The sequence below is a fragment of the Typopeltis vanoorti genome, chromosome 4, assembly GCF_054136105.1.
Source record: "Typopeltis vanoorti isolate ZY-2024b chromosome 4, IOZ_Tvanoo_1.0, whole genome shotgun sequence".
Taxonomy (NCBI): domain Eukaryota; kingdom Metazoa; phylum Arthropoda; class Arachnida; order Uropygi; family Thelyphonidae; genus Typopeltis; species Typopeltis vanoorti.
Window position 1 is genome coordinate 171,853,757 of NC_143552.1, and position 144,179 is coordinate 171,997,935.

The window sequence follows — 144,179 nt, forward strand, 5'->3', positions numbered from 1 at the left end:
CTCTTACACAAATTCTAGCGACGGCCCTTCTCCTTTCTCTCCTATTCGAATATTTTCGAATAGGAGAAAAAGGAGAAGCGGGGGCGGCGAAAGATGAGATGGGGAGCTAGTGGAAGAGGATCTGAGGATGAAAAACTTGGATGTGGACACAATCCAAGAAAATATTGCTTTTCGAATATTTATCCCGCATCCATCCGGTAAATATCTCAACAGCATAAACGTCTGTCGTATCATCTCTTCCTTCTACCAAACGATGTAGATTAGATGCGGTTAATGGATTCTCGTAGCTAACATGTTAATTCTGAAATAATTTTTGTCAGTCGGTTTTTGCGTCCTCTCCGAAGTCGCTTCGTCCCTCTATGATTTGGAAGCGACGAAGACTACAAAACCTGCCCACAGCAGTTTAGATCAGGGCCGTATACCAACTGCAACTGTAAAGCATTCATTATAAAATAAGTTTCAAAATATTCATCAAAAAATGTTGCTGAAAATATTCAGCAACATTTTTGCCTTTTATCCCCCCCCTTTTTAACTAAAAAAAATTTCACAGTCTCTTTACCATTTTAGCCTGTTTACCCTCCCCTTCTCTTTTTTTTTCTGTTCACAGGCCTTTCACTACTTTTACACTTAAAAAAGTCTCCATCACGAAATTTTTAAGTTTGAATAAGAAATCTCGAAGATTTCACTCCAACGCTCGCCTGTTTAAACGGTATTTGTTTCACGGTCATTCAAATATGGGTTCGCGCATTTCGTCTCAAAGGGGTAAAAGAACCGAAAATGCAGGAGAAAGGCCTGGTTGTTCTTCCAAGAGTAGAAGAGGAGCCGACGGCTCTGATTTAGGTAAGAAGAGCCATTGTAGTAATGAATCGAATAAAAGTCGTTACAGAAATATAGTAGAACAGCCTGATATTCCAACTCGAGTTGACAAAGTTCATTTACGTAAGAAGAGCCATTTCAGTAATGATCCAAATAAAGAGCGTTGTAATAAAGAATCGCATGAACGCCGTTATAGCGATGTAGTAGAACAGCCCAATAGTTTAACTCGAATCGACAAAGTTTATTTACATAAACAGAGCCAATTCAGTAGTGATCCAAATAGAGAGCATTCTAAAAAAAATAGAACAGCCAGATAGTTCTTCCAAGAGTGCAATAACTAGGATGGAGTCCTTTCAGCAACAGTACGTGCTAGGCAGACTTCTAGGTAAAGGAGGGTTTTTGGTCAGATTTTGAGGGTGAGAGGTTAAAGGATAACGCACCGGTGAGTTTCCTAATTCAGCTCTTGAATTTGAAATGTCGTACTTCATAAATTATCTTGTTTTTCAGTTGCTTAATTTAATTTTAATTTCTTAGGTTGCCGTAAAGCATGTACTGAAGGTGAAAGTAACAGAATGGGGAGAGGTAAGTTCGATTCTTTCTTTAAGTGTTTTTTTCTGTAGTAAAAATGGTTGTCTCCTTCATTCATTTTACGACCTTGTACATAGGTTAACCCATGTGAAAGGCCGAGATTTTATATTTTATGGAACTTGTTTAGTTTTCAGTGTTTATTCCTTTTTACTTTAAACATTAATGAAGCGATGAAGCTCTTTCGTTTCAACTTTTGAAATCGCTTAATTAGGAAAGTTATTTAGTTATTACTTAATTAGAAAGAAAGTGAGTCATTTTGTATTCTGAATGTTTTTAAGTTATATTACAAGATTGCATTACCGACTCCTTGTAACGTATTTGAATAACTACTAATTCTAGCGTAAACTGCGAATGAATTAACGTTAAACTACATTGGTGGTATAAAAGAAAGTGTACTTTACGAGTGAAACTTGCATGTTCTGTTTCAACAAGAGTGATAATCATATTAATGTGTGCAATATTTCACAATTTAACGGACTGATTGTTTTCATATCTGATATCGCTGGGAAAGAAATTTGCGAAGCGTTAGTCAGATTTACCAATTATGTATACCCCCCCACCGCTATGGGGGATGTTTAAACATAATCGTTTAAAACGGCATTACTAAATAACATGAAATTCAATACATGTTAAGCATTCCATAATGTGATTGTATGATATACTTATTCTAATGATTTAAGCAGCATGATGAGAGATCACGTGAACTTAATTCTCTTTCCCCCTTTCATTTATAGATGAATGGACGTCTTTTGCCTTTGGAGATATGCCTAATGCAGCAAGTGCGACACATCCCCGGTGTTGTTACCATTATTGACTGGTTTGACAGTGGAGATTCATACCATATCGTAATGGAGAGGCCCGAGATGTCGAAAGATTTGTTTGAAGTGATTAGCGAGAAAGGACCTCTCGAACTATTAGTGCAAAGGTATTTCCAACAGATAGTTGAAGCAGTGGTATCTTGCTATAGAGAACGTGTTATTCACAGGGATATTAAGGACGAAAATGTTCTGGTGGACCTGAACAGAGATGAAATTAAACTCATTGATTTCGGTTCTGGAGCCTACCTGAAGGACAGCGTCTACACAGATTTTAACGGTAGGTAATTTCGGTTTCGAATTAATGATGATCAAAAATCAGCTGGTTTTCAGGGTGCCTTTTGTAGCGATATGGGAAATATGGTAATAGCATTTGCTTCTGCAGTGTTAAGGCAACCTGAAGAAAAACGATTATAGATTCAACTCCAGTCAATAGGAGTGGCACTCCAAAACAAATCGGGGTAGAGTAAATGGTGGGGAAAGTAACAGCTGAAACGTGACGTCACTGCCACCTGTTCCTGCAGGAAATTCCAAGCATTCCATACTCATAACGTCACGGTTCGGACACTCTGAACCAAATAGTGGTAGGATAAATGTTGGGGGGGGGAGTGACGCAGGAATCGTGTCCTCATTGGTCGGACAATATGAAGCGGCTCAAGATAAGATGAGGAATAGTGTCGTGAATGTTTCTTGTTATTATTATCAGATGTAGATAAGTGACGTAATTGTTACTTGTAAATAAGTGACGTTATTGTTTTGAATGGAAAAGGGAGATAAGCATGATTGGTGGGATACTATGAACCAAACAGTGGTAGGGTGAAAGGGGAAGTGATGTCAGTATCCTAGATGTGTGTTGTTATGAGTTAAGTAAATGGTTTGCGTATGGTATTATGGGTGTTATTGTGATAAGATAATGTTTGGAAATGTTTGAAATTTCGCTGGGGCCCTCATCTGTCAGGGACATCACGTGGGGTGTTTGGTTAGCTTAAAGCATTGTGTGTGATGCTTAGAGATAAGGAATCGTGATGTTTTGTGTTTGAAAATTTCTGGGGAACATATACCTCTCTGTGATATCACATGGTGTTTTGGTTTGCATATGGAATTGTGGGCGATGTTTTTGAGATAAGATATCTTGGAATTTTCCCAGGGTGACACACATCCTTCATTTTCGTCATGTTTTGTCTTTGGTTATCTATAGATGGCTGTACTAATTTTCCAATACATTTTGGGGTATTTTCTCGTGTTAAAGGGTAGGAATTCTTAGAGTAGATTCATGATAGCGGCAGTGTTTAGACTTTTCTGAATAATTTAATTATATGCTGGTGTCACTCAAACATACACTTTTTTATTTGCTCCGATGTTATCACTACCAGTTAGAGGTGACATCACTAAAAGGTTATTTGCAAATGACAACCTATTTTCGAATCAACGTTATCTTGTTCACTAATGATTTGGTAATGGTGTTTTTTTTAAGTTTACATGAAGAGAAAAAAACCAATCTGTATTTTAAAAAATAAAAAATAGACATCTCCTTGCAGATATCTGTAATGCTATGCATTAAGGCAAGGGCCACTACCCATACTGGTTTTGACTTTTATTTAGGTCTCTTCAGTGGGAGCCAGCCGCAGTAGTGGAAACACCAGTCCTTATAGTCCTTATAAGGACTGGCTTAAAGGGGCGAAGCAAGAATGCTTTTCATCTTCCCCGTTATCTGTAGAGGACAGTGTAGGGATAAGGTGTTATTGAGCTATTAAAGCTCTGATCATGGCAGGAAGGTAACAGCAATAGCCGAGCCTCAGTTAGAACTTCATTGGCTACAGCATTGCCATCCATTACCCTCCAAGAGTATTGGATTGAATGAATCAATCACCGCATCTCACGGTCGATGGATCATTCATATCCCGGGCAGAAGCAAGGAGAGGTCATCCCAACTTATAGGAGTTGCCAAAGGGTGTACAACCTTATTATTAAATTACTACGGATTCAGAGAAAGATGTTGAGAGTTTATTTTTCACTTGGTTAGACTATAATAAGTTTAATTTAATCCTTTATCCAAGTGTGAGCAAACAAAGTTTGCACCTGAAAGTATCTTCCGGAATGTTGTAAGGTAGTAAAGGTATTAAAGGATTAAATTAAACTTATTATAGTCTAACCAAGTGAATAATAAACTCTCAATATGTTTTATTTGATTGCAATATTATTAACAAATTGTATTTACTGAATCTAACATGCAGAATGTAAATAAAGTGAAAAAGATGGTATTTTTTTTCTTATTCTTCTGATTTAACATTTGCGCTGATGTTCATAGTGTATGATTTGCCTCTATTTGCCTCTGGTACTTATGTGGAATTCCTGTGTTTTTTCTGAATGTGACACTTCCAAACAAATTGAACTATGGTTTTTACATAGTTCAACTATGTAAAACTAATTTCCGTTAGTCCCAATTGACTGCTGTCCTCTCAGCCTGACATTTATTTCATAGTAGGGATATTTATATATATATATTTTAACACAATCATTATATTACATATTCTTTCCAATACAAATAAATAATTATTTACTCTTATTTCAAATGAAAATTACCTCAGAAAAAAATAAAGAAAAATTGTAAAGAAAAAAAAATGTTGACCCTCAAATAACTATTTATGATCACAGCAAACAAGAAATTCATCAGCTTTTTCAAAGTTTTAAAATTTATGCACATATTGTTTTCATCATTTGGTATCATTTAAATGAAGAACGGGTCTGCCTATTAAGTTCGTTAATATTGTTTGATTTTTCTCTTCCAATGGAGAGTATTTTTTGATATGCATGTTGATTCACTTGTTATCTGCATGCTATGATACCTTATTTATTTTGTTTCACTTTTCATGTGAAATATTCTCTACTAAAATTCTACCTGTTAATTTAATACCCATTTCCTTTAGCTTTCAAGAGTTGATACGGTTTCATGATTGGATTTTCAAAAAAAAAAAAGTCTGGTTAGTGTGTAGCATGAAATTTCACAAAGAAAAAAAATGTTATGGTTTTATTTAAATTTATAAAACATATCAACGCCACCCAATTTGTTCATTGAAATTTACACATTTTATTTGAATGAAATATTATTTACAAATTGTATTTTCTGAATCTAACATACAGAAAATAATGTGAAAAATACAATATATATTTTTGTTCCTTAATCTTATTGTTAAATTTGCACTGTTGTTCAAAGATTCTTCCCATGCTTGAGGAATTGCCATCATGTGGTTTTTGACAATCTGACTCTCATCTGCATGTTAATTTTCATTTGGTTATCGTTGGGAATTTATTCTCTTCCTCTTCTCTTTCAACCTTCTGGTTCTGTCCACTGCTGGACGAAGGTGTCCCCCCATGATTTTCCAGATCCCTTGGTTTTCTGCCTCTTCCATTCATCTCACTCCTGCAATTTGTTTCAGTTCATCTCTCCACCTTCTTCTTGGTCTTCCTCTTTGTCTTGCTTCATCCATTGGTCTCCACTCTGTTGTTTTTCTAGTCCATCTCCTGTCACTGCATCTGGCAATATGGCCAACCCATCTCCACTTAGCCTGTTTAATGTATTTTACAATATCCATGACACCTGTTTGAGATCTTATCCAGATATTTGTCTTCCTGTCTCTTACTGTTATTTTTAGCATACTTCTTTCCATGCGATGTTATGGTGTTCGCAGCTTTTTTGTTTAGGGCTTCTGTTCAAGTCCATGTTTCTCCTCCATATGTTAGGACGGGAAGTATGCACTGGTCGAAAGCTTTCCTTTTTCGACTGATAGGGATATCACTTCTGAATATGTCTCTCATTTTCCCATAAACCTCCATCCAAGATGAATTCTTCGTTCAATCTCATTTCTTTGGCACTCCTCAAAGGATACAAATTGGCCCAAATATACATATGAAATAACCTGTTCTATTTCATGGTTTTCAACTTTGATAGTTCTATGGTTTATGTATTTATTCATCATTATTTTTGTTTTTTCTCTATTCATTTTTAATCCAATTTCTCTGGAGGCTTCGTTTAGCTGATTTAGCCTTTCTTCCAGATCTGCAATATTATCTGCTATCAGGACAATATCATCTGCAAATTTCAGGTGATGCAGCTTTTCTCCATTTATGTTTATTCCTTTTGTTTCCCAATCAAGGCTTCTAAAGATTTCCTTTAGTGCAGCTGTAAATAATTTGGGAGATATGGTGTTGCCTTGCCAGATGCCTTTTTGTATTGGGAACTTTTCACTGTTTTTATAATTTAATTACAGCAGTTGCATTATTGTAAATATGTTTTAGTGTTTCAATATATGGTTTTCAGTTCCCTGGGTTTCAAGTGCTTTTAGTGTTGCAGATGTTTTAACTGAATCAAATGCTTTTTCATAGTCTATATAGGCCAGACATATGGGTTTATTGTATTTAATTGATTTTTCAATGAGCTGTCTTAATGTGTGAATATGGTCCAATGTATTGTAATTTTTCCTAAATCCAGCTTGTTTCACAGGATTGCATTCCCTCTTGTTTAGATTTTATTCTATTATTTATAATTTTTGTGAAAACTTTATACATGGTGGGGAGTAGGCTTATAGGTCTGATGTTTTTAATTTCTTTCTTATTGCCCTTTTTAAAAATTAATATTAGAAGTGAATTGTTCAAATTTTTCGGAATTTTTCTCTGTTTTAGGTATTTATTGAACAGTTTATTTGGCTGTTTGATGACAGAGCTTCCTCCCAGTTTTAAAGAAGTCTACCATAATTCCATCTTCTCCTGGGGCCTTTCCATTTTTCATTTCCCGCAGTGCCATTTTCACTTCACCTTGTAAGATCTCGGGGGAATCATGTTTTTCCTCATTTGAGTAATCCATAGATGATTCTTGGATGTTCTCGTCATTGTCTTCATAGAGTTAAGGTTATATAAAATTCCTGAATTCTTTTGATTATTGCATCTCTATTTTTTATCAGTTCACCATTTTTTCTTCTTACAGCAGTTATTTCCTTTATCAGTTTGAACAATGTTCATCTTAGGAACTTCATATTACTATTGTTTCTTTAATTTTCCTAGTATTATACGATCTAAGTTCATGTTTCATCCTTTTACGTAGAGTTTTACAAATTTCCGTATATTCTATTTTATTGGTGTCATTCAAATCTCTTTTCATATCTCTTCTTTTCTTCATCAGATCTGAGGTTTCCTGTCTTAGTTTTTCCTCTCCTTGGTGCCTTTTTACAGCTCCTATTTCTAGTGCACAATTCAAGATAGATTTTGTTAATATTTCATTAGCATCATCGATGGTAGTATCTGTGTTTAACTTTTTGTAGTTGATTTTTGAGTGATTCTCTATAACAGCTTTTATTGTAGTAGAGGTTCGTAGATTCACTAAATTGAACTTTTTCTTATGAGCTCACTCTGTTCCCATTTTGTGTTAATCCATACTTTTGCCCTTACTAGTCTGTGGTCGCTTCCTGTGTTAAATCTATTAAGCACCAGTATTATTTATTATATATCTTCTGTTGGAGAGGATGAAGTCTATTTCATTGGAAATATGTCCATTTGGGCTTCAAGTCCATTTTTGGTCGATTTTCTTCTTGAAAAAGCTGTTCATAATAAAGAGGATATTTTCTTCTGCAAATTCAACAAGCCTTTCTCCTCTTTCATTCCTCTGTCCAAATCCAAATTTACCAATTGAGTTCAGATGGTCATCTTTAATGCCAATTTCGGCATTAAAATCGCCCATTATAATTATGTAGAATTCTTTAGAATTATTGAATGTGTATTCTAATGTTTCTAGATGGTCCATAGTTGGGGTATATACTTGTATAGTTTTCAGTTGGTATCTCTTATTTATAAAGAGATTTAGTTCAGCTTTTCTTGATGTTATTTTATTTACAAACAGGATATTGTCCTTGATCGTTTTATTTATTAGGAATCCTACACCACCAGTTGAGTTTCTGTCACATTCACATTGGTAGAGTAGATGTCCATCTTTTAGTCACATGAGAGTTTCTTCTTTCCTTCTTATCTCTGAAAGGCCCACATCGTCCCATTTTATATGTTCCAATTCCTTTCATCAGTTCTTCCAATCTATCATCATCCTGTAGAGATCTGCAGTTATATGTTCCTACTAATATACTTCTATCATTATGCACTGTAGGTGGACTCATTGTAGCTAGTGGAGACCATAGCATATTTTTCGATCTAGACCCTCTGCCTAAGTAGGATGTGTCCATTTTTATGCTGGGCGATGGAGGAGCCAGTATGTAATTTTCCTATTTTATTCATTCATTAATGGGGAGATATTTGGCCTAATTTGGGAATTTATTACTGTAGTAAAACTAAGGTTTGAATATTTAATTTTTTGAAACCAATACATATCTTTCTGAGCATTATTAACCAGGCTACAAGACATCTATAGACATCAAAGTTATCATGGATGCGAAGTGCATATTAAAATTGTAATACCATTGATATTACATTGAAATATATGATGGATACGATACATATGAGGATCGTATTTGATCCATAACAGGTGGTTAAACAGATGGCAAGGTGGTTAAAAGCACGAATCTTTCATTATGTTTCCAAAAGCATTTAATAGTACACATTGTTTTCGGCATCCAATTTCATTTAAATCAAGAACAGGCATCCCTATTAAACTTGCTAATGTTTTTGATTTTTCTCTTCCTTTGGTGAGTAATATTTGATATTTGCATGTTGATTCTATCATCCAATTTCTTAGTTTGTCCAGAGATAGTGAACCAATTTCCCACTTCAGCTTGTGGTTATATTTTATTAACCACGAATTCTATTTTTTTTAACTCTTTCAGGTAATTTCCAGCTACAAGGTGATTTTGTCAATGCATATCTTATAATAATGCTATCGGAAATAAAAATTTCTTTAGGAAATAAATTTGAAGTCTTATTCAAAAGAAATTGACAGTCGATTATTCCAATGATAACTAAAAATTCATATTTTTCACCCAATGTAGATTTTTCATATTCGTTTTTCTTCATTTTCTTCTTAGATTACTTCATATGGCACCACAAATAAATAGTTATTTATTTATTTATTTATTTATTTAGTTATTTATTATTATTATTATTACACTGATTATTAGCTCTGATCTTATATTTTATGTAAACTTTCTGTGACAAAATTCTAAACAATTAGAACTCTCCTCAAACAATTTTGTGGCTCACCCATTATTTTTACATTACCAAACACCACAAAACAGCAACTGCAGTGGATAAACGATTAACTTAAGTTCAAAGTCACTTGACTCTATGGTTTTTTCTTATAGTACTGTTTGCCCTTACTATGCCCTACCCTGATTGTTCCTTCCAAAATGAACCTTATGCACAGATGAATCAATGACATGTTTTTGCATACCATTGGTGTGGTTTTATCTTACTTTGTGTGTGGAAAGGTAAAATTTGTATATGGTTATCTGAAGAGTAAAAACATTTTTTCTATACCAAACTTTAAGAGTTAAAGTCACATTTTTGGGTAAATTTTGTGCTGTTTCTCTGTAAAACAACCAAATTCTAACAGATCGGATTTTCTATTATGTGAACGAATTGTTTTCAGATAACTCAAACAATGTGAATGGGTAGCATTAGACAATTTCTAAAATAATAAATTACATGGATATCAGTTTTCAACACCCCCCTCTGCTGTTTCTGGCATTAATTTCACAGTAGTGATTTTTTTAAAATAATTAAACAGAATTGCATTAAGGTATAAAGTTATGGATTTAAAAATCAATTTCTAATCAGAATCACTGAGTAAAAAATTCACTGTGGAAAAACACAAAAAAAAGCACACATCTTTTGTTCATTTAAGTTTAGAAATGCATATTTTATTTTGCTGAAATACTATTTACAAGTATATTCACTGAGAAAATTCGAAAAACCTGTAATTAGCTAAAAAATATTTCACAGTATTAAGTTTACACTATTAACATTTTACAAAGAGTTCAATTAATAAAATTTTTGTTCCTCACTGTTTCATGGTCACATTACATCAAAATAGCTGGTTACTCAAAAAAAGAGTTTTTATTAAAATCCGATACCATGGTAAGCACAGCTCCATGCATTTGATATTGTGTCAGCCTGGAAATGACACCATGCCTCCCTAAACATTCTGTGTATTCTTTTGTCACCAAATATACACAAACAATTTTCGTAAAATGTTTGTAAATGTCCCAAAGTTAAAGAATCCTTATTGAATTGGATAAAATCTTGAAAGTCTAATTTTACCATTGATGAATTTAAATGATTAGCGATAATTTTCCCCATTATACGAATAACTGGTAATTCAGTTTCCAAAAATAGTAAATGATTATCAATGTCGTACATTTTTGGTGAAAACCTTTTCAGCTTCTTCACAACTACTAGAAAAAACTTTACTTCCATCAGCTCCTGCATCATCAAGTATTAGTTCCATAGTCAACTCTTCTATGCAAGTAGCCAAGGATATCAGACCACTTCCTGCATAACTTTTTGCAAGTAGTTCTGGATAAATACATCACAATCTACGTGTTTTCTAAAATAATTGGTTTCCATCCTTTTAAAACTATGTGAAGAGTTTTGTCTCTTGCTATTTTCCTGAAGAAAGAAAATTTCAATGACTTTTGTGGCTCGCTCATTATTTTACTTTACTTTCCTGGATACAAAACACCACAATACGATAGCTGCACTGGATGAACGAATTGCCATAACCGCAAAGACACTTGACATATTTGTTTTTCCTTATAGTACTGTTTACCTGACCCTTAACTCTGACAGTTCCCTCCAAAATGAAACTTTTGCACAGTTGATTCAGAGACATGTTTCTGCATGCTGTTGGATATGATGGTGATGTGAGATTATCTTACTTTAAGATATCATAGGGCAAATCTTATCTCTGTGGCTCGAAGGGTATTATATATTATTTGTCCTTATTATGTTAAGTACTTTAAAAAGTACTTAACATCAAAAAGTGTTTTTGATGTTAGACCATGAGACTAGTTCTCTCGCTCATATGTCCAAAATTCTTGGGATGGGGAAAAAAGCATTTGGTGGTGGAAGTGAAAAGGTCATCAAGAGGGTGACAGAGATTTTCCTGCCAATGCTCCCCTAACCCCATCATCCCCCTATTCTCCCTCTCTCCTGCAGAAAATGTCTGCTCAGCCTAGTGGAAATCAGCAAGTTCCTCGTTTGCAGATATCTTTTAGTGATATCACTTCCAACTGATACTAATAATTTTAGAGTAAAAAAAACGTTTTTTTCCTTCCACAGGTATCAGTTGGAAATGACATCACTAAAAGATATCTCCAAATGAGGAGCTTGCCGATTTACACTAGGCTCAACAGATATTTTCTGGAGGAGAGAGGGGTTAGAGTATGGGGTGGGACAGCATTGCATATAAGTGTTTTTCTTTTTTTTTGCTCAGACTTTATCAGTTGGAGGTTTTTTTTGTCCATGAATCATCTGTGCGAAAGTTTCATTTTGGAAGGACAGGGTTAAGGATCAGGTAAAGAGTAATATAAGGAAAAACAAAATAGTCAAGTGTATTTGCAGTTACAGCAATTCATTCATCCAGTGCAGCTATCATGTTGTGGTGAGTTGTATCCAGGAAAGTAAAGTAAAATAATGGGTTAGCCACATAGTCATTGAAATTTTCTTTCTTCAGAAAATAGCACGAGACAAAACTCTTCGCATAGCTCTAAAAGGATGGAAACCGATCATTATTTTAGACAACGTGTACATTGTGATGTATTTTTCCAGGACCACTTGGGAAAAGTTATGCAGGAAGTGGTCTGATATCCTCGGCTACTTGCAAAGTAGAATTGACTATGAAATGGAGCTCAGTGAGTGTTGTATTCTGAAATGCCAAGATGGGGAACTAATACTTGATGATACAGGAGCTGATGGAAGTAAATTTTTTTCTATTAGTTGTGAAAAAGCTGAGAGATTTTCACCACAAATATATGACATTGTAATCATATACTATTTTTGCAAAGTGAATTATCAGCTATTCATATCATGGGGAAAATTATCGCTAATCATTTAAATTCATCAATGGGTAAAATTTCACTTTCAAGATTTTATCCAATTCGATAAAGGTTCTTTATTTTGGAACATTTATGAACATTTCACAAAAACTGTTTGTGTATATTTGGTGTCCAAAGAATATATATGGAGGCATGGTGTCATTTCCAGGCTGACACAATATCAAACCATGGTAAGCACAGCTCCATTCATATCTGTTTTATAAACTCTTCTGCATGACCAGCTATTTTGATGTAATGTACCCAAGAAACAGTAACAAAAATTTTATTCATTGAACTCGCTGGAAAATGTTAAGAGTGTAAATTAAATATTGTGAAATATTTTTAGTTAATTGCATGTTTCAAATTTTTCTCAGTGAATATACTTGTAAATAGTATTTCAGTAAACTAAAATATGCATTTGTAAATTTAAATGAACAAACATATATTCTTTTGTTGTTTTTTCCACAGTGAATTTTTTACTCATTTAGTTATTCTGATTAGAAATTGATATTTAAATTCGCAACTTTATACCATAATGCAATTGTGTTTAATTATTTTAAAAAAAGCACTACTGTGAAATTAATGCCAGAAACAGGGGAGTGTTGAAAACTGATATCCATGTAATTGAATATTTTAGAAATTGTAAAATGCTACCTATTCACATTGTTTGAGTTATCTGAAAACAACTCATTCATATATTCAAAAATCCGAACTGCTATAATTTGGTTGTTTTACAGAGACACAGCAGATAATTAATTAACCCAAAACTTGAATAAAACTCTTCAAGTTTGATATAGAAAAAAATGTTTTTACTCTCCAGATAATACATATACAAATTTTACCTTTCCACACACAAAGTAAGATAAAAACACACCAACAGTATGCAAAAACATGTCATTGAGTCATCTGTGCAAATGGTTCATTTTTGAATTAACAGTCAGGGTAGAGCATAGTAATTGTAAACAGTACTATAAGAAAGAAACATAGTCGTGTGTCTTTGGACTTATGGAAATCATTCATCCACTGCAGTTGTGGTGATTAGTAATGTAAAAATAATGGGTCACCCACAAAATTCTTCGAAAGTTTCTTTGAGAAAAGTTCTAATTGTTTAGAATTTTGTAACAGAAAGTTTACATAAAATATAAGATCAGAGCTAATAATCAGTGAAATTATAAGAAATGACTATTTATTTGTGGTGCCATATGAAGTAATCTAAGGAGAAAAATGAAGGAAAACAAATATGAAAAATCTACAGTGGGTGAAAAATATGAATTTTCAGTTATAATTGGAATAATCGATCGTCAATTTCTATTGAATAAGACTTCAAATTTATTTCCTAAAGAAATTTGTATTTCTAATGTTAATTTTGTCGATGCATATCTTACAATAATTCCTTGTAGATGGAAAGAATTACATGAAAGAGCTAAAAAAAAAAAAAAAAAAAAAAAAAAAAAAAAAAAAATAGAATTCTTGGTTAATAAAATATAACCATCAGCTGAAGTGGGAAATTGGTTCACTATCTCCAGACAAACTAAGAAATTGGATGATAGAACCAACATGCAAATATCCTCAAATATTACTCACCAAAGGAAGAGAAAAATCAAGAACATTAGCGAATTTAATAGGGAGGCCTGTTCATGATTTAAATGAAATTGGATGCCCAAAACGTTTGAAACATAATGTGTACTCTTAAATGCTTTTGGAAACATTAAGAAAGATTCTGTGCATTTTAATAATGCTCAGAAATATATGTATTTGTTTCAAAAAAAATAACATGCATCCCATAATTTTACTACAGTAATAAATTTCCAACCATCACCAAATGAAAATTAAATTCAGATGCGAGTCTCATTATCAAAAACCACATGATGGCAATTCCTCAAGCTTGGGAAGAACCTTTGAACAACAGTACAAATTTAACAATAAGAAGATTAAGGAACAAAAATGTAGATTCCATTTTTCACCTTATTTGTTTTCTGTATATTAGATTCAGTAAATACAATTTGTAAATAATATTTCATTCAAATACAATGTGTAAATTTAAATGAACAAAATGGGCATCTTTGATGGCTTGTACAAATTTAAGTAAGACCATAACATTTTTTTCTCTTGTGAAATTTCATGCCACAAACTAACCAGAGACTTTTTTTTGTGTTTTTGAAAATCCACTCAGTGAAAATGTTAACTCTTGGAATCTGAAGGAAATGGGCATTAAATTAATGGGCAGAATTTTAGTGGAGAATATTTCACCTGAAAAGTGAAAAAAATAATAAGAAGGTATTATAGCATGCAGATAACAAGTGAATCAACATGCATATATCAAAAAATACTCGCCATTGGAAGAGAAAAATAAAAAAACAGTAATGAACTTAATAGCCAGACCCATTCATTTTAATGATACCAAATGATGAAAACAATATGGGCATGAATTCCAAAACTTTGAAAAAGCTGATGGATTTCTTGTTTGCTGTGATCATAAATATTTATTTTGAGGGTAAACATTTTTTTCCTTTACAATGTTTCTTTTTTTTTCTTTCTTTCTAAGCTAATTTTCATTTGAAATAAGAATAAATAATTCTTTATTTGTATTGGAAAGAATATATAAAATAATATTTGTATTAAAAAAATATAATATATATGTATATCCCTACTATGAAATAAATCTCAGGCTGAGAGGACAACAGTCAATTGGAACTAATGGGAATGAGTTATACATAGTTGAACTATGTAAAAACCATAGTTAAACTTGTTTTGAAATGTCACATGAAGAAAAATCACGTGAATTACACATAAGCACCAGTGGCAAATTATACACTATGAACATCAGTGCAAATGTTAAATCAGAAGAATAAGAAAAAAAATATTGTCTTTTTCACTTTATTTAATTTCTGTATGTTAGATTCAGTAATCACAATTTGTTAATAATATTGCAGTCAAATAAAAGGTAACATAGAAATTAACAAAGTATATATATTACAGAGCTGATATTCATTTGATATAAATTCCAGTTTCCTAGCTACAGAAAATATAAACAAACAAGCCATCTACTTGAAAACAATAAGCGTATAAAATTCTTAATCAGAAATGAATAATTTTAGGGTATGTGTCATCACAATAATGTGAATGGTAATCACTTAGTCATATGTAATTATTTGAAAAACATCCAACCATGGGAAAATTATACCTTTTGAACAATACCGCAACTCATATAACTGGATGTGATTAATACAAACAGTTCCATAATGTGATAGAGGTCGAAATGAATGAGTCATCTCCAAGGAACCAAATGGGTGGTTCCTTGGAGATGACTCATTCATTTGAATCATCTCCAAGATTGGACTACATTGTTTAGATGTCTTCTCCAAGTTCCTTGGAGATGACATCTAAATGATGTAGTCAACTGTATTTGCTGGTTATTTACAGAAATATTGTTCTGTGTGAGCGCTTAGCGATTGCTGGCAGATATATTAGTCCGGAGAAACCGGTTTGAGGTTACACTCACCACCTTGGGAATAAACACATAGAAAGACCCAATGCTAAGGAATTAACAGTGTACCAAACAGACAGAAAATCTAAGGAACAAAAGTCAAATAGTTTTTCAAGTTATTACAGAAATTGGATTCTTTCAAGATTGTGTTGTGGTGTGGATAAAAATTCAACTATTTTGGAATGTCTATTTGCATTAAGAAGAATCATTTTGGAAAGACTAATTAAATTTGAATTATCATTAGACTTTCTAGACTACATACAAAAAAGTTATTGTAAGCTTTTAAGTCTCCGTTTATTTTTTAAAATACAGATTGGTTTTTTCTCTTTATGTAAACTTAAAAAAAACACCATTACCCCAACATTTAGTGAACAAGATAACGTTAATTCGAAAAGAGGTTGTCATTTGCAAATAATCTTTTAGTGATGTCACCTCCAACTGATAGTGATAACATCAGAGCAAAAAAGTGCATGTATGAGGGACACCAGCATATAATTAAATTATTCAGAAAAGCCTAAACTCTGCCGCCATCATGAATCTACTCTTAGAATTCCCACCCTTTATCACGAAAGAAATAGCCCAAAATGTATTGGAAAATTAGTACAGCCATCTATAGATAATGTAAGACAAAACATGACTACAATGTAGAATGTGTGTCACCCTGGGAAAATTCCAAGATATCTTATACCAAAAACATCGCCCATAATTCCGTAGGCAAACTAAAACACCATGTGATATCACAGAGACATGTTACCCATTTCCAAACACAGAATTTCACGACTTATTTCTAAACATCACACACAATGCTATAAGTGAACCAAACAAAACACGTGATGTCCCGTACAGATGAGGGCCCCCCAGCAAAATTCCAAACTTTATCTTATCACTATCCATCACGCATAATACAATATGCAAAGTATTTACATATCTACAACTCATAACAACAAACATCCAGGACACTGATATCGGTTCCCCTTTCACCCTACCCCTATTTGATTCATACTATCCTACCAATCACGACACAAATGCTTATCCACTAATATATCTCCCTTTTCCATTCAAAACAATTACATCACTTATTTACAAGTAACAAATTATGTCACTTATCGACATATGATAACAAATATTCACGACATGATTCCTTATCTTATCTTGATCTGCTTCATACTGTCTAACCAATAACAGCACGGTTCCTGCGTCACACCCCCAACATTTACTCTAATCACGAAACAGAATTTCTTTTTTTTGGCATTTCTCAGATGGATCATGAGTCAATTGTTCTTTGGCACTGGCAGGAAGGTTTCCTCTTCATCAGAAACTGGTTTTTAAGATGGGAAGACAGCTTGGCTTCATCCGTTAATCATCCCTGATAGTGAGCTCAAGCTGTCAATGAAAACCTTTCAGGAGACAGAATACAACAAGGAACTGCTGTCATCATGGTCCTTAACCCTAACATGACTTCGTTGTTTGAAACAGCATATTTTGCTAAAATGCACTGTTTTAGATAAATGGTCCTAGAAATTTCAAATCCTTATCCACCATCTGGTTATAAGACCTCAAAGTGAGTTGCTGTGTTTATTTACAAAATGTCAGGGTTTCAGAAATAAGGGAGATGAAATTGTTCCACTGATTGAGTTTATTATTATTATTATAAGTGTCTCCATGGAGTTTGGAGACCCATTGTGAGAGACCCTACATTGACACGCTAACCATTATTCACACAATACCTATCAGAAACTAGGTCACAAACAGAGCATTCACAATCACCTCTGGCAGTGCATTGCACACATTCACCATCCTCCAAGTAAAAACATCTAGTCCTAACACCCTTGTTTAACCACACTTTTACACAATTTCCAGGGATGACAACCTACCCTTCGTTCTCCCCTTTCCTGTACTCTACTGAAAAGTAATCTATATCAATCTTATAAAATACCTTTAACTTATATGCTTCTATTATGTCACTTCTCTTATACCTATCAGTTAGTGTTTTTGGAGCCCACAGATCTTGAATATATTCTCATAGAAAACATTCCACAGACCTGCAACAATTTTTGTCACTTACCTCTGGATCTTCTCCACTGCTTCATCACCAAGTAATCCAGGTCAACAGATCAGTGTGCAGTAGTCCAGATGTCGCTTTATTAATGCCTTATAAAGTGTAACAATAACTTGTCAGTGTATTAAACAAAGGTAATTTAATTTCCTGTTTTTGCCACCTTTACAAGAGGTACCTAAACTTCACTTTTCTGTCCACAAAAATCCCCAAGTCCATTGCTTCATCAACTCCTTGCAGTTCATTTCCATTAATATATTACACAGCATGTGATCTCATCATCCCAAAGTGCATCACTTTACACTTAGCCATGTTAAACTGAAAGCTATTTACCTTTGCCCATACTGCCAAAATTTTAAGTCATCCTGCAAGATGTCTACATCACCTTCTTGATTATTGCTCATCCCAATTTTGCATCATCAGCAAACAAGTGGATATTTACTGTCAAATTATTTCCAGTATCATTAGTGAACAAATTAAACAGAGGTTCAAGTACTGAGTCCTGAGGTACACTGCTGATCACATGCCTTCTCCTTGACTCGGCTCCTCCATAAGCCACCCTCTAATCTAAATCGCCAGCTTCAGATCCATTCCCACGTGCTCTAATTTTTATGCAACAGAGTTTCATGGGGAATCCTGTCAAATGCCTCTGCAAAGTCCAGTGGCGTCACCAAGTAAGGAGTTCGTTTATCAAACTCCACTGTTTCTTTTTTTTTAATAGAAAATTAGTTACTAAGGCAAGACCTACCCTTCACAAAACGACGATACTCCTTATAAAGTATTATATTTCTGTCCATCCAGTCTTGAATTCTAATTTTCGTGAATTTTTCCAAGGCTTTAACCATCATAATATGCTACTTCTGTCTTGAAGTTTCCCTTATGCAGTGGAATTATTTTCCTCTTTCCACTCTATTCTCTTGCATGTTCTCGTAACACTTGCGCTCTAATGTGCTACCCTTGTGGCAGTGTTAGCATTAACAATATACTAAGCACCTCTATTTCTTCTTACTCTCATTTCTGAGATCAGTGAGTGACATATTCGGCATTGCAATATCACAGTCATGTGGTACACTTTTTTGCAAAATAATCGCTGAGTAACTCAACTACTTGATTTGCTTCTGTTACTTTACTACCGTCAACACTTTGTAAAGCATCCTTCCATAGTTATTCCTCCTTTTACTTGACATATATTGAAAGAACTCTAGGTTTTCTTTTGGACTTATCAGCTAGTTTCTCTCATAATTAGCTTTAGCCTTCCTTACCATATAGGTCACCCTCCTTGCCTGTACTGCTCATGGGTATGCTGATCACTATTTTCTTTATACTTCCTCCAATTCTGCTTTCTTTAAATCTCCTTTGAAAATCTCCCATGCATAATCAACATCTCTCCTTTTCACATGCTCATGCCATAGTACTGCTGAAAGCTGACTTCTCAGCTTGCCATAATCATCAGCCTTGTAATTCCATATATGCCCCTTCTTGACAGAAATTCTGCATTTCTTACAATCTCCCAGGTCAAGACCACATGATCACTTTCCAAGTGGAGACCGTATGACTAAATTGGTGATTGATATGTTCTCCAATGTTATGACCATATCCAACACTCGAACATCTTGTCCCTTCCATTACATGCTGTCGCAGGTAATTATCTCTTAACGACTGTTAATAGATAATCACCTTGTGATCAATTCCTAAAACCCATGTGTCCTCATAATAATTACTGAACCTGCACTCATCATGCAAATTTGCCAATGCATACCCTCCACATTCTCCCTTATACTCCACAGAATCATTGGAATGATATCCTAATGGGAATAGAATATAATTCATTTTTTTAGGTTACATGGTGGTCAGCATTCATAGTATAAAAGTTACGGAGACTACACACGTGCTAGAAAAATTACTTAACTTATCATTAAGAAAGTAATATTCGATGTTTCAACCTCTGTATGGAGGTCATCATTAGGAAAACATACATCTGTACAGGATACAAGCATGACAATACACTACACAAGTAATCTCTGGTGGAAAAAAATATTATAATAAAACTCATAACAAAAATTGAACTGTATTAAAATTTATGAAGTTTGTATTAAGATTTTCTTCTATTTGGGGTTGTTCTAGATGCTATACTGGTTGGAGATGGGTCATCCAAATTTTTGGAATAATTAAACTATTTTTGTCCAGATTTGAATGATGTTTAAGCACTTCAAAGACTTTTTTAAGTTTTCTTTCAAAGCAGGTTATGGTGCGGTACATGGACTTGGTGCCGTTTACAGTCTATTCTGCGACATGTTTGAAGTGCATGGTCTGACAGGGCTGTTTTACCATAGTGGAGATATTTAGTGTGGCATTTGTGAACACAAATGCAACATAAGAGTGGATAAAGAAAATATGGAGTAGCCCTCATGAGGAAAGTTCTAATTTGGAACCTACTCCACTTAGGCATGAAGTTGAAAGAACAGTTAAACAGCTTAACAGCGATAAGGCCCCAGGTACAGATGGAATCCCAGCAGAGTTAATTAAGGCCACTGGGGATGGAGGGATAAGGGTGTTTCATAGATTGATTACAAGTATGTGGAACACAGGATCATGTCCTAGAGACAGGAAGAATTCGATTTTCATACTACTGCATAAGAAGGGAGCTATGCAAGTACTATTAGTTTAATATCTCATGCAAGCAAAATGTTATTGAAGATCATGCTAAATAGGATTGAGGCCCAAGTTGAGGTAGAGATGCCCAAGGAACAAGTGGGTTTTAGGAAAGGTAAGGGTACCTGAGATCAGATCCTTTGCCTCAGACAGATCATAGAAAATAAAGAATTTAGACTTCCCTATAAAGCTTTTGACTCTGTTCAGCATGTGAAACTATGGGAAGTAATGAAAACAATTGATTTTCCTCAACACTCTATCAGGTTGATAACCAACTTGTACAAGGAGCAAGAAGTCATGGGTAAGAACAGGTGTTTTGGATTAACAGATTGGCTTCAGGTTGGAAAGGGAGTTAGGTCAGAATGCTTTACTTTCTCCTCACTTGTTTAATATATATGCCGAGGGTATCGTGTGTGAAGAATTGGATGAGCTGAATACAGCAATTAGGATAGGTGGTAGTTGATCAGTAATATGAGGTATGCTGATGATACTATATTCTTTTGTAATGACAAGGAAGAACTTGGACAAATTCTTGATAAGTTAACAAGATCAATAATAACAGAAGAATTGAACTCTGTCCTATCAAGACAAAGATTATGATTCTCAAAGAAATACAAACGGGGAAACTCTTCAGAAACAGGTGTACCTTAATGGAGAAAGAATCGAATTCAGCAAATTTGTGTACCTTGGATCCATTATTAATACGAAGAATTGTTGTTCAGAAGATGTCACACTAAGATTAGGAATGGCTAAAAACAACAGTCGGAGACTTGTTTAAAATTTGAAAGATGACTCTATCTCCATGGGAACAAAGTTGAGGATTTTCGATGCAGTTTTCTAGCAGCAACTTATGGATGTGAGACTTGGAACCTAAAGAAGTCAGATCAGAAAAGGATAGCTGCTTTGGAGATGTCGTGTTACAGAAGGCTGCTTAGGGTATCATGCTGAAAGGCATACAAATGAGTGGGTGTTAGAAAAGATCAGTAGAACTTTAAGGCTTCTTAAGGATATTGGCAGAAGAAAGATAAAACATTTTGGACACATTGAAAGGAGGACTTCTCAGAACAGTAATATAAGGTAAAGTTCCTGGAAAAAGAAGGGATAGTCTGTCAATGATATGGATGGATGGTATATGGAATGACTGATCTTCAGAGAGTTGAAGCCTCCAGAGAAGCATACAACAGGACAAAATAGTGAAGTATGGCGTGGCACATCACCAAGCATTGGAGTGACCATATGTCATCTGTGGGTGCCCAGTGAACAAATGATAAGTATACATGAAAGAGGGAATAATGGCAATGGTTGTTAGTCTGTGAGGTGGAGGTTGACAGGAAGAGATATTTAGGATGTCTTTGTTGTGATTATTATTATTATTCGTGACACCTCCAAGGAGTCCAAAGACTCGTTGTGGGAGGACACCTACTGTATATCTATCAGTCTCCATTACTATACAGAACCTCTACTCCAATCACCTACATCAATGCCATCTACTGCCCACAATCACCACAGCTAGTATTTTTTATCTGTAAATTGCATAAGGGCCGACTTATCTGTATGCTGGATGAAAAACCCTGCTACCTCCATATGAGTTCGGCTAACTCTCCTTCAATTGAAAAAGTCCATATAAAGATTCCTCCCGTCACGAAGAGAATCGAACTTAGGTATTTTCTAGTCGAAGGGGGAATCGTGCCGTCTTTCTTCCAATGTTGCTATAGGCCAGGAAATGTAGAGGATGGTGATGAAGAAATATATAAAAAATATCACTTAGTGAACAAGGAAAGGATGATTATTTATTGCATTCGGAATAAGAATAATGAAATTTCTCGTTTTCGAGAGAACTACCTCAGGGAGTATGTTAAGGTGGCCATGTGATAATCGAGAGTTTTGGATCAGACCATTTCACCACAGGATATAATTGTAAGGTTTTGTACTTCCCTTCACTTTGTGAGCAATCGTGAAGTGATCGCATGGTTGTGGCTGGCTATACGAAGAGTTCTGTGAGGAAAGGATATATGCGAAGTAAAAGGCATTGATTATTACAGGCTTAGAAGACCGCCTGGAGTTATAGCATGAAATGAGGGGTTGAGTGGTAAAGAAATAAATGCTGCTTAGGAATTGACAAAGACATGCATATCAGTATCAATGTGTAAATGTATTCTTAAGATCAAAAGGCTGAATAAGTTGGGTGTGAAATTGAACAAGGGAATTATGGATGAAATCTGGAAAAAGGGATTTTGGAGGGAGCACAAGATGAATAATGGTAACAATCAGTTGCTTGAAGAGTATAAAGAGCAGGTTAGGAAAATGACTCACTTGGCAAGGACATCAAAAGTGCAGTATAAGCATAAATGTGCAAATGAGGCCAAGAAAATCTGTCTTAAGATTTTTCGATATGTGGCAAGTAGAAGGAAGAAGATTATGGCAAGATGCTGTTAATGGATGCAAGTGAGAGATTAATTGCTGCAGAGCACATAGTCAGAGTGTTCAGTTGGCAGTTCATCAGGGTGTTTCTTAATGGTGAGCAAGCAAGAAGAGGTAAGTTAGATGTCAATAAGCAACAAGACTTGACATCACCACGTGTCCTGAAGGAATGTTCCAGGCAGTTAGCATCAACCTTATCCTACCTGTTTAACAAGCGGCTTGCAGCAGATAAGTCCAAAGGAAGTCAAAACTGTTTCACTTCACAAAGGTGATAATAAAGCTAAAGGCAACACATTGTAGGCTGATCTGTATATCTAAAGTTAATGTATTGGAGAGGTTGGTGAGATATAGGATACAAAACCAGGTCGAAAACAGTGATATTCTTGGTGCTTGTCAGCATGGGTTTGTTAAAGAGGTCATCGTTTACTAACTTTAACATGGTAATTAATATATTGGACAAGGGAGATGCATATACAGTGGTATACTTAGATTTTGCAAATGCTTTTGATAGATTGCCACACCACAAGTTGATCTCTAAAATGAAGCAGATGGGATCAGATGATAGACTAGCATGTTGGATAGGTGAATGGGTATTAGTTAAGTATCAGCAGTTTGTGTATGGGGGAAGAGGCAATATCTTGGAAGAATAAAGTCGCTAGTGGTATGACAGAAGGGTCAGTTTTGGGGCCATTGTAATTAATTTCGTATATTAATGATATTGGGATAACCCAATTCGTCGCTTCCTACAGCCACTGGGGAGGGCAAATTAGTCTTCTTGGTGCCGGATCCAAGCCCGGATAAATGGGGAGGATTGGCGTCAGGAAGGGTATCCGGCCATAAAAAAACCATGCTAAAACCAAGGATGAAATGTTGAATAACAGAGAAAGGACCATGGCTAGGGCGTACCCCATAAGCGATGCACAGTTCTGTCACCCGAGGACTGTGAGAAGTCGGCTAGGGCTACTGAACCAAGGACGGGTCAGCTAAAGAAGCGAGTCCGACAGAAAGAGAGTATGTGTAAAGTAAACATCGGGTCGCTGAATGTGGGTACGATGAATGAGAAGACTAGGGAGATAGCGGACATGATGAGAAGGAAGCTGAAGATCTTGTGCGTGCAGGAGACAAGGTGGAAGAGCAATAAAGCCAAGGAGCTGGCAGAGGGATATAAACTGTTTAATAGGGGTGTGAATGAGAAGGGAAGAAACAGAGTTGGAATTATCATCGATAAGGAGCTGAAGGGTGGAGTCTGCGAGGTGTGCCCGAAGAATGTTCGGATTATGAGCGTTAAGCTTGAGATGGGAGGATGTGTGGCTACGTCCCACAAGTAGGTTGTGATGCGGAGGAGAAAGAGACATTATGGAGAGAACTTCACCAAGTAGTATTGGGAATCCCTGATGGTGAGAGAGAGTGATCATTGGAGCAGATCAGAGTGACCAAGCAGCACTGATTTCCTTCTCATCCAATTCGTCAGTCCATGATAATACTGTAGGCTGTCTCCTTAGTTTATATAATCGCTCACCTCATAATTCCATGCATAATCTTGATATTGCTGGCCATTACTCAAGTGACCACATCATGGTCGCTTTCATCAACTGGAGGAAGATTTGATACTTCCTTTTTAATAATAACTTTTGATGACATAATTAAATCCAAAACCCTTGATTTTCGTGTAATGTCTAAAAAAGACTCAATTAATTCTCATTGATTCCAGACAGTGAGTATATCTTCATTCCAGGCTATATTGATCATTGGCCATTTTCTGTTTACTGTTGTACAAAGACCTCACTCTAAGTTCTCTATTCAGTTCTCTCTTGAGCTTTTCTCTACCACTGAATTCCAGCCATCTCTGATGCACTCCTTCCACTTTCCTTGGTCTTTCTATAGATCTCTTTCTATCTTTGGGATACCATCCTAATATCAAATTTTTCCATTTTTGAGTGTTCTTACAATATTACCTTTTAAATTACCATTTAGATCTTTTTAATGGCTGTTGTCTTTCTCACCTTAGTCTGAGTGCTGGGTAATCCTCAACTTGGTCAATTTTTCAGTCAAAGCCTATGCTTGACTTCAATAGGTCATGATTGGAAGTACAAAACTGCCTAATATTTTTCATTAAGGCAAATTTGGATGATTCATTTTGAGTGCTTCATGGTGATTTCCAAAGGCTATCCAACCATTTTTTAATATCACTAATTCTGTTCCAAGAAATAACCAAAATTACAAATTGGTATGAAGAAAATAAAACAAGGATTTGCACTTTATTTCATGATAGGAATAGAGCTGTTACTTGAATTTGAAACTTTTTCAAAAACTAAAAAAAGGGCGATCATATAGACACTTAGAATATCAGATATTTTTTAAAATAAATTGAACTTTAAGGCTGGGGTACAAATTTTACAAAGCATTTCGTCGAAGCTTAAAAAACTCATGAGGAATCACTAGTATGACAAGAAAAACTGAATCAGGTTATGATAGAAAATGGGTTATGCAGGTAAAGTAAATCCAAAAGAGTTTTTAAGTGTCAGGAAAGTGACAAAAGCAGAAGAAATGGTCCGTATCTGAGTGATTACTTTGCAAGGATATACCACCAAACGGTAATTTTACAGATACTGATGTGATAGTTTCAATTTTGACAAAATTCCAAGGGAATGGAAAGAGGCTAAGATGGAGATACCTTTTATGTATTAGAAGTAGGAAATTGCAAATCATTAAATATCGCCAGAGTAGCGATTCAAGTATTTGAATAGCTGGTTCCATTAAAATCCAGCATTGGGTGAATAGGAATGTGGTGGTCTGTGGTAAACAGCATTACTTTTATAAAAGGTATGTCATGCCTGAATAATTTACTCATGCTTTGTAATAGTGATCACAGCAGAATCAAAGAGAGATAGCTACTCCATGATTCAGGTTGACAAGGGTATTTAAAAGAATTGTGCATGAAAGCTTTATTAATTAGGAAGAATCTTTCTTATATAGTGAAACCTGTTTGAGAATTCATATCTTTAAAGTAATAAAGTTAAATTTTTTTATTATGTAAATATTTAGTCGTATGTATCATATGACAGCATCAATATAATTTTTGAGCAACAATAGGAATTGAATTAAAAAAAGAGTGTGCATGCTTAGATTGGAATCCCTCTACATATGCAATTGTGTGTTCATGGCATGAAACTGATGGTCTGAAATTATAACTAATTATATTAAAATATAACAGCTAAATTTATTTAATACAATTTGAGGATAACAAGTTCCCAAACATTTGGAATAGTGGTAGTCATTTTAATGATGATAAAGTCTATGACGTAAGGTTTCAGCTATATAAAAGTTCATGTTTATACATATATCAATATAGCAGCTTAGCATTATTCCATTGGATCCTGTGGTTAGCGTTTTTAATTCTATGTTGTGCAAGGCCAGATTATTATTATTATTATTAACATATGACCTCTATGGAGTCACTCATCATGGGAGGTACTCACTCTTGCATGCAATGCTCATCCAACCACGTCTTAAAGTGATTCAAAGTGTCCACAACACACTCGTGCAATGCATTCCACTCTCACCAACCACCTTCCATGTCAAGAACTTGCTTCTCACTCCTTTGCGCACACCCTCCTTATACAGTTTCCAGCAATGGCATGTTGTTCTATTCCCCTCTCCCATTCTATGAAACATTTCCATGTCTACCTGATAACAACACGTGAACAGCTTATATCTCAATCATATACCTCCACCTCTTCCTCCTATTCACGAGGCCCTGCAATAATGTTTTGCAATGTGTACTCGTACTTCACAGTCCAAGGACCACTGACTACCTTTGTGAATCTCCTCTGTACCCTTTCCAACATATCCTTGTCACCATAAAAACCCGGCGACCAAATTTAATTTGAGTTTCGATGAGACAGATATGGTCTTGATGTTCAGAGATGTTTATTTATAGATGTTCCTCTTTATCCATGGTCAGACCATTTACATAAGAGAAATACAACTGATTACCTGAAGACAAATGGGTCATAAACGTATCTCGCTGTCCTCTGACTGAAGATGACCTGAATGTACTAGCATGAAGTCATAAGTTTACGAATTTTTCCAAACGAATTCCCTATCTAGATTTCCTACACAACATTGAAAAGAAGACTAGTCATCTATATAGTATCACAGCTAATAGGTTATGTTTTGAATAGCCAAAGTGATATATGTTACCCAACGAACAGAATTTAATATTCCACCCGCCAGCAAATTAAAAGCCTTGAATTCCTTAAAATGAAATAAAAACATGGTTATCACTATAGCTGACAAAGCTTAATAAAACTGTAGTCTTAAATCATAAAATGGGAAAGTGAATTTACTGCTTCATAATTTGATACTGCATTTTTACTGATTCGTGGGAGGCTGCACACTCGATTGGAGGATGTAGGAGAGACGAAATCTGAGGGTGATGTTCGCTAGAAAGCTGACATTTAGGGGGCATATTGCAAAGGTGGTGAAGGTAACCCTGAGGATTGCTGAAATACTGAGGATGCTGACCTGCAGAGATAAAAGTTATCATTCCATTGTATAAGACCCTGATCTGACCACCCTTAGACTATTGTTCTTAGATTTAGTCTCCAGGATTTGAAGGGGATAAATTAACTGTGGAAAAGATGCAGAGGCAGATAAAAAAAAAGATGGTTTCAGGACTGTACAATGTTAATTATGAGGATTGGATGAGGGAATGTGGACAGCAGAGTTTGGTGCATAAAAGAAGCGGTTGGATTATGGTTAGATGATGATAGTGGAGTGAATGTGTGCAGAAAATGTAAGGAAAATGAGGAATTAAAGTGTGTTTCAGGTAGTAGTGAGTGTGATATTTTTGTCAAATTTCAGAATGTAGAAAATGGCGATGTGATAAGAAATTGCGAGGTTGTACCAGTACGAGGTTTCGAGAGTGGCGTAGAAAGTCAGAATGAAGGTATTAATACAGAGAAAATTAATGGTTTAACAGATAATAAAAAAGATGAGATAGATACAGTGAGTGAGATCGCACGGTTGGGCAGAGCGATACATAGGGCAAAGCGGCAGCTGGAGCGTATGCACAAATGTCTACCGAGTGTACCAGCCAATAAAAAGTATGATAGGAAAAGTAAGAGTATGATTGTGAACGTAAGCAAAATTAAGGAGCAAATGCTGTATGGAGATTGGTTAGTAGGAGGTGTGATAGTAGAGAATTTGACAAAAACGTACCAACCTGGTGTGACCATTAAGGATGTAAGTGTGTCTATTAGGGAGCAAAAGGAAAGGGTGAAAGAAATGATTGTTGTGGCAGGTATGAATGATTTGAAAGGAGATAAAATGGAAATGACAGAAGACCTGAATGTTTTGTTTGAGGTAGAAAAAGAAACGAGTGAGAGCGTTAGGATGATTAGTCTTTTGCCATGGTATGAGAGTGAGGAGTTTAGGAGGAGGGCCATAATTGCAAATGACTTGAGGCGTGGGTTATGCAGGATGAGTGGGTCGGAATTTGTGGACGTGTGGAGTGAGTTCAATTGGCAAAAATGATCTGTATAAGATGGTTTGCATTTGAATGGATTTGGTGTAAGGAGACTTGAAAAATTGTTGTTGAATGAAGTGGATGTGCAGAATCAGGGAAATTAGATTTATTAAGGGGGAAGTAGATATGCAGACCTTAGGGAGGCAGTTGAGTATATGAATGAGTATAATATGCCCGAGAGAATAAGGACAACAAATCAGAATGGGATAGTTAGTATAAGGCATTAGGCCTTGGTTGGCACTTCCAGACCACAGGTTATTGGTATTAGTGAATCATGGCTGACTGTAGATGATATAGCTAGTGGGATTGAATATGATGGGTATAGTGCGTTCAGGAATGACTGGGAGAATAAAATGGGGGGAGGAGTATTGTTGATGATAGCTGATGGGCTGCAGCCAAGGAGAATAGAAGTTGAATTGCAGGATAGCGAAAAGAGCACATTTGAGGTCATTTGGTGTGAGATTGTGGCTAGCAGAACTAAATATACAATTGGGTGCTGCTATAGACCAGGTGATGGAAAAGATGGTGGAGACAGTATGCACAAGCAAATCGAAGAAATGAGTGGAAGGAGGGTGATTATTATGGGAGATTTCAACTATGGTCGCATTGATTGGAGTGGGGAGAGGACACACGGGAGGGAGGAATTGGATTTTATGTGGTTATTAAGGGATAACTATCTGTGACAGCATGTAATGGAAAAGACCAGGGGTCAGAGAGTGCTTGACCTAGTAATTGCATCTGAGGATTTGACTGTAACGAATATGACCATATTGCCACCAATTGGTGAGAGTGATCATAGGGTCTTGGGAGGTGGCTAAAGGTGTGGAATTTACAATTAAGACAGGGTACATATGGAATTATCGGGCTGGTAAGTATGACAAGCTTAGGTGTTTGATTGATTCAGTGCCATGGCATGTAAAACTGGAAGGGCAGGATGTTGTTAGTGCATGGGAAGAGGTTAAGAAGTGTTTGCAGGAGGCAATGGATGACTGTATACCTAAAGTCCGAATAATAAATCAAGTAGGGATTAATTGGATGAATAACACCATTAAGCTTGAGCTGGAAAAAAGAAACAACTGTGGAGAGAATTTAAGGAGGAAGGTGACCTGCAGGCACATGAACGATATAAAGCCCAGACCAGAAGGGTAACAAGTGTGGCAAGAAAAGCAAAATCGGATTATTAAGGAATATTAGCCATGCAGGCTAAAGAGAAACCCAAACAGTTTTTTCGATATGTTGCAAGTAAAAGAAAAAATGTGTATGGCAGATTGATTTTAAAGAATACCGATGGTAGGAAGGTAACCGAATGAGTTGATATAGTAGAATTACTGAGTGAGGACTTTGCAAGAGTATATCATCCAGGTGGTGACATTGCAGAAATTGAAAAACAAGAGCTTATACGGGAATTGTGGCGAGTGAAGCAGAGGTGAATAGTCTATTACAAAATCTCAATGTCAATACATCTGTGGGATTGGATGGTATACCAGCTCATGTCGTACGAGAAGTGGCTGAAGAATTGTCAGTGCCTTCGACCATTTTATCTAATCTGAATCTCGGATCTGGGTTAGTCCCAAGGGGGTGAAAAGAGGGGAAAATAGTTCCACTGCATAAAGGAAATTCCATGACTGCTGTTGAAAATTACCGGCCGATCAGCATATCAGGAATTGTTAAGGTCTTGGAGAAAATAGTCGAGAGGAAAATACAAGATTGGATAGATGAAAATGGGATGCTGTATCGGGGACAGCATGGTTTTGTGAATGGTAGATCGTGCCTCAGTAAATTGCTCACATTCTGTAACACAGTGACGGCTGAACTGGATAAGGGAAACGGATTTACAGTGATTCTACTGGACATTGCTAAAGCCGTTGACAGGATACCACATGGAATTCTAATCAGTAAAGTGCAGCATATGAGAATGGATATAGGATTGGTGAGAAGGATAGGAGGGTGGTTGATGGAGAGATATCAGAGAGTGGTTTATTCAGGAGTAGGGTCCAAAAGACGGCCCTGTGACTAGTAGTGTGCGACAGGATTCTGTTCTTGAATCACTACTGTTTAATTTGTTCATTAATGATATAGGAAAGGATCAGAGAAACTGTGCATCTGTTTGCCGATGATGCAAAGTTATGGTAGAGCAATAGTGAATGCTCAGGATGTCAGAATTTTACAGGACGATTTGGATAGTTTGGAGGACTTGGCTAAGGAGAATTGATGTCAACATAATATGGAAAAATATAAGGGTTTTGCATTTTGCAGTGAAAAGATTATCAGCTGTATATCACATTGGTGGAACTGTACTCCAGGAGATTGACACGGCCAGGGATTTGGGAGTGTTGGTGGATAGGGAATTGAAGTTTAGGGGGACACATCGCAAAAGTGGCAAAATTAGCTCATCAAATCACTTGGTTGATGAAAAACACTTTAACAAGCTGAGACAAACAGGTTATTGTTCCTCTGTATCGAGCCTTGATAAGACCCCATCTAGACTACTGTGGCAAGATATGGGCGCCAGGGTTTCTTCTCAATAGGTAGGAGGTGGAGAGGATCCACAGACGAGTGACCAAGATAATAGCAGGGCTATGGACCGAACCTTATGAGAATAGGCTGAAGATTTGTGGGCTGCAGAAATTTGATTGATAGGCGGAAAAGGGGTGATATGATTGAGATATTCAAATTTCTGGACTTAGGGGTTATCCATGGAAGCTTGGTAAGAGTGTGGTTAGCAGGGGTGTTAGAGCTAGGTTTTTTACTTTGAGAATCATAAATGAGTGGAATAAGCTGCCAGAATCTGTTGTGGGTGCAATGATTGTGAATGAGTTCAAGGTGAAGTATGATACTGTGTGAATGTTGAATAGTTGTTCTTGACATGATGTTGGGCCTCCCTCGATGAGTCTGTGGACTCCTTGGAGCTGCCCATAATAACAATAAGAAGGAAAAGTGATATAATCGAGACTTTTAAACTGGTGAGAGGCAGTTGTAGGGTGGACACTGGGGAGTTCTTTCATTTGGTGAAGGAGCGATGACAAGGGGTCATCGTATCTTGGAAAGTACGAAAGGATGCTCTGAGCAAGAGGATCAGGAGTGGTTTCTTTGCATAGAGGGAGTTGGAATGCATTGCCTGATAGCGTGGTGAGAGCAAGAATGGTCAATAAGTTCAAGGAATGGTATGATAGACTTTGTGTTTCCTAGAAAGGACCTCCCGATGAGTCTCTTAACTCCATGGCGGCCTGAATAATAATGATCACAGTACATACTGTCAGCTTAACCTCCCTACCGGCTAGGACGTCTATAGACGTCCAACTAAATCTGGATATGATTCAGCCCACCTGTTTAAAGAACCTGGATAAGAAGCGCAATTTGACTGTCATGTCCATTAGAAGGTGTGATAAAACCTCACGCTGAAGAGAATGGTTAATCGGATTATCTCCCGTTCGTAGCTGCCTCTCAGTTGCCTATAACAAGAACGGAATTTCTTGTTCCATGCTGGTGAACTGGATTTTAGTTATATATGATAGACTAAAAATAGAGAAATTATTTATATTTTCGTTTTCTCTTTTTATTGTACAATACAATTTTAATTTCTGGATAAAATAAAGGTCTTGCATAATTTCTTCACTTAAATATTGCCTTATCTTGGAGAAACAATTTAATTATTTAATTTTTTGCGCTAATTTTTTTCTAATCGCTTACTAGACAAAAGATTTTTCTTTGTTCTCGAAGAAATTAATTCACGATAATTATTTGAAATATTCTTTTAAAAAAAGAAAAGAAAACCGGCTGCCGACGTTCCAGATTATATTATTTTTTTTTGTTGTTATAAATCATCGAAATCGAAGAATACTTCACAGATTTCCTTTATGACACGCTTGAGCAACTTTGCTTTATAGAGAATAACATGAAATTCTTTAATTATATTACTAAATTTTTTCTTCATGTTGTATAGTGATCTACTGTTCTTTGTACTGTTCTTTGTACTTTTCACTTTCTTGGTTTCCTTGTATAATTGGTCATTACAAAATGAAATTAACAGTTATGATTTAAATTTATATTTTCTGCATAATTCAGATATTTTATTCTCCAATTTTTAAAGTAAGCGATACATTTGCTATATTTTATCATTCAAAATATGTATATCAAATGTGAAATTTCATTTCCATATTTTTACAATAGAATTGAACTTTATTTCGCCTCTGAAAGTTTAAACCCCCCCCGTTGCATTACTATCACACACCCGAAAACTGTTATGAAACATAGGTACAGTTTTTATTTAATTCGTTATTTTTCTCTGTTCCACATAACTTTAATTTTTCGATACTGAAATTATGTGGTGATTATTATAAATTAGCAAATTATAAATCAGACAATATACATATTTCCTGATTATTATAAATCAGAAAATTATGTGATATTCGGATATAGGTGAAATTAATATTTAAAATCACTGTCATCTTTCAAATGCAATATCAGAATAAAGAAAGTGGAAAACCCGAAGTTTCGAAATACATTTCGAAAGCCCGCTCTCGAAATGTATTGGTCTACAGACTTGATTCTGAACAGGCCAATGTTTCATGATGTTATGACTGAAAAACAATTCAGTCTCATCGTGAAGTATTTGCATTTTCAGAATAACGAGGAATACGATCAGGCAACACATCCTTGCCCAGTCCTCAACAAAATTTATGATTTTCTGATGAAAATCCGTCAAAAATGTCGATCACTCTACATTCCTGAGAGAGACTTGAGTATCGATGAAAGCCTTATGCCATTCAAAGGTGGACTGAAATGTAAGCAGTATATTCCCAAAACGAAAGCGAAGTATGGAGTAAAATTTTTTATGCTTTGCGAATCGGAAAGTGGATATCTTTGGGATTTCAAACTTTATACGGGAAAGCAAACTGTAATCGAGCACGATAAATATTCGGATCTCCCCTTGTCAATGCGTGCAGTAATGCAGTTACTAGACCCTTTACTGGGGAAAGGTTACTGCATTGTAATGGATAATTACTATATATGTGTCCTGAACTCGCTGATTTGCTTTTACAGCATCGTACAGATAGTTATGGTACTGTAAATGCAAAAAGGCGATATGTGCCTCCAGATCTGGCTTCAGGAAAGCTATCGAAGGGGGAAATCCGAAGTTATCAGCGAGGGAATGTCTTTGCACTTCGTTGGAAAGACAAAAAAGATGTTTTTCTGCTATCTTCCCTGCACAATCCATCAACAGAATCCGTGGAGAAGCATGGTTTGAAAAAAGAAAAACCCATTGCTGTGTGTGCATACAACGACACTATGGGTTGAGTCGACAGGTGCGATCAGCAGCTATCATTCTACTCTGTAATGAGGAAACAGCATAAAAATATTACAAAAAAGTGTTTGGACATGTTATTTGAATTTTGAAGTGTTTGGATTTTGTTATTTGGAACGGTTTCCTCCTGTACAAGAAAAAATGTTTGTCTACCATAACATATCTAGAATACAGAATAGAAATTGCGAAAGCATTGCTGCATGCACATGCACCTTCTTCAGCAAGCAGAAAAACAGGAAATCCTGCCAGACATCTGAGGTTGAACGCTGCTAACTTCAACCATTATCCCGAAAATATACCACCAACGGCTAATAAAAAAAAACTGCACGCAGATATTATGTATGTAATAAAAAAAAAATATCAGAAAGAAAACAAAAATCCCTGAGTGTAAAACTGCTTTGTGTGTTTACCCTTGCTTCAAGGTGTTCCACGCTGTTCAAGAATTTTAAATTCTGAACAGTATGAAATAAAAAATGTTTGTTTTCAAGACCATCAAAACAGTCCTTTTCAGGACTACATATATTGATAGAGGGATACACGAATGCACTGTTTCTTTTTCATCTTGAAGGCTAATTTTAAGTTATTTTTATGACACAGAGAAACTGGAAAGAGTATTCCAGGTAAAGTATTTCATCCAAACAATAAAAAATAATGAAATAAAATCTGCCCTATATATATATATATATATATATATATATATATATATATATATATATATATATATTTATAAAGTGATAAGCCTTTTTATGTCATGTTTATCGAAACGTTTTGAAATTCAGGGGCTACCCTGAGTGTCGAGTCATCAGAATTCAAGGGCGGAACCCCCTTTCGAGTTATCACAATTGAAGGAGAACTGGTCTACCATACCGGAACACGGGGGGGTTGGGCATAGGCCCCCCTAGTTAATAAATGAAATATATAAATAATAACGGGAACATTTTCACCTTGCCAACACTCAACATTGATGTGATATGGGTTCCAAATTTCTTGTTTCGGATATATATATATATATATATATATATATATATATATATCATCATCATCATCATCATCAAATTCCTGCCATGTACCCTCAAGGGGTGTACAGGATATGACAGTACTACATGAAAAAATTACATCATTACTAACTTCCTATCTACAATTTTCCTCCAAATCAGTCTGTTACTTGTCAAGACTCCAACATTATCAGATCTTATATTTCTATCGTCTAAGGCACTTTGTACCGTATCAATCCACCTATATCTTGGTCTTCCTCTGGGTCGTTTTCCTGCCAACCTGGCAGAGAACACTTGTTTTGCTAATCTTTCCTCTCCCATTCTATTTAAGTGACCATACCATCTGAGATTAGCTCTGCTAACGCATTCCTGGATGCTGACAATGTCAAGTTCTTTCCTAATATCCTCATTTTTAATATGATATTGCCATTGATGCCATCTGTTCACGCCTCTAATCTTTCTCAGGACTCTCATATCTGCGGTCTCTAGTCTTTGGTCAAGTGTTTTACTTCTGACCCAGCTCTCAGATCCATAAGTTAAAATTGGTTTGAACACAGTTTTGTATACAGCTAATTTAGTGTTCCGACTAATTTCTTTCTTATTCCATATGAATTTATTCAATTGACTTCCCACGATACCAGCTTTGCTGATTCTGTTGTCTATTTCTATATTTAGTTTACCATCTTCAGTAAAAATTGTGCCTAAGTAGCTAAAATGTTTTACTTGTTCCACAGGTTCTCCATTCACAACACAGTTGACATTTTCAATGATTCTGCCTATTTTCATTGTCTTTGTCTTTTTATTGCTGACCTTCATACCATATCTATTACAACAGCTATTCAATTTAGTCAGAGAATCTTGCAGACTTGTAGCGGATTTATTTAGAAGTATAACATCATCCGCATAAAGCAAAGAGCTGACATTAACATCTCCAATTTTGATATCAGGTTTAATACCACATTCCTTTATAATGTGATCCATATAGATAATGAATAACAGAGGGGATAATGTACATCCTTGTCTCACACCAGATTTAACATTAAACCATCTTCCTGTACTTCCTTCAATTCTAACTGCTGACTCACAACTCAAATAAAGACTAAGTATTGCTTGATATAATGCCCCATTGACACCATATAACTGCAGCGTATTGAATAGCTTCTCTCTTGGCACCTTGTCATATGCCTTTTCCAAATCGACAAAACTTAAATACAGATCTTTGTTATATTCCCATGCTTTCTCGACTATTTGTCGTAAAGTGAAGATCTGATCCTGACAGCCTCTATTTGGCCTGAATCCAGCTTGTTCTTCACCAAGCTTTTCTTCCACAATTCTTCTCAACCGTTTCTCAAGTATACTTGCATAGATCTTGCCAGGAACACTCAGTAGGGAAATACCTCTGTAATTCTCACATTCAGTTTTATTTCCCTTTTTATATATGGGTACTATGAGAGCTCTACTCCAATCATCGGGAATTCGTCCCTCTGTCCAGGCTTTCTGAACTATGCAATGCAGCCACTGTAAGACTCTTATACCACCATACTTCATCATTTCTGGTCGAATATCATCTACTCCTGCTGCCTTTCCACATTTCAAGCCTTTGATAGCTTTTTCTACTTCAAGTATGGATATGTATTCCTGACTGCATGCCTGGTCAGTGTTTTTTATCACTGTGCTGTCATCACTGCTTGTTTCATTTAGCAGTTTTTCAAAGTAATTACTCCATACTTCAAGGATATCTTTTTCTCCTGTTTTCATTTCACCTTTATCATCTCTAATTCCTTTTACAGCACTCTTTCCTCCATTCCTAAGCTTCTTTAACAATCTCCAGAATATTTTGCCACCTTCTTGATATTTATTTTCTATATTCTTGCCAAAGTCCTCCCATGACTTTTGTTTAGCTAGTTTCACACACTGTTTAGCTTTCTTACATTTGTGTCTGTATTCTGTAAGAGTAAAAGATGACTTATTTGCCAGGAACTTTTGATATGCTTTCTTCTTTTCCTTCACTGCCTCTTTAACTTCCTGTGTCCACCAGGGAGTTCTGATTTTTTTATCTTTGCACACAACCTCACCACATGCCTCTCTGGCAGAATCAATCAATGTTTCCTTCAGAGTTTGCCACTGAATCTCCAAGGTTTGATTCCTGTTCTCAAACTCTTTCATTTTCTTTTCAATAATATTTCTGTATTTTAGTCTGCAGTTTACATCTGAGAGCTGCTCAACTTTTATTCGCTTTAAAACTTTCTTACATGTTATTCTTTTCAATATGAAATTCAATTTTATCCTGCTCAAGACTAAATAGTGATCACTTCCAATTTCAAATCCTCTGTACACTGTGGTGTCCTGCACCAGGGAGAAAATATCACTATCAACAATAACATAGTCAATGAGACTTTTCTTATTCCTAGCCTCTTCTCTCCATGTGAATTTGTGCACATTTTTATGTTGGAACATGGTGTTAGTAATAACCAGTCCATGTCCTGAGCAGAAATCCAACAGATATTTGCCATTATTATTAGCTTTGCTCTTTTCTCCAAATTTTCCCAAAATATTTTTGTATGTCTCACAATCATTTCCTACTCTACTATTTAGATCCCCAACAAGGACCAACTTTTCCTTTTTCATTGTGTCAGTTGCTTTTTCTAAAGCCTCAAAAAATTCCTCCACTTCTACCTTAGTAGAGCCTTCTGTGGGACCATAGGCACAAATAAGTCTCATTGTCCAGTTCCCCATTCTCATATTTGCCCACATTACTCTACTTGAGACTGACTGCCATTCAAGAAGATTAGCCTCGTATTTTGTGTTGAATACTATGGCTACTCCTTCTTTTCCTTGATTGTTATTGCCTGAATATAACATTTTGTATTTATTGCTCAGAAAGATCTCACCAGTTTTGGTCTTTTTTGTTTCAGTCACCCCTATTATGTCGATCTGGTACTTATCTAATTCCTCAGCTAGCTCCATTTCTTTGCCATTCAGGCTTCTTACGTTGATAGTACCGATCTTTAACTCTGGTGATGTTGAGTTGGGGTTTGTTTTCAGATTTGTTCCAGTAGCTGACTTTTCGCTGTTCGCCCTGGTTCCCTGGCGAAAACAACGGGGGCCTTGTTTAACCGGGCGACGCCCCAGCCGGCATGAAATTTTGTCATGTTGTACCATCATTTTTTATTTTGGTTTACCCAATAAGAATACAATTTGGTCGGCTAAATCCCAAATTGCCAGCCCATCCTCGTTCGTTCAGTATCAAAGTAGATACCCAACAGGGTGCACCACGAGAAGGTGAGGATTGGACATTAGGTCAGAAGCCCTGGTCGGTTCTCCGCATTCCTTTAAAGGCTATGTGGAGGTCTCCTCTCAGTTATACAGCTTTGACCCTTAAGCACCCCATATATATATATATATATATATATATATATATATATATATATTTTACAACGTTTTGTAATAAAAATTTCTGCTACAATGAAGTTTTGCAGAATCAACAATATTATTACTACTCCCTTATTTCTGTTTCTCGTGTGGGAGAAAAACGGGAAAATGTCACTCTTATAATTATATGAGATGTTATAATGGCCAAAATAGTAAGAAAAAAGTCATTTGCATTTTCTCTTCAAAACACAAAGAAAGAACATTGTAAATTCAGCCAGTGGAAAAGAAAATACTACATATTTTTCTCCTGTTATCTTGTTTTTTCTTTCTTGTAGTACAAAGAAGAAATCACTGCATATAACATGAAGTCTGCAAGAGGGAAAAAATCTGGAAATTGGTTACATTATAACGAATAGAGAAATCATGTCAGAAAAATTATTCACGTAAGATTCTAATCTCAGCAGACATAACATTTTCTTCTAGATTAGATATCTAAAGTGTCTGAACCTTTGCTACTATTTTACACTAAAATCAAAGGGTATGTTCCCCAAGTGATTTACGTTTGTAACAGCTGTCTTGCGAACGATTTATGAAATAAATTATCTGAAATATCCGCAGATTGATTAGGTCCATACTCTCTCCCCCCCCCAAAAAAAAAGAAGATTATGAAACGCATATGCACCTTTTCTTTGAAAATAATTCAAATCCTCTTTTTCAAGATAACTGTATGATTTAATTTCTAACTTTTGATAATAAAAGTGAAACTGATCATTATAAATTAAGCAATTATTTTGGCATAAATAATGTATAAGCATGTAAACGAAATATCAGTATTTCTGTTAGAATATAGGTAATCAACAATCGAAAAGGAAACAAGACATTCTTGACATATTCTGCACTACAGCCTGGGGCACTTTAGTGTTCTCCCCTTTCTTCTCAATAGCACTGAGAGTAATAAACCTTCAGCTTTTCCTGCAGCTAAGAGGATATTACCAAGTATTTAGATGTAGATTATTTCAGAAATGGCTTCCAGCAGCAGAAGAAGTAATATTTAGATTTTTGAAAGAAAAACAAACACAAATAATACTAGTGAACTTTCTTTTGTGTGGTATGCATATAAACAATTTTGCATGGTGAAAATATAGCATGTTATTTCTAAAATTTCACATAATTTCAGCGGACAGTAGAACAGCTGGTTTTAGATTGCAAATAAAATCTGATTGCTGTAATCTTTTGTCAAAATGGTAAAATGAAGTAATTGATTCTGAATGCTGTCTAGAAAAGCTTTCAAACCTGTATTGAAATTTAGAGTAGTTATGCAATTGAGTTCCAGGAGAGAACAAGGAGGGGGGGGGGAGAAGCATTAGAAAATCTTCAAAATGAGCAAAAATGTTGAATCATTCCGTATATGATATTTTTCACATTATATTTTCAACACATCTACAAGGTAATGCACTAGATATTATCGTAATATGCATAATACAAATAAATAAATAAATGACGAAGGCGAAGAATTACTGCTAAAATATCATTGGATATAAATTTTTGATACCAAAAAGACACAATCGGAAACCGAGTAATGCAATTTAGCATTTTAACATTTTTTTTTTATTTTGTCTTCATGAATAACAAAAAATCGTTTCTAAAACTGAAATGTGATGATCCATATAATGCTATTTCGCTAGAAACGAAAGAAAAAGGATATATTTATTTCAATAAATATTATTTAAAAATATAAATATTTGACATTATATTTTCAAAGCAAACATTCGAAAATTCGAAAAAAAATTATTCAATTATTATACGTAAAGTGAAAGAACAATTAGTGCAACTCTTCTGGTGCACTGATTTGTAGAATAAAATACACAAAATTTACTATCACTAAATAGATTCATTGCAAAAGCTGATCAGTGGTCATTTCAGGATTGATTTTTTTTCGCATATGTGAAATTCGTTTCAATTTTTGGGAAGAGACACAAAAATCATTTTAGAGGCAAGAAAGGTCAAATAACTTAGGACAGTAAACGAAATTCTAAGCAACACAATAGACGTGAAGACAGGGGGAAGGGACACAAAGGTCACTCAGTAACAGTTAATCCACTAATGGCTATAGAATAGCAGTAACGAGATTAACGGCGGAGGAAAGTAATGGCATGATAAAAGGTAGAATGCCGACGAAGTTTTGATCAATGAAAAAAGCTAGGAAGTGTTGAATATTTCATCCATACCGGCCGGTTGTTTCTCTTGTAATAAAAACAAAATAGCAATTGGAGATTTTCTTATTTTTGTCTTGTAATCCACCAGGGGCAATATTTATTTGTTTGCCTGAGGTCGCGATCTGCACTGGCGATGGCCCTGTGGATCAATTTTCACTTTTGTATACCAAAATCCGACTTTTTCAGTTCCTTATATCCACTATACATCAACTCAAAATATCTGACATAATAAAATCTTTAGTATACAAAGCAAAGCTCACAAGATTTCTTCTTTGGAAGAATTTCTAAAACAGGAATTGGAAATTGTCAAAGAAAGTGCCTTACTAATGGATATAATCCAATAATAACAGCCCCCCCCCCACCAAAAAAAATTACCCACTGTCCTATAAATAACTCAACCAAGAAGCCCACAGGACTCCTATGCCATTTATTAAAGGCATCGCTGAATGTGTGGCAAAAATATCAACTCATTGCTACCAATGGGGCAGGTGATTTAAGCTGTGATAGGGAGAGTGTTTTTTAAACGGTGTGTAGTGCGAATTCTTTTGTGAATTGTGCTGCATTTTTTTTCTCATTGACACAAGTGTTCTTTAGTGGTTCTGCTTTTGGAGTTTCGTTGTTATATATTGTGTTATTTTTGGGTTACCAAGAAAGCGCGGTCACAGTCTGCAATATTTGCGGTGGAAGAGAAGATAAGTTTTCGCTATCTTGTATAGTTGAATATAGCGTTATATATATTTGTTTATATTTAGCGTTTATATATATATATACATTTTTTTTTTCTGTGATACAGTGTACATATATACTTTTAGAGATTAGTTTAGTAGTTACTCGGCAGTAAGGAATGATGGCAGACGCAGCTGCAATCCCAAATGGCGTGTCACCAAGTCCTTTGCCATTTAAGAACTCTGTTACACATAACATAATAAAGGATTTGTGGCATGCAGTGTTTGCGACATGTATGCTTCCTGGGAGTTGGATATGTGGCGGGTGAGAGAAGGGAGAGTGCGTATATGCACAAAATGCAGACAGTGGGAGGAAATCAATGAATTAGATATTTCGATAACAGACTTAGTTGCTTCAGGAATGGGAAATGAATGTCGGGAGACGAGTAGTGTGATAGGAGAGAATGACTAGCGAAGTATGAACGAGAAAATGAGTCTGGAGTAGTGGCGGCCAGTGAAACGTTTAAGTGGGGGGATACTGCATATACAAAATTAAAAAAAAAAATTTTTTTTCCTAATCGGTAACCAACATATTAATAAATAAATTTACATATTAAAATATTCCTTTATTAAAAATATTTCACCCTATCCACAAACAAACACCAATATTAAAAGTTTCGTATATCTCACAGAAATAACGAGCGCATGCATGCAATTTATCTGTGAGCGACACTGCCCAAACGAGCAGTGTCGGAATCACTTGTAACGTGCAATGAAAAGCGCAAACGAATATCGGCTAGAATAGCTGCAATTGGCCGAATGTGATAATTCTGATACTGGGTTAGATCGCAGTGTATTTGTGTCGTAATCCAAAGCGTTAATCGAACAATTCCAATTATTAACTATTCAATCTATGTCAAAACATAAGCGTTAACCTTTAACATGTATGATTGCATTTACATAATGTTGTAAGCATTCTTATTATTTATAAACACAAACAAAGTTTAATTTTTTCATTTTTTCCTTGGAGGTGCTGCAGTGTTGCAGTGCTTATGTATGAGCCGGCATTGGCGGGAGTGTGGAAGGCTTGAATGACTTTGAAGTTTACGGAGATGGTTTTGATTGGGTAAGTGAATGGTGAGTAAGAGTGACTAACTTGCAGAGAGGGATAGATGAGCTGAAAGGGAGGTGTGATGTTTTGTGAATGAGATCAGAAGTATGAAGGAGGAGATTAGGAGAATGGAAGATCTGTATGCAAGGCGAATCAGAGTGGGAGCGAGAGAAAGTTTTGGGAATGATAGAAGAAAAGAAAATAAAAGCGGTAGGAGAGAGGGAATGAGAGAGAGGTTTGGGAATTCCAGGGATAGAGTGAAGTCAAGAAGGTAGGTAAGTAGGGGAAGACAGAGAGAGAAAGTATCAGAGGAGAGAGTTTGAGGGATGCATGTGAGCAATCGAGGAACAGGGTGATAAGAGGTGTAATGTATGGTGACTCAATGATCCGTGGTATTCAAGATGGGATGCGTGAGGATTGTTTACCTCGAGGAACGATAGAAAGTGTGGCTATTGTAATTCAGAGCGGGGGTGAAATGGTGGGTGAGATGATTGTGATGGTATTAACAAATGGGAGATAAGGTACATGGGGCAGCGAGAGATGAGATTCTTGCTGGAGGTTGTATGAAAAAAGACGCAGAGAGGAAAGATAATGTGTATGTTGCCTAGGTATGATAGTGACAAGCTGAGAAGAAGAGAAGTAATATTGAATAACATAATAGCTAGAATGTGACAGAAGAGAGGATTGGAATATGTGGATGCTTGGAGGGCGTTTGAGGACAGGACAGAATTGTATGCGAGAGACTGCTTGCATTTGAATGAGGAAGGACGTAGGCATCTGTTCTGAATGAATCGGTAATCAATGCAGGGAAACCAGAATGCCCAGTGGGGATGGCAGCAGGGGTGCCCTCTTGTGGGAACGTACTTAGAAGAAGGGGGATGGCATCAGGTAATGCTCATCACAGTGGAGTCTAGAGGGAATAATACTGGGTATAGAAACAGTAGCATTTTTATGCTTTATACTAATGCCAGGAGCATATGAAATAAAGGAGGGGAATTGTGGCTGTGATAGCATCAGCTGGGTTAAAGATTATTTGGATTACTTAGACGTGGTTGACAGAAGAGGATATAATAACAGGAATAAAAGTAGCAGGTTATAGCATTTTTTGGCAGAATAGGAAGGGAAAGCATGGTGGTGGAGTACTACTTATGATAAGTGATGACTTATGTTCTCTATGAGAGGAGGCTTTGGAAGTCAGTGACACTAATGATTTTGAAAGCATATGGTGTGAGGTAGAGATAGGCGGGATATTTAGTGTGGTGTTGCTACAAACCAAGGAGCACAGAGGGTGGGGACCAGGAGATGTTTAGACAGTTGAGCTTGGCAAGTGCAAGAAGAATGATTGTTATGGGAGATTTCAACTACAGTAGTATAAATTAGGAAGAAGCAGATGCATGCAGCAATAAGGGAATGGAATTTCTAGAATTGTTGAGGGAGAAATGTCTTAGGCAACATGTAATAGAGGGAACAAGAGGTTCAAGCGTTTTGGATTTGGTCATAGTATCAGAAGAGTTGATAATAACTGAAATGACATCTCTCGCACCAGTTGGAGAGAGTGACTTTGTGGTTTTGAATTAGAAGATGAACCGACATGCAAGAATATCAGAGAGACAGGAACGTATGTAGAATTATAAGGCAGGTGCTTATAAAATACTCTTAGACATCAACTTGGGGAGTTTCATCGAGGGAGGAATTGAATGGACAGGATCTCATTTAGTCCTTGTGAAAATGTGAAGGAATATTTATTAGCAGCAATAGTAAGCTGTATTCCACGAGCGAAGAAGAGGACACAATTTGGAGTAAAATGGATGACAAACAATATTAAACAAGAACCGCATGCGAGAAAGAGGCTATGGAATAGATATAAAGAGACAGGTGAAGGGACGATGTATGAAGAATATAAGATACAGGCCAGGAGAGTGAGTAATATGGTAAGGAAGACGAAACTGGAATAATTGGCCCTATGATCCAAAGAAAATCGTATGGATTTTTTTAGAAATTCCATACGAGGAGAAATTACTGTGGAAGATTGATATTGTGGGATTAAAACTGAAATGGAGTGACTGATACAGAGGACATAGTAGATTGTTCAATGAAGACTTTATTGGAGTATTTCATCCTGGAGGAGTAAATTTTAATAGTAGAGGGATAGGGCAGGTTTGAGGTTTAGAAGTGCAGAAGAAGAGTGTGTTCCACATTCTGAGTACTCTGGATGTCAGAAAAGCTGTGGGACCGGATGGTATTTCACAAGGTTTTAGAGAATGTGCTCGAGAACTGACATCTCCATTGAACTGACTTTTCAATGAAATCCTGGCTACAGGAAAGGTGCTCAGGGAATGGAAGGAAAGTAAGATAGTGCCATTACATAAGGGTGGTAGCAGACTGGAAGTGTCTAATTATAGGTCAGTTTGTGTGTCATCAGTAGTAGTTAAGATCTTGGAGAAATTAATGATGGACTGCATACAGCATTGGGCAGATGAAGGTAATGTTATCTTCGAGAGTCTACATGGATTTTTTAAGAGGCACTGTTGTTTTAGTAATATGCTAGCATTTTATAATGAAGTTATGAGAGCAGTAGATGGGGGAAAGGCATATGCTGCCATTTTCTTATATTTAGCAAAGGCATTTGAGGGTGCCACCTGATAAGTTGATATTTATGTTGCAGCGCATAGGTTTCGATGTCATATTAGTCAACTGGATTCAGGATTGGCTGTCTGATATTTGTGTATGGTGGACTAGTTTCAAGGAGGTAGTGGTTTACAAGTTGTGCCCACATATCTCAGTACCGGGACCTATACTTTTTAACCTTTATATCAATGACATTGTCAGTTGATTGCAAGGGGATATTCAGTTGTTTGCGGGTTTGCGGAAGATGCTAAGCTGGGGAGATTTATTAGATAATGCTGATGTGGTACCCCTGCAAGAGGATCTGAATAAGCTTGACAGATAGGCAAGTGAATATTGGTATGTCGGTTTAATGCAGCAAAATGTAAGGTGTTGTGGTTTAGGACACTGCATACTGTATTGGAGGTGCTATACTGGAGGAAGTAGGAGAGAGACGAGCTCTGCGGTTGACAGAAATCTGAAATTCAGGGGACATATTGTAAAGATGGTGAAGGTATCACAGGGGATTGCTGCAATAATGATAAGGATGTTGACCTGCAGAGATAAGAGTTAGCATTCAGTTGCATAAGACCCTGATCAGACCACACTTAGACTACTGTTCTCAGATTTGGTCCTCATGATTGAAGGGGATAAATTAACTGCGGAAAGGGTACAAAGGCGGATAACAAAGATGGTTTCAGGACTGTACTATGCTAGTAATGAGGATCGGCTGAGGGAATGTGGAGTGCAGAGTTTGGTGGATTGAAGGAGAGGTGATATGATTGAGACTTAAACTGTTCAGAGTTTGTTATGGAGTTGACATTGGGGAGTTCTTTTGCTTGGTTGAACAGCGTGAAGAAGTGATGACAAGGGTCCATAGAGTAGTAAGAGCGAGAACGGTTAATGAGGTTAAGGTGTGGTATGATAGACTTGTTTCCTAGGAAGGATCTTCTGAGATTAGTCTTTTGACTCCTTGGAGGCCTAAATAATAATAATAAATACACTACCTCCTTTTGGGGAATTAAAAGCATTGAGGATTTATTTTATTTTTAATTTTGCTCTCTAGGAACAAGAGTTTACAGTCCTCCAGAGTGGATTCGTGAACAATCCTATTATGGTAATGCTGCTACTGTATGGTCACTTGGAATTCTCCTTTATGATATGGTTTGTGGAAATATTCCATTTGAAAATGACAGAGATTTTACGGGCCGAAGTACAGTTTCATCGAGTGATATCTCTAGGTATTAATTTTTTATTATTATTATTTAAAAATTAGTTAGATAGGGCAAAATGGCCTCGCCTACTCCCGTATACTGGAATAAAAAGGCGTTAGCTGATTTTTTTTTATTTAAAAATTATTTCATGGACACCTCTATGGAGTCCTAAGACCCATCGTGTAAGATCAAAACTATGAACACAATATCAATAATATCTCGCCTTGAAACCATTAACAGACAAAGCACTCGCAACTTGGAGAACCTATTCATATCTCTCTCCAAGTGAAAAATCTCGTCCTCGCACCCTTGTTAAACACTATTACCTAACTTTGAGGGATGGCCTCTTCTCTTGCCCCAATCTACCCAAGTGTTGAAATATATCCCTTTTATTAATTCTATAATATTTCTTAAGTAACTCAAATGATTCTATCGTATTCCTGTTCGTTGACTATATATATATATAAATACCAACTTTTGCAACCACAAACCTTCAATCGCTCTGCATATGAAGCATTTTACAAACCACTCACAATCTTCGTCAGCTACCTTGGAACTTCACCACTACTTCCTCATCCCAAAGAAACCCAGTTTACCAGAGCTGAGCACAGTAATACAGATGTGGATGCATCAAGCTACTACTACCACCACCCCCAAATCCATGCTTCATCAGTTTACCAAAATTCATAACTTTTCCTCATTCAAGTGATGTACTTTGTTCTACTCATGCTGCCATCCTATTTAAATCATCCTGAAAGCACTCTATATCACCATGATTAACTATTACCCTACTTTGTATCATCAGCAAACTACTGAATATCTCCCTTCAAGTTATTTCTTATATCATTTACGTATGAATTAAATAGCAGTATGCCTTGCAGTATGTCACTTGTCACCTGGATTCTGTTCCTCCATATACTACTTTGTGGAATCTGTCCATCAGCTACTCTTTTATTCATATCACCATTTCTCTCCAACAGCGTTTATTGTAGCTTATGTAATCCAATGTACACTCCATGTGGTAACCTCTCGCATGTCTTTCCAAGATCCAGCACTATCATCGTGTAGCAATTCCCTTTATCCAAGTAAAATGTTAATATTATAAAACGTTGGTAGATTATTAAGGCATGACTTAATCCTTCATAAAGCCATTCTGCCTCACATAGAGTATTATATTCTTATCTGCCAATTCCAGAATTCAATTTGTGTTGAACTTTTTATTAGTATTATTATTACCACCCAAAACCCCATGGAGTCAGACTCCTCTCGGAGGTCCTTTTATCATACACACAGCTCATCATACCATGCTTTAAACACCCATTGCTGCAGACACCACACTCTCAGGCAAGGCATTCCAATCATTCACAACTTTGCATGAAAAAACCCTGCTTCTCACTCTCCTACTCGCATCCTCTTTATAGAGTTTCCAGAGATGACCTCTGGTTCTCCCCTGATCTCCCACTCTTTTCTGTAGAACCTCTCCAACATTGATCCTATAACAACCCCTTACTAACTTGCAGGTTTCTATCATATCGCCCCTCTTCCTCCAGTGCACCAGACTCTGCACTTTGCATCTTCTCAATCTTTCCCCATATTCGACATTCCAGAGGTTAAAAACTACCTTAGTCAGTTACTTCTGTACCCTTTCCAACATCTCTTCGTCCTTCTTAAAAACCAGATGACGAAATCTGGGCACAATAGTCCATGTTGGCCTAAGTAAAGCCTCATACAATGGAACAGGAATCTCCCTATTTCTACAAGTCAGTGTTCTCTTCATCATTCCCAGAAGTCTTTGTGTTATCTTCACAATTTTCGCAATGTGTTCCCTAAATTTCAGATCCTTATCCACTATCATCCCAAGATCTCTTATTTACTTTACCTCTGACAATATGTACTCACCTAGCATAAATTCTGCATCCCATCTTTGTTTCCTAAATTTTAAAACCTTGCATTTTGAAACACTGAACTCTCATCTCCATTCCTTTGCCTAATAACTCAATTTATTCCAGTTTTCTTTTAATGCCACAACATCTTCTCTACTCTTCATCGTTCGACCCAACTTTGCATCATCTGCAAACAACTGAATATCTCTATCCAAATATTCACAAATATCATTAATATACACGTTAAACAATAATGGCCCTAAAACAGACCCCTGAGGTACACCACTACTGACTTTCCTTTTCCTGGATATCGCGCCCCCATACACAACTTGTTCATACCTATCAGATAGCCAGTCTCCAATCCAATGCACTAATTTTATATCCAACCCCATCCGGTCTAGTTTGACTATCAATTTATCATGCGGTAATCTATCAAAAGTCTTTGCAAAATCAAAGCATACTAATGTTTATCCCTCTTCTCTGTCCAAGGAAGCTTTCACCTTTATTGTAATAAGTAGATTAATAAAACATGACCTCCCTTTAGCAAATACATGCTGTGCATCAAAGATAATACCATTGTTATCAACCCATTTCTGTATCCTAGTTCTCACCAGCTTCTCTAACAACTTAACAATACCTGACACACAAATAGGCCTATAACTTGATGCCTGAATTCTATCACCTCCCTTATGAAGTAGAACAACCTTTTCCCCCTTCCACTCCTTTGGAACTCGACCCGGTACAAGACATATTAAAAAAATATATTAAGAGATATCACCTCCCTGGCATATTCCTTCAAAATATATGGTGCTATATTATGAAATCCCACAGCCTTATTAACATCAAGTTTGATCAATTCCCCATATGCCTCTTGTTCACTTATAATCAGTTTCGTCTCCCCATCATCAACTGATCTCAATCTCTCCATGATTTCACATTCACAAGAATGAGACCTTTATCAACTGCTCATTGAGTATCTCCACTATGTCTTACACAGCAGTTGTCCTTATACCATTTTCTCCAGTGAGTGTCATCTTTCCATAATCGTTTTTTTTTGATGGCTACATATTGAAAGAACTTCCTAGGATTCTTTCAGACTTCATTAGCTAACTGCTGCTCATACTTCACTTTTGCAACCTTACCAAGCAAGTCACACTCCTTGCCTGAGTTTTGTAATCCTCATGGAATTGGTTATTACCACTTCTCTTATGGTCTGAGAGTTGGGTTAGAAATAAAGAACTTGATCACAGACTAGAGTCCACAGATATGAGGGTTCTTAGGAAAATTAGGAGAGTGAACCAATGGCATCAGTGGCAGAATCATTAAAAAGAATTAAAAATGTAGCTGTTAGAAAGGAACTTGACATTATTAGCATTCAAGAATGTATCAGCAGAGCTAATCTAAGGTGGTATGGCCACTTAAATAGAATGGATGAGGTAAGGTTAGCAAAACAGGTGTTTGTTGCCAGGATGGCAAGAAAGAGACCCAGAGGTCTAGGTGGATTGATTCAGTTAGAGCTGCCTTAGGAAGAACGAAATGTTAGATATGGCAATATAGGAGTGCTTTCAAGTAATAGACTAATTTGGAGAAAAACTGTGGATAGGAATTAATAATAATGTAAACTTAATCATGTTGTGCTGTTGCAATAACCAGATATATATTAGGAAATTGATAAATTAAACCAAATAGTACGGATTGTGACCAATAAAAGCTGAAATAATTGCTTATTAATGATAAAGTCAGAGTTTACTGGGAAAGCTTGAAGAACTACGTGGGCTGAATGTGTGCTATCCAAATTCTTGGGATTTTTATGCCACCATTCTTGTTAAGTTAATCATAATTTCACAAGTTTGTTTAAATTTTTCTTCATGCCAAGTTTTTGTACGATGAAAAGTACAGGTACTTTTCTAATCAATTTGGTGTAGGGTATTAATTGTGTGATCTGAAAGGTCTGTTTTACCAAAATTGTTAAATTCAGTGTGTTGTTTGTGTTCTTTTTTATGGATAGGGATTGTACACCCCATTTCTCTAATATAAGGTAAGTTACAGGTGCAATAGATACAATAAACGCCAGGTATTTGTACAAATAAATAACAACACATAAGTAATTGCTATAGAAAAAACTACTCTCAATAAAATTCTTCATCAAAAATGCATGCAATATTGATTACAGCAAAACTATAGCTATCCCAATACATTAAAGGTTTATCAGAAAAAATAGAATTCTACGTCATTATAAACTTAATGCCAGTTTTAAACCACCTATAAAATTAAAAAAAAAATAAACATATTCGACTCATATCTACCCTCTCCCCCCTATTGCCTCACCATGGAGATTAATGGGTAAAGTAGTTAGTAAATTAACCATTTTATAAATGACACTATTATCCTTCACTTCGTGCAACAACTTCTTTAAATCCCTTTCCACATTCTTTGTCTCTCTATTCAAGCTGTTTGTGCCCACCATGACCACTAATTTTGATGTCTGTTCTTTCATCAAATATCAGATGCAAAGCATCTGATATTTGCTTTATTGTACCATATGTAAAACGTATTTGTACACTTTATTTTTTGCCACATCTTTAATAATAGGGTTGCTTTATATGTGACTCAATCTTCTTGAGATTGAGAAGCTAGAGAGTTGTATAAGTGAGTTGTGTATGATGGGGTAGTTTCAAGGAGGTAGAGGGTTACAAGTGGGGTCCACATGACTCAGTACTGCGACCTATACTGTTTATATCAATGACATTGTCAGTGGATTGCAAGGGGATATTCAGTTGTTTGTGGAAGATGCAAAGCTGGGAAAAGTTATTAGTAATAGTGCAGATGTGGTAGCCCTGCAAGAGGATTTCAATAAGCTAGACAGATGGGCAAATGAATGGGAATTTCAGTTTAATGCAGGAAAATGTAAGGTCTTCAGGTTTGGGACACACCGTTGGGATTCTGCATACTCTATTCGAGGAGCTATACTGGAGGAAGTAGGGGAGACAAGAGATCTGCAGTTGATGATTGATAGAAACCTGAAATTCAAGGGACATAAAGGTGGTGAAGGTAACACAGAAGATTGCTGCAATAATGAGAAGGACACTGATCAGCAGTGATAAAAGTGTTATCATTCAGTTGTATAAGACTCTGATCAAGCCACACTTAGACTGTTGCTCACAGATTTGGTCCCCAGGATTTGAAGGGGGAATAAATTAACTGCAGAAAGTGTACAAAGGCAGATAACAAAGATGGTTTCAGGACACTATGAGGTTAGTCATGAGAATCGGCTGAGGGAATGTGGACTGCAGAGTTTGGTGGATAGAAGAATGAGAGGTGATATGATTGAGACCTTGAAACTGTTGAGAGGTGGTTACAGGGTTGACACTGGGGAGTTCTTTCGCTTGGTTCAACATCGTGAAGGAGTGATGACAAGGAGTCATCCCTGGAAGTTACAAAAGGAAACTGTGTGCAAGATGGTGAGGAGTGGTTTCTTTGCATGGAGGATGGTAGAACCATGGAATGCATTTCCTGATAGCAGTGAGAGCGAGAACGGTCAATGAGTTTAAGGAGTGGTATGATAGACTTTCTGTTTCCTAAGAGGGACCTCCCACGACAGTCTTGATGGACTTTGTTTCCTAGTAAGGACCTCCCGTAATGAGTCTTTTGACTCCATGAAGACCTGAATAATAATAATTCACAACTTCGTTGTCATTTACATCAGTTATGCTCTTTGTTAAACGTTCAATTTCCTCCCTACATTTAACCTGACTGACTCTTAATTGTCATTATCTCTTGCCTAACCTCTTCGATGTCATTTCTAGTATTACTCTTGCATCCATTTTCTGATTATTGGAATTCTTGATAACGCCGTTCTCATTTTCAGAACATCCTCGCCTTTTATTACACTTTTCACGTATATAATACATTCCTTTTTGCTTGATTTAACACTCCATAAATCTTTAACTTTTTGGATGCATACATAAAACAATTGTTGCATCTTATCTACCTAAAATTTCAGGGAAAAACTTTATCTCTGAGTTGACACCTTCTTTGCTACTTCCATACTGTCATTCCATCACTTTTGTAATGTTAATCGCACCTCCATGTTAATCAAAGCGAACATTTTTAGAAATACAGTGCCACGGTACAATGATTATGTCCAATTTGTCCGTTACACAAACGTACTGTCACACAAATCTAAGCATATAAAGTGTGTGTGGGGGGGGAAACACTTTTTGCAACCATTCAATTAAACTGCTACTTCACGTCACAACAATAGCGACTCAGTGTTTTTTTTTTGTCTTCATAAGTTCTTTACTATGAATTTCTTCAGCCTAATTTACCCAGTTTTAGTGCCGGCATGCACATATCACTTCTATGATCATTGAGGATGGAAATTTGATATTACTGAAATATCATAATTATTAAAGTTATTGCATTTAATATTCAGTATGTGTTGTAATTTGCTCAAAAAATAATGAGAACTAAGTAGAACCAATGTAGCTACACTGCCTCCTTGTGGAGGAAGCGATCACGTGGTTTGGACTTGAGTGATAGCTGGATATAAGGAGTATGTAAGGGCGAGTATCAGGAGGTTATTGAGAAGAGTGAAAGAAAAGAGTGTAGTGGGAAAGGATATCAGTGTGTTGCTGAGGTATGACAATGACGAGTTGAGACAGAGCTGGAATCATGAATGATATGTTAGCGGAGCTCTGTGAGGAGAAGGGAGTACAGTTTGTGGCATGTGTTTGAGAGAAGAATGGAATAATAAAAGCATGTTGCATTTCAATGGCTTTGTAGTGAGTCTATTGTTGAAAGTGTTGATAATGGAAGTGGTGTGTGTTGCATGCAAAAAAAAGTAAGAGATGAAATTAATGCTCAGGAGAATGATATTGCAGAGACAGGAATTCCTTGGAAGTGGAAATATGGTAGTGTGAGAGAGAAGGGAAAATGGAAATGCAAGATGAACAGGGAAATGGAGGGAGCTGGGGTGGACAGGGAGACATGGTAGAGATTAGATGTTGAAAGCAGCAGTTAATGTGTGTATGGAGATGGAGTATATTGCGATGTAAGTGGGGAAGTTGAGATGGAGTGGATATGTGTGGTGATAAAGGTGATTGGGCAGTAGAAGTTGTGGTAGGGATATCGCAATCAACCTGTGGCTTGCATAGGACTGGTTATAGACCTAAAAATGAACTGCTGCGTTCATTTACAAATGCCAGAAGTATCGGAAATAAGAGGGATGAAATGGTTTCAGTGATCGACTTTATTCAATCTTGAATTTTAATTATGGCTATATAAATTGGAATGAAGAAATGGGGAATAAGGAAATATCATTTGGGAATAAGGAAAATGAATTTCTCAAGTTCTTGAGAGATGACTATCTCAGGCAGCATCTAAAGGAGGGCACATGTTGATTGAGAGTTCAAGATATGAACATTTCAACAGAGGATGTAATTTTGAGACTGGTTTACACTTTCCTCCAATTGGTGAAAATGATCATGAAGTAATCGCCTGTGTTGTGGCTACTTATATTCAGACTTTTGTGAGAAAAGGATATATGTGGAAATATAAGGCCAGTGATTATAACAAGTTTAGGGGGGGGATAGCTTGAAGCTATAATATGGAACGGGGAGTTCAGCAGTAAGAATATAAATGCTGCATGGGAATTTGAGAAAGAAATACACACCAGCATTCTGAATGCCAAAGGCTGAATGAGGTAGGTGTAAAATGGATGAATGTGAAGTTTAAGCAGGAAATCTAAAAAAGAAAGTACTTTGGAGGAAGTACAAGATGAATAATGGTAATAATCAGTCACATGAAGGATATAAAGAACAAGCCAGGAGAGTGACTCAGTAAGGAAAACTAAAGTGCAGTATTACCAGAAATTGGCAAAAAAAAATAAAAAAATAAAAAACCCTAGAGAGTTTCTTAGATATGTGGCAAGTAGAAGAATGAATGAACATGGTAAGATGATGTTAATGGATGAAAATGGTAAAATAGTAACTATGCAGATGATATTGTTGGGATATTTAGTGATCACTTTATAAGGGTGTTTCATTCTGATACCCATTTTCCCATGCCCATAATTTCAGCCTATTCAATTCATTCTTCAAGTACTGCATATCAACAGCAATCCTCATTACCCTACCCATCTTCTCATTATCAGCAAATAGCTGTATGTTGCTTATCAAATCCTTCCCAACATCATTAATGTACAGATTGAATAACAGTGGACCAAGCACTGATCCTTGTGGTACATCACTTGTTATCTTAAACCTTGCAGAATCAGATAACCTGTATACCACTTTGATGTCAGTGAGCCATCCTATTATCCATGGTAATATTGTATAACCCAAATGCATTTTCTCCAATTTATGCAACAGACTACTATGCTATATTCTGTCAAAAACCTTAGTAAATGTCATGGTGTATCAATTCCTCTTGTCTAGTTTAATGGTAAGGTTGTTATAGATTGTGAACAAATTGCTGAAACATGACCTTCCTTTAGTAAATCCATGTTGTTCATTGCAAAGGAGAGATTCACTGTCGATCCATTTCTGAATGCGAGCCCTAACTAATTTTTCCAAAATACTAATTAGTCGATAGTTGGGTACATCAGTCTTTGCACCAGCCTTGTGCGATGGAATTACCATATATTCCTTCCATTCCTGCAGAATCTTTCCTGTTCTGAGACTCATTAAACAACCTGGTGAAAGGAATCGCCAGTTCAGCTGAACACTTTTACCACATGTGCAGATATTCCATCAGTCCCTGTTGCAGAATTCTTATTCAATTTGTGCAACAGCTGTAATATCTTGGCTTCACACACACCTGCATTTGTAGTGAAGAGGTAACAGTGAGCTCAATGTTGTGTTCACCAGATTGATAGCTTTTAACTAAGTAGGCACTCATTAACTGAACAATGTCTTCTGAATCTGTAACCCTCAAGGCATCTGGATTTGGAAGAGTTGTCCTTTCATATTCATAGTTTCTTTTTCTTTCAGCATATCGATAGTGGGTTTTCTTTAGCACATGCATTCTTTATGCGTTGGAACATAGGAGTCAATTATCTGCTGGATTTAATGAGCGCTGTAACCATTTAATTCCATTAATGTTTTTGATAAAGTTTTTGTTGTAGGCTTGAAGGAGAGGAGCATACTATAATATTCTTTGAGGTTTCTCTCTTTTATTTTATATTTACTTATGTTCTGTTACTGTTACTTGTAATATTTCCATCTTAAATCTTTCTATCGATTTATTTGGACTTGTCTTCTATATTTTCATTCGTTAACTTTATTATACTTTATCCTTATCCGTTACCTTTCTATATAGTCAGTTAATCTTAATTCCTTTTCTCTACTTTCAGTATATTAAACTTATACTTGAGATTTCTAGAAATTTATTTGATTATTCCAGATTGCGCCACTAAAAATCTCTAATTGGCATAAGAAATTAATTTAATTATACCTCCAGTGAAGAACCTCTAATCAGTTAATTACAGTCGTGGCTAACTCCTAACTTAAAATTCGCACCAAGGTTTAATTTCTTTCCCGCTTACAGGATTGGTTTTATTTGGGAACAGTGCAGTTGCTAAAAAGATCAGATGCCACTTCTTATAAATAAAACAAACATTTATTCACACTTTGACCATAATACAATGTATACAATTAAATGATGTTACTATCATTACCTCTCAACGTTAAGCATCAACATTAAAACATCATGTAGAACAACTCTTAGGCAAGTATAGACATCAAAGATGTAAATCATCAAACAATTAATTCTGTATATCAAATAACTATCATTTTCTCTCAAGGTTAAACATCAAGATTAAAACATCACATAGAACAACTCTCAAGCATGTTATAAGCAAATTGTTTCTGTATAAATTAAATAATTATCAGCCCATTTACAATTTAGGAATTATCATGCTTTGACTAATGAAAAATCTCCAATTCTAACCTTCACAAAAAAATGTTACATTCACTTAGCAATCAACCTTTCACTCCATTATAATTCTAAATTCTATAATTTTCTTATCAGCTCTTTTAGACCATTTCAATGTAGTACAACGTAAGCTTAAACTTTCATTAACATCTTTTCAATTATTCTAAAAGCAGATTTTTTTTCATACGAATTAGTTTTCAATCTATTACATCTTTCAATCCTATGAATTCATCTATCCGAAACAGTCCTTCACATCATTCATTAAGAGAAAGTTTTCGACAAAAAAATTCAACTCCCATAAATTCTTTCATAGGCACAATTGCACTTTCATCGTATCTTCTCTTCGGGCTTATTCTGGATCGCCTTCTATTGTTACGGCTTGCTCTATCGCTACAGACGCATCATGGACACCGTGTTCTCCTCTGGAATTACTCAGAGGGCTGGAGCGCGATCTTTAGGCGTAGTAGGCACTCGGACAGAGGGTCATCTTTGTCCTGGGCCACTCTCCATGACTTCATCCGGGATCGTACGTAGTCCATGGATCGACTCCCCGTCTTTTCTCCTGGCGACACATCTCTCTAAGTCGAATTTACCTTAGTCCATTCCTGACCTTTTTATTCCTGACCTCTCTGAAACTTGCGCGAAGTTTCTTAGATCCTAAATATTTCTGCACAAACTTTGAACTAAGGTCTGAGATTCCCATACCTATCATGTGCTAACCCATCATTTCCTTCTAGAAAGTTCCTACCTCTATCTCCCTGAAATGTAGTTAAATCCCATTTTTTTCAGCATAGCTAACAACTTCTGATGTGCCTCCCCCCTCTGCTATCGATCTTGACGGCGGTGTCGGACTGCTTTGGTCACAATGGGTTTCCATTCTACCCTATACCTAGTGAAATATCAAATATACTTCGGAACTCTAAGGTAATTTCCCCTAAACCTCTATTTTTAGATAGCTGTTTACTTTATTTTTGCATGTGTAATTCCTCTGGGTCTCTACAGATGGGCATTTTGTATTAGTTATGTAGGTAATTCTAACATACTTCTAATTTCTGAGGGATTCTCTTTTGAAATACACACTCATATATCTTTATCTACAAAATCATGTAAAGTTTTCTGGGCTAATTTTATATGAGCTGATATTATTGTTCACATCTCTTATACACAATTTTACAATTCTTTGAATTTCGGATGTGACTCCTGTAAAATCGATGCACTTAAACATTGTAAGAATTATGATGTTGTATCGAATTTTACAACACATTATGTGCTCTATTGTTATCAAAATTTGATAACACAAATTTTTTCAGTGGTGTGATGAGTAGCTTTTGATGAATGCATCTGCCAGTACTGGTTGGATTTTGATAAACACTGGTTGGCAAAGTACAGCAGATGTGGGAGTAAGAAGAAAATCCAAGAATGGGTAAGTCCATGGTAAATTGAATGCGTGGGTGAAGGATATTCATCCATTGTAGAAAAGCGGTCAGTTCATTTTCAGAATGTGGCCAAAACATCATTGATATAACGAAACCAAAGAGAGGGTGGGGGATGAATGGATAAGAATATTTGTTGTTTATAATTATGCCACAGGTATCTTCAGAGATTATTCTGTTGATAATGCACATGTGTGTATTTTTCCAATGCTATAGAGCATCTATGTAAAAAAAAGAAGTGATTTTACAGAACTGGAAGATTGTGGACACTGCAAATCCTCTGATGGATGATTTCATAATGGGATTTGAGGTTTTTACATAAGAATGATTGGACCGAAGTGTCTTTAGGAGAAACATGATCCTGAAAGATGTGATTGTGTTTTCATGGGAGATCATGCACCTTGATCTCCATTACATGAGTGGCTTGCAGAATAAGGTGACCATTTAGTTTTGTTCCAAAGGAAACGCGGTTCCCTTTAGAGTGGGTGATAGAGAAAGTCTTATGGAGTATTAGTACTTTGTGCCAGAGCACACTTGCAACCATGTCACAGATAATCAGTACTGTTTTTCTGTGTGAAGATGTATTTATGTATGCTGTTCCATTTTCATAGCACTTTTTTAAAGTGGTTATGTAGTTGTCCAGTTCAGGGTATTATATATTTGTGTGTAGCTAAGGTATATGAATCAATTGATAAGTATTTTCGTCCTTCACACAGGATAGATACATAAACGTTCTCATCCCTTTCTCCACAATATCGTACTATGGTCGAACTGGGATACTGCTAACATCTGCCTAAATGACTATGCGCACACACAAAAATGCATTTGATTCAATAACTGTGGCCAGTCAGTTACTGATAGCCTTGCTCAGAATTAGATGGAATAAAACTTATCATCACATCAAATACAAAATTCAATGACTCATTTTGGAATCATCAGAAGATTTAAAAACTCAGCCTAATCTTAATACATATGGTTGTAAAACTTTCCCAAGGTTTCGGAAACTAATTCAGAACTTCTGATCAACAACTAAGGCTAGCCAGTAGCACTGAAAGAAGGTGCCTTTCGTTATTATTACTATTTAGGCCTCCATGGAGTCAAAAGACTCATCGCGGGATTCCTTCCTAGGAAACACAAAGTCTATCATACACTCCTTAAACTCATTGACCGAAAGAAACCACTCCTCATCCTCCTGCTCATAGTTTCCTTTCATAACTTCCAGGGATGGCCCCTTTTCATCACTCGTTCCCACTGTTCAACCAAGCCAAAGAACCCCCCAGTGTCAACCCTGTAACCACCTGGCAACAGTTTAAAAGTTTCAATCATATCACCTCTATTTCTTCTATCCACCTAACTCTGCAGTCCACATTCCCTCAGCCGATCCTTATAACTAACATTGTACAGTCCTGAAACAATCTTTGTTATCTACCTTTGTACACTTTCTGCAGTTAATTTATTCCCCTTCAAATCCTGGGGATCAAACCTGTGAACAATAGTCTAAGTGTGGCCTGATCAGAGTCTTATACAACTGAATGATAACTCTTTTATCTCTGCTGGTCAGTGTCCTTCTCATTATTGCAGCAATCTTCTGTGTTACCTTCACCACCTTTATTTCCCTTGAATTTCAGGTTTCTATCAATCATCAACTGCAGATCTCTTGTCTCCCCTACTTTCTCCAATATAGCTCCTCGAATAGAGTATGCAGCATCCCAACGGTGTGTCCCAAACCTGAAGACCTTACATTTTCCTGCATTAAACTGAAATTCCCATTCATTTGCCCATCTGTCTAGCTTATTCAAATCCTCTTGCAGGACTACAACATCTGCAATATTACTAATAACCCTTCCCAGCTTTGCATCATTCGCAAACAACTGAATATCCCTCTGCAATTCACTGAAAATGTCATTGATATAAATGTTAAACAATACAGGTCCCAGTACTGAGCCCCGTGGGACCCCACTTGTAACCCTCTGCCTCATTCCATAATTATTGTTTTGTATATTTTTATGTGTGCAATTGCAATTTTAAATATATTCCTGAGGATATGTGACAGAGATGGAATATTGAAATGATTAAATTTACTGTTCAATTCTTTCTCTTTATGCTGTGTTCATTCCATTAAATTTCTATAAATGTAAACCAGCACCTTTGCCTAAACACATGTTAGCTATAAAACTTGTATGCTAATGATATAGGAAATGCCTTGAAGGGACATACTTATATACTATTGTAATACTGGACTGCACAGGAGTTGATAAGTAAAAAGTATGCCAGAGTAAATAATCTTTTTATTCTGTAAATATTTCGTCGTATGCTATATACGACATCTTCAGTACAATAGGAAATGAATTAAAAAGAACAGTAGTGAACATGCTTAGATTGGAATTATTCTACAGCAATTCGATAGTTATTAAATTTAATAACTTGGGTAATTGCCCTGGGATGGTAACTTTAATAATAGCCCTCATGCCCTGCCATGTCATTACCATGACATGGCAATTACTATAGTTATTAAATTTAATAACTATGGTAAATCCGACTTTTCTGATAATTCCCTGAATACCCTACATAGAAATGACTAGAAAGGCACCTGTTGTTTACATCACACCAAAACGTAGTATGAATGTAAATTTAAGATCTGTGTAATTCTTAACCACCCTTCTTAACAATAATGGTCTAAAAACCCAAGAATTTTATCATTATTATTACGTGACACCTCCACGATATCCAAAGACTCATCGAGGGAGGACACCAACTCTACAACTCTTCATCTTCACTACTCAAATCCAGCTGCAGCAAACTGTCATCTACACCAACACCATCTACTGCCTGCCACCAGTATTTTCACAGACAATCACAAACATTCATGTCCACAGCTGGATTCGAGCCCACAGTCCTTTGGCTGGAGAGCGGACACGATAACCACTCTGCCAATCAGTGGTTATCAGGAGTTGATAACTATAAAGTAAAAAGTATGCCAGAGTAAATAATCTTTTTATTCTGTAAATATTTCGTCATATGCTGTATATGACATGTTCAGTACAATAGGAAATGAATTAAAAAGAACAGTAGTACACATGCTTAGATTGGAATTACTCTACAGCAATTCGATATGAAAGGCACATATTCTACCTACATAACTTTAACGTCTAAGAGTTAATTATGAAAGATTATATGTAACACAGGATCTTAACTCTAATATAACAACCCTCGTGTTAAATTGGGGCACCGCTTTTGCTGTAATAAAACTATCTGAATATGAATTTGTTCTCTGATATTACAGAGCGTAGTTTTGATGTGGTTATTTTATTTTTATTTCAACACTAGTGGTCAGGCCAGTAGAATAATAGTTGATCAAATCATTCTCTCTTTGGCATTCTGTTTGAAATGTAATATAGTTTCTTTCTCTCTCTCTCTCTCTCTCTCTCTGTGTGTCACAGACAATCACAAACATCCATGCTCATAGCCGGATTCGAACCCGCAGCCTTTTGGCTAGAGAGCAGATATGCTAACCAGGCCGGCAAAATAAATCCTCTAGCGCCTTATATTCCTAAAGGGAGAGGCAGATCTCCTTTTAGCCTAACTTTTCTAAATCGATTTTAAGTAGTTACTTTGAATATTGTTTAATTCACTCTCCTACGAGGTATGTATTTCTTTCGGCTAGTATTCAGCTTAAAAGGTTTATCCATTTGGCTACTAGAATTAAACTAAAGCTTGTCTTCTGGTGGCTTAGCATAGGGGATGCAAGCGTCACTTCCAGTGAGCTGCACAGGCCTACTATATAGAGGCTATTGACTTCACATCAATTGCCTTTGTATCCCATATTGCAAAGTCCATCTTTTGGAAGTGTATAATGTTATGCACTATAGGGAAGACCACTGTGAACCTTTGAGGTTTCATAAGTGGGATCCCGACCCAAGTCATTCAGTTGTAAAGATGCTTAATGCACAGACTTTCTTTGCTTATACTTGGACAAAGGATTATTATTAACATCCAATCTCCACGCAGTCACTCATCATGGAAGGTCACACTATAACACATAATGATCATCCAACTGTGCCTTAAAATGATTCAAAGTGTACATTCACAACACAATTAAGGAATCATTCCACTAACCAACCACTATCCATGAAAAGAACATTTTACTTACTCCTATCACTCACACCCTCTTTATACAGTTTTCAGTGATGGCCTCTTGTTCTACTTGCCCATCTCTCATTCGATGAAAAATCTCTTCCAAATCAACCTGTAACAACCCCTGACTAGCTTATATCTCTCAATCATACCCGTTTCCCTCTTCTTCCTATTCATGAGGCTTTGTAATTTGCATTCTCTCAATCTGTCCTCGGACTCCACATTCCAAAGACTACTGACAACCTTTATGAATCTTCTCTGGACTCATTCCAACATATTCTTGTCAACATGAAAACCAGCTGACCAGATTTCTGCAGAATAATAATCCTTTATCCAAGTGTAAGCAAACAAAGTTTGCGCCTGAAGTTTTTAAAGGACGGCGCAACTCGTGGTAAAGGTGATGTAAGTTCTGATCACTTGCCTTAGTATCCCATAATGCAAAGCACATATCCTTATGGGTATGTATAATGCTATGCCTTATGGAAAGGGTCATTACCCAGATCGGTTTCGACCTTTATTGAGATGCTGTTTAAGTAAAGACCACTCTAAAAATTAGGTGTTCTCCTAGACCACTCCCTATGAGTAACCGAAGGACTGTCCAGCTTAGCAGTGGCCCCACTCAGAGACAGACTAAGACCTACCCGCAAGCAGAGCTTCTCACATCTCAGAGAAAGTAACCATTTCTGCGCATGTTTTACGTACGTGGTTAACTCTCAAAAACTCATAGGATCCCCCAATAATGAGTAATCTGGAGAACCAAAAATTCAGCATTGTTGCCCCTCAGTAACAGGCTCAACCTGTCAGTGAGACGAACTCTCAGCATTGGCTCTACCCTGTGGTAGACCCATCCCACCCCACCACCGAGAAGAGCTGCTCATATTTCATCTGAGGAGCAACAGATGTGCCTCAGTCAGGTTCATGGGTTACAGCATTGCCATTCATTACCACCCCACCTGGGTAGCAGCAACAGCTGTGCCTCAGTAAACTTCATTGGCTCAACAACATTGTTATCTACCACCCATGCTTCCAACCAACTGCGCAAAAGTACATCAGTGGGAGCAAGACCCAGAGGTGGTGATACTAGGGTAGAAGCATTGCAGAAGTCATATCGCCACCAAAAGCTGTCAACACCTTATTATTAAAATTCTCTGGATTACAGATAGTTGATGGAAGTTTTTTCATTTGGCTATGCTACCCATTATATATTTGGTTTAATCTTTTATCCAAGTGTAAGCAAACAAAGTTTGCGTCTGAAGTATTTTCAGGAATGGGCAATTCGTAAAGGTGATATAAGTTCTGATCACGTGCCATGGTATCCAATAATGAAAAGCACATATCCATATGGGGATGTATAAAGTTATGCATTATGGAAAGGGTCATTACCCAGTACACTATAAAAAAATTATGGAGACAACTACCATCTTAGCAAAACTTTAGTTTAATATATACCAAAAGAACATTCGATGTTTCGAATTTGATATTCAGGTCATCCTCTGGAGCACACACACACATATATACAAAGAAACAAGCTGCACTACAATCTACACTGCTTACTAAAGTTACTGACCAACTGTTAGAACAATTATAGGCCTGACTCTGTTGAGAAAAAAAAAATTACTACATCAAATCGAGAGTCCTATTATTATTATTATCTATTAGGTTACAAAATTAAATTGGGCTGGAGAGCAACATGTTTTATATATATATATATATATATATATATATATATATATACAGTATATATATATATATTACGGTTATCAACTAATTTTATAAATTCGGTTATTTTACTCCTAATCCCAAGTAAGCAAACAGTTAAGTTTGCACCTGAACGTAGTTCAAGTCTAAAGGTGGTGCAACACGGCAACTCATTGTAAAGGTGGGTAAAGCCCTGATCACTATTCTTAGTATTTTCCATAATGTAAAGCATATCTCACTAAGAGATGCATACTGCAATCTCACTAAGACATGCATACTGCAAAAGGTTGTGTATTGCAGTATGCAATACACAACCTTTTTTGAGGTGTCCTCAGTAAGCAGCTAGACCTTAAATACATACCAAGGTTTTAGTAATACAGATCCTTATCAACTTTACCTATACAAGTTACTACAAAGTGTTTTTATTTTGAATAAGAATCTCTGGAGCAGATATAGATGTAAATAAGTTTTATTACCGATTTCAATCTTTTCAAAACAGATTGAACCCGGTCTGAGTAGTGACCCCCCCATTATGTATTGCAGTATACATCTCTTAGTGAGATGTGCTTTACATTATGGAAAATACTAAAAATAGTGATCAGAGCTTTAGCCACGTTTACAATGAGTTTCCCTGGTGTTGCATCACCTTTAGACTTGAACCACGTTCAGGTGCAAACTTAAGTGTTTGCTTTCTTGGGATTAGGAGTAAAATAACCGCGTTTATAAAATTACTTGGTAACCCTAATATACATTATTCCCAAGGTAAAAAAACTTATATATATATATATATATATATATATATATGTAAATAATTGGTAACCCTAATATATATATACATTGTAACCCTAATATATATATATATATATATAAGTTTTTTTACCTTGGGAATAATGTATATTAGGGTTACGATGTAATTTTATAAGTTTGGTTATTTAACTCCTAATTCCAAGTATGCAAATAATCAAGTTTGCACCTGAAACATAGTTCAAGTCTAAAGATGGTACAACACCAGGGCAACTCATTGTAAAGGTGGGTAAAGCTCTGATCACTATTGTTAGTATTTTCCATACTGTAAAGCACATCTCACTAAACGATGTATACTGCAATACATTATGGGTGGGATCACTATCCAGGCTGGTTTCAACCTTTTTTGAGGTCTCCTCAGTGAGTACCTAGACCCTGAATACCAAGGTTTATTAATACAGAGCCTTATCAACATTACCTATAGAAGTTGCTACAAGGTGTTTTTATTTTTAATAAGAATCTCTGGAGGAGTATAGATGTAATTATCAGTATCCCCAAGTTAAAAAAATAATTACATCTATATCTCGGCCAGAGATTCTTATTAAAAATAAAAACACCTTGTAGCAACTTTTATAGGCAAAGTTCATAAGGCTCTGTATTACTAAACCTTGGTATTTAGGGTCTAGCTACTGAGGATACCTCAAAAAAGGTTGAAACTGGTCTGGGTAGGGACCCCACCCATAATGTATTGCGGTATACATCGTTTAGTGAGATGTGCTTTGCATTATGGAAAATACTAAGAATAGTGATCAGAGTTTTACCCACCTTTACATTGAGTTGCCCTAGTGTCATACCAGCTTTAGGCTTGAACTATGTTTCAGGCACAAACTCGATTGTTTGCATACCTGGGATTTGGAGTTAAATAGTCAAGCTTATAAAATTACTTGGTAAACTAATATACAGTATCCCCAAGTTAAAAAATTAATTATATATATATATATATATATATATATATATATATATATATATATATATATATATATATATATATATATATATATATATATACACAGGGTGTTCGGGATAAATTTGACATATGTATAATTAATTATATTTTTCCGTAAGTTACATGTATTAACACACACTTCTCTTCATTTAAAAGTTTGGACCCTTCTTCATTCATATACAAGATGTCAGAAAGGATGGATAGCTGGAACCCACCTGAATCATGGAAGAGAATAACTTGTATCATGATGATTCGTGCCCGCCATCAAAATAAGGATATTACGACTGCTGCCCAATGCTCCCTGAATACAGTAAAAACAATCAGGCATGAACTAGAGACTTGCAATGGTGACTACGAGGATGTAGCAAGAAGAAAGATCCCTAGCAGACGATCTGATTGCGTTCGTACAGCAGAATTCCTCGCAAATCTGCAGGAGCAGGTGTTGAAGAACCCTGGCATTGGAATTCGGGCTTTGTTCGTGGAGTTGCTAACTGTAGTCAAGCCCTGGATAACAAGGGTAGCCAATGGTAGGCCGTATGTATGGCAGCAGGATTCGGCCCCTTGCCACACCTCTGGGAAAAGTCAAAAATGGTTGTCTGAAAATTTCTACGACTTCACCAGTCCAAATGTTTGGCCTCCAAACTCCCCAGACCTTAACCCCATGGATTATTTTGTATGGGGCGCAGTTGAAAAAGACACCAATCGCACTTCCAGTAATACAAAAGCCCAGTTAATGGATAAAATTAAAACAGTTTTTGCGGCCCTTCCCAGGAAGACTGTAGCATCAGCTTGTTCGAGGTTCCGAAGCAGAATTGAAGCTGTGATCGATGCTAATGGTGGTTATTTTGAGTAAATCTTATTGATAGTATTGTAATTAACTCTGCCTGTAATGTTTTTTTGTCAGTTCATTAAATTTAATAGATACAAAGAAGATTTTCTTTCTCCTTACGAAACTGTCAAATTTATCCCGAACACCCTGTGTGTGTATATATATATATATATATATATATATATATGTATGTCTATATATATAGACATTTCAACCAATGGTTTGGAATAGTTTCCAATAAAAGCTGAAAATTACATAAATTCCTAAAGTTTGCTGGAAACTAAGTAGGCTGAATATGTGGCATCCAAATCCTTGGAATTTTTATGTCACCATTATTGTTGAGATTAGGGTGGTTAATCAGAATTTCACAGGCTTCTTTAATTTTTTTTCATACTGGGGTTGTATAATGTAAAGACCAGGTACATTTCCAAATCAATTTGGTGTAGGGTGTTGAGAGCATGATTTGAGAGGCCTTTTTAACCAAAATGTTTATATTTAATGTATCTTTTGTGTTCTTTTTTATGTGTAGAGATTGTACGTCTAGTTTCACCAATGTAAGGTAAGTTACAGGTGCAGTAGATGCAATAAACGATTGCGATCTCGATTCTGCTGTTGATGAGAACTTACATATTATTTTGGTGTATAGTCTTTTTTTGGTGTATAGTCCACTTTTCTACGTTTTTGTAGTGCTAAGTTGTTTTCTGGAATACGAGTGGCCGTCAGCAGTTGTTTTTTTGAAGTTAATTGTTGTCGCAATATTGGGTATTTTGGTTACTGAGAAGACGGGGTCAGAATCGAATGCATAACGGTGGAAGACAAGACAAAGGATAAGGTTTCATTATTTAGTTTTCATTTTATTTATTTATTTATATCTAGGGTACTTAAATGTTCTGTTTGAAATTATTTGTACTTTTCTTATAGTTATACTCCCATATTGTTATTTAGCGTTTATTTTTTGACACTAATTAGCGACACTATTTTGAATAATGGCGACATCGGCAGTTAAAATTACAAAGGGCGTATTGCCAAGTCCCACCCATTTAAGGACTCCATTTTGTGCGATATCATACAGGATTTTGAAGCATGCGGAACTTGCAGAATGTATGCGTCCCGGCGATTGTATATGTGGCAGGAGAAAGAAGGGGGGAAAACGTATATATTCGCAAAATGCAGGCAATGGGAGGACCTTGGTGATTTGGAAATGATCATAACTGACCTGGTTGAGTCAGAGACTGGAGAATCTCCACATAGAGAGATGACTGATATGATAGAGGATGAGAGAAGTATGAATAAAATAAGAGTGGGAAGTATGTAAAGGTTGAATGATTCTGAAATTTTAGAAGATGGTCTCAATTGGGAGGATGAATGGCAAACAAAAATGGCTGACTTACAGAGAGAGAAAGAGATGAGCTGAAAGAGCAGGTGGAATGTCTAGGGAATAAGATGAGAAGTGTGAAAGATGAAATTAAGCGAATGGAAGAGACGAATGCAAGGCAAATCAGAGGAGGAGTGCAAGAGAGTTATGAGAATGAGAGAAGAGGAGAGAATAGAAACAATAGTAGTGGAGAGGGATTGAGTGAGAGTTTTGGGAATGGCAGAAGAGAGAATAGGAACAGTATAAGAGAGAGATGGGAGTGATAGAAGAGGAGAGAATGGGAACAGTAGAGGAGAGGGAATGAGAGAGAGTTCTATGAATGATAGAAGAGGGGGAATTGGATAAGTGGAAGAGTGGAACGAGTGTGAGATATAGGAATGAAGGAAGAGGAAAGAATGGAAGCAGCAGGAGGGACGAAATGAGAGGAATGCAAGGTAGCACAGGGACTAGCGATAGAGTGATGCCAGGGAGGCAGGTAAGTAGGGGAGCACAGAGAGAAACTGTTACAAGAGAGAGAGAGAGAGAGAGAGAGAGAGAGAGAGTGAGGGATGCATGTGAGCAATTGAGGAATATGGTGATAAGAGGTGTAATGTATGGGGACTGAATGATCTGTGGTGTTCCAGATAGGATGTGTGAGGAGTGTTTGCCAGGAGGAACGATAGAAAGTGTGGCTATGGCAATAGGAGAGGTGAAAGGGTGGATGAGATGATTGTGATGGTGGGAACAAATGACGTGAGTGGTGGTTTAAATAGGGCAGTGAGAGATATGAAATTCTTTCTTGAGGTTGTACGAAAGAAGACAATGATAGTGTACGTGTTTCCTAGGTATGATAATGTTGAGCTGAGCAGAAGAGCGGTGATATTGAACGGCATGATAGCAAGAATGTATCAGAAGAGAGGATTGGAATATGTGAATGCCTGGAGTGAGCTTGAGAGCAGAGAGGAATTGTATGCAAGAAACCACCTGCATTTGAATGAGGGAGGACGTAGGCATCTGAAGAGATTGCTGTTCTGAACGAGTCAGTGTGTCCCAGTGTGGATGGTAGCATGGGGCAGTGGCCTCTTGTTGGAATGGGTACTTGGGAGAGGGGGCGACATCTGGTAACGCTGAGCCCAGTGGAGTCTAGAGGTTATAATTCTGGGTATAGAAACGATGGTATTTTTATGCTTTATACTAATGCCAGGAGTATTCAGAATAATAGAGAGGAATTGGTGGCTCTCATAGCATCAGCTTGGCCAAAGACACGTGGTTGACAGAAGAGGATATAATAACAGGAATAGAAGTTGCTGGCTACAGCATTTTTCTGCAGGATAGGAAGGGAAAGCGTGGTGGTGGAGTACTGCTTATGACAAGTGATGTCCTAGGTCCTATAAGGAGGTTTTGGAAGGCTGTGACACTAATGATTTAGAAAGCATATGGTGTGAAGTGGAGGTGGGTAAGACAGGATATTTAGTGAGCTGTTGCTACAGACCAAGGAGCACAGATAGTGGGGAACAGGAGATGTTTAGATAGTTGAACTTGGCAAGTGCAAGAAGAACGATTGTTATGGGAGATTTTAACTATCTGACCATATGGTTTTGACTTGGAAAATGAATAGACATGCAAGTGTACCAAAGAAACGGGAACGTGTGCGAAATTATAAAGCAGGTGATTGTAATAATCTTAGACGTCAACTTAGGGAAATTTCGTGGAGTTGGAATTGGAAGGACGGGATATCATTAGTGCTTGGAAAATTGTGAAGGAATATTTGTAGCAGCAATGGTAAGCTCTATTCCACGAGTGAAGAAGAGGACACAATTTGGAGTAAAGTGGATTACAAGCAATATTAAACAGGAGCTACATGCGAAAAAGAGGCTATGGAAGAGATATAAGGAGACAGGCGAAGAGAATATGCAATAAGAATATAAGACACAGGCAAGAAGAGTGACTAGCATGGGAAGGAAGGCGAAACAATAATATGAGAAAAGATTGGCCTTTAGATCCAAGGAAAATCCTAGGGAGTTTTTTATCTATGCAGCCAGTAGGAGGAGAGATGACTGTGGAAGAATGACATTGAGGGATAAAAATGGGAATAGAGTGAGTGATGCAGAGGACATAGTGGAATTATTCAGTGAACAATTTATTGGAGTATTTCGTCCTGGAGGAATCAATTTTAATACTAGAAGGATAGGGCAGGTTCGAGGTATAGAAGTGCAGGAGGAGTGTGTGTTCCACATACTGAGTACCCTGGATGTTAATAAAGCTGCGGGACCGGATGGTATTTCACCACGAGTTTTGAGATAATCTGATAAGGAACTGACAGTGCACTTGACCTGGCTTTTCAATGAAATTCTGGCTGCAGGATAGGTGCCCATGTAATGGAAGGAAGGTAAGATAGTGCCATTGCATAAGGGCGGTAGCAGACTGGAAGTATCTTAATATAGGCCAATTTGTGTGTCATCAGTAGTTAGTAAGATCTTGGAGAAAGTAGTGAGGGACCATATACAATATTGGGCATATGAGGGTAATGTTATCAGTGAGAGTCAACATGGATTTATAAAGGGGAGCTCTTGTTTTAGCAATATGCTAGCCTTTTATTATAAAGTTACAAGAGCATTAGATGAGGGGGAAAGGCATATACTGCCCTTTCCCTAGACTTAACAAAGGCATGTGACAGGGTGCCACATGATAAGCTGACATTCAAGTTGCAGCACGTGGGTCTGGATGTCAGATTGGTCAACTGGATTCATCATTGGCTCTCTGATAGGTATCAAAGAGTTGTGTATGGTGGAGCAATATCAAAGAGGCAGAAGGTTACAAGTGTGGTTCCACAGGGCTCAGTAGTGGGACCTATATTGTTTAATCTTTATATCAGTGACATTGCCAGTGGACTGCAAGGGGATATTCGGTTGTTTGTGGATGATGCGAAGCTGGGAAGGGTTATTACTAATAGTGCAGATGTGGTAGCCCTGCAAGAGGATTTGATTAAGCTAGATAGGTGAGCAAATGAACGGGGATTTCAGTTTAATGCAGCAAGATGTAAGGTTTTGAGGTTTGGGCCACATCAATAACTCCTCACATACTCTATGGGAGGAGTTATACTGGGGGAAGTAGGGGAGACAAGAGATCTGGGTTTGATGATTGATGGAAACCTGAAATTTAGGGGACATATTACAAAGGTGGTGAAGATAACACAGACGATTTCTGCAATAATGAGAAGGACACTGACCTGCAGAGATAAAAGGGTTATCATTCCGTTGTAAGACTCTGATCAGACCACACTTAGACAATTGTTCTCAGATTTGGTCCCCAGGATTTGAAGCAGAGAAATTAACTGTGGAAAGGGTACAAAGGCGGATAACAAAGATGGTGTCTGGACTGTACCATGTTAGTTATGAGGATCGGCTGTGGGAGTGAGGACTGCAGAGTTTGGTGGATAGAAGGAGGGGTGATATGATTGAGACTTTTAAACTGTTGAGAGGTGGTTACAGGGTTGAGAGTGGGGAGTTCTTTTGCTTGGTTGAACAGTGGGAAGGAGTCATGATAAGAGGCCATCACTGGAACTTACGAAAGGAAACTGTGAGAAATAGGGTGAGGGGTGGTTTCTTTGCCTGGAGGGTGGTTGAACCATGGAATGCATTGCCTGATGGAGTGGTTAGAGCGAGAACGGTCAATGCATTTAAGGAGTGGTATGATAGACTTTGTGTTTCCTAGGAGGGACCTCCCTCGATGAGTCATGATAGACTTGTGCTACTTAGAAAGGACCTCCCACGATAAGCCTTTTGACTCTATGAAGACCTGGATAAAAATAATAATAATAAACTACAGGATGTGCCAATGGGATGAGAGGAACCATAATGCAGTTGAATATGTTTTTTAATTTTATAGGTGGTTTAAAAGTGGCTTTAAGATTATGATGGTGTGGGATTCTATTGATTTTTTCTGATAACCCTTTAATGTATGGGATGGCTACGGCTTTATTATAATCTGTATTCTTTTTGATGAAGTTTTATGAAGAACTTTATTAATTTTATTTTTGTCATAACCAATATTTATACCTGTTTTATACAACATACATAAATATGTTGCTAATAATTTTTAATTTTTGTTTAAGAGCTTTTTGATTAGAGCAAATTGTTATAGCTCTGTTTTTAAGGGTGTTAATGACTTCAAATTTTTGGGACGGGTGGTGATGTGAGTTAGCATGTATATATTGCCCAGTATATGTCGGGGCGGTAAGCATAGAACTCCCTTGAGGGAGGACGTGTGACCAATGTATCTAGGAACGGAAGCGAGTTCTGATTTTCGATTTCATAGCAAATTTTATGCGTTCATGTTGTCTGTTCAGGTGGCTAAGAAATGTGTTTAAAGTTTGCCAATCGGGTGGCCAGATAATGACATCATCAACGTATCTAATCCACACTGTAGTTTTTGAGTAAGCTTCCATATAAAAGTTAGCAATTAGAGGGGGAAGGTGGTGATCCATAGCTGTTCATCCTTTTTTGTAGGTAAAATTTAATTTACCTTACGAAGTAACCGGGACGTAGTACATGAATAGAGAGGGCCTTAATGTGGGGTGGAAATTTGTTCTGTAGTAAAAGAATTGTGTCATTGATTAGGACATTTGTGAAAAGGGAAGAAACGTCAAAACTTACTATACAATTGTTTTTGCCGAGCATTATATTTTTAATTTCGTTTATGAAGTGTTGTGTGCTTATTATGTAGGAGGGGGGGGGGAATGACCTACTAACTCCTTGAGTGTTGATGCTAATTTCTTGGCTATGTGATAATTAGCTCTATCTATTCCAACTATCAGCTGAAGCTGAACGTTTTGTTTGTGTACTTTAGGAACACCATATATTTTGGGAGAACGGACGTAATGGGGTATAAGTTTTTTTAACAGTGTTTGACGACCAAGAATTGATGGACGTAAGTATCTTCTCAAGTTTTTTCTTTATTCTGTTAGTTGGATTATAGTTTACAAGTTGATAGGTGCTGTTATCGGAGACTAATTGGATCATCTGATGGATGCAAGGTGATCTTTCAAGGATGACATATCAACTTACAACATTGTAAGTTGATCTGTTGTTGATAAAGCAGATCAACTTGTTGTTGTAACAGTTGGTCAATAACTTTAGAAAACCATGTAGATTGAAGTGCGGCTTGTTTCTTTGTATATATGTGTATGCTCCAGATGATGACTTTGATATGGAGGTCGAAACGTCAAGTGTTCGTTTTCGTTTTTGCTAAAGTTTTGCTGTAACATAGTAGTTCTCTCCATAATTTTTCGTAATGTATTCCGATCATCGTGTAAGCATGAAAGAAAGAATGGTCACAATCCAGACCGGTCATAATTGATAGCATAGCCAAGTAAAAACTATCTCCAATCCAGATAATTTTAATAAGTTGTTCACACCTTTTAACAAACTGGTATATGGTGATAAAACTTCTGCATTACTTGCACTCTAGTATCACCACCTCTGGGTCTGGCTTCCACTGACGAGACCTCAATAAAAGTCTAAAGTGGTGGAAGCATGGGTGATGAATAGCAATGCTGTAGCCAGTGAAATTGTAACTTTGGCTTGGCTGTTGCTGTTACCCAGGTAGTGGGGTAGCAGATAGCAATGCTGTTGCCCATGAAGTTAAGTGAGGCTCGGCTGTTGCTGTTGCCCTTCAGATGAGATATGAGAGATTCTGCTTGTGGTGGGGTCAGCCTATCACTGGGTAGAGCCGAAGCTGAGAGTTCTTCTCAGTGATGGGCTGAGCCTGTTAATGAGGGGAACAAGGCTGAGTTTTTGATCCTTTGGGTCGCTCATTGTTAGTTGATCCAGAGATCTCACCAGTTTCTTGAGAGGTAAACCCGCACTTATTATAGGGAAACCAGTCTGGGTAGTGACCATTTCCATAATGCATAGCATTATACATACCCATAAGGATATGTGTTTTGCATTATGGGGTACCAAGGCAAGTGATCAGAACTTTTACAACGAGTTGCCCCATTCCTTGAAATACTTCAGGTGCAAACTTTGCTTACACTTGGATAGAGGATTAAACCAAATATATAATTGGTAGCATAGCCAAGTGAAAACACATACAAACTGATAGTTCCACTTAACTGCCCATTAATGCATTCCATTCAAGTTTTCCTGATAAGAGTATACCATCTGCTTGACTCTGCATTGCTCTCACTAATTTTCTCCATCCAAAAACATTTGCATATCACTAGTTAAACCCGTGCCAATATCATTCCCATACAAATTCAACAACAATGGTCACAAAAGTGACTCTTGCTGTATACCACTGGTGACTTTCCTCTAATTGGATACTGCACCTCCATATATAACTTTCTGATACCTATTTAACAGCAAGGCACTGATACAACTCAGAAGTGTGATCTAATCCCACCTGGTTCAATTTATTTAGTAGTTTGTCATGCGGGATTGTATCAAAAGCTTTTTAAAAATCCATGTACCCCTCTGTATGTGCATCTCCACTGTCCAAGGTATTTGTCACCCTGTTATAGTACCTAAGTTAGTAAATGTACTTATCAACTGCTCAGGGGGGGGGGTGCGCCAGTAGTGTCCATCGCCTGTGTGCAAAACTTTAGTTGGAGTCGCTATCCCCCCCTTCCACAATAAAAAATCAATTTAAAAAAACGTTGTTTTAAAGTATTTCTTCTTCTTTGGCACCTTCACAATCCTTTACAATGCGTCGCACACATTGCACATATGGCCGGCGCGCCCCTGCAACTACTGTTATCAACCCATTTCTGTATCCTACTCTTTCCTCATCAACTGCTCTTGTAACTTTATTAAAAAAGGCAAGCATATTACTAAAACAAGAGTGCCCTTTAACAAATGATGTTGACTCTCACAGATAACATTACTCTCATCTGCCCAATGCTGTATACGGTCCCTCACTAATTTTTCCAAAATCGTAATAACTACTGATGACACACAAACTGACCTATAATTAGACACCTACAGTCTGCATCCGACCTTATGCAATGGCACTATCTTATCTTCCTTCCATTCTCTGGGAACCTTTCCCTTAGCCAGAATTTCATTGAAAGCCAGGTCAAAGGTGCTGTCAGTTCTTTAGCACATTGTCTCATAACTCTTGGTGAAATATTATCCCGTCCCACAGCTTTCCTGATATCCAGTGTACTCAATATTTGAAATACACTCTCCTACTGCACCTCTAAACCTCAATCCTGCCCTATCCGTTTAGTAGTAAAATTTACTCTTCCAGAATGAAATACTCCAATTTTATCCTGGAGTAATTCCACCATCATTTCTCCTCCTTACTGGCCACATAGCTAAAACATTCCCTAGGATTTTCTTTGCATCTTAACACCAACCTCTTCTCATATTGTAGTTTTGACTCTCCTGCCCAGTATCTTACATTCTTCATACATCGTCTCTTCACCTGTCTCTTTATATCTATTCCATAGCCTCTTTCTCACATGCGGTTCTTGTTTAATATTGTTTGTCACCCATTTTACTCCAAATTGTGTCCTCTTCTTCGCTCGTGGAATACAGCTTACTATTGCTGCTAATAAATATTCCTTCACATTTTCCCAAGGACTAAATGAGATCCTGTCCATTCAATTCCTCCCTCGATTAAACTCCCCAAGTTAATGTCTAAGACTATTTTATAAGCACCTGCCTTATAATTCTACATACGTTCCTGTCTCTCTGATATTCTTGCATGTCGGTTCATCTTCTAATTCAAAACCACAAAGTCACTCTCTCCAACTGGTGCGAGAGATGTCATTTCAGTTATTATCAACTCTTCTGATACTAAGACCAAATCCAAAACGCTTGAACCTCTTGTTCCCTCTATTACATGTTGCCTAAGACATTTGTCCCTCAACAATTCTGGAAATTCCATTCCCTTATTGCTACATTCATCTTCCTCTCCCCAATTTATACTACTGTAGTTAAAATCTTCCATAACAATCATTCTTCTTGCACTTGCCAAGCTCAACTGTCTAAACATCTTCTGGTCCCCACCCTCTGTGCTGCTGGTTTGTAGCAACACCCCCAAGAAATATCCTGTTTTGCCCACCTCTACCTCACACCATATGCTTTAAAATCATTAGTGTCACTGACTTCCAAAGCCTCCATTCTTGGAGGACATAAGTTTTCACTTATCATAAGCAGTACTCCACCTACACGCTTTCCCTTCCTATCCTGCCAAAAATGCTGTAACCTGCCACTTTTATTCCTGGTATTATATCCTCTTCTGTCAACCACGTCTAAGTGATCCAAATAATCTTTAACCCGGCTGATGCTATCATAGCCACAATTCCCCTCCTTTATTCCGTATACTCCTGGCATTAGTATAAAGCATAAAAATGCCACCAGCATTATTCCTTCTTGACTCCACTGGGCTGAACGTTACTTGATGTCATTACCCTTCTCCCAAGTACCCATTCCCACAAGAGGCCACACCTGCTACCATCCACCCTGAGCATTCTAGTTTCCCTGCATTGATTACACCGATTCATTCAATATAGTAATCTCTCCAGATGCCTACGTCCTTCATCATTCAAATGCAATCTCTCTCTCTCTCTCTCATTCTGTCTCTTCCGCATATCCTATTCTCAGCACTCTATCGCTCATATAAATCTCTCTCATTCCCTCTCTTCTACTGTTCCTATTCTCTCCTCTTCTATCATTTCCGTAACTGTCATTCCCTCTCTTCCACTGTTTCATTTCTCCCCTCTTATATCACTCCCATAACTCTCATTCCCTCTCTTCCACTGTTTCATTTCTCCCCTCTTATATCACTCCCATAACTCTCATTCCCTCTCTTCCACTTTTCCTATTCTCTCCTGTTATATCATTCCCATATGTCTCGCTCATTTCCTCTCTTCTACTGTTCCTATTCTCTAGTCCTTTATCTTTCCCATAACCCTCTCTCTCTCACACTCACTCCTACTCTGATTCGCCTTGCACTCGTCTCTTCCATTCCTGTAATCTCATTTTTCACACTTCTCATCTCATTCACTAGTCATCGCACCTGATCTTTCAGCTCATCTTTCTCTTTGTGCAAATCAATCACTCTTATTTTCCATCTTACGATGATCATTCTTTCTTCTACTTGCCACATATATAAGACACTCTCTAGGGTTTTTCTTTGATTTATTTGCTAATTTCTGCTAATATTGCACCTTTGTTTTCCTTACTGAGTCACTCTCCTGGTTTCTGTTTTATATCTTTCATGTAAATGATTATTACCATTATTCATCTTGTACTGCTTCAAAGTATCTTCTTCCAGATTTCATGCATAAGTCCTCACTCTTTTGACTTTTCGAATCCATTCACACATTGATGCTATTATGTATTTGTACATAATACCATCAATGCTATTATGTACAAAGCAGCATTTATTCTTTTACTACTCATTTCCTCATTCCATGCTATAGATCCAAACTGTCTTCTAACCTCTTGTCAGCTGTGGTGGTGGTGGTGGGTAGTAGACGGCGCTGATGTTGTTGATTGGTAGTAGAGTTTTGGTGGAGACGGAGAGTTGTACAGTAGGTGTCCTCCTGCGAAGAGTCTTCGGACTACTTGGAGGTGTCACGAATAATAGCAATAATAATCACCAGCCTTATAACTCCACATATATTCTTTCCTCACAGAGGGCTGCCTGGTAATCATTTCATGATCACTCTCTATTACTGGAGGAAAGTATGAAAATCCCAGTAATAATTATATTCTTTGATATAACTGTGTCCCCTGAATTTCAGGTCCTTGTCCACCATCACTCCGAGATCTCACATCTCTATTTCCTTTAAAGTTTCACTACCACATGTATACTTTGTCTCTCATCATTGCGTACCACTTATTAAAACCTTATAATTTGTAATATTGAACTGATAATTCCACTTACCTGCCCATCCATACAATCTATTCAAGTTCAATTTATTCTGTAAGGCTTTGAATTCTACTTGACTCTGCATTGCTCTCCCAAAGTTTGAATCATCTACAAATAGCTGCATATCACCAGTTATGCCCATCCCAATATCATTAATGACTCATCATTAATGAATCTGGGAAACTAGAGCTTTTAGGGGGGGGGATAGGCTGTTGAGTGGATATGTAGACATTAGCAAAGCAGTTTGGTGTATGAGTATGTATAATATGGCTAAGTTAGTACCACCGATAACAAACTAGACGGTGATAGTTAGTATAAAGCACCAGGATAGTGGTGGGCCTAAGGGGCTTTTGCACTTTATGTACAATAATGCCAGGAGCATTCAGAACAAGCAGGAGCAGATTTTTATTGGTTGACTCATCCTGGCCAAAGGTTATTGGCATTAGTGGGAAATGGCTAACAGAAGGTGATATATTTAGTGGGAGAAAATGAAGAGTACAGTGTGTTCAAGGAGGATAGAGAGAAAAGAATTGAGGGGGGGGAAGTGTTATTGATGATAGCTGATGAACTGCAGCCAACAAGAGTAGAATTTCAGCTGCAGGCCACTGAAAATAACACATTTGACAGCACCTGAAAGGGATGGAAAAGCTGATGGAGATAGTATGCATCGACAAATAGATTCAATACGACAGGTAATTATTATGTGGGATATCAACTATGGGAACATATGGAAATGACTTCTATTGGGATTTATTGATCAAGTATTTTTAGAACAACTATGTTATACCAACTAGTTTCACCAACTGAGGCTGTTGGCCTCTTCAAGGTACAGAACTGATATAATGCACTTAAAGCTAAAAACTCTTACAGACTATAAATCAACCGATTCCAATTATATTTGACAAAATAGAATGCATGCAATACATGCATGGTGCGTGTATGATCTCACTTGTTATTTAGGAACGTTCTATAATTGGCATAATTCAGTTCTTGTATGTTTAGAGATCTAATGAGGGTCTTCCAGATCTTGGGCAAAATTAATCCTTGGTTCCTGTTAATATTTTGTACAGAACGGGCAACTGTTGCAGCTTCTTTAATAATTTGGGAGCCAAAATCCTCCTCTATGTAAGGAATGGAGTTTTTATCCCACTGTATGATATGGCTAGTTCTTGAGAAATGAAAATATAAACCCAATTTTTCATCTCTATTGTTATTAATGTCTCCAATGTGCTTCGTTTGTCTAATCTCAAGGCTTCTTGAAGTCTGGCCGATGTAATTTAAACATTTTGTAAAAATATACTATGTGTCGTCTCGTTGTCTTTGTGAGGGGGTCAGAAAAAAGTATCTTGTGGATGAGTCTTCGAGGGTTAGTCATTCATGGTGAGGTTGTTAGATATCAGAGATAATTCATCTTGGAGATCTTGTTGATTTGTTGTAATGCGGAAAGCTCACTTTTTAGCATGTGTATAATGCTAAGTTTAGAACGTCCCTAAATAACAAGTGAGATCATACACACGCTATGCATGTATTATACGCGTTCTGTTTTGTCAAATATAATTGGAATCGACTGATTTATAGTCTGTAACAGTTTTTAGCTCTAAGTGCATTATATCGGTTATGCTGAAGATGCCAACAGCCTCAGTTGGTGAAACTAGTATTTTTTAGAACATAGTTGTTCTAAAAAAATACTTGATCAATAAATCCCAATAGAAGTCATTTCCATAGTTTTCGTGGTCAACAAAATAAGGTTTTAATATGTGAACATAAATTGGAAGGAGGAGAAGGACACGTGGGATGAAGTAAATGGATTTTATGCAGTTACTAAGGGATTTTATGTAGTTATCTGAGACAGCATGTACTGGAATATACCAGGCAGTTCGAGGGTGCCCATCTAGTAATTGCATGTGATAATTTGTATATAAAAAGAATAACCATGTTACCACCAATTGGTCAGAGTGATTATATGCTCTTGACCTTAGAGGTGGACTCTTCAATTAAGACTGAGTATATGTGGAATTACAATGCTGGTAAGTATGATAAGATTGCTTGTATCAGTGCCATGGCATGTGAAGCTGCAAGGGGTGGATGTTGGTACTGCACATAAGGAGTGTTTGAGGGAAGAAAAGCAGATTTGTATATACTGATTGAGTCAGGAGAGTAAATCATGTGGTTATTAAATGGATGAATATCATCATCAAGCTGGAGCTGCAAAAAAAAGAAACAATTGTGGAAGGAATTTAAGGAGAAAGGTGACCTGCAGGCACATGAACAGTACAAGGCAAAGGCCAGAAAAGAAGTTGGTGTGGTCCTGTCCTTCGTCTTGACTATTCTGCAATTCAGCAGGTTCTTCTTTTAGTAGCAGAAACTTTCCTTCCACTCTCTTCTGTTCTGAGCCTTCTCTTTCAATGTTGTGTACCTGTCTCCATTCAGCATGTCATCTAGTATTGTTTTCCTTACTCTTCCTCTGGGTCTTTTTCCGTCTATTTTTCCTTCGATGGCATCTCTGATGATTCCATTCCCTCTCAGAATATGTCCAATCCAGTTTTCCTTGCTTCTTTTTTTTATCCTCCTTAACAGACTTCTTTCTTCTTCTAGCTAGTGTGGTAAGAAAGGCAAAAGCAGTTTATGGAAGGAAGTTAGCAATACAGGCTAAAGGGAATTCCAAGCAGTTCTTTTGGTATGCTGGAATTAAAAGAAAGAAAGAATGTATGTGTCAGAATGATTTTAAGGAATGCCAATGGTAGGGAGGTAACTCAATCAGAAGAAATAGTAGAATTACAAAGTGAGCAGTTTGCAAGAGTATATCATAGTATATGGCCAGCCTAGCTGGCCGAGTGTTTAGCCTGTCCGCTCTCCGGTCAAGAGGCTGCAGGTTCGAATCCCGCCATGGGAATGGATATTCGTGATTGTCTGTGGAAATACTAGTGGTGGTCGGCGGTAGATGACGTTGGTGTAGTTGCGGTCAATTGGTAGATTGTGAATGGTGGAAGCAGAGTTGACGAGTAGATGCCCTCCCTCGATGAGTCTTTGGACTCCCTGGAAGTGAAAAAAAATTAATAATATCATCAAGGTGATATTTCAGGAATGAGAGAGCCAAAAAATTATACGGGAACTGAGGTAAATGAAATGGACGGGCATAATATATTACAGAACCTTAATGTGGAATACACCTGTGGGATTATTTGGTATACCAGCTTGAGATATACATGAAGCGGTGAAGGAATTGCCATATTGACTATTGCCTTTGAACATATTGTTTAACCTAAGTCCCAGCTCTGGGTTAGTCCTGAGGGGATGGAAAGAAGAAAAAATAGTTCCATTGCATAAAGGAGGCTCCAAGAGTGATGTACCAATTACTGACCTATCAGCATATCAGGAGTTGTTGTCAGAGTATTGGAGAAGTTGGTCAAGAGCAAAATACAAGAAAGGATAGATGGAAATAGGGTACTGTATGGGGGGCGGATCATGGTTTTGTGAAGGGTAGGTCATGCCTTAGTAACTTGCTCACATTTTATAATACAGTTATGGCTGAGTTGGATAAAAGTAATGGGTTTACAGTGATATTGCTGGACTTTGCAAAGGCCTTTGACAAGATACCACAGGGAATTCTAATCAGTAAACAGCAGCGGGGAGGGATATAGGGATAGTAAGATGGATAAGAGGGAGGTTGATGGAAAGATATTAGAGTGTAGTATAATCAGGAGTAGAGTCCAAAAGAAGGCCAGTAACTAGTGGCATGCTGCAGAGGTATGTTCTTGACCGGCTACTGTTTAATTTCTAACAAATAAGCTTAAGTGTTGCTGGTTAGTCATGACTTATTTTTCACGATATTAACAACACCACACATTTTTATCAAAGAGATGTTTTATTAACTTTATATTTCGTTGATTTTCAACTCAGTATCATCAGAGCACAACACACTTGTACTCGCGACAGTGAATGAGTGAAACAACATAATTGCAAAAGACAAAAGATCTAAACTCCTATTTTTGGCGCCCTCTAACGAAAAAAAACTATGCAGGAGTTTTTCTTAGGATAGCAGTCTCCCAAATGTTTGGCAAATTCATGCAACCATATTTGTTAAGGTTGGGAGAATTCTTCAAAGCCATTGCTGACTCAAAAAATAATCTTTCAGATCTATAACGAGTCCTAAATAGCACATTCGTGTTTCTCCCTCTAATATTGTGTGAAGGAGTTTGTTCAGGAAAGGATCTGAGAGGAACTGTTCAATTATTTGTCAATGATGCAAAGTTGAGTATAGCATAGTTAATACAGATGATGTCAAAATTTTGCAGGATGATTTGGATAGATTGGCAGATTTGGCAAAGGAGAATGAATGTCAGTTTTATGTGGCATAGTGTAAGGTTGTGCATTTCGGCATGAAAAGATAACCAGCTATATACCACATTGGTGGAACTGTACTTCAGGAAATTGAAGCCAGAGACTTAGGAGTGTTAGTGGATAAGGAATTAGGTTTGGGGGGCACATAGAAAAGTAACTGAAGCGGCTCATCGGATCACTTGGTTACTGAACAATACTTTGAAGTACAGTGTGGGACAATATAGGTTATTGTTTCTCTTTATTGAGCCTTGATAAGAAACCGTCTTGACTACTGCATGCAGATTGAATATTTGTGTGTTACAGATACTGATTGAGAGTTATGAATGAGTGAAATAGGTTGCCAAAATTTGTTGTGGGTGCTATGACTGTGAATGAATTCAAAGCAAAGAATGATAGTTGAATTGAATTTTCACGGTATTAAATCGAACACATATTGATAAGAAAATATCTATTTGCTAACTTAAAAGCTAATATTTCGCTGGCATTATTTCCAGCATCTTCAAACCGCACAAACAAAGTTTGTTAAAAATGCGAGACAACCGCAATTCGGTGTAGCAGTGGGGCTAGTATAAGTAATGGCAGTGTGCAACACAAGACTAAAGTCTTAATAGGGCGCCATCTAAGTTAAAAAAAGTAGTCCAAAGTTTTGAAAAAAAAAAATAGTAGTCCTTGAAAGTTTTGAAAAAAATAAAATAAAATAAATATTAATTTGGTCTTAGGATGAGAGTCTCCTAAGGAGCGAAGTTTTGGAAACATAGTGAATCAAGTTCTAATTTTGAATTTCTGAAGAATTCTTGCTAGTTTTGGGGAGAGAGAAATGACGTATGACAATGAAATAAAAGCTCTTGGGGAGAAGAATCTTCAGTAGCAGTAGAGCGATGGAAAGAGAAAAATTTATCAATCTTTTTAAGAGAGAAACCATTGTTGACAAAAGTCGTTTAAGTAAATGGAGTTCATTTTCAATTTCTCTTTCATCTGTAAGTAAAGATCTGGCTCGATGTGCAGAGTTGATATAATACCAAATATTTGCAGAGGGTAGTGATATGAAGAAGCATGAAGGAATCTGTCTGTGTGAGTCGGTTTTCTAAAAATTGAGACTTTGATATTTTCAGCGCATCTTGTAAGTTTTAAGTCCAGAAATGAGCGGCAGTCGTTGGATTTCGGTTCGAAGGTAAAATTGATATTTTCATGATACTTGTTGAGGTTGTTGATACCATGTTTGCAGATGAGGAATATATCGTCTATAAGACGATTCCAAATTTTTGGTTTAAGTGTAGAGAAATGAATTGCTTTTTCTTCAAAATCCTTATGAACTATATCAGCAAGAATCGAAGAGAGGAGCGGACTGCCCATATCCAATCCAGAGTTTTGTTTGTAAATCTTTTTTTCGAATTTGAAGTGTCCTGAATTTATATAGTGAGAGAGTAAGGAAAAGAATTTCTTGGATAGTTTGTTCTGGAAATGATGGAAAACCTCTTGAGTATGTACATTCGTGAAGAGAGAAACTATATCAAAAATTGCAATTAAATCTGATTTTATATATTTATATATATATATATATATATATGAACATATCCCAGTACCAAGTTAATACTACAAACTGTTAGATATATATATATATATATATATATATATATTATAAAGATAAAAAAAAAAAAAAAATCAGCTAACGCCTTTTTATTCCCGTATACGGGAGTAGGCGAGGCCATTTAGCCCTATCTAACTTTTGTAGACTGAGTGGGCAGTTCAATCTCCACTGGTACCCAATCAGAGACAGATGGCCCAAGGATATCACTAATTAAGCGGTACGCAGTGAAGAGAGACGGCTCAAATGTGCCGCCATCTCGTGGTCCCTAACACAATATATATATATTTAATGTCTGAAATAATGTGGGTTCTACGGTCGATTTTCTTGAGTTTACAGGACGAAAAACCCGAGTTTCCGGGAGGAAAAACCTGCTTGCCCGTGCCAGAGATCGACTAACTCGGGAACCGGTCGAAAAAAGGCTTAGAAAAATTTCCTCTAGTCGCCGACTAGACTCGAAACCAAGACTTCCTTCGTGCGGCCAAGCGCGGTGGTGTGCGAACGCCACATCCACTGAGCTACACAGGCTCTCATGTATTATATTATAAATCTCATATATTATAAAGATATATATACAGGGTGTTCGGGATAAATTTGACAGTTTCGTAAGGAAAAAGAAAATCTTTGTATCTATTAAATTTAATGAATTGACAAAAAAACATTACAGGCAGAGTTAATTACAATACTATCAACAAGATTTACTCAAAATAACCACCATTAGCATCGATCACAGCTTCAATTCTGCTTCGGAACCTCGAACAAGCTGATGCTACAGTCTCCCTGGGAAGGGCCACAAAAACTGTTTTAATTTTATCCATTAACTGGGCTTTTGTATTACTGGAAGTGCGATTGGTGTCTTTTTCAACTGCGCCCCATACAAAATAATCCATGGGGTTAAGGTCTGGGGAGTTTGGAGGCCAAACATTTGGACTGGTGAAGTCGTAGAAATTTTCAGACAACCATTTTTGACTTTTCCCAGAGGTGTGGCAAGGGGCCGAATCCTGCTGCCATACATACGGCCTACCATTGGCTACCCTTGTTATCCAGGGCTTGACTACAGTTAGCAACTCCACGAACAAAGCCCGAATTCCAATGCCAGGGTTCTTCAACACCTGTTCCTGCAGATTTGCGAGGAATTCTGCTGTACGAACGCAATCAGATCGTCTGCTAGGGATCTTTCTTCTTGCTACATCCTCGTAGTCACCATTTCAAGTCTCTAGTTCATGCCTGATTGTTTTTACTGTATTCAGGGAGCATTGGGCAGCAGTCGTAATATCCTTATTTTGATGGCGGGCACGAATCATCATGATACAAGTTATTCTCTTCCATGATTCAGGTGGGTTCCAGCTATCCATCCTTTCTGACATCTTGCATATGAATGAAGAAGGGTCCAAACTTTTAAATGAAGAGAAGTGTGTGTTAATACATGTAACTTACGGAAAAATATAATTAATTATAAATATGTCAAATTTATCCCGAACACCCTGTATATATATATATATATATATTTAATGTCTGAAATAATGTGGGTTCTACGGTCGATTTTCTTGAGTTTATAGGACGAAAAACCCGAGTTTCCGGGAGGAAAAACCTGTTTGCCCGTGCCAAAGATCGACTAACTCGGGAACCAGTCGAAAAAAGGCTTAGAAAAATTTCCTCTAGTCGCCGACTAGACTCGAAACCAAGACTTCCTTCGTGCGGCCAAGCGCGGTGGTGTGCAAACGCCACATCCACTGAGCTACACAGGCTCTCATATATTATATTATAAATCTCATATATTATAAAGATATATATATATATATATTATAAAGATATATATATGCATATATATATATATTATAAAGATATATATATGCATATATATATATATTATAAAGATATATATATGCATATATATATATTATAAAGATATATATATGCATATGTATGTATATTATAAAGATATATATATATATGCATATATATATATAACCAGTGTTATCCTCAGATAAGCTAATTACAAAGCTTCGATGATGCAGTTGAGATATTACATCCCAGTAGTAGAATTTATCTAACATTATTTACTTAACATTCTGTAATGAATACTTGCAGTAATACTTCAGTTATATATTTGTAAATAATTTCTGATGAGAATAATAAACTTTGCAAAAAAATTAATTGTAAAAAAAATTATCATTATTTGAGATCTCCAGTGAGTGAAAGACTCATCGAGAGAGACAGTAAATTACCCAACCCAGCTATCATACCTACCCATAAATTCATTCACACTAGATGCACTGACTACCCATAAGGGCAAATTATTCCACTCGCTCACTGCTATCTGGGACAAAAATTTAGCTCTTACCACTTTCTTGCAAATAAGTTTAGTTATTTGCAGTCAATTTATAGCATTTCACTTGAAATGCTATAACACCCATTCAAAATTTCATAGACCTCTATCATATCACCCCTCTTTCTCCTGTTAACCAGAGTCTGCAATCCACATACTAGCAATCTATCATCATAAGCTAAATCCCATAATCCGGATATAATCTTTGCAACTCTTCTTTGCACCTTTTCCACAACTTCTTTATCGCCTTGGAACCTGGCAGACCAAATCTGCACATAGTAATCCAAGTCTGGTCTTATCAAAGCCTTATAAAGAGGCAAAATTACTTCCTTATCCTTACATGTCAAAGTTTGCTTCAACATAGCAATTATCTTCTGAGTTGTATTTGCAACTTTTGCTATGTGACCTTTGAACTTTCAATTCTTATACACAATACACCCAGATCCCTTTCCTCTTCAGTTTCTTGTAGCATAACCCCGCTAATACAATATGCTGCTGGAACTCTAATCACGCCAAAATTAATTGCAATATATCATTAGCAGCTGTTAGTCTGCTGCCATGACTATCCACCAATGTTAATCTGCCATAATTATTATTCCTCTTGCTTGCCATGTAGCAGGAAAATTCCCTTGAGTTAACCTTGGCCTGACCAGCCAATCTCCTCTCATACTGCACATTTTTCTTCTTTATCATGATTGTCACTTTTCTAGCCTGCGCTTTATACTCTTCATGGATTTGACCAGCACCAACTGTCTCGTACCTCCTCCATAACATTTTCTTTTCCAGCACAGCTTGCTTAATTTCACTCCTATTCTATTTACTCACCTAACTATTGGTATGCAATCATACATTGCATATTGTATGTGAGTTTCCATGCATTCTCAACATCTTTTCTGCTCAGCTCATCTAACCAACATACAGATGCTAACTGACTATAGAGCTACCTATAATCACCTGATTAAAATATTTCCACATGTATCCATTTTTGGCAGTGATCTTTCTTGTTTCATAACTTCCCACCCATAACCTTTCACTTACTAACATTAAACCGAGAGCCATTTTCAGCAATGCTGCTGAAAATGTCTCAGTAGCATTCCTGATTTCCCTGCCTATCTTTGCATCATCAGCAAATAATTGCAAATCTAATGATGGACACTGCTTGATGTTATTAATGTATGGATTGAACTATAATGGCCCGAGGACTGAACCCTGAGGTACACCACTGGTTACCTTAAATGTGGCAATGTCTCTCAAGCATCCCCTGATCCAAGTCAATAGATTATGTGCCAATCCTATACTCTCCAGTTACACAACAGCCTATCGTGTGGTATCCAATCAAATGCCTTAGAAATATCAAACATTATCATAGTGTATCCATTTCCTTTACCCAACTCGGCCATAACATTGTTATAAAATATGATCAAATTGCTAAAACATGACTTTCTTTTAGTAAACCCATGCTGTTCCCTACAAAGTATAGAATGCTTGTCTATGCGAGTTCTTAGTAAATTCTCTAAATTCGTCACTACTACACCAGATACTAATAGGTCAGTAGTTAGAAACATCGGTTTTTACACCACCCTTGTGCAATGGAACAATCATACATTGTTTCCATTCCTGTGGTATCATTCCTGAGCATTCATTAACTGAACATTCTCCTTAGCTTCCGATACTCATGTGTCATCTGAATTCAATAAAGTTATTCTTCCACATTCATTCTTTCTTTTGCTTGCGACATAACGATAAAATTCTTTTGGATGGCCAATTTCTTTTCACACTCGGTTTTATATTTAATCGCAATGCTCGTTACTTTTTTGGTCTGAGCTTTATATATTTCATAACTCCTCTCACTCTTATTCTCATGATATTCTTTCCACATCTTCTTCTTCTTGTGGATCTCAAGCTTAATAAGGCTGCACATTTATTTCACTCCCAACCTATTTATTCTTTGAACACTAGGGATACATTCAGATACCGCCTCATTCAAGCACTTTTTCAAAGATTTCACATGCATTGCTGACAATTTTTCCATTCAATAACTGATAGCATCGGACCAAGGATAGTATTGTTCTAAGTTGATCATAATTTCCAGCTTTGTAGTTCAGGATGTAACCTGCTCTAATCGGAGCATCAATACAATTAGATACTTTCCAAGAAAGAAGCGCATGATAACTGTTCGAAATTGGTGGTGAAATAGTGATATTCTTGAAAAAGATCCCTTCTGACGCCACGAGCAAATCCAAATCTCTCTGACCTCGAGTTCCTTCTTTCACATGCTGCTTGAGAAAATTGTCTCTCAACAATTCAATAAATTCCAGTTCTTTCGTATCATGAGATTTCTCTTCTACCCAATCAATGTTTGGAAAATTAGTCACCCATAATGATCATTTGCCTGTTACCCATAAGACAATGCATTTCATCGCTCTATACATCTGAGGTGCCAGGTCTGTAGCAACACCCCACCATATAGACTCAAACTCATCACTACATGTGACATTGTTACCATCATTGTTTTCTTGTATTTCTACCGCAACTGGGCTTAAGTCATCTGATATCATTAGTAGAACTACTCCTCCTCTCCTATCTCTTCTGTCATTCCTAAAAAAAGTATATTACACTCGATCCCACTTACCATATATGATTCTAATAGCCAGGTTTCACTAATGCCAACAATCCTAGACCACATTTTATTCAATAAAGCAGCGACCTCCAACCCTTTGTTTCTAATGCTCCTGGCATTTGTGTATAGACATAATAAACTATGACATAGCCTAGTCGTATAATTAGATATGCAATCTATTTGGTCTTGTTCTATAATTTTCACTTTTCCTCCTCAGATATACTTAAAAGGTCTGAATCCGAAGCATATTTTCCCACTACTACGCCATATACATAACCTTGTTCGAAGTCATTCATATCTTTATCACGTTTGTATAGCATTGCTAAACTTTCACACAAATTTTTCTGATTCCTTCCTTGATGATCTAGATTCCCTGACTCTATGCATTGGGTCTCATACCACGAAGTAATTTCTCCAGGTTTCTGATGCCAAATGAATTCAAGGGCAGGCCATCATTCTTATACAAATCTTTTCTGCCATCAAGCTCACCACACACGTATGACACATCCATATCTTCTGTATTACCTGCACGTGAAATCATTTGCTATCATCGCTCTCCATCTTAACTGAGTACTATCATATCTAGGTAGAAATCCTACAATTTTTACTCTTTCACATTTCTTTGTCTCTTCTCCCAAAACACCATTCATATCTTCTCTAATACTGTGTTTGTCACGACTTAAATTATTAGTACTTACCAACACTGCCATTTCCTTTACATTTATTTTTTGGTTTTCAATTATGTTTGACATATTTTTAATTTTTGCTCCTGGCAAACTAGAAGTGGTGATTCCCTCAGTTAAGCAAATTTTAAAATTGAGTCGTCACCATTCCATATTACCTCTATTTTTCTTAGATATTAACCGACTTACCTTGTTGTTATTAATATATTGATTTCCATGTTCAGTATTTTCCTGTCTGTTTTTGTTCTCATTCTTTTTCTTTTACTCTCAAAGTGTAGACAAATGTTTTTCCACCATTTCCAATTCCTTGTTCGATTTCCTAATAATTTCCTTTAACCATGCTATTTCTAATGTCAACCTATCCATTGTCATCACTACAGCAGTGTTTAATTTCAGGACAAACGCTGTCCTCAGTAGCAACAACTTTAGCTTTTGTCACTGCCTTGTTATAACAAGAAAAGAATTTAAATAAAAAAATTAAGCAAAGTTTATAAAAATTTGAAAAACTATGGACTGCCAATGACTATCCCTTACTTTGAGAAAATATTCATTGCATCAGCTGATGTGCTGCCATCATCATTTCTTATTGTATTAGCACCTCCATGGAGTCCAAAGACTCATTGGAGGAGACCCATTATACCTCTTCTAGAACCCATTCACAGAAAAAGCATTCACAACTGAATCTTGCAACTCATTCACATCTCTCTCTCTCTCTCTCTGACCAAACATCTACCCCAAACATCCATACAAAACAGATCTTTATTCAAATTTAAGGAAATATTGCATATTCTAGCCTCTCAAGCGTTGAAACATTTCACCTGATCAGTCCTATAAAACCCTTTAATCAACTGAAATGTTTCTGTCATATCTCTGCTTTTTCTCCTATAAACCAACTTCTGCAATCCACACACCCTCAATCTCTTCATAGGGAACATTCCACAGTCCACTTACCATCTTCATCACTTGCCTCTGAATCTTCTCTATCACTTCCTCATCCCCAAGAAACCCAGGAGACCAGAAGTGAGCACAGTAATTTATGTGAACATATGAAGACCCTAAAAAAGAGGAATAAGAAATTCCTTTTCTGTACGTGTTAGTCTGTTCTTCCATAGCCAAATAATCTTATGTGCTAGGTTACCCACCTTAGCAATATGTCGTCTAAATTTTAACTCCCTGTTTACCAGGATTCCTAAATCTCTAACTTCCTGAATATCATTGGAGTACAGTACCATCAAGGTGATCCACAGCTTGTAATTCGTTTATCCCAAAATGCACTACCTCATTATTCCACATTGAACTAACACCCATTATCTTCGCCCATATTGACAGTATATTTAAATCGTCCTGTAAGCTGTGCACATCAACTTAACTCTTACTCTAATTAAATTTGCATAATCTGGAAAAAATATTTCCTTTCAAGTTATTTCCTACATCATTTATGTACAAACTGAATAGAAATGCTCCCAGCAATGAACCTTTTGGCACACCACTAGTCATCTGTTTTTGCCTCGATTCTGCCCCTGTGTATACCACTTTATGATATCTGTCCAGCAGCCACCCTCCTTTCCCCTTAAAGAAATGTCTTATCCATTCCTATTTGTTCTGATTTGCATTACAGAGGTCCATGTGGTATTATGTCCAATTACTTTACATAATCCAGCAGAATCACCATATAGCCATTTTCTGTAACCAATTTTAGTGCTATTCTATTATAAAAAGATATAAATTACTAAGGCATGAAGGATCCTTCGCAAAATCATGTTATCCCTCATACAGTATCATATTTGTATCTAGACATTCTTAAGTTCTCTTTATGAAAAAGTTTTCCATTACTTTTACCATCACACCTGAGATACTGATTGGTCTATAATTTACTATTGCACTCTTAAAACGACACTTATGCAATGGAATTATTTTGATTCTTTCCATTCCCTTCGAATTCTACAAGAGCTGAGACTTAAATTAAAGTCTATTCAGAGGCATTGCTAGTTGCTTTTGCATATCTCACAAAATTCCAGCTGATATCCCATTTAACCACACGACCAGCCAGGACATATATATATATGTCCACATTTCCATGGATGCGAAGAGCATATTAAAAGTGTTTGATATTACATTGAAATTTATCATGGATACGAAGCTTTTGAGGATGCGCATTTGATCTTTAATGGCCAATAAGGTGGTTAATCCCACAGCTGCATTTACCTTAAGATTCTTCAATATCCTAAGAACCATTTCATCCACTCTACCAATTATATATTGGTTTAATTCTTTATCCAAGAGTAAGGAAACAAAGTTTGCACCTGAAGTATTTTCTGGACTGGGACAATTTGTGACAAAGGTGGCATAACTTCTCACCACTTGTCATAGTCCCATAATGCGGACATGTATAATGCTATGCTTTAAGGGAAAGGTCACTACTACCAAAACCGCTTTTGACCTTTATGAAGGTCTCATCAGTGGGAGCCAGATCCAGAGGTGGTGATACAAAGGTGGAAGTAATTGCATATGGGATACTAAGGCAAGTGATCAGAAGTTATACCACCTTTGCCACAAGCTGCCCCAGTCCTGAAAATATTTCAGGCCTAAACTTTGTTTGCTTATACTTGGATAAAGGAATAAACCAAATATGTAATTGGTAGCACAGCCAAGTGAAAAATCTTCCATCAATCATCTACCTCTGCTTTCACAGTATTTGTCATATATATTAAGGCAATAACATGACAAGGATGATATTCCCTTGCACAATGGTCACTCAGTAAATCAACTATATTTTCTGCTTCATTCGCCTGATGACCATCACACATTAAGAGGAATATAATCATTCTTTCTCTTACTTGCCACATAATGAAATAACTTTTCTGGATTTGCTTTGGTCTGATCATCTAGATACTTCTAATAATGTGATTTCGCCTTTTTTTGGCATTCTGGTCGCTTTTCTTGCCTGAGCTTTGTCCTGTTAATGGGTTTGCTGATCATCTTTCTCTTTATATACCGTCCATAGCATTTTATTCTTCTGCAACTTGTGCTTAACGATATTACTGATTCATCTAATTCCTACCTGATTAACCCTCCTTACCTCAGGCATACAATATAAAGGTTGCTTCCTCTAGATGACACTTAACGCTCTCCCATACACTACTAACAACCTTACTGTGAAGTGTTTTATGCCAAGGAACAGATTTAAGCTTCTTAAGCTTAAATCTTGTCATAATCACCTGCCTTGTAGTTCCACATATGTGCCTCTTCTTGACAAAATATTCCTCATATTGTACAATCTCCTAAGTCAAGACTGCATGGTCACTTTCACTAATCAGAGGCAATGTGGCACATTTGTTACTCGTAGCTTATCTGAATCTATGACCAGATTCTATACGCTGATATACGACTCCCCTCCATCAAATGCTGCTTCAAGTAATTATTTCTTAGTGGTTGTATAAATTCCATTTCCTTCCTGCCATGGGATCTTTCTTACTTCGATTCGATATCTCCACAGTTGAAATCCCCCATCATATTCATGCAACATGAACTTATTGTAGAATTTGTCAATGCATGTCTTCCAGATTATCCATGAAACTCCCTGATCTAGATCAACAACTAGCTGTGTATTTTGATTTACTGGACTAGACTGATTCAAATGAATATATGCACTGTTGTTGTATGAGGGAGCAGCTCTCTACATTCACTGTGGATTTGGAAAGGTCATTGGTCAGGAAATGGTCTAGGGCCATAGTGGCGAATCTTTTCATGTGCATGTGACAAAAATTTACAAATAATATTTATTGAGTTGCTGACGTGCCAGACAGTTTTTTATAGGGGAAAAATTAATGGAAAATTAATTGCAAAATTTTATTGAGAAAAGTTTAAAGATTAGCATAGAATTTCTTAAAAATGAACTCATAATTTGACATACACATTGTCATATACAAATCAATATCAATCTATTTTCAATTTATTAATGAGATTTTTGCTGTTGTACATTAGATGCCAAATGCTTTATATCAAGTTCATATTTTGTCACTTTTAGTAATACACATACAGAACTAGATTCATCAATCAATTCTATTTCTTAGACTGTGTTTTATAAAATTCATTTCGGAAATAATGACTCATAAGTGTGTGTGTAGAGGCAAAAATTTATAATATAACCATCATTAGCTACTTCCATTATTTTTCCATTTCCATTATTTTCTTGTCATTTATCAAATCGACAAAATTTTGTTTCCTTACAGAACAGGATTGAAAATCGATTAATTGCATTTCTATATCTTCCAAATTCAGCTACTCAAAAAAAATCTTCAAATTGAATTTATCTGCTGATTTGTTTGGATGCAAATTAAATTTTGATTGTCTCTGAAAATTGCCTGATCTGTGGATATTGTGAAGAAAATTAGTTGATTATCGCCTGAATAACTATAGAACACTCTTTTGTCAATTTAAATTGATCTGTTCTTTCATGAGATTCTAGATCTGCAAAATTATTTTCTTGTATTTGGAAAATATTGGAAAGTATTGGAAATAATGTCACAATTGAAATTTTATAATTTAGCTTAAATTTTATAATTTAGTTTGATTAAATCAAACATGGGAACAAATGTCTTGTTAGCACCTTGCAATTTAACACTTAATTCATTTAAATGTAAACACAAATGAGTAGAGAACATTAATTTCGAAAGACATTCAACTTTCATTAATTGATTGTATTTTTCAGTGATTTTATGATTATGTAAGAAAGTCTGCCTTCATCTAAACACTCAACCAATCTTTGAAGAACTTTTCCATGGCTTAACCCTCGGAAGTTGTTCTACATAAGCAAACCATTGTACACTGAATTTACCTCACATAATAATTCTATAAATTTTCGTTTATATAAAGCATGTGGTGATATAAAATTGACCAATTGTGTTATAATGTTCATAACATCTTCCACTCACTTGAACTTGCTGAAGTATAATGCAATAAAAACCCTGACTGAATGTCCAATATGTTCGATAATTAAATTGACAAAACAATTTTCCTCTATAGTCATACTGCGAGCACCATCCGAAGTTACTGATTCAATTTTGGAGAGATCTGTATCTCTTTCAGCAAGTGCATTTACAACTGCACTGCAGATATCTATTCCTTTTGCTGTTGTTGCTAATGATGTTAAACTGATCAATTCTATATTATTTCTATATATATCAATTCAATTGCTAAACGAGCTGATCAAATTATGTCAGTACTCTCATCAAGACAAAGAGAAATTAAACCAAAGGTTTTATGTCTATTTTTTGCTGATGAGTTATATTTTTAGCTATTTTCAAGATTCTATCTTTCACCGTGTTTCTAGCCAAAGGCATATCTTTTATTCTTTGGATAATTATTTACTAGTTTTCAAACTCTTCAAAGAGAACTGGCATTCATTTTTACCATGCTTGTTTTATATATTCCCATAACTAAAAGGTTCTAATGTTTTGCAATGACATTTTAGGCAAAACAACTACCAGCACTTATATTAGAATGACTGCCAATAAATTTTATTTGGGTTGTTGATTGAATATTTCTATTTTTGATTTCCCGAGGAATAAATTCTTTCTGTTCGTCCTTGCTTTTCTCTAGGAACGATTTATGGTTTATCTCACAATGCCGTTTTACTTAAGACGTTCTGCACACAACTGTCCCAGAACATAAAGCACATATTGCTTTGTTAATCATGACATACACTTCAGTCCACCAACTTTGTAACTGTCTGCTGCTTGATGGTAATAATTTCATTTTTTTAATTTTAGCAGCCATTTTATGTAGGTAACAAACACTAGGTAATCAAAAACTCGAGCAAAAACAAATGAGTGAACACACACACACGCAACAATAATATACTTGCTGCTGCTTATTTCTTCCTACTGGAGGATGTGCTGCAGTAAATGCACAATGAACGTACTTCTGATTAGAGAAAGGAAGAATCTGGGAATCCTAAGGATCAGTGGTTCTCAATTCTGTTTCTATAAGATGAGGGTCTGGTCCCAAAAAACGTACTCATAAATACCTTTCCCTTTTTCTAAAGTTCATATATTAAACTTACATAAGTATTAATAATTAATAATTGCATAATCATAAACAGTATTAGTACACTTATGTATACAATATGGCAAATTGACAAATATAAAATTACATTTAAATTACTTATCAAACACTGGAGTAACGAAATCTCATCGCATATTGTTGTTTCCACAGGCCAACATCATTAAAATAATTTGTGCTCATTTTAATGATGTTGGCCTGCGGAAACAACACCTGATCACCAAATAGTTTAAATATTATTCCGTGTAAACTTAATTATGGTATAATTAAGTTTAAATTGATTATAATAATGTTGGTTTTAAAAAAGTAGTGAGGAAAATACTTATGCATTGTATCTCACCATAGAAGTCAGCTGAGCCAGGTAAGCAGCAGAAGGATGTCAAATTGTCAGTAAAACGCTTATCATATATACTCGACTATAATTTGCCCTCCCATATAACTCGAACCCCTGATTTTACTTTACGATAAAAGACATTAAAACCTTTTGTATATACCTTGCACACAAATATGTTTAAACATGTTCAAGTTGGGGCGATAGTAACCTGCTCCCTGAGGTTAACAACACACATTCCCCAATAGCCATTATAGGGATGCACGAAAAATAAGTACAGTTATTGTATCACTGAATAAGGAACAGAGGCTTTTGCAGTCTCTGTAATACAATTCTCAACAAATAATGCAATTAGAGACATCTGGAATAAAAACAGCGCTGTATAATGAATCGTATGTCTTCTTTCACAGAAACTGCTGTGAAAAGCAAAACCATATGTTGCACAGGAAACTCAGTATCTAACCAAAAATTATTGTCCAATTTTTCAATTACATGAAATAAGTGTTTGTGTTATTGCCTTTGAAATTCTCGAATTCATTATGACAGATCACAAAGACTAACATTCCATGTAATGCATCTGTGAGTTCGCCAGTCAGTTCAAAAGCAAACAAGCACAAATAAAATTCACCTGAGGGTTGAAACTTTATGTGAATTTTGCCTCCTGATAATGCGAAGTTCTGTCGGAATGCAAAATGACACCCCATCGTGAATGTGTTAAAACTAAGAAATATATAGTTAATGTTGTTATGACAGTTTCAGATGTTCTGGAATTCGGTTGAATACAATTATCATTTCAACTCAACCATTGTCGGTTGCATTTGTCTTTGGGTCATGCAATCTTTTGTTACCGTACTTAATGCCATACAAATCATATGCATGTCTTAATGTATGCCCTATCTCTATTGGCCTACCATTGATGTCTGTCACTATGCTTTCACTTCTCATTAGTCATTCGTGTAGGATTGTTCATTATGTATCCCAAGTCTTATAAATAAGTGTTAATTTTGGAATAATGGGAAAGATGATGCTGTTTGGGTTTCCAATAATCACTACATATATCTTGCATCACGAATTTGTAGCTTTAATTATGGGGAAAAATTGAGAATTATATTCCAATAAATACAGTATTATCACATACCCATCAAATATTTATAAATGCAAGTTATGTAATTTACGTAATAAATAAAAATATATGAATGTCTCAAGTCTAAACACTAGTTCCAAAAAATATATTTTTTCTAAATTTAGAAACACACCACTTCCATGCATCAATTATAAGTTATTGAGAATGTTAATCTTAGTTTCTTTTACTGCAACTGAGTTTTTGAAAATTTTTAGTTAGGCTAGTGAGACTCTTGTTGCTGTTCTCTGTCCATTTGCTTAATGAATCTGGGCTGAATTGAAGTGATAGCCAAACAGAGAACAGTCAGAAAGTTGCAGGCAGTTCCTCTGTTTCGTTATAAGCACAATCATGACAGAAAATGCAGCTTCAAGGAGATATTTGGTGGAAAAACAACACAGAAATCTTATTCATTGATATTTCATGTGAATTTGATATTTATTTTTTATTCTTATACAGAATTTTGAGTTACTCGTAGAATTAAAAGTACTTTCCAGTCCTTCGTCTGATGGTAATTCAATAAGTTAAAGGATTTTTTCATGGAAAAAGGCTGTCACTTTTTATGCAATGAAGAGATTCACATATTTTGCCTCCAGGGATCCTCATGTTCAGGATAAAACTTTTCAAACGACAACATCTTCACGTGGCCGGCAGTAATATCTGAAACTGAATTGGTGAATAGAAATCACCTGCGTTTATAATATAATCTGAGTACGACTGAAACTTTTCATTCTTTCTTTGTGAAGTCATGTTGAACTAGAGTGTGAGTCTCTTTTTTTGAATGATTCGATCTTGTTTGAAGGATAGAATTTTGTTGTTTCTGGACCTTGAAGTTTTAAATTCAACTTGTTTATTTAAGAAAATATATCGCTGAGATATATTGTCTCCTGGAAATATCGGGACAGGTCACTTTTCTTATTAATTAGAAACAGCTCAACTTCCTTTTGGAGGTCATATAACTTCTCAAGAACTTCACTACAGGAAAAACAATGAACTTCCGAAAGTTGAAAGATTTCGACATCTGAAAATTCTCGATCTCATGAATACTTCCATATTTAAAAACAAGTGGCTTTTTCACTGACATTACCTACATAGATGTGATTTAGACGTTCTGGGTCTGATCTTTTTAATACATTCACGAATATCATTCTCCTCAGACTATTAACATTATTAAAGATTTATTCATGAAAAATGCTTAGAAAAGTGAAATGACACATTTCTGGAGGACCTCTCGTGGCCTGGAATAATTGATGCCACTGCCTGGCGGTTTAGAAATCCAGATCTACAAAGAGCCGACTAACGAAAAGAAAAATTGTATTTGTTCACAATCCACTGTAGGAAGAAGGCCGGCAGAAATGAGAGATGCGACTGCCATGTTACTCTTAATAGCATATGTTTAGAAGCCATGTGTTTTGACAAGGTTGCATCCAGTGATTTTTCATATGCTAGAAATATTAAAGTTAATAAACTTGATTTAATTAATAAGGTTTTAAGTAATGAAAAGTTTTGACGACTGAACACTGCTGTTTTCTATCAGCTGAGTCATGTCATTATGGCCCTGAGACATTGGCTAGAGGTTCTTAACTTCATCTCTAGTTTTCAGCTGCTTGGCATTGTTCCTAAAGTAGGCATGCGTTTGTTGGTTAGTTTCTTTCATGTAAAACACAATTTAACTTCTTTGTATTGTAACAATTAAAGAGAGGTTGAATAATTTATAATCATATAAAAGGATGTCATCGTAAATCGTTGATGTGCCAGCCAAATTCTCAGACGTTACACCTCTGGAATGCATGCCATAGGATCACCATCTAGGGTCTAGGGTGTTTGGACAGTGGTTTAGATTATCAGGTATTCTGGTTGGCATCTGAACTAGTTGTATATGGTTATGATGCTGATTTATTTGCCATCACTTAGTGATAGCAAATGTATCAGCATCATGCTCCAGCTGTACAGATCTGTCTGCAAGATCTGCACAGCTGGAGGAGAAAAGCCAGTTGTTGTGGATATCAAAATCTCCTAGGAGAATGATTTTGCTATTGGGAAATTGGGACTGCAGGAAATCTATTTTTAGAGCTCTGAGTGGTTGCTTGCATCAGGGAGTGATAAAGACAACATGTATATTTGACTGAGTTGGGTAGGGATATTTTCATCCAAAGAAGGTCAAAGTTTGGTGATTCTATATCGCATTCTTCCTAGCAAGGTATGTCAGAGTGGATGTATGCACAGATGCGACCCTTGGGTCAAAAGGAGTTAAAGAGTATGTAGTTTGTTGAGGTGAGATTTGGGTTTCAGCCAGAAAGAGTAGGTGGGGTTTGGTAGCCTGCAGGTGGTAGTGGACACTATTAAGTTTGGAGTTTAGTCACGGATGTTGGTGAAGTAGATTTGTAGGGTTATTTGGGTCATATGTTTCACCTAAGGGGGGCGTGGACATTTCTTATGCACTGCCTTCATACTGGTCACCATTGTGGTTGATAGTGGCATGACTTGGTTTTTGCAGCAAATTAGCTTGTCTGTATTTGATGGTCCAGCTGTAGTCACCATTTTGACATTTCTCTGTAAGTTGTCTTCGAAGCTGGTATCCTTGTTCTCTTTGTGCAAATGATAAATGATAAATGACAAATAAACATAGTTTGATGTGCATGTCGGCATCTCACAAGTCAATTTTATGAGGTGTGAAAGTTTTTTCCATCCTTTCTGAAGTTTATGAGTCAGAAACGATGATACCTGATGATATTTTAGGATCGATGTCGAATTCTTCTGATAATTTGATGATGTTTTCTTTCAATGCTTTTCTATGAAAAGCATTGAAAGTTCTAAATGATGGCGTTGCATTGTTTGTTTTTGGCCTCCATTGAATCATGCACTGTTGGTGCGATTATTTCACGGAGTTCATTCGTGGGGAAGGGTGAACTTGTGTTGTGGTGCTAAACGTTAGTTGATTCAAGCTTTGTTTCTTGTGCTTGTATTTTGGAGAAAAGAGATTCATTCACAGCACACAGCAGTGATGTGCTGTTCAAGGGGGGGGGGTTCAATTCATTTGCCTAATCAGGAGATGTTTCACAGATGGGAGGCACAGCAAACAGAAATATGCCTGGTTAAATTCTATATATATTTATATATATATATATATATATATATATATTGTGTGCCAGTTCGTATATTTTTGTGTAGGAAGCTTGTATCCACTGGCAACAGAATTCGTACATTATAGTCTTTTTCGCCATTGATATCAATTTTCCAGCTGCAGCCGTTTGTGGGTTTGTCAGCAATCGATGGCTCTAAGCTGGCAAGATACGGTGTGCTTGTTTGTCATTGGCGTTTCTTGCCACCATCTTTGCTTTGCACAGTAGGCATAGCTTCTACTTGCACGTGGCTGATTGGTGTCCCATATTTCATTTTCCAAATATGGTACACTCATGTCTTGTGTTTGGTTTTCCAAAATCTGGAAAACCTAGTACTAAGGATAGTATAAACAGCCTTTTTCAAAGGCTGTTTCCATAATATTGCATATTATGGATACGAAGGATTATAAAAATGGATGGGCAATATCATTTTGTGGAAATTCCAATCCATTATGGAGAATGATCAAACAGCTCTCTTTGACAAGGGTTTCTAAAAATGTTAAATGTTCTTCCAGCATACAGCTAATTTCACAAATCTGTGATCCACAGATAAGATCTGAAACTTTTTTATGAGTGATTATATTTCTCAAACACTCACGACTTCCTCATGGGATTTAAAGATTTGTATATTCTACCTACTGATATAATTTAAAAAATTAAACATCACACCTATCTTTGCATATTTTTTACTGCAGTATAATGAATGTTTGCTCTGAGGGAAGCTATTGCTATTAAAATGTAAGGATGTGATGAAAGCTCTTGCACCAGAGACCATGTGACCAATTTACATTTGGAACTTTGGCACTAAGAATACCAAAAACAGCCTTATTGAGGCATATTATGAATATCAAGGTGGTTACAAAAATGCTTGTGCAAGAACCATTCCATTTCCTGTTATTATATGATATTGCTGGATTTTCTGACAAGTTGTTCTGGCATTGCTGAGTTTTTCCAGCATTTATAAGCGCCTCCATAGCGCAATTGGAAGAACGACAGTACATTGCATCCTTCCATTGGAAAAGGCCTGAGTTCGAATCCCGTTTTAACGGGAGGAATATTTATATAGACGTTTTCAATTGAAAGTGAGTTAGCCGATCTCATACGGAAATAGCAGGGTTTTTCATCCCGCATACAGATAAATCGGCCCTTCAGAACACACGCAATTTGCAGACAAAAAAATACATGTTTTGGTGTTGTTGGGCGGTAGATGGCGCTGATATAGTTGATTTGTTGTAGAAGTTAGATAGTGGTGGAGATGGAGAGTTGTATAGTAGGTGTTCAACCACGATGAGTCTTCAGATTCCTTGGAGGTGTCACGAATAATAATAATAATATTAATAATCTGAGAAATATATATAATAAATTTAATTTGACAAAGAAATTCAATATTCATTTTGACAAATAAAAAAAAAATCAGCTAACGCCTTTTTTTTTTTATTCCCGTATACGGGGAGTAGGCGAGGCCATTTAGCCCTATCTAACTTTTGGAGACTGAGTGGGCAGTTCATTCTCCACTGGTACCAATCAGAGATAGACGGCCCAAGGCTATCACTAATTAAGCGGTACTCAGTGAAGAAAGACGGCTCAAATGTGCTGCCATCTCGTGGTCCCTAACCCTAACAATATATTTAATGTCTGAAATAATGTCGGTTCTACGGTCGATTTTCTTGAGTTTACAGGACGAAAAACCCGAGTTTCCGGGAGGAAAAACCTGCTTTCCCGTGCTAGAGATCGACTAACTTGGGAACCGGTCGAAAAAGGCTTAGAAAAATTTCCTCTAGTCGCCGACTAGACTCGAAACCAAGTCTTCCTTCGTGCGGCCAAGCGCTGTGGTTGGCAAACGCCACATCCACTAAATAAAGAATCTGAAATTTTTAACAAGAGGTTAATACACACACGGACAAAGAAATTAGGGCACCTGGAAGAAAACATGGTACAATGGCGAAACTAAGCAAATAGCTAGAGTGCAGGGTGGTATGAAAATGATCCAAGTTTGGTGCGATTGTGCATCCCCACGCACCATGCAGTGGCTCTGCAAGCACGAACCGGCAGCCTTATAAAGCCAGCGTGTAGTGGATAGCCGATTAAAGTGAAATGCACCAGCCGACGCAAGCTAGAGTACAGAGTGACGATAATGCTGGGTAGATGCAAGAGATGTCAATTTAAGCAACTTACAGACTTTGACAGAGGCATGATCATCGGCCTGAAAACTGGAGGGTGATCGGCACGCCATATAGGCATGCACATGAACCGTTCTGACCATACCGTCCGACAGTGCGGGAAGCTGTGGACATGTTCTGGCACTACCACACGGCAGAGCAACTCCAGTCGGATCAGGAGGACCAACGCTAGAGAGGAGTGACGGAATTGCGGCAAGCAGGGATCTCAAGGTGACCCGGTCCACTATACACGCAGATGTAGCGGCTCCTATGTGCCCACGAACCATTTTTGGACGCCTCGCGGAGGTGAATCTATGATCCCTCTGCCCGTTATGTGTGCTCTCATTAACACCGCAACATCACCGACTCTGTTTGCAGTGGTTCCAGGCAAGAGCGACATGGAATACCACAGACTTAGACATGTGGTCTTCATCAATGAGTGCCACTTCATCTTGGGGTCAGATGATCATCATGTCTGGGTGTGGAGGACCCCTGGTCAATGACACAATCCCGACCTCGTTATCGAGCGCAACACCTCCTGCACTGCAGGCATTATGGTCTGTGGAGTCATAACCTATGATAGATGATCACCCCTCGTAGTGGTACATGGCATATTGATGGGACAGCGGTATGTGGACGACCATCCTACACCCCATGTTCTCCCATTCGCGGCCGGGATACAGGAGTGCTATACCAGTAGGATAATACCCATCTGCACATGGCTCGGGTTGCCCAAGCCTGCCTACATCATGTACAGACACTTCCATGGCCTGTCTGCTCCCCGGACTTGTCTCCTATCGAGCATGTTTGGGAGCAGCTGAAACGGCAGCTCCCACCGTGCTGCAATTTCCGGGATTTGGAGCACAGCAACCAATACGTGTGGGCCAGTCTGCCGCTGGAAAACTTCAGGCATCTGTTTGCCACCATGTCAGACCGTATTGCAGCATGTAATGCTGCACGAGCCGGTGCAACGCACTATTGATGATGACCGGATTGCGTACCACAGATTCCTTTGTAATTGAAATTCCTTCAACTCTGTTTTTGCCACAAGTGCATCATTCACCTGTATCATTACACCAATAAAATTTCAGTTGAATACTATGCTTCCTTCTTGGTGCGCTAATTTCTTTGTCCGTGTAAGTATTTTGCCAGACTCACAATTTGTTCATAGGATTTTGTATTCCACCCAACTCCCTATCTTTGGAGGTTTTGGCTTGATTGATTTCAATCAAGCCAAAACCTTAATTATGGGGGCATAATTTACCATTAAAATGTAACTAGATGATAAAAGCCTGAATAGATAATCTGCATTTTTGGCTTTGATACTATGCTAAAAATTAAAAATTATAACCCTTTCAAAGAGTGCACTATAAGGTTAAACCCTCAAGAAGGGCACTATAAATTTATACCCTCAAAGAGTGTACTATAAGCTTATACTGTTGAAACTGTATATAACATTAAAATATTTCAAATTCAATTTTGAATAAAATATTCTATATATATGTTTAATTTATCTCATATATTTAATATTTTTTTATTAAATTGTGTTGGTAATATGAATATAAATATATGGCAAACTATACATCATGCTGACTATTGCTGATAAAAAACATAATGCAAAGAAAAATTCTAATGGCCAGTATTAATATACCAGTATTAATAAATTTTGTATGATCAGTGTGTTCAAGGAACTTTGACATATATCAAAGCTAAAAGAAGCCTTTTGCATTCTACAGAAACACAAATATTTAAGCATGTTTGTAATAACACGGTATCTACCTGGATACTGAACGAACGAGGATGGGCTGGCAATTTAAGATTTAGCCGACCAAATTGTATTCTTATTGGTTAAACCAAAATAAAAAATGATGGTTCAACATGATAAATTTTCATGCTGGCTGGGGTGTCGCATGGTTAAACAAGGCCCCTGTTGTTTTGCCAGGGCAAACAGCAAAAAGTCAGCTACTGGAACAATCAGCTACTGGAACACAAATCTGAAAACAAACCCCCACCTTAACATCACCAGAGTTAAAGATCAGTACTATCAACATAAGAAGCCTGAAAGGCAAAGAAATGGAGCTACCTGAGAAATTAGATAGCAGATCGATATAATAGGGGTGACTGACACAAAACAGACAAAAACTGGTGAGATCGTTCTGAGCAATAAATGCGAAATGTTATATTCAGGCAATGACAATCAAGGAAAAGAAGGGGTAGCCATAGTATTCAACACAAAGTACAAGGCTAACCTTCTTGAATGGCAGACCGTCTCAAGTAGAGTGATGTTGGCTAATTCACAATGGAGAATTGGACAATGAGACTTATTTGTGCCTATAGTCCGACAGAAGGTTCTACTAAGGTAGTAGTGGAAGAATTTTTTGATGCTTTAAAAAAAGAAACTGACACAATGAAAAAGGAAAAGTTGGTCCTTGTTGGGGATCTAAATAGCAGAGTAGGAAATGATTGTCAGACATACAAAATTATTTTGGGAAAATTTAGAGAAAAAAGCAAAGCTAATAATAATAGCAAATACTTGTTGGATTTCTGCTCAGGACATGGAGTAGTTATTACTAACCATGTTCACTATAAAAATGTGCACAAATTCACATGGAGAGAAGAGGCAAGGAATACGAAAAGTCTCATTGACTATGTTATTGTTGATAGTGATGTTTTCTCTCTGGTGCAGGACACCAGAGTGTACAGAGGATTTGAAATTAGAAGTGATCACTATTTAGTCTTGAGCAGGAAAAAATTGAATTTCATATTGAAAAGAATAACATGTAAGAAAGTTTTAAAGTGAATAACAGTTGAGCATATGTCAGATGTGAACTGTAGACTAACATACACAATGATTATTGAAGAAAAAATGAAGCAGTTTGAGAACAGGAACCAAACCTTGGAGATTCAGTGGCAAGGTTTGAAGAAAACGCTGATTTATTCAGCCAGAGAGGCATGTGGTAAGGTTGTCTGCAAGGATAGAAAAATCAGAACTCCATGGTGGACACAGGAAGTTAAAGAGGCAGTGAAGGAAAAGAAGAAAGCATATCGAACGTTCCTGGCAAATAAGACCGCTTATGCTCTCAGAGAATACAGAGACAAATGTTAGAAAGCTAAACACTGTGTAAAACTGGCTAAACGAAAGTCATGGGAGGACTATGGCAAGAACATAGAAAATAAATATCAAGAAGGTTGCAAAATATTCTGGAAATTGTTGAAGAAGCTAAGAAATGGAGGAAAGAGTGCTGTAAAATGACGTAGAGATGATAAAGTTGACATGAAAATTGGAGAAAAAGATATGCTTGAAGTATGGAGTAATTACTTCGAAAAATTGCTAAATGAAATAAGCAATGATAGCCAGTGCTAAAAACACTCAACCGGAATACATATCCATACTTGAAGTAGAAAATATGCTATCAAAGGCTTGAAATGTGGAAAGGCAGCAGGAGTAGATGATATTCGCCCAGAAATGCTGAAGTATAGTGGTATAAAAGTCTTATAGTGGCTGCACGGCATACTTCAGAAGTCCTGGGCAGAGGGACAAATTGCTGATGATTGGAAGAGAGCTCTCATAGTACCCATATATAAAAAGGGAAATAAAACTGAATGTGAGAATTACAGAGGTGTTTCCCTACTGAGTGTTCTTGGCAAGATCTATGCAAGTATACTTGAGAAACGGTTGAGAAGAATTGTGGAAGAAAAGATTGGTGAAGAACAAACTGGATTCAGGCCAAATAGAGGCTGTCAGGATCAGATCTTCACTTTACGACAAAGAATTGAAAAATCATGGGAATATAACAAAGATTTGTATTTAAGTTTTGTCGATCTAGAAAAGGCATATGACAAGGTCCGAAGGGAGAAGCTATTCAATACGCTACAGTTATATGGTGTCAATGGTGCATTATATCAAGCAATACTTAGTGTTTACTTGAGTTGTAAGTCAGCAGGTAGAATTGTAGGAAGATGGCTTAATGTTAAATACTGGTGTGAGACAAGGATGTACACCATCCCCTCTGTTATTCATCATCGACATGAATCACATTATGGAGGAAAGTGGTATTAAGTCTGTTATCAAAATTGGAGATGTTAATGTCTGCTCTTTGCTTTATGCAGATAAAGTTATACTTCTAAATAAATCCATAACAAGTTTCCAAGATTCCCTGGCTAAATTGAATAACTGTTGTAATAGATATGGTATGAAGGTGAGAAATAAAAAGACAACGACAATGAAAATAGGCAGAATCGTTACAAATATCAACTGTGTTGTCAATGGAGAGCCTGTGGAACAAGTAAAACATTTCAGCTACTTAGGAATGATTTTTAGTGAAGGTGGTAATATAAATAGGGAAATAAACAACAGAATCAACAAAGCTGGTAAGGTAGGAAGTCAATTAAATAAATTCATATCGAATAAGTGTTTTCTCAGATCCATAAGTGTTTTTAGCTTGTGGATCTGACAGCTGGGTCAGAAGTAAAATACTTGACCAAAGACTAGAGACCGCAGATATGAGAGTCCTGAGAAATATTTGAGGCGTGAACAGATGGCATCAATGGCAATATCATATTAAAAACGAGGAAGTTAGGAAGTAACTTAACATTGTCATCATCCAGGAATGCATTAGCAGAGCTAACTTCAGGTGGTATAGTCACTTAAACAGAATGGGCGAGGAAAGATTAGCCAAACAAGTGTTCTCTGCCGGGTTGGCAGGAAAACGACCCAGAGGAAGATGAAGATGTACGTGGATTGATACGGTACAAAGTGCCTTAGACGATAGAAATATAAGATCTGATAATGTTGGAGTCTTGACAAGTAACAGACTGATTTCGAGGAAAATTTTAGATATGCAGTTAGTAATGACGTAAATTTTTCATGTAGTACTATCATATCCTGTACACCCCTTGAGGGTACATGGCAGGAATTTGATGATGACATACCAGAAAACCATCCTAATATACACCAAAAAAAACATATAACATTCTTTGAAAATTGCCTCCATCACATCATGGCAAAATTCGCGACGGTATGCAGAATTCGCTCAATTCCCAGAAACAAAAAAAATTGCTACTGGATATCATGTGCACTCATCAAACACCCATACATGACAGATTTTTTTAAAAAAAAACAAGCATATTCTTACATTCACAATACAAAAAATAGATAGGTTTGTGACCCCCCCCCTAAGTAACGGACAGTTTTCTCAGAAAGTACCCAAACACACATCAACGACTATGTGCAATTAATAGAAGCCCAACACGCAAAAAAAGGAATGCTCTAACAGACACTAAGTACACAATACGTGAAGCTTCCACCCTTCGGTTATTACCCAATCGCGACCCACACAAGACAATTCTATCATAAATCTATCATATCATAAACTCACATCCAACGAAATCACCATCCTGAACAAAGGAATTAACTTCGCTGTATCCCCAAAATATTTATATAGCAAAGACATCATTATAGAAGTCCAAGCAAAACTTGAAATTTACCCAAACAGAGACACAATATTCCAGAAAATAAACATCATAAATAGCATTACTCCCAACTAACAAAAAGCCCTATTATCTTTAAAAACAAACCGGTATATAATGTTCACAAAAAACAGACAAAGGAGATACAGTAGTCATCATCATCAACCAAACCGATTACAACATCAAAATAACGGCCAAAACAACCAACACATCTACCAAAAAATCCAAAATGATCCCATCCTCGACCTCATAAATCAAATCAACAACACCCCACACACCTTAAAATCACAACAAGATAGACAAAACCACAATGAAAAACACCAAATGCAACCCGATGTGTGCGGGAACAATAAAACCCACAAAGACGACTACCTAATATAGCCTATAGTCTCCTACAAGAACACCACAACAGCACCATTATCAAAGTTCGTAGCTAAACTCATCCAACTTTACTTACAACGTCAAACTCCATGACAAAAAATATGGACGACCTATTCCAGAAAACAAATAACGTCATTTTATCCCGGGAAGACGTCCTGACCTCGTTGAATGCAACTTCATTATACACTAACGTGGACATCCCCAGAACATTAAACATTGTACATACACTAATCACAGAGGACCACAGTCTGCATGCACACAAACGATTAACACCAAATGATATCATAAACTTGGTCAAACTCATAATATCAGCTAAGTAATTTCTAAGTCCAACAGCAACAACATGTATGTTCGAATTTTCGGTCTCCATATGGGCCAAAACAACAGCGGACTTCTAGCAGAATTATTCTTGGCACACAGAATCACTCCTACTCCACCCTTCCCTCCCCCTAGCGTCACCTTTTATGGCAGATATGTGAATGATATTCTATGCATTGAAGAACCTACACACATCACCACCACCTTACAAACTTTCCTTAACAATTACAGCATTAGGTTAAAATTCACCATGGAAACTGAACAGAACAAATCCATCAATTTCTTAAATCTGACATTAATCAGAACTAGCAACAAAATAGCCACGAAATTATACCACAAACCCACAGATAGTGGAAACTACCTCCATTTCTGTTAATATCATCCATATTCAGTTAAAAGATCGGTCATCCTGTCACAATTTATAAATTGTGATAGGATGACCGATTTAGGATAAGATGACCGATAGGAATTAAATAATTTAACACAGATTCTTAAAAATCACAACTATCCCACACAACTAATAAATTATACAAATAGAACAGCAAAAACCCATCAAAACAACCATTCACCCAACGCAGATTTCCCTACACAAAAGGTTATCAAACTGCCATACAAAGCCTACAAATACATTTTCAAATGTATTTGTAGGCTTTGTATTTTTGTATTATTCACACGGACTATAAGCTATTATTCACCACGATCCAAAACTTAGCAACTCTCCTAAAACCCACTAAATCTGTCACACACAAAGAAATGCTAGGACACCACAATGTAGTCTACAAATGTGTTTGCCAAAACGACTGTGATATCACCTACACAGGTTCTTCCATCAGGTCTTTATGAGCTAGACTACAAGAACACTTCCATTACTGTAACATACCAATTCCAGAACATTTAAACACAAAAAAATGCAACATCAATAAGAAAAATAATATACAGAAACAGGGAAGACAGAAATAGCAATTCATATCCTTGAACAGAAACATACCCCACAAATTGACAATGCCATAATAATAGACAAACAAGACAAAGAAACAATGCTTAGAATAGTCATAAAATGTGACGAAAAATCAATCAACATTCACTGGACCTACCTAATTTCCGAATGTTGGAAGCTCCACAACATAAAAATTAGTTCCGGACTCTGACCAATAAGCAAAAACAAGTCCATCTAAACAGTGCTTCCCCCAACCAACATCCCGCCAAAAATTTTATCGCAAAGTCTTGATTATGGGGCGACGGTATTTTACTGGAGGGCAAGGCTGCCGAGTGATTCCCTTTTCGCTTTATTGCTCTTTTCTAGCTACAAACATGTGAAAGCGACCTCGCAGAATGTCATAAGTGCCATTCCTCCCATTACTCACTCCCTCACGTTATGCATCTACGACTTAGAAGATCATTACTCTGCTTCAGTTCCAACTCGTCTGTTGTGAGAGTACCAGTCGAGTGTATCAAGAGCATATTATTTTTGTAACAACTGCGTTCAAGTGGATGTTCAGTGTTGCTAAGTGATCTGTGCAAAACACCTTAGCGGGAATGTCTTATTGCGTCTTTTTCTGAATTTGTGTTTTAACAAATGTGATAGTTTGTGGAACATAAGTTGAATTGTTATTATTTGTTGACAAAGACACTTTTTTCTGTTACCGTGGATTTATAACATTCATTTTAGCTGAAGCTATACCGGTCAGTCAAGAAAGAAGTACCTTCGCATGATAAAATAAACACTGGTGAGTCATTTTTTTCTCATAGTTAATCATTTTTCCTAATGTATTTTCTTCGGAATCAAAAGGTATCTGAGATATTTTTTGGACAATGGACGCTGATATTATGAGTTACAAAATGATTAATGTGTAATTTATATAGCTTAAGCTTGGTAAACATAGATTTTCTGTCATTAATAGACATTTTTCTTACACAGTTTTGCATGTTCCGGTATTTTGGATGCCCTAGTTACAATGCCTATTTGATATCCTCGATTATAATGTAGTATTCTTAGTTTCATGTGATTTCTATCTTTCTATTCAATGGATTATTTATTTGCATATATTTTAATTCTATTAAATTTAATTTTCAGTTAACCATAGTAATGGACAAATATTTTAAAATATCAGAAAATCCATCAAATTCGCGAGCCCAAGAAAGTGAACCAAAGAAAACGTTTATAGCACAACATAGTCATAGACTATATAAAGAGGATTATCTGAAATTTGGTTTCGTGTGCTCCGATAATTCTTCTGTGCCTCAATGTCTCATATTCCTGGATATGTTGTCAAATGAAGTGATGGAGCCAAGTAAGCTACATCGACACCTTTCTACCAAGCATCCTTCGTACATAGATAAGGATTTTAAATATTTTAAACGTCTGCGAACTCAAATTCAAATGCAAAGTTCTTTCATGGGATCAGCCACAACAGTATCTAATGGAGCTCTAGAAGCAAGTTACAAAGTCGCAAGATTGATAGCTAAAGCCAGGAAGCCTCGCACAATTGCCGAATCACTCATTTTACCACCTTGCGTGGAAATTGTTAAAACTATGCTTGGAATCGATGATTTAAAAGAAATTGAAAAAGTACCACTTTCAAATAATACCATCAGTAGGCGCATTGAAGACATGTCAGTTAGCATAGAAGAAACACTAATCCAGAAAATTTGTGAAGTTAAGAAATGTTCCTTACAGATGTTAGCAACTGTTGTCAGCTAATTCCACTTGTTCGAATTTCTGATGAGAAAGGGTCGAAGGAGCATTATTTATTCTGCAAAGAACTTCAGAAACAAACAACTGGGAAGGAAATCTTTAAGGTGATCAATGAATACTTTGATACAAACAAAATTTCATTGACAAATTGCATAAGTTTATGTACTGATGGCACGGCTGCAATGACAGGAAGAGTCAGAGGCTTGGCGTCGAAATTCGGTCTGATGTTCAAATAATACACTGCTTATTTCATAGAGAAGCTCTCATGTCAAATAGTTTACCTCTAGAATTAAAGTCCACACTTAATGTTATTATAAAAATGGTGAATTTGATCAAAAGTAGGCCACTTCAATCGCAACTTTTTTCAATTTTATGTGATGAAATGTGATCAGAGCATTAATATTTGTTGTTTCCATACTGAAGTTTTTTGGCTGTCGAGAGGGAAAGTTCTGTCCAGATTTCATGAGTTGAAATAAGAATTAAAAGTATTTTTTGAGGGTTACTCTCAGTATTCAGCTAAGTTGGAAGACAATTACTGGTTGCCAAAAATGGCCTACTTAGCTGACATATTTGAATACCTAACTTAATCGAAAAATGTAAGGACCGCTTGAGAATATATTAACTTGCACTGACAAAATTAATGGATTCAAAAACAAAATTCAACTTTGGAAAGATGTGGTGAAAAATGGTTTCCTTGAAATGTTTAGTCGGAATTGTAGTTCTAATCCTAAAAAAGAACTACTAGAACTTGTAGATCAACAGCTCTGCATGCTTGAGAGAAAGCTTCATCACTACTTTGAATTAACGGAGACAAAGAAATTCGATTGGGTTCGAAATCCATTTGCATCTTCATTAGATCACATGGCATGCGATTTATCAGTGAAAGAAAAGAGGAGTTATTAGAATTAAAAAGTGATCATATCCTTGAAGTTGAGTTCAAGGATGTTCCATTATCTCATTTATGGGTAACTGCAAAAAAGGATTTTCCATCCATCAGCGAAAAAGTTATAAACATTCTTTTACCATTTGATACAGCATACATGTGTGAACAAAGGTTCTCTTCTATGCTTGTTATCAAGAATTAAAAGAGAGCATCATTGAAGAGTCTTGATCTTGAATTGCGTGTAGCTCTGTCGACCACAGACCCAGATATAAAAAAGTTGTGTTCACAGAAACAAGCCCAAGTATCTCACTGAAATAAGAAGGAAATATATGTATTAACTGTGGCAAAAGAATATTGTAGATATTTATATTAATACTTAAATGTTTAGTTTTCATTAAATTATTATTATTAGCATATTTATACATAGTCAGTAATTCTTTTGTGTATAATTCATTTTACTTTTGTATTTTCACATCATAATTTTAAACAATAAGTGTTCTAAAAATTTAATCACAGTTTCACTCAGTCAAATCTGATAATTTAGTTCTTAGATGCGATATAAAAACGATGTCAAATATCAATCACTGAGGAGGTATGGATTAAGTTTTTCATTCCATTTGTTTTGTTTATTTCGTGCTTATGACTGCACTAATGATAAGAAGGTTTATCATTTATGATAATAAGAAGACTTATCTGAAACGAATGTTTAGCTGCAATGTTTATGTATTATAGTGCAGATATATTTGAAAGAAAGATCTTATTAATTGAATCCCTGTATGAAATAGAAGAAATTAATCATCTTAATAGAAAAATGTTCCTTCGTAGTGTGTAGTGAAATTATTTATGCTTGCGAGGTGTGCCTTAACATGAAAAAGTTTGGGAAGCACTGATCTATTGTACAACTTGAATATGGTCCACTGTGCAAAAGCCACTTCGAAAGCCTACTCGTACTTTTGGCTGTGAAGGTCTAGAGCTGTACTATTGAGCTAAGACTTTTGTGAATATTTTGTAAACCATCGGTAGAAGACTGATGGGTTGACAATTCTTCAAGACTTCTATTTCACCTTATTTGTGTATCAGAATAAGGGTAGCCATTTTCAATGCTCTCAGTACATAGGGTAAAACGCTTCGCCAAGATTTTGTGCAATGAAAAGATGGAACCTACAATATATATATATATATATATATTATTTATTTATTTATTTACCCATCATTTTTGACCGGATATAATCTGCCAAAACTATCATTTTTAAGATAATTAATTATAAACTAGCGATAACAATTTGGACTATTGAGAATCAAGCGGCTCGATTTATTCTTAAAATTTGGATACTTCAAGGTCAAAGAATCTGTCACAGGAAGAGAAACAGTGGAAGACCAATTAACAAGAAAAGAAACAATACAGACGTATGAATTGAAATCCAACAAAACAAGTCATAAAGTAGAATTAAATGCTGTAACACAGCAGAGAGAACTGCAGAGCTTGAAGAAGACAGGAAATGAGATCATCGGCTCTCACGAGCACTCAGAGGACGTTCATTAAAATCCAATTCAATAAAAGTTTCTTAAACAAAAAACCAACTGAACAGGAGACATCAATTGCATCTACGTTTCTCTGCCATATTATAGAAAATGTCCTACAATTTTACACTTCAAAATGACTTCGTGAAAATTTAGACGAGTATTATTTCTTATTGGTTTTATATAGAATTTAATTTCTTCCTTTCAAGTTCAGACATAAGTTATAATAAAAGTTCACTTTTTGGGTCAATGACTTCCACTACCTATTGTTTCAAATGCTTTTTGGCATCCAATAGTCACACTGGAATTGCATAGAAAGGATCTCTTCTTCATTTCTCCCAACGAAAGGAGTGTATGAAAATCAGCCAAGAACGACTCACTCAGTTTTCTCTTCTTTTTTTATTTTTTTTTTATTTTCCCTTGTTTCCAGAACTGACAGCAACATGGATTTTCCAGTAGAATCAGGATTCTATCCCACAATAAAATGGAAGTGATGCATCCTACCACATAGATTTTGCTGAACGAATAATGAACTATGTAGAACGAATGCAGATCTGATTAAAATGGAATTTTTGAGATATTTCTCCAGCAAAACGTTGAGGTCTTACTTCTGCAAACTTAATCTTCAATAGCTTAAAAATGGTATTCGACCGCTGCAGTGGATCTTGACCTTTTGCAAGTGCTGAAAGAGAGCTGCTTCGACCATTTGTCGAACAATTAAAATGTGATGTAATCGACTGCTATTAAACAAATATCAGTGTTACAATTTTTGCAGCCATAATGTTTTGTATAGGAAATTACGATATACCCGGTACTTTTTTGTATGTTGGTGCATTGTTTGCATTATATACACAGCTGACGTATCATCACAGAATGCACCTTACTTTTCTAAATCGAGTGTCATGTAAATTTAGAAGAGTTCAATATCCGATTGGTACAACGTCCTTTAGAACAGGAAATGATTGACGCAAGACCAAATAATATATATATATAACTATATACTTGGTAAACATAACGAAATCAATGATTATAAAATTATTTGGATCCAAGGGCTTCTTTTAAAAAATAAAACTATTTTTTTTTTAAAATTCTATTTGTATAGGATAATTCATTCTTTCATTGACTCATTCTTTATTGGGTTGTTCAACATGTACTTCATCAGCCCGATGAAATATTTCGTTTTTCACAACGAATTTCTACAGAAACAATAAATGTTCATTAGAATCAGTTGACCATCAGACCTTTTCTTAAAATGTAAACCTTCTTAACTTCAGTGGGTTGTGCAGTGTTTCCTTATTCAGCATCTATTTCTCCATTCATCCCTGCTGTTTCACTGAGTATAAATATTCGTATTTCAAGCAATTTACTTATAAGTTGCACATATTACAAATTATTTACCGGAGAAAAACATTTTATTTTATTATTTTATAAACAAAATGCTTCAAAGTGGAGTTCTTTTTTGTGCAACTTTACAATTTCAGATTGGTCTAATTCCATCACCGCTTTCAGAGAAAATAATTCATCAATATTAATGGTGGTCCATGAGACAGAAAAATAAACTTTCCATTTAATGTTTCTTCACACGTTAAATCAGAACATCTATTTAATATCGTCGTTTACATTTTTGGCAGTACGAATTTTTCAGTCAAATCTTTGTAAAATTATTTTTTTCGGAATCATCCAACCGTCATGTTTTTCTTTTAACAACTAAGAGAAAAAATTCTCTGGTATGCCTTCGTAAACTTTCATTCTCTTTTTCATTTCTTTTCGTTACGACGTTACCAAAGGCTCTCTCTCAATCAGCTATCAGTCACCTACTACCTCCTCGGAGAGCGTGGGATTGCCGTTTATTCAACTAAGTGGCAATCTAGAAGTCCATAATGGCTGATAGATTGTCTTCTTTATTGAAAGGAGAATGTCTTCATGACAAACAATAGGTACTACATATAACATTTCCGAACTAGAATTAAGGACAATTGGTGTTGCCACTTATGAGATGTCTGGTAATTACAATTAATTTACAGTCCGGTACATACAGTTAATTACAATCGACGAGTCTTTGGACTCCTTGGAGGTGTCACATAATAATAATAATAATAATTTCAAATATTTTGCATTTTTTCTTTAAACAAATATTAATTTCATATCCGGTGTATGTCATGAATTGATAGCATGTGGTTACGAAATCGTAATTAATAAAAATCGAATGCACAGGAACAGTCTTAACAGGATTCATAATTCTCAATGAATTATCTCATTTTGGATGACTTTGGATAATTTTGGATGATTACACAACTAAAATAATCATGATTTTTACAAAATTATGATTATTTTAGTTGAACAAATGGCAATCTCACGCTCTCCAAGAAGGTTGTGGGTGATTGCTGGCTGATCGTGAGAGCGTTTGGTATCGTTGTAACGAAAAGAAATGAAAGAGAGAATATTCGTTTGAGAAGGCATACCAGAGATTTTTTTTCTTGGTTATGTGGGGAAAATACTGTACTTGGATACATCTCTTTGGATTAGTTCAGAAAATCGGATTTTCTTTAAATAAATATCGTATAAAGTATCGGAATGAGCAAGCTAATTGCAGTAATTGAAAGATAATTCTAATTTATGAAATATATTTACTTTACTTTCTTCTTCCTCTCTAAAAAGGTTTTAAAAATTTGTTCCTAAATATGTATGTTACATCTAAGAAAGAATTCTTTTGATGCTTATGCCGAGATCTAAAGTTATAATGAGTTTCTTGCTGATCATTATCTACAATTTCGGAATGAGTAGTCTCAGAATCACTTGTTGCCAGAGACCATTGGGAACTTACATCGCCTCCCAGTTAATTATATTCAAAAATATGACAGAGGAGAAGTTACTTAAGAAACTTGAGATGTAGAAATGCAGCTGGATAAGATACCAGAAATGCTCGTGGCTGCACTGAGCACTTCAGAAGAGAGGCGATCGAATTCTGGATGATTGGAGTAGAACTTTCATATTGCCCTAAAATAAAATGGAATTTGAGAATTACAGAAGAATTTTCCTATCGACCAGTTCTTCTATTAATACTCAAGTGAATATACTTGAGCATAGGAGAAAAATTGTGGATAAGGAACTAGAAGTTGGCTTTACGGCTGAGGTTAGTACAATCATTTTTTGCTTCAAGAAAATAGTTGAGAAATCACTTGAATATATCAAGAACTGTATTTAAGTTTTGCAGATCTAGAAAAGACATGTAGCAAAATGCAAAGAGAAAAGATGGTTAAAAATCTACAATACAATTCTATTGTGTAAACGGGCTGTTGTATCGAACAATATGTAGTCCATGTTTAAATGTAAGTCAGCAGTTAGAACTAATGAACTTGGATGAAGATGGTTTGATGTAAAATCATATGATGTAAGAAACGTTCTCACTACTGTTATTCGTCATTTAGATGGATTACGTTATAGGGAAAGGTGGCAATAGACCTGATATCAAAATTGGAAATGTTAATCCGAACTATTTTCTTTAAGTACAGATTTTATACTCTTAAATATATCCAGTACAAGGTGTAGGATTCCGAAACTAATTTCAATAACTACTGTAATCACTTTGGTATGAAAATTATCAATAAAAACCCAAAAATGATGAAAATGGAAACAGTCAGGTGAATTGCATATCGCTATTATTGTAAAAGACAAGGACACAAACCAAGAGGAACTAGCAGACTCATTCAACCATGCTTTCACAAACAACATCACACAACTCTAAAAAGACAAACCCAATGATCAACAAAAAACTACCGGAACAAAGTCAACATCAATCTATGTCTTTTGCATCCATCACAAAACAGCTACTGAGAGAAGAATTCTTACAATTAAAACTAAAGACCACTCCAGGATTAGACAAAATAAGAATCACAGACCTTTAAACACACTTTTAACAAATGAATCCAATACTTTTAAGACTCGTGAACGTAATATTCGACACAGGCATTATTCCACAACAACAAATAACTGCAGTAATTGCGCCAATATACAAACACGTCAAAAGAAACGATACTCAGAACGACAGACCAATAACTACACTAACAGTCATCTCAAAAATTCTACACACACCAGATTACAGAACTATTTACAGAAGTATCACAAAATCATCATGATCTCACAAAAGCAATATGGCTTTCAGAAAACAAAATAGAAGAAATCGCCGACACAATAAACAAAGCTCTCGACAAAAACAAGTGTGCCATCCTTATACTGCTGGACCTGACCAAAGCATTTGACACACTTGAACATGCCATACTACTCACCAAACTATTCTCAATAGGCATAAGAGGAACAGTACATACATTGTTCAAGAACTACCTCTCAAACAGAACACAAGTAACAAAAATAAGTACATGTCACTGTCGGAGTATACAAGTAAAACATGTTGTACCTCAAGGTGCCATATTATCACCCACTCTATTCAACATATACATTAACGATCTTCATAACATATCCATAAGAAGTCAAACTTTCAATATGCAGATGACACTGCACTACTGGCCATCCACACAGACATTAGCACAGCTCTCTGCAAAGCGTAACAAGATCTAAACGAAATCACAACATACTTCCACCAAAATGTAATTTTAATCAACGGCACCAAAACAAAGATGTTGATAATACACAACCCAAGAATCATACGCACTGCATCACTATCGATACATTGTCACACATACAGCTGCTTTTACAACAAAAATACCTGCCAATGTTCCGAAATCAAACCTGTAACACACGCAAAATAGCTCGGTCTCTATATAGATTCCCACCTTAAATGGACAAAACATATAGAATATCTACACAACAAACTACGGATCATCGGAGGAAAACTTCCAAGTTAAAGACATTATTCCACCCAACATAAAGAAACTCTTATATCACGGTATCTGCGAATCCCTACTCAGATACGGAATAACTGTCTATGCAAATACATCCAACGGTCACCTAACAAAATTAAAGACACTACAGTGAGGAAAATCGTGTCAACAGTGACCTAGACACCTTACACGCAACAAACAATATCCAACAAGCACATGGTGATACACAGAATACTGAGCATTAATAAACTGAAACACTACATGACATTAAAAAGGAATTACTTCAACATCACCTATCGAAACAACAGAGACACATATCGTATATCGCGACCTACAACAACTCTCTACATCCCCACACCCTTCAACAACTCCCCACACTCTTCAACAACTCATACAGTTCTTTTGTGAGATCACATCAGATACCAACACAACTCATCAACCTGCCAAGAAAGTTAAAACACGTAGATAACTACAGAAAATTAAAAAACGAACTCTGGAAAATATACCAAGAAAGTTAAAAAATCATTAGCACTAATATACACATCACAAATCACTAGCATCCAATGCCTACATTCCATACATAAACAGTAGCAACAACACAAATAGTCAAGGCTAAATCCCACTCTCTTCATAAAAACTAACCCAAGCTTCGAGTGGGTGGGATTAACTTGCCTCACTCATCTACAAGTAATCTTTATAAGCAAATGCAGAAATTTGTATGTATAATCACTCTTTCTCAAACTTTAAAAAAATAAAAATAAAAAATAAAAAATTATACAAAAAATTGTGTATAATCTTCGTTGTTAATATTAGAAGAACATGTGTTGTAAATACATAATATAAAGGCAAAAAAGTATTATTAAAAATTTTAATTGAAATCCAATGTTGGAATTGCAGCACTTAGTGCCTGATCTCTGTAAAGTTATAAGGTGCAATGTCACTGAAGATGTTTATTGTATGTATAAAATTTCGCAATGAATAAAATAAAAAAAATAAAAACAAAAATAAATATTGATGGTGGCTCGTGGCTTGAAAAAAAAATCTTAAGTTAATTTAATCCTTATAGACAAACATAAGTATGAAGTAACTTCATTACTAATCCACTTGCACGTAGAGTTAGCGCACTTCATGGACAGTGTACAATAGCCTCAGTATCATTTAATGCAAAAAACATAATGAGATAGATCACTATCCAGACCCTTCGACCTTTATTGGGAACTCATCAGTGGCAAGACCCAAGAAGATGTATATATATAAATATATATATATATATATATATATATATATATATATATATATATATATATATATATATATATATTTCGAGGTGCATTGCTATAATGTTGTGTGTACTTCTTGTGTACTTCTGGTGTATATATATATATATATATATATATTTATATATATATATATGTATATATATATATATATATATATATATATATATAAATATATATATATATATATATATATATATATATATTTATATATATATATATATATATATATATTTATATATATACATCTTCTTGGGTCTTGCCACTGATGAGTTCCCAATAAAGGTCGAAGGGTCTGGATAGTGATCTATCTCATTATGTTTTTTGCATTAAATGATATATATATATATATATACACCAGAAGTACACAAGAAGTACACACAACATTATAGCAATGCACCTCGAAGAGGATATTTTTCGATGCATAAGCGTCGAAAAATATCCTCTTCGAGATTCCCAAAATTCATCAGTTTGAGCATTTTTATCGATGGATGAAAGTTGTAAGAGAGTATCTTAATTGGTTCGATGCATGAATTGCAGGATAGCTTTGAATATAATTTATCAATTAATTTTAACTAAATCTGTGCAGAGTGGGTGACATGTTTGTTTTAAGATACTGCATATTAGAAAGCACTAATGAAGGAGATGCTCTATTTGGTTGGTATATTTGAATTTCTCAAAGGTGCAATTTGGAAGAGAAAGACGAGGCTTACTTTCTTTGACTACAATACTGTTTTTCATTGTAAATGTGGGTAAAAAAGTTATACGTTTATCGAAAATTATGTAGTAAAAACTTGTCTAGCATGTCAGTTCACACTTCACACATGCAAAACAGCTGAAACCCAGAAAACAAAAACTATGCATGAAAAATGACGACGTTTTTTTGACCATAACACTTTGACCGCTGCGCCATCTATACATCTTTTCAAAGAGCTCAAAGGTGTATATTTTAAATGCACATCCGGGCAATTAACGAGAATGTGATGCAATGCTTATGCATCGAAAAATATCCTCTTCGAGATGCATTACTATAATGTGTGTACTTTTGGGAATCAAGCGAAGTCAGGAAACAATTAGGGGAGCCTTTAACGGGAATGAATGCAAAACATATAAAAATCAGTGGATGAGCATCGCACACCTAGCACACATCCTAAATATTAGCCTCTTATATATATATATACAGGGTGTTCGGGATAAATTTGACAGTTTCGTAAGGAAAAAGAAAATCTTCTTTGTATCTATTAAATTTAATGAATTGACAAAAAAACATTACAGGTAGAGTTAATTACAATACTATCAACAAGATTTACTCAAAATAACCACCATTAGCATCGATCACAGCTTGTATTCTGCTTCGGAACCTCGAACAAGCTGATGCTACAGTCTCCCTGGGAAGGGCCGCAAAAACTGTTTTAATTTTATCCATTAACTGGGCTTTTGTATTACTGGAAGTGCGATTGGTGTCTTTTTCAACTGCGCCCCATACAAAATAATCCATGGGGTTAAGGTCTGGGGAGTTTGGAGGCCAAACATTTGGACTGGTGAAGTCGTAGAAATTTTCAGACAACCATTTTTGACTTTTCCCAGAGGTGTGGCAAGGGGCCGAATCCTGCTGCCATACATACGGCCTACCATTGGCTACCCTTGTTATCCAGGGCTTGACTACAGTTAGCAACTCCACGAACAAAGCCCGAATTCCAATGCCAGAGTTCTTCAACACCTGTTCCTGCAGATTTGCGAGGAATTCTGCTGTACGAACGCAATCAGATCGTCTGCTAGGGATCTTTCTTCTTGCTACATCCTCGTAGTCACCATTGCAAGTCTCTAGTTCATGTCTGATTGTTTTTACTGTATTCAGGGAGCATTGGGCAGCAGTCGTAATATCCTTATTTTGATGGCGGGCACGAATCATCATGATACAAGTTATTCTCTTCCATGATTCAGGTGGGTTCCAGCTATCCATCCTTTCTGACATCTTGTATATGAATGAAGAAGGGTCCAAACTTTTAAATGAAGAGAAGTGTGTGTTAATACATGTAACTTATGGAAAAATATAATTAATTATAAATATGTCAAATTTATCCCGAACACCCTGTATATAGCACATCACGGATATGTGTCTGGATATCAATCGCACTCCAATTATTATTATTGTTATTATTATTATTATTGTTATTATTATTATTATTATTATTATTATTATTATTATAACTAGGAGAGACCTCCAGGGAGTCAGAGACTCATCGATGGAGGCCACATGCTACACACATCAACTAACATACTTATACTTGAATTCATTCACACTGCTTGCACTCACAAAATCCAATCACGCACCACCCTCTGAAAGAAAAGTCTAGCCCTCACACCCTTCTTCATGGCCTTCATTCTCAGCTTGCAAGAATACCCTCTTATCCTTTCTCCACCTTTCATAAATTGAAAAATTCCATCAATTGAAATCCTGTATGACCCTTTCAGAAGTTTGTAAGTCTCAATTACATCACCCCTCTTTCTCCTGTTTTCTAGTGTCTGCTGTCTACAAATTCTCAATCTGTCTTCATAATGAATATTCTACAGTGCTGATATCATTTTAACACTCATTTTTGTACTCTCTCCAGTATATCAGAATCACAACGGAAACCAGGAGACAAGTCTTGCGCACAATAGTCCAAGTGAGGTCTTATCAAGGCCTTGTAAAGAGGCAAAATATCATCCTGCGCTTTACATGTGAACGTTAGTTTCAGCATTGCAATTATCTTTTGAGTTGTATTTGCAATCTTTGCCACATGGCCACAAAACTTCAACTTCCTATCTATTATCACACCAAGATTGCTAACTTCATCAGTTTCTTATAGCCTAATCCCATCAATATTATATGGCATTGTATATCTAATCATGCCGAAGTGAATGACTTTACATTTACTGATACTGAACTGACATCCCTTTTCCCATGCCCACAATTCCATCCTATTCAAATCATTCTGCAAAGACTGCATATCGGGAGAATTCCTGATTATCCTGCCTATCTTTGCATCATCAGCAAATAATTATGTCGCTTGTCAAATCCTTCCCAATATCATTAATGTACAGATTGAATAACACTGGACCAAGCACTCTTCCTTGTGGTACACCACTATTTACGTTAAATCTTGCAGTCTCACATCCCCCCCGTATACCATTTTTTGATATCAGTCAGCCATCCTCTTACCCTTCCCAATATTCTATAACCTAGACTAATTTTTTCCAATTTATGCAGCAGTCTGCCATTCTGTATTCTGTCAAAAGCCTGAGTAAAATCCAAGAGTATCATGGTGTATCCATTCCCCTTGTCTAGTTCAATGGTAACACTGTTATAGAATGGAAGCAAGTTGCTAAAACATGACCTACCCTTAGTAAACCCATTTTGTTTAGTGCAAAGTTGAGATTCACTGCCAACCCATTTCTGAATGCGGGCCATAACCACACTTTCTAAAATCTTTACCACTACTCCTGATATACCAGTTGGTCGACAGTTGGATACAGAAGTCTTTGCACCACCTTTATGCAATGGAATTACAATATATTCCTTCCATTCCAGCAGAATCTTTCCTGTTCTGAGACTCAAAATAATCATCCTGTTCAAAGGAATGGCCACTTCAGTTGAACACATTTTAACAAACGTGCTGATATTCCATCAATACCTATTGCTGATTTATTATTCAGTTTGAGCAACAGCTCTAATACCTTGACCTCACACAGCTGCGTTTTTTCATCTAGTGAAGAGGTAAGAGTGAGCTCATTGTTGCGTTCACCAGGTATAATAGCTTTTAACGAAATATGCACTCATTAACTGAACAACCTCTTCTTCATCTGTAACCTTCATGCCATCTGGAATTAGAATAGTTATTATTTCATATTTATTCTTTGTTTCACTTGCAGCATGTCGATAGAATTCTTGTGGGTTGTCTTTAGCCCGCAGAGCCAGTTTCATTTCATAATCAGACTTTGCTTTCCATACAACAGTTGTGACTTTTCTAGCCTGCTCCTTATAACGTTCATAACGGACGTCATTCTTATGCAAACGGTATTCATTTCCACATCGTCCTTTTCTTACGAATCTCTTGCTTCTTCGAACTCTCTGGACATATTCTAATATTGAATCATTTAAGTATTTATTAAATACTTCTCAAGCACTTTTGATATTCTTTCCAACTAGGAAACCGATCACATTCCACTGAACTCACTATACTCCTCAGTTGATCATAATTTACTGCTTTGTAGTTCATCATGTAACCTTTTCTGAATGGAACATTCATAAACTTAGTCACTTTCCAAGTGAGTACCACATGATCACTGTCACCAACCAGGGGCAGAATAGTTATGTCTTTAAATGAAATGTCCTTTGACACTATTACCAACTCTAACACTCTTTGACCTCGAGATCGTTCTGTCAAATGATGCTCGGCACGTTTCCCCGCAACAGCTCAATAAATGCATTTTCATTCTTCTCATGAGATTTACTGCTACCCAATCAATACCTGGATAATTAAAGTATTCCATAATGATTACTCTTTTCACGGTCAACTTTTCCATTTTGTGATGCATTTCTTCATCACCAGCTACCGATTCACCCGGTCTGTAACAACACCCTGCTATGTGATTGGTTTTGTTAGATTCCACCTCACACCAGATGGCTTCAAACTCACTGCCACATGAATATTGTTAGAAGTATTACTACATTCGTAGGTCTCAACTCTAACTGGATTTAAGTCACCCAATATCATTAGCAGAATTCCCCCTCCGCTCCTATTCACTCTATCCTTCCTAAAATTACTCTACCCATGACACTCGATACCAGTTAGTAGGTCTGATTCTGATAACCAGGTCTCACTAATTCCTACAATCTGAGGTCGCAACATATTGACTAAGGCAATAAACTCTACCCCTTTGTTTCTGATACTCCTAGCATTTGTGTACAGATATAATAATCTACCTGCATGTTCTTTAGTATACTCTTGTGTGTAGTTTTCCTGACACAGTTGGACAACTTGCAGATCTGTGTTCTTCTTTAATGCCTTAAACATGTAGACATCTTTGCACACATATGATGGGGTCAAACCGTCCAAACATAAACCCGAAATCATTCTCGCCTCGTCAACATTTCCATGACAAAGCCCATTCCCATCATTAAAATAGTTATACCATTATATACCATTATAGCTGTTACATTCACATCCACACGATTCCTCCCTTATTTAAATTATAATTTAGTTTCTCTGACTCTCTGCCTTAGGTCTCATACCAGTTATTAGTTTTTCCAAACTGATACCAAATGCATTCAGGTGTAGGCCATCCCTCTTATACAAATCCAATCTTCTCTCAAACTCACTCCACACATCCAAAAACTCGCAACCATTCCTTCTACATAGCCTACTGATCGAATCGTTTGCCATCATAGCCCTTGTATTTAATTCATTATTATCATAGCGATGTAAAATACTAACGGTTTCACATTCTCACTCTTCACTATCGCCTCATCCAGCAACCCTTTCATGTCCTCTCAATGACTGAACTTTTCTTATCCCAGTTAAATCGTTCATACCTACTACAACTACGATTTCGTTTACTTTTCTGTTTTTGAATTCGTTCCACAAGTGTTCAATGAGGTTGAGATGAAGACTATGCACAGGCAAGGGAAGTCGTCTAACACCAATCTCTTCATACCATTCCATAAGAGCTACATTAGTCTTGATAGTAACACGGGTCCGTTCCATAAAAACTACATAGTGTAGGTAACAGCTGATTATCCAGAATATCAAGGTACTGAGCTGCCTTCATGGAACCATGATTTATTCCAAACCAGCTGAATGCACCTCACACCATTACTCCTCCAACACCAAACTTTACTGTAGGTACAACACACTGTGGGAACAAGTTCACTAGGCTGGCTCTGCACCCACACCTGTCATCAGATTGGAAAGAGGTGAACCTTGATTCGTCACTCCAGATTATCGTTTTGCAATGGTAAATTCTCTATTTCAGATGTTCTTTGCACCAGACCAGAGACGAGCAGCTGCTTTTCCGTGGAAACGCAGTAAATATTGTTTGTTCTGTACCGTATTTTAGGTCTCGCCATGGTGTTACTTGCTTTCTGGAACTCATCACGGATGGTCTGTGCCAATTGTAGCTGGTTTTTGCTTGCCAGCCGTTTTTACATCCTCGTGTTCCTGCCAGTCATTTTCGGTGGTCACCTTCGGCGTTTTCCTGCACTGGTGATGCCAGGTCTTTATTTGTTGATCACATTGCAAACCGTTGATTTTGGGTGCTCCAGTTGAGCTGAAATGGCATGTATCCATCATGCCATTTCAGCCACCAATGTGATAGAGCCCGATGACATCTCTCGAAATCACTGCGTTGACATGGTGTTGTTCTTCCTAGTAAACAACTTTTTTTAAAAAATGTTAACGTTCATTTTAATTAGGAATATTTTCTTTCCAAATATTCAGGTTTCCTAATCACATTACATTTTAAACCGTGTGTGCTTTAATGTATGTTTTTTTTTTATTTTAGTTGAGATAAAGCATGATATGTACATTTTAGTATGTTCTTATTTTAACGTTTAAAAGACACTAACGAGGAAAGGAAGAAGAAAAACAAGCAGAAGAAAATTATGAAAATGAAGTTGAAAATGATGTTGATGAAGAAGAAACAAATTTAAAAAAATAAGCCAAAATCTGCATGGTATGCTCATACAATGAATGGAATTGAAGAACGAAGCATATTTCCAAGACCATGGTCATGAAATTTATGAAGATCAAGAATGGTATTCTGAGATTGTTAATTTAAAATTATTTACAAGGACTCTGATTTTTTTTTTTTTTAAATGGTGCGATTTCCTTTCGGTAACTGAAGCGCTTTTTAGCATTTCGTTCCTAATAGGGATTAAGGAATTTTCTGAACGGTCTACCAGGGGATTGTCTGCAGCTGCGGACTGGCCATTCCTTTGTCTCCATTGTCCCACTTATTAGAGTGTTAAGAGGACTGCTAATCTACCAGAAGCAAATTCTGGGGCTCTTCCAAATGGAATTATTGGAGTGCATTTTGGTCATCATCATCATCATCATCATGCATATCAAGGACTTAGGCCTAGCATGGACTACCATTCAACATTCGTCACTCCCTTTGAGATTAAGATGTTATCAACTTCTTTACCTCCCGGAAGTAGATTATGCTGGAACTCATTTTATTGAAAATGATTATGAATTGTTTCTCAATAATGTCTGCTGCTCAGTCTTTTCAAATAAAATTTGGCTTTGATCTGATTCATTCTTTATAGAACACAATTTTTCATTATTACAAATTTAATTGTAAGCTTACACTACCTACTCACAAAACAACACCACACTTAACTCACTCTCTCACACACACATCATCTTACACTGATATTATAACATAAGCTCTCATTCATTAATTGCGGCATGCTAGCAAATTACTTAGCATAACCGCTCTTCAATCAACAGACTGCAGCTGGATCTATCCACTTCTTCTTCTACTTTGAGGAAGGTCTGCTCACTTCAATCTTTCATATAAGGCCATATCAGCCAACTCTTCTTATTTTATGACCCTTATGATATTAGAGTACTCGACGGCCATGGGGTATTTCCATTTCTGGCCTTAAACATTTGCTATAATTCTACTATAATCTACTCTTTCCACTTCAATATACCCTATTTCTCCTATGGATTTGAATTTGGAACAAGGCTAGTTCAGAAGCCTTAAGGTATCAGACCTACCACTGAATTATCAATTAACCGAAAAAGCAATTTCACCGATCAGCAATTAATCGAAATCACAATTTATCGAAATGCAATTGATCGAAAAACAACAATTCATCGAAAAATCACAATTCGTCTAAATTGCAGTTCACCAAAAAATGAATTATAAGGCATGTGATGTGAAGATGTGTTTTTGTGTGGCAAATTTTTGTTTTGAATTGTTTTAAGAGGATTATACCTTTCATGTCACTTATATACATCACTTCTAACGCCTACTCCCCATATACGGGAATAAAAAGGCGTTAGCTGATTTTTTATTAAAGAAAAAAAGAGCCTATGTAGCTCAGTGGATGTGGCGTTTTCACACCACGGCGCTTGGCCGCACGAAGGAAGACTTGGTTTTGAGTCTAGTCGGCGACTAGAGGAAATTTTTCTAAGCCATTTTTCGACTGGTTCTCGAGTTAGTCGATCTCTGGCACAGGCAATTGGGTTTTCCCTCCTGGAAACTCGGGTTTCTCATCCCGTAAAACTAAAGAAAATCGACCGTAGAACCCACATTTCAGACATTAAATATATTGTGTTAGGGTTAGGGGACCACGAGATGGCGGCACATTTGAGCCGTCTCTTTTCACTGTGCACTGCTTAATTAGTGATAGCCTTGGGCCATCTATCTCTAATTGGTACCAGTGGAGATTGAACTGCCCACTTAGTCTCCAAAAGTTAGATAGGGCTAAATGGCCTCGCCTACTACCCGTATACGGGAATAAAAAGGTGTTAGCTGATTTTTTTTTAGTTTTTTTTTCATCACCTAGATTTCATAGTCATTCTACAGGAATATTGTGTGTGAACCTGGACTTTTTACCTTACTCATTTCGGACAGTGCTTTATCAAATTCTTTTCGTATTATTGGGGATCCTAAATTATCTTTATTTTGATTTTCTATGCTAATATCAACATCAAGTTCGTCGCCATAAGAGAGACTTTCAAGATTATTCTTTCATTCCATTAATATATCCTCAGATTCTACTAGTAATTTTCCATTTTTATCTTTGATGGCATGGTTTTTGCTGTTCTTATTAAATTTGAAAGTCAGTTTGTTAATTTCTTTATACACTCTCTACGTTTTCTTTTTTTAAATAATTCATGTACGTATGTTATTACACTGGTTTTCTAGGTATTCATTTTTGGCTTATCTATATTTTCTTGTAATTTGATTTTTATTTTTAAGATATTTGTATTTGGCCAGATCTCCTTCTTTAACAGCACTTTTATATATTCTTCTTTCGTCCATAAGGCCGAGTATTTCATCTGTTATCGAATGTTTTCTTTTTCTTGTTCTGTATTTTTCAATAATTGATTTGGTGAATTTGTAATTAACTCTTTAATCATATTCCATTGGTTTTCAATATTATTCTGACTATTTTTGTTTTCTCGAATGTTAAGATCAATTGCCTCTTGGTATCCTCTCTTTACTTTACTCTTTAATTTTTCAAGATTCCATCTTATTGGTTTGTATCTTTGGATCTGTTTCCTAAGTTCTGTTTCACGAAGTCAAGGTTATGGTCACTACTAATGTCGACAATTGGATAGCTTTTGCAATTTTTTATTTGGTTTCTGTATTTTTTCTTGACCAATATACAGGGTTGCCATAAAATAACTCCCTCTTTGGAGGTATCTTTAGCTAAAACCAATAAACTTAATGAGACCAAATTTTATACTGACTTTTGAAGGCATGGGGAGATGAAAAATTTAGTATCAAAAGTCGCTGATAGGGGAAATTTTGGCGCTGGTGGAACCAAAAATAGACGGATAATTACATTAAAGGTAGATAAAATGGAATAGATATAATACATTTTGATGGTGCGTCACTCATTCCAGGGATATATCGTGCATTACAATATCGTGCATTACAATGATAATAATAATAATAATAATAATTAAACTAAAACAACAACTTGCAAGAGACACAGAAATTAATGCACAGGAAATAATGCTTTATTCATCAGTATCAGGGTCCCCTGGACCACATACACGATTTTCAATGTGCTGACCTTTCTTGTGTGCAACAAATTGCATCTGCTGTGTGACATATTCTACAGCTGAGCATAAGGAGTCGGATTGGACATTCATAACAGCCCGTTTTATGTTCTCTTTCAAGACTTGCAAGTTTGGAACGCCACCAACATACACAACGGATTTCAAACACCCACAACCAAAAGTCACATAGAGTGATGTATGTGGATCGAGGCAGCCTTGCTGTCTGAGAACCCTCGCATTACTGAAATGCATCTCATTACTGAAAGGTCTAAATTCCCGAAGGGTCGCTATGGCATTGTACTGTTTAAGGTCAGACAACTTAACAAATAAAGCACGCTGAGGCAATGTAGGATGCATATTGAGCATAATTCGTGAGTCATTCGAATAACTTCCTGAACATTCCCAATCTCTTTTTAATTGGAATTGTTGGTGCTGCTTTCATGTACGCACAATACAATTTGTATAATTTTTTTACTTGCGTTTACTGAAAATATCTGACTGCTTTCAGCTCCGCCAGCGCTCAAACTTTCTCCTATCGGCGACTTTTGTTACTAAACCTTTTTTCCACGGAATTCATCTCTCGATGACTTTGAAAGTCTCAAAATAAAATATGGTGTCATTCCGTATATTAGTTTTAGCTACAGATACCTCCGAAGTGGGAAAGTTAATTTATGGCCACCCTGTATAATCCATTTGATATCTATTTGAATCACCAGGCATTTTCCAGGCATATCTTCTCCTTTTCGGAACTTGATGTAGTGTATTTGCTATAACTAACTGTTTTTGTGTACAAAATTGTATTAATCACGCTACCGGCCAAGACGTCTATAGACGTTCACGTTATCATGGATGCAAAGTGCTTATTAAAATTGTAATACCATTGTTATAACAATTAAATATATGATGGATACGAAGCGTATGCGGATGCGTATTTGATCCAAAATGGCCGGTAAGGTGGTTAATTGCTTTCCTCTTTCATTCCTATATCCAAGACCAAATCTTCCTGAAACATTATCATTGTCCTCTTCTCCCACTATAGCGTTCCAATCTCCCATTATTATTGTATTGTCTCTGTCTTTAAAGCTGTTCCAGATTTCTTCTATTTGTTCATTAATTTTTTCTAAATTCCAAATCCCAAATATGAACTGTTATATTTCCTACTGTATTTTTTATTTGAACTGCTTGCTTCTTCTACTTTAGTAGTATCAGATTTACTTGCCGTTACAACAAGGGCATCAAAATTAGGGTTAGCATCACCTGTTTCATTTGATATTCTTTTTAAGTCCTAGTTCTAAGCCACGTTTCCATTATTAAAAGACATTTCCGAAAAAAATATAAATATTCACGACACACTTTATCCAAGTATCGCTTAGCACTTCTGAAGATATATACTAAGGCTTGGAAGAAGAAAAACTTTCAATAATAAAAATCAATAACAACAAGCAATTGGTTAAATGTAGATAACACATATTTACTTCACATCTAACAAAACAACAAGGGATAACGGAAGCAATAAAACCATATTGTTGTTCACTTCATCACTCTTTTATTACTCGTCATTCTGCCACTACAAATTATTGTAGCGGTAGAATGACGTTTATTGTAATGGTGAATGTTCATGGAATGAAAATTTTGCTGTTATTTGTTGTTTTGTATTAAGTATCCATTGTATTTCAATAATTTTTACTTACTTATTCAATTTTAATTGGATAATTTAAAGAAAATTATTTATTTAATTTTCATCTGCCTTCAGACCACAGGTTGAGAAACTCTATCTTTGTCAATATGCTGGGACCTCAGACTGCAGGCATTAGTGAGACCTCTATCAGAATCAGACATACTAACTGGTATGGAGTGTCAAGGGTACAGTATTTTTAGGAAGGATTGAGAGGATAGGAGAGGAGGGAGCGTGCTACTAATGATATCGAATGACTTACATTTAGTTAGAGTTGAATCCTATGATTAAGGAACTACTACTAACAGTATTTCATGTGGCAGTGAGTTTGAGTGATCTGGTGTGAGGTGGAATCTAAGATCGATTACACAGTGGGGTGTTGTTACCTATGGATCGGTTACTAGTGATGAAGAAATGTATTTTTACATTTCTTCATCTCTAGTAACAAAATGGGCACTCATATGTGGTTTAACTAATGAGGGCCAATTTTGTTAAAAGCTATCAACCTGGTGAATGCAACATTGAGTACGCTGTTATCTCTCTACTGGATGAAGAAACTTGGGTGTATGAAGATGAGGAATTAGAGAAAAAACTGAATACGAATTGAGCAATAGGGACTGATGGGATATCAGCTGAACACTATTCTAAAACAGTGTTCAGCTGATCTGGGAAATCCTTTGACCAGACTGTTTAATATGAGTCTCAGAACAGGAAAGGTTATGCAGGAATGGAAAGAACGCATGATAAATTCCATTGCACAAGGTTGGTGCAAAGACCAATGTATCCAACTATTGACCAATTAGTGTCTCAAGAATGTTGGTGAAGATTTTTGAAAAATTGGCTAGGGTTCGCATTCAGAAATGGGTTGACTGTGAATCCACTTTGCAATGAACAAGATGGGTTTACTAAGGGAAGGTTATATTTTAGCAACTTGCTCACATTGTGTAATAATGTTACTCATTGATCTAGAAGAAGAGAATGGATAAACCACGATACTTTTGGATTTTGCTGAGGCTTCTGACAGAATACGTGGTAGACTGTTGCATAAATTGGAGAGTATGGGTTTTGATTATAAAATATTAGCGTGGATGAGAGGATAGCTGACTAACTGATATCAAAAAGTGGTATAATGGGGATCTGAGTGTGCAAGGTTTGAGGTAACAAATGGTATACCACAAGGATCAGTGCTTGGTCCACTGTTATTTATTCTGCATATTAATGATATTGGGAAGGATTAGAGAAGCGAGATACAGCGAATTACTGATGAAGAAAAGTTAGGTCGGGTAATGAGTATGGGAAAATGGATGTCAGATCAATGTCACTAAATGTAAAGTTATTCACTTCAGCATGATTATATATCGCATTTTGTATTATATTGGTGGAATTATGCTTGAAGAAACTGATGGGACTAGATAGGAATAGGAAGTTGAAGTTAAGGGACATGTAGCATAGCTTACAGATACAACTTAAAACCTAATAGCAATGCTGAAACGATCGTTTACCTGTAAAGATAAGGATGTCATTTTGCCTCTTTACAAAGCCTTGATAAGATCCCACTTGGACTATTGTGCGCTGGTCTGATCTCCTGGTTTCTGTTGTGATTCTGATATATTGGAGAGAGAGTTCAAAGGAAAGTGCTAAAATTATATCACTATTGTGGGATACCAATTATGAGGACAGATTTGGAACTTGTGGACCGCAGACACTACGAAACAGGAGAAAGAAAGGTGATATGATTGAGACTTAGAAATTTCTGAAAGGATCATATAGGATTTCAATTGATGGAATTTTTCAGTTTATGGAGGATGGGGAAAGGATGAGAGGGCATTCTTGGAAGCTTAGAATGAATGCTGCTAAGAAGGGGTGAGGGCTAGATTTTTCTCTCAGAGAGGGGTGCCTGGTTCGAATGGGTTATCATTGGATGTAGTGAATACAAGCAGTGCGAATCAATTAAAGTACATGTATGATATCTGGTGTGACTTATTCTGGTTTCCCACGATGAATCCATGACCCCTGGAGGTCTCTCTTTATAATAATAATAATAATAATAATAATAAGTAACGTTAATTTTGGTTTGGTTTGGTTTGATTTTGTTTAAGTGCCCTTCTCTTGTTTCTAAGCTGTTATGAGTTGAGAAGTGTAGCAAAAATTTCACAAAACATGGCTAGCTTTGTTTCTTTATTTACATTTTTATCTAAGTTGTTTTATTAAATGGAAAAAAGAAATGGGCTCAAAATACTGCATTCAGGAAGTTTCTGGTTTTCACTTTCTTGGAAGAAGTAGCATTTTTTCTAACTAGAATTTTTCACTTTCTTAGAAAGTAATAAATCCAGTTTAAATCATTGCCTTCTATTCCAATATGACAGGGGCGAATTCTCAATGCTTGCTATGCTTGATGCGCAAGTTCATTAATTGAGAAAGAAATAATATTTATATGTTAGTATATGCATGCATTTATAAGCATTCCATTTAGGCTTTTATTTTTGTAGACAGAAGAAGTCTTAAGCTTGCGCGGCAATAATTGAGCTTTTGCGTTTTGTATCGAAGGCCAATGTTTGCTCATCTAGTCAAGTTACCTTGATTTGCTCGGTTGCAGGATCTTCCAGGTCCTCCCAGCAGCACTGTGGTTTCATACACGTGCTTCACCATTTCACATCATCTCACTCTGTTGCTTAAACACCGGCCATAGGCAGTCAACGTAACTCTCGCCAGTGAACTTCAGCCAGCCTTTACAAGTGTGTCTGTCGCTTAGGAAAATTACGTTACAGCTTTTTATGATGATGTTATTGACCAGTTCATAAAGAACAACTGTAGGGTAGAATCTGTATTCAAGTAGCTAAATTGACAAAGATAGAATATCATGTGTGAAATAAATGTTGTATGATTAATTGTACATACATTTCTAAATATATAGTTTTAAATGGTCAGTAATTCATTATTCGCTAATCTGACTTCAATCACACCTCTCACTCCCTGATTGATAACAAGAGCAAGCGTGAATTTCAAGACCAGCATTCGCCCCTGCAATATGACAAAGCTTGGAAAAGAGTTTCTACTTCTACACCTTGTGAAAGGCATTGCTAAAATCTATAAAAGCTGCAATGGTGGATTTGGTAGGTTTGATCTAGAAGTTATCTTGAATTGACTGGATTCTGTTGAAAAGTTGATCAGTTGTAGAGTGATTTCTTCTAGAGGCAGCCTGAAAATATGGTAGGCTACTACTTTCATTTATTGTAGTTCAAATGTTCCAGGCAAACTGCTGGATATCATTTTATCCAGCAATTTGCCTGGAATTGAAGTCAATGAAATAGGGCGTTAACTTCCTGGTTGGTCTTGAGGTTTGCTAGGCTTTAAAAGTGGTATGATTACCAATGTTTTCCAGTCTTTTGGAACTTTTCCTTGTTTTAAGCTATTGTATAAGTGAAGTAGCCAATCTAGGGCTACGGGTGTAAGATAATCATATCTTAATCATAATTCCATGTATGTTATTTGGTTCACACATCAATATTAAAGTTGGCTTTTTTTTCAATTAAACTTTATTATTTATACATAATATTTATAATACATTACATGAACACAATTGAGCATAACAGATACATGTACTTAATATTTTTTAAATAATAATTATTGTTTACAAAATATTATTTTACTATTAACAAGGATTTTTAAGCTATGTATATAATACTGATAGATACAATTTCACTATATAAAAAAAAAAATCAGCTAACGCCTTTTTATTCCCGTATGCGGGAGTAGGCGAGGCCATTTAGCCCTATCTAACTTTTGGAGACTGAGTGGGCAGTTCAATCTCCACTGGTACCAATCAGAGATAGACGGCCCAAGGCTATCACTAATTAAGCGGTACTCGGTGAAGAGAGACGGCTCAAATGTGCCGCCATCTCGTGGTCCCTAACCCTAACACAATATATTTAATGTCTGAAATAATGTGGGTTCTAGGGTCTATTTTCTTGAGTTTACAGGACGAAAAACCCGAGTTTCCGGGAGGAAAAACCTGGTTGCCCGTGTCAGAGATCGACTAACTCGGGAACCGGTCGAAAAAAGGCTTAGATAAATTTCCTCTAGTCGCCGACTAGACTCGAAACCAAGACTTCCTTCGTGCGGCCAAGCACCGTGGTTGGCAAACGCCACATCCACTGAGCTACACAGGCTCTATATATAATTTTTTCACTATATAAATTTTTGAATAATAATATTTTTTATTATTATCATGCAGAGCAAATAGTGTACATATATACAATTAAAATTTATTACATATATATTAATTATATATAAAATAATAATTTTTCTTAAAACCACAGTTTATTACCTTTCAAAGTAACTGCATGAGTGTAGGTTACATTTACACGTTATTAAAATTATTGTGAGTAGGACAGTGTACTACTATAATTAATGTTAAAATTCATAGTAATCCTAACAAAACGATTTTCAGTTACAGTTTTATATTAAAACAGTTAAACAGCTATTTTTGAATTTTGCCAATTATATTTTAGTTTTACAGTTTAATTTTATTCACAGTTCACATTAACAATTTTACTAAAATGCAATAGATATTTCTAAATGCATTCGTTTCACTTTTCATAACAATAATAATAAAAAAGACAGCAACAATGAACAATGAAACTTTCCAATTTACATCTTACAATTCTGAACTAACCACGTGTACTATTCGGTACACAATTTTAATTTCAATTAACATTACATCTTGGAGAATGACAAGTATGTACTAATATTTAGGCAACAGTGCTATAATTTCTTACGTTACAATTTTCACTCTTAATAATTTTATAACTTACATATTTGGAATTCATATAACAGAATAATAACGAACACAATAATCGTTTGCAAATATAGTTCACAGTTACAAAAGGTACTTACATGTTGTATGTTACATTTTCTTATACATATATTTATTTTCCTTTTTTATTTGAGAAAGTGTTATCATTATCATATCGCTATTTACATATAGACTAATCACATATAATTTCAGTTTAGTACAGAATGTTATATGATGATAACAGGAAAAATAATAATTATCATCCATATTATTATCAGTTAAGGTATTGTGAATGTTAAGGTATTGGACGTTAATTGTAGTGATTACCTAATAAAGATTATTTGATTAATCTATGGTAATCCCAATTACTTCGAAGCTAGGGATAGCTCTAATGAGGAGAGTGGGATTAGATAGTGGGATAATACCAAACATACATAGCATACATTATGTATGTTTGGTATTTTGTATGGATAGAAAGTAATTACTTAAATAGTAATTACTTGGTAATTTTTTTCTATTTCTGGTTTTCTTGCCTCATACAACAGATTCTCATCGAATGGTGTTAAATACTCTGATAGAAAGATTGCGTATTGCTCTGGGATGTGGTCAACACCTTGGAAACTGTTTTTTTTCAGTCTGCTGGCATTTATAAGATTATCGCTTGTAGACTTGCTTGTAAGACCAACTATGACTGCTGCTGGTCGTGGCCAGCCTTTTTTTTTGCTCTTCCTGGGAATCCAATTTATGGTCTAAATGTTCGTTAGGCTGAAGGGGGATGTTATTTTCATGTCGTAACTTTAAACCTACATCTATGAAGTTTTCTGTAGGTACAGTTTCAGTAAGACCGTTTATGACAAGATCTTTTTTATATTGTTGTTGATTTAAACATTCATATTGTAGTTTTAGGGAATTAAGTTCTTGATGATGTTCAGATGTCTCTTTCATCAATTTGTATTGCCTGTCAGTTAATACGTTAATACCGCTTTTAATGTGTTTTACCGTTTTTAAGACTTCTTCTGCTGATAAATTATTATATTTACTAAAAGTCTAATATTCGCTAAATGATTTTGTTATTTGTTCATTCTGCTTGTTAAAGCGTTCTTGAACAAGATCTACTAATCTGCTTTTATAGCCTATAAACCATTTTCAAGTAGAATGTTTAAGAAATTCAAATTATTGAACTCAGCTGTATTTTTTTTCACCAGTTTAGTTCATCGTCTGACATTTCTTTGTTCTCACTGCATGTAACATATGATGGTTTGAAGACTCATGTAGATATGGTCTAGTGTCCATAGATTTTTTGTAAATGGTCAGTTTGAAATTTTTACCTTGTCTTTTATTCTTCAAACCATCGTAGTTCACATAAACAGAGCATCATCCACATGTTGAGAAATCGAGTCAGTAACATTATCTCAGATGATTAAGTTCATACAGAACTGTCCCAAATCGCTATAACACTATTGCAAAATGGTTATCCTCGAAACATCATCAACAAATTTCTCTACAAAGACAACCAACAAGGAAGAATAGTCTCCCAGCATATTTCAATAGCAGTCATCCCCTTTACGGTTTCAGTTTCCACCAAAATTGCGAAATTTTTAAAAGCCTATAATATTGTATTTAAACCAAACACTAGCATCAGACAGGTTCTAAGATTCTCCTAAGGACAGTCTTCCATTTTATAAATATCCAGGTGTGTATAATATTCCCTGCACGTGTGGTCTTTCCTACATTGGACAAACTTTGAGATGACTGGAAATAAGACAGAAAGAACATGTTGGCGATGTAAATCACAACAGAACGCTCACCTCCGGTTTAGCACATCACTTTTCAACTTCTAACCATGGTATAGACTGGGATAACAGCTCAATGCCCTACGTAGATGATGATTACAGACATCGATTATTCAAAGAAGTAGCAGTAGCGTTATGAACAGGCAGCAACCTGAACAGAAATAAACGGGCATACTGAACGATACTTGGAAAAATCTAATTAAATCTCTGAGTCCAACAGAACTACAGTATGCGAATAATCATATTATGCGTTTAAATGAAACGTGTTCATGACACTTAGTAGAAATTCATACAGACATGTCTAGCGAACATGTTACCTTAGCTACCTAACAGGTACTAACATTTTTTGTATTTTTAAACCTTTTTTGCATTTATCATTTTTTTGTACTGTGCAAGCCTTGAGAAAGCTAGTCAGTTACCAGTGAAACCGGTAGGCAATATTGTACGAACATACGTAGGAATTAAAAACCTATGATCAGTTTATCAATAAGTTTAATAATAATAATTGTTTACCACGTATATCATCATAATATTAACAACGATGATTATTGCAGATATTTTTTGCATTTTTTACATTCTATATATACAATAACAATGGATATAATACTCTATATAATATATATATATATACATTTCTATAATAATAATTTTTTCCCATTATCATCAGACAGAGTATTTACATATGTACAATTAAGACATATATTTCATTTTCTGCTCTATACAAAATTGTTAATACTTTTTTTAATGTCAAATAATACTTTATTATCTGTCAAATAAATCAGATACATATATATATATAATTTAATTATACATACAATTCATATACTACATATAATACACATATTTATATAATACTACACTTTTAAACTTGTGGTTCAATTCAGATTCCAATTTATCGCATACTTTGTACAGTACGCAAGTCATATAGTTCAACAATTCTTGTGTTATTAGTAGTAATTATTGATTTTAGTAATAGTTTATAATCAGTTATAGTCTATTATTTATAATTAGTTACTATTTATAATCTTCATTATTGATATCCACCTTACTTTCTGTGAGATGAATGTAAGGGCAATTCTAATCAACCGTGCATTGATTAGAATTGCCTTTTGGTAGAATTTGTTGTGATTTCATTTAGGTTTTGTTATGCATCGGATAGAGTCGTGTTGATGTTTTGTTACATAATCTGCAGTCTTTGATTATGAGGATTACGTGTAAATGAATGAGCTGGGGTTAGCTTTTATGGGAAGAGTGGGATTTAGCCTTCACTATTTGTTGTATCTTTTGTTACTGTTTATGCATGGGATGTAGGCGTTGGATGATGGATGAATTGTGTTGTGTATATTGGTGTTAATGGTATATTATCTTTGTTGGTATATTTTCCAGAATTCGTGTTTTAATGTTCTGTAGTTATCTATGTGTTTTAATTTCTTAGTAGGTTGTTGAGTAGCCTGATTATCTAATGTGATCTTGTTATCTGATGTGATCTCACAAAAGAACCGTATGAGTTGTTGAAGAGTGTAGGTATGCAGAGAGTTGTTATTGGTCGTCTTATATGATATGTATCTCTGTTGTTTCGATAGGTGTTGTTGAAGTAATTCCTTATTAAGGTTATGTAGTCTTTCAGATTTTTAATACTCAGGATTCTGTGTATTGCCATGTGCTGATCGGATATTGGTTGTTGCGTGTAAGGTGTCCAAATCACTGTTGACACAATTTTGGTATGTAATGTTTCTAATTTTTTTAGGTGCATGTTTGATATGTTTGCATAGACTGTATCTGAGTAGGGATTCACAGATACCGTGATATAGGAGTTTTCTATGTTGGGAGGAATAATGTCTTTAACTTGGAAGAGTTTTGCTGCGATGATCCGGAGTTTGGTGTGTAGGTATTTGTCCATTTAAGGTGGAAATCTATATAGAGACTGAGGTATATTGCCTGTGTTAGAGGTTTGATTTTGAACATTGCAAGGTTTTTTGTTGTTAATGCAGCAGTATGTATGACAGTATATGAATTGTGGTGCGGACGCATGATTCTTGGGTTGTGTATTATCAACATCTGTGTTTTGGTGCCATTGATTAGAATTGCATTTTGGCAGAAGTAAGTTGCGATTTCATTTAGGTCTTGTTGTGCATTGCAGAGAGACGTGTTGATGTCTGTGTGGATTGCTAGTAGTGCAGTGTCATCTGCGTACTCAAATATTTCACTTCTTATGGCCCAGTTATGAAAATCGTTAATGTATATATTGAACAGAGTGGGTGATAATACGGCGCCTTGATGGACACTGTTTTATTTGTATACCCCGATGTGACATGTACCTATTTATGTTACTTGAGTTCTGTTTGAGAGGTAGTTCCTGAAACCTATAGTTCCAAAGTTCCTCTTATACCTATTGAGTATAGTTTGGAGAATTGTATGTCTTTGCTTTGGTTAAATCAAGGAGTATAAAGAGAGCATACTTGTTTTTCTCGAGAGCTTTGTTTATTGCGTCGGCGATGTCTTCTAATAATGTGATGGTAGTTTTTTGTTTTCTGAAAGCTATATTGATTCTGTGAGATGATGTTATACTTCTGTAAATAGTTCTGTAGTCTGATGTGTGTTATTTCTTCTAGAATCTTTGAAATGATTGGTAGGGTAGCTATTAGTCTGTAGTTCTGAGAATCGTTTGTTTTACCGTGTTTGCGTATTCGAGTAATTATTGCAGTTTTTGGTTGTTGTGGAATAATGCCAGTCTCGAATATTATATTCAGGAGTCTCAAATGTATTGGATCTATTTGGTCAAAGTGTGTTTAATGGTCTGTGAGTCTTATTTTGCCTAATCCTGGAGTGGCCTTTAGCTTTAATTGTAAGAATGCTTCTTTCAGTTGCTGTTTTGTGATGGGTGGAAAACACATAGATTGATGTTGACTTTGTGCTGGTAGGTTTTTGTTGATCGTTGGTAGTTTGTCTTTTTTGAGTTGTGTGATATTGTTTGTGAAGGCATGGTTGAATGAGTCTGCTAGTTCCTTTTGGTTTGTGTCCTGACCAAAACGTTTTGCAATAAAATCTTGTGCAGAAGTTTTCTTTTATCGAGTTTCTAATTCGTTGAATGTAGCCCAGGTTTTCTTCATGTTATCGTTATATACCATGAATATTTGCAAATAATAGTGAATTTTTGTTGTTAGTTGGTTTCTTGTGTTTTTGTATAAGGTTTTGTTACGTGATTTTTGAAGTTTATTCCATAGATATTTTTAGGTGGCTGTTTGATGTGTTTGCATAGACTGTTATACCGTATCTGAGTAGGGATTCGTAGATACCGTGATATAGATTACTTTCTCCTAAACATTCAACTTTGATACCAAACGTAATCTTGAAAGACTAATAAATAGAAGGATTTAATCTAGGATACCAGTTATGCATTGTTTGATGGATTACGTAAAAGTCACTATGATAGTCAAAATACATACTTGCAGCAAATGTTTTGATTCTGTGGTGCGTAATTTTGATTTATTGATTTATTTATGCTTATGGCTCCATGAAAACTAGTAAGTGAAAAGTACAATTACAATTTACAGAAATAAATGACGAAATTTTAAGATATAAAAGTTCATTACATAAATGGCACAATTTGCATTCTAAGTCTTTCATTTTTTAAAAAAAATATAAAGCAAAACTAATTTGTCATAATTAAACCAGGGACAATTATCATCCTGCTGCACCAAGTATGATAAGGCCACATGTTCTCATAACTCTTCACAACATAAAAGTAGATGTATCCACGCTATAAGTAGAGAGCAGTTGTGTCTTGTGTGAGAAAACTTGATCCATTAGAGGAGACCCATTTCACATTACATCGTCATCTTTTAACATGAGGAGGAGTTCTGCTGATACTATGATGATGATTATGAGAGTGACTACGAAAATAACGTCTTCGTGGGGTGACGGGACCGTGATCTTCTGTTTCCTCCATAACAACCGCCATCACCATACCAACTACAGGTCAAGTTCCAGATTGGAAAGACAATTCAAGGCCTTATCTGTCGCCTTGTGGATGTCTTGTATGCCACCACCATGAAATTGGCGCCTTGGGCAGTCATACACAATATGAGTAATCGTCTGAGCCACGGGAGAACAATCACTATAAGGGTGATCTGACAGCCCCTATTTATGTAGAAGATCATCTGTCCTGACTAGTTCTGATCCTGTTTATGGATGACCAAATCTTCCTAGGAAGATCAAAACCAGGCTGCGGAGCAAAGGGATCCTCCAAGTGGAAGCTGCTTGTTGGGAGATTAATGGACCAGTATTCTCTCCATATGTCAGATATTGATGGCAGCAGAGCTGAAGAGAGTTTGTTCGTGGACCAGAGAGGCTTTCTAGATTTGAAGCGAAGACTAGTTGGGTTTATGTGTGTCTGGTGTAGGGGTAGGAGTGCGTTGCTCATTGCTTTATTAAATTCCTTAATCGATGCTTCTCTTCTCCATATGTGTGGTTGAGCAATGTTGGATAGAACAGGCAGCCAGGACAGAGGGGGTGCTTCTCACCATCCTACTAATTGTGCGTATGGTAGAGTTCAGTTGGATGTCTATAATTTTAGTGTGTGTGTGTGTGTGTGTGTGTGTATACTTCTTTCCCAGACAGGGGCACAATATTCTGCTGCAGAGAATGTGATGGCTAGTGCAGACGACTTTGGGACTTCTGCACCATAAAGACTTCTCCATCACAACCCCAGGTTGTTCCAGCAAGCCTTGAAATGATGTTATTTATGGTTTTAATTTTATTCCAGAGGTTGATGATGTGCCTTTTATAGGTTAGGCTTCTGTCCTGGCTCACTCCAAGGTATTTTGGGTGAGGCTCATGTTCTACAATTTTTCCACACAAGGAAAGGTTGAGTTGTCGATTCGCCTCTGCATTGTACAGGTGAAATGTTGAGGACACTGTTTTCGTTGGATTTGGCTCTTCAAGTACCACTGCTTGAAGTACTCTTCCAGGGTGTTCAGGTCTGTATTCGATGTTGATTCTAGGTTGATAAAGGATGTGGATTGATGTAAGATTAGCGTACATATACTTGCTTGATCTGGTATGAGGTAGATCATACACATAGATGTTAAAAAGTATAGGGGATAATACAGAGTCCTGAGGAAGACCGTTGTGAAGGAATCTGGGCCTGCTCTTTTTTCCAACAATATGGACCCTGATCTTTCTGTTGGTGAGAATACATTCAAATAGTTGTAGATTTTTTACACTTTATAATATTCCTAGTTTTAGGAGTTAAGTTTCTTCTGGAAGCCTGCTTCAATTTCGATAAATGCTGAGTTCTCGTTGCTGTTCAGAGAAATCTATATTGCCTCTACTACAGGGGTTAACCACCAGAACTGCAGCTCTCTTTCTTTCCAATCCTTAGGAAAATATTTTATAATTAGTTCAGAAGACGCATATTTAGTTATTGACATTTCAAGATTCTTGTATTAATGCCAATCCAATATTTGTTTTGTGTATGAATTCTATTAACAGTTTCGAAGATTTATTTGAAGTCATGCCAGGGAAGTAGCGTTGTTTTCCCTAATTTTATTATTTTTTTCCATAATGTGTGATTTGAATTTTGATCAGACAATATTAGTCGAATACCAGACAACATCTGCTTAGGGTTATGCGCTTCCATTTAGTTTGTGTTATGGCATGCTTATTATGATTATAGAAGTTATACAGTTCTTTCTGGATTCATTTCCTGGGCACTCGATGACCATGTGTTTCTTTCAGCAGAATGGACAAGCGTCTCTCCCCCCCACCATAGTCTCTCATGTATGATGGTGGAACTTATTGCAGTTAATGCACCGCAAACACTTACTGTACATTGTATATGCAGTCTAAATTCTCTGCAGCATCATTTTAACACTGGTTTTCAGCATTATCCTCAACAAAAGCGCCTTCGTAGCGCAGTTGGAAGAACAACGGTACATTGCACCCTCCGATTGGAATAGGCCTAAGTTCGATTCTCGTCGCGACGGGAGGATCTTTATCTGGACGATTTCAATCGAAGGTGAGTTAGCCGATATCATACGGAGGTAGCAGGGTTTTTCCTCCTGGAAACTTGGGTTTTTCCTCCCGCATAATACAAATCGGCCCTTCAGAACACACGCAATTTACAGACAAAAAAATACTGGTTGTGGTAGTGGTGGAGGTGGCGTTGATGGATATGATTCGTAGTAGAGGTTCGGTGTAGTGTTGAAACAGTTGCAGGTGTCCTCCCGCAATGAGTCTTTGGACTCCTTGGAGGTGTCACGAATAATAATAATAATTAGATCGATTGGATTTTTTTTTGTCACGATAAATTCAACACTGATATCATAGGTGTTCCAAATAGGTGTTCTTATAATAATATCATTACCAGATGATTGCTTTATTTTCTTATTCACTTTTATATTTGAAGATATTCTCTCCCATAGAAAAGCTCTATGTGGGATGAACGGTCTATGTGTTGGGTTCTGACTGAGCAACAATTTCTGGTAGTCGAACACTGACCATTAGGTGTTGAAGGATACGGAATTTGGTCCTGCTTAGAATTCATCAAGAGGATGTTCATCCCAGTGTATTTATATCAAGGAGCATTTTACTGAGAGAGTAATTAAATATATGAGAATGGAAATAATTCAAGTACAGTAATTAATATAATTTTTCAAAGAGATGTAATACATCACAAGGAGAAAGGAAGGAGGATTCGACACCGTGTTCTTTATTGTAATCTCACGCTTGGCCTAACTGAGATAAACACTGAGTTTAGTCTTTTAATCCCCTACCGTCATCCATTCTCTAGCGAGAGCAGTGGATTCTTATATCAAACCAGACATTTTGCAAACAATATTCGAGTTCAGGAGAAACCGAATTCCAATAATTAACTCATTCTATTATGCCGAGCGTTCTACTTTGCTAACTGAAATAACGTGAAGAATAACCCTTTAGCAGGTCCCTCTAGTAAAAGGGTAAGAATTGTCTCCCAACAACTGTTTATTTATTAATTGTTCTAAGTTTGATAACAAAAATATATATTGAAATACAAAGCGACATTTCATTGGCAATCAGATTTCTGTTAATAACTAAGTGCTCAAACATGAGGCAAAGGTTTTAAAGCCTGAGACCTATTGTGCCTATACCAAGATCCATTAGATGCGAGAGTTAACCCAAGAAAAGAAAGTGGTAGTGGTTAGCAAAAGCAATGTTGTGAAAAGTGAATAAAATTAGAGAGAGAGAGAGACGGTTTTTACAACTGGTAATGAGACAGGATTACATTCCGGTGACACTAAAATTCACCACGTTGTCTTTGCGCTACTTAAGAACAGCAAGGAGATCAACAGTTAAGACATTGATTTAGAAAGGTCATGAAGCGGGAGTTACCTGAGCACTACGAGATTTTGAAACTGAGAAAGAGGAGGGAAGAGTACTGTAATCAGTAAAACTATGAATAGGATTTGATAAAAACGAGAGAAGATCATTAATGTGTAGGAGGAAGAGTGTGGGAGATAATACTGAGCACTCGAATGTAGAACGTAACTGAAAAATCTAATGAAAGAAACCTTCCACCATGGATACCAGTGACCAATTGAAGAGGAAGTTAGTAATAAATTCACAGGGGGGGGGAAG

General features: G+C 36.3%; 1 pseudogene; it reads left to right on the plus strand.

Annotated features, from left to right (window-relative positions):
* Nucleotides 1-1,158: 1,158 nt before the first annotated feature.
* LOC150107848 (serine/threonine-protein kinase pim-1-like) lies at nt 1,159-109,998 on the plus strand (annotated as a pseudogene).
* Nucleotides 109,999-144,179: the final 34,181 nt, after the last annotated feature.